This window comes from Sceloporus occidentalis, unplaced genomic scaffold (assembly GCF_023333645.1).
Source record: "Sceloporus occidentalis isolate IW3139 unplaced genomic scaffold, rSceOcc1.0.p SCAF_8, whole genome shotgun sequence".
NCBI lineage: Eukaryota > Metazoa > Chordata > Lepidosauria > Squamata > Phrynosomatidae > Sceloporus > Sceloporus occidentalis.
The window spans coordinates 9,658,290-9,763,993 of NW_028316988.1; the positions used below are offsets into that span (position 1 = coordinate 9,658,290).

The 105,704-nt window shown below is 48.3% G+C and overlaps 6 protein-coding genes across 11 annotated transcripts; 4 read left to right on the top strand and 2 right to left on the bottom strand.

Moving 5' to 3' along the window:
• The first annotated feature begins 9,345 nt into the window (after positions 1–9,345).
• ACOT7 (acyl-CoA thioesterase 7) lies at positions 9,346–40,424 on the top strand. Of its 4 annotated transcripts, none has more exons than XM_089534490.1 (10): positions 9,346–9,516; positions 16,676–16,793; positions 19,004–19,160; positions 24,861–24,952; positions 25,604–25,718; positions 27,980–27,994; positions 28,466–28,552; positions 31,345–31,461; positions 33,455–33,639; positions 39,214–40,424. In XM_089534490.1, exons 1-10 carry the CDS (start codon positions 9,407–9,409, stop codon positions 39,316–39,318), a joined length of 1,101 nt encoding a protein of 366 aa, XP_089390616.1. In that variant the 5' UTR covers positions 9,346–9,406; the 3' UTR covers positions 39,319–40,424. The 4 variants fall into 4 exon arrangements, with proteins under 4 accessions (XP_089390616.1, XP_089390617.1, XP_089390618.1 ...); XM_089534492.1 differs by lacking the exon at positions 9,346–9,516 and adding an exon at positions 15,386–15,514; XM_089534491.1 differs by lacking the exon at positions 27,980–27,994.
• A 524-nt stretch (positions 40,425–40,948) lies between these two features.
• GPR153 (G protein-coupled receptor 153) lies at positions 40,949–58,600 on the top strand. Of its 3 annotated transcripts, none has more exons than XM_089534496.1 (6): positions 40,949–41,026; positions 52,529–53,070; positions 53,859–54,288; positions 56,519–56,708; positions 57,359–57,543; positions 57,655–58,600. In XM_089534496.1, the coding sequence occupies exons 2-6, from the start codon at positions 52,715–52,717 to the stop codon at positions 58,441–58,443; spliced, it is 1,950 nt and encodes a 649-aa protein (XP_089390622.1). In that variant the 5' UTR covers positions 40,949–41,026; positions 52,529–52,714; the 3' UTR covers positions 58,444–58,600. The 3 variants fall into 3 exon arrangements, with proteins under 3 accessions (XP_089390622.1, XP_089390621.1, XP_089390620.1); XM_089534495.1 differs by lacking the exon at positions 40,949–41,026 and adding an exon at positions 41,959–42,036; XM_089534494.1 differs by lacking the exon at positions 40,949–41,026 and adding an exon at positions 43,760–43,917.
• An 8,376-nt stretch (positions 58,601–66,976) lies between these two features.
• On the bottom strand, positions 66,977–74,411 carry HES3 (hes family bHLH transcription factor 3). The gene is made up of 4 exons (XM_089536962.1): positions 74,217–74,411; positions 68,097–68,192; positions 67,785–67,866; positions 66,977–67,398 (listed from the first exon to the last, which is right to left on the bottom strand). The coding sequence occupies exons 1-4, from the start codon at positions 74,250–74,252 to the stop codon at positions 66,977–66,979; spliced, it is 636 nt and encodes a 211-aa protein (XP_089393088.1). The 5' UTR covers positions 74,253–74,411.
• Positions 74,412–78,104: 3,693 nt separating this feature from the next.
• On the top strand, positions 78,105–82,648 carry ICMT (isoprenylcysteine carboxyl methyltransferase). The gene is made up of 5 exons (XM_089534498.1): positions 78,105–78,307; positions 79,110–79,198; positions 79,316–79,485; positions 80,058–80,275; positions 80,878–82,648. Exons 1-5 carry the CDS (start codon positions 78,107–78,109, stop codon positions 81,058–81,060), a joined length of 861 nt encoding a protein of 286 aa, XP_089390624.1. The 5' UTR covers positions 78,105–78,106; the 3' UTR covers positions 81,061–82,648.
• A 721-nt stretch (positions 82,649–83,369) lies between these two features.
• Positions 83,370–96,845, bottom strand: LOC149307846 (RING finger protein 207-like). The gene is made up of 17 exons (XM_089534499.1): positions 96,655–96,845; positions 94,345–94,474; positions 93,479–93,623; positions 92,802–92,883; positions 92,236–92,311; positions 91,501–91,626; positions 91,346–91,392; positions 90,715–90,787; positions 90,421–90,489; positions 89,884–89,952; positions 89,489–89,610; positions 86,721–86,913; positions 86,181–86,366; positions 85,931–85,982; positions 85,671–85,788; positions 85,368–85,457; positions 83,370–85,086 (listed from the first exon to the last, which is right to left on the bottom strand). The coding sequence occupies exons 1-17, from the start codon at positions 96,843–96,845 to the stop codon at positions 84,879–84,881; spliced, it is 1,977 nt and encodes a 658-aa protein (XP_089390625.1). The 3' UTR covers positions 83,370–84,878.
• Positions 96,846–99,368: 2,523 nt separating this feature from the next.
• LOC149307847 (large ribosomal subunit protein eL22) lies at positions 99,369–104,747 on the top strand. Its single transcript, XM_089534500.1, has 4 exons — positions 99,369–99,463; positions 101,947–102,051; positions 104,147–104,271; positions 104,527–104,747. The coding sequence occupies exons 1-4, from the start codon at positions 99,452–99,454 to the stop codon at positions 104,669–104,671; spliced, it is 387 nt and encodes a 128-aa protein (XP_089390626.1). The 5' UTR covers positions 99,369–99,451; the 3' UTR covers positions 104,672–104,747.
• The last annotated feature ends 957 nt before the right edge of the window (positions 104,748–105,704 follow it).

The window sequence follows — 105,704 nt, forward strand, 5'->3', positions numbered from 1 at the left end:
TCGCACAAGAGACAAAAATTGTCATCTTCACGTTGCCATTGACTAGAGCCAGTTTCCTTTGCAAGCCGACTAAATGTCCCCAGATGCCCAACATGGTTCCAAGGTTTCGTTCTGGAGCAGATTCAGTGCCCTGTTGAAAGTGAAGCTGGAATGAGCAGATGGCATCCTCTATCACAGTCCCTTCCACTGGTCTTAAGGCACACAGGACCGGCTGGGTTTGTGCCTCATTGGCGATGCCCTGAAAACCTGCTTCACAAGATTAAACGCCATCGCCTTTGGTTGTTGAATCATAGAATCATAGAATCCTAGAGTTGGAAGGGAACCCAAGAGACCATCCAGTCCAACCCCCTTCTTCTGCCATGCAGGAACTCTCCATCAAAGCATCCCCACTGACAGATGTCCATCCAGCCTCTGTTTAAAGGCCTCCAAGGAAGGAGACTCCACCAAAATCTCCGAGGAAGGAGTGTGTTCCACTGTCAAACAGCCCTAACTCTCAGGAAGTTCCTCCTAATGTTGAGCTGGAATCTCTTTTCCTGGAGCTTGCATCCATTGCTCCATTGTCTCCTTTTCTCTGGAGCAGCAGAAAACAAGCTTGCTCCCTCCTCAATACGACATCCCTTCAAATACTTGAAGATGGCTATCATTTCAACTGTTAACCTTCTCTTCTCGAGGTTAAACATCCCCAGCTCCCTAAGTCCTTCCTCATAGGGCTTCATGGTTTCCAGACCCTTCACCATTTTAGTTGCCTTCCTTGGACACATGGCTCCAGTTTCTCAATGTCCTTTTTGAATTGTGGTGCCCAGAACTGGACACAACATTCCAGGTGAGGCCTGAACAAAGCAGAATAGAGTGGCACTATGACTTCTCTTGATCTAGACACTATACTTCTATTGAGGCAGCCTAAAATTGCATTGGCCTTGTTAGCTGCCGCATCACACTCTTCACTCATGTTCAACTTGTGGTCTACTTGGACTCCAAGATCCCTTTCACACATATAAATCTCATTCAGCCAGGTGTCCCCCATAATCTTATATCTGTGCCTTTTGTTTTTTCTGTACCTTACATTTCTCCGTGTTGAAGTTCATTTTGTTAGCTTTGGCCCAGTTTTCTAGTCTATTCAGGTCATTTTGAATTTTTTGAATTCCTCCTAATTTGGTGTCATCTGCAAATTTGGTAAGTATGCCTCCAATTCTGTCCTCCAAGTCATTGATAAAGATGTTGAAGAGCCCTGGGCCCAGGACAGAGCCCTCTGGGAGCCCACACTGACTTGTTCTAAGGTTTTCTCCTCTGCTGGTGTTTCAGTTTTTGAGGTCCTGCTCCAGTTTGGCATCATGCAATATCTACTCCCCACCCAGAAGGATAGCGGGATCTCTTCCTCTCCGGACATCGTCCGAAAAGAGCCTTGGCAGCTCCTTGCTGGGGATGCTTTTAGCTGGAAGCATTGGTCCCCTCCCAAGGATTTCGCCCTCAGCAAAACCAATTCTGTTTACTTTGTGCAACTTACAGGCGAGCCTTCAAGTTCCCAGCTTAACCAGTGCTATTTTGGGCGCCTTTGGGCTGCTCCAAATATTGATTCTGGTTCACCGCAACATACCTTTTAGTCCTGTCCTAAAATTACCTTGGAGGAATAAGGCTTGGATTGAAAGCTGCCGTGCAACAAGTGTCAGCTGAGGCTTTCGGGGCTTCCCTGGCCACATGCGTGCCCCCGTTTGATCCGTATCATGTGCCAAAATGCACAAGCGTAACTTGTATACCTCAAAGATTTTGCAGATGTAAAGGAGGCACAGCAATCTCAGAGCATGGCTGAGGCAAATGTTATTAGCATTGGAGAACAGAGGAGCAAAGAAGAGCTGCAGCAGTTGGCTTTTGCCTGAGCCTAGATTGGCGATGCCCAAGCTTTGGTCCTCCAGGTGTTTTGGACTTCAACTCCCAGAAGCCCTAGCCAACTTTGCCAACAGTCAGGAATTCTGGGAGCTGAAGTCCAAAACATCTGGAGGACCAGGTTTGGGTTTCAATGGCCTACAAGAAAGGGCCAGAGTGGGTTGCCCTTCCTTGGACATGTCCCAACTTTTTGTCATGTGCCATTAAGCCTCCTGTTCCATGCTTTGGCCTTCGCTCACAGCTGAGAGATCTTGGCAAACAGACAACCTTTCCATTCTCCGGTGACTTCCTTCCCGCTTCCCAGCCTCCGTTTTTAAGGCCAGGAAAGGTCAAGTCAAAGTCTTCAGAAGTGGGCATCTGCGCACCAGATGTAGCTGAAACCATGCAGCGCAATGACGCAAAGGGACGCAGGTGGCGTAACCCCAGTCAGACAGGAGGCCAGGCTCCCAAAGTGGCAGCAACTGGCTTTGAGAAGGGCAAGTGGGGCAACCGAGGGCAAAGGAAGGGTCAGGTTTCTAAGCCAGCAGGCAGAGGGCAGAGAGTCATTCCCTTTCGCTGGGCAGAACATTCCTAATACAAGGGCGCCCTCTTGTGGCTAATCAGGGCACTGCACCACTTACCAAGCGCAGGGACTTCTCAGCTTTGGACTACAATTCCCATCACTCCTGGAGGGCTCAAGGATTCTGGGAATTTCCAGAAAGGAGTAGAGGGGGCCAAGGGCACAGAGAGGCTGGAGGGGGACCTCCGCCAACATCTGCATGGTCTGGGGATGAGGGGAAGTGTCCTCCAAGACCCCCCCCCCGACATGCTATGCCTTATGAGGATGATGGGAAGTGTCCTCCAAGACCCCTGACACTAACATTCAAGTCACCAATAAAATTATGTATATGTATATATATGTGTGTGGGGGGGTATAACTGTGTATATAATTTATATGTGTGTGTGTATATATATATATATATATATATGGTATATTTTATATATGTTTGTGTGTATGTATTAAATTAAATACATTAAATTATATATATGTATACATAACCGTGCGTGTAATATTATGTATGTGTTTGGCCTCATTCCCTTTACCCGGCCCTTCCCGCGCTCTGATTGGCTGACTATTTCTGAGGGGCGTGGCCTCGTTCCCTTTACCCGGCCCTTCCCGCGCTGATTGGCTGCCTATTTCTGAGGGGCGTGGCCTCGTTCCCTTTACCCGGCCCTTCGCGCGCTCTGCAGGAAGAGGACTGTCTCCAGGTCATGAGGAAGAAAAAGCCTGGTGGGTCTGGGGCTGCTGCCGCCCTTAGCGAGTGCAGGGACTCCTTAGCTTTGGACTACAATTCCCATCAACCCTGGAGGGCTCGAGGATTCTGGGAATTTCCAGAAAGGAGCTGGAGGAGGAAGGGGGCCAAGGGCGCAGAAAGGCTGGAGGGAGGCCTCCCCCAACCTCTGCATGGCCGCCTGGGGATGATGGGAAGCGTCCTCCAACCCTAGTCCTGAAGGGCTTGAAACTTCCCTGACATTCTGGGCCTTATGAGGATGATGGGAAGTGTCCTCCAAGACCCCTAACATTGACATTGAAGTCCCCAACCCTGGGAAGGGGGATGATGGGTCCTGTAGTTCCAAAGGTCTGCTGCTCCCCCTGAAGCCTGAGGAGGAGCTCATGTCTGTGTGCTTGCAAGGACTACAAGTTCCCTAGGCATGGCTTTTGGACTACACTTCCCATCACCCCCCCACCCACCCCCCACCCCCCCAGGAAAACATGGCTTTTGCAAGCAGACATTGAATACCTCTCTTTAAAAATAAAGAAGAAACCCACTCAAGTTGGGAAGGAAGGCTTGGGAGAGAGATTGCTAGGTTGCATTTCTCCCGCCTCCTTTTTTCCTCCTTTCTTTCTTTCTTTCTTTCTTTCTTTCCTTCCTCCTAATCTTCTGGGTCGTTTTGCAGGAAATGCATTAAAAGCAAGAAAAGGGAAGCTCTCTGCATGCATCCTTCTTTATTTTGCACCATTCATTGCAGCCAGGCCTTGCTTCCCCTAATATATATGTATATCCACACATAGGATACAAAACATATGCAACGTATAGAATAATACACGCAACTTATTCTATACGTTGCATATGTTTTGTATCCTATGTGTGTTTTGCGTATACGTCACATGTGTAAGTTTTGGTGATAAGATTATACATGGGACAGAGGCATGTCCTGGGAAAGGAGGACATGTCCGGTCAGACTGTGGATTTTGGGTGTTGTTGTACTTTGCTCTATGGCACAAGATGGCTTCTTTTGGGTACAACTCATCGCAACATGGGTCCAGGGATGCCATGGCTGCGGGGCTCCTGCGCTCCAGCTGCATTGCAGTGTGTTTGCACAGCAGCATCCTTTTGCAGAAGTGGAATGCAAAGGCAGGCATTTGGAAAAAGAAGGAGAGAGGCAGGCTTTGCTTTCCAGACCAAGGTGGCTTCCAAAGGCTGGGCTGCGTCTTCTGCAGCCCCTGGCATCCTTCGGGTGCATCGGACTGCAACTCCCATCATTTGGGGCCCTTGGCTTTGCTTAACTGGAGTCGACATGGAGAAACGTGGATTGTGGAAACTGCAATCTTGGAGCCCTTAGCAGTGTTTCCCAATCTTTGGTCCTCCAGGTGGATTCCTGACTGTTGGTTAAGGTGTCTGGGGATTCTGGGAGCTGAAGTCAAAACATCTGGAAGGCTCATGTTTGGGAACCACTGCCTTAGGGGTCCCCCCCCCCCCAGTTTGGGAGACCTCCAGATGTGAAGTCGGAGGCTTTCATGGCCGGCATCCTTGGTTTTTTGTGGGTTTGGGGGGCTATGCAGCCATGTTTTAGAAGTTCATTCCTGACATTTCGCCAGCAGCATCTGTGGCTTTGGCATCTTCATCGAAACGTCAGGAATACACTCTTCTACAACATCACCGCATAGACCGATTAAACCCACCCAAAACTATAGTCCTCCAGATGTTTCGGACTCTGCCTCCCAAAGTGGCAGATGTGGAAGGATGCTGGGAGGTGAAGTCGAAAAAACACTCTCTGCAGATGCAAAGCATCAGAAATAACCTCTTCTGGAACATGGGCGCATAGACCAAAAAACCCACAAAAATGTATGGCTGCAGGCCATGAAAGCCTTGGACTTCACACTCGGAGGAGCAATGGCTGAGAAGCACTAAAAAGCATGGTTTGGTCCTGGGGTGGCATGTGGCCCTCCTTCGTCTCCAAGCTCCGTAGCCATGCCCAAAACGGAGGGCATTTCAAAGACTGAAATGCAGGGCATGCCCTGGAAAAAGGAGGACGTAGGATGTATCTGGTCATCTTGCGAAGTGTCCAAAGCCAGTTCTTACTCACAGGTTGTTCCAGACCTTGGAGGCCAAGGTGTGGGACGAAGTGCTCTGTCCCCCAAGTAGACGATTTTGATGGCCGTGTCGTCGGCCTCCACTTCTGTCGGCTTGAAGCTGGAGCTCAATGGGGCAAAGAGACTTCAGTGGACCTCCTCCAGCCAAGCCAGGATCCGCTACTCCGTCTCCGGGTCAAGATGGGGCGGCTTTTCCAGACAAGTCGGGGAGCCCAGTTTGTTTTCTCCATCCCCAATGCGTTCCCACGGCGCATGGGGCAAACACCGCATCTCCCCCTGACTCAGGCCACCTCCTGATACAAGCAACTGACCGCCCCGGGCGCCTGGGGCTGACCGCCGGCCGCTACTCCTGGGCAGCAGTGGCAAAAGGGCACTCTGGGAGAGAAGACCACTGCCAATGGGGTCCTGCAGGTGGAAGCACAACCGACGGCGCCATCTCTACTCCCTGGCGCAGTGTGGCTTGGCCTGGTGTGGCCTTTCCATTGTTCTGCCCAAGCTTGGAAAGGCAAAGGTGGTTGGCGTGAGACCCCGGCGCCAAGGGTCTGCAGGTGAAAGGGAGACAGAGGCCCATCCGCCAAGCAGAGAGAGTGGTCTCCCCCTCTCGGCTTGGCCATTCGCCCCTACTGACCTTCTGTGGCTCTTCCAGGGTCACTTCTCTGCGCTGACCCCCTTGACCACTACTAGGCCTTTCCTCCAAAGCATCCCAAAGGGAGGACTTCTCTTGAAGGAGGCCCAAGAAGACGAAGAAGAGATCCGCTTGGCATCCTCTGAACCAGAGAGACGCAGGAGCGATGATGACCGCAGGCTTACTTTCCAGAAGGACGGCTGGAGAGTGACATTGGACACCTGGCTTTCGTTGGGCAGAGATCACTTTCTCGGTCGCCTTGGGAGCTCCAAAGGGACAAAGAGCCACCTCCATGAAGCAGCGGCCGGCTGGGCCAAGAGTTCGAATCACAAGGCCCTGGGTCACAGGGACACTGTTTCCCTCCGCGGACGCTCCGTCCCGTTCCTCCAAGGGCCAGGTTTCCCAGTGTTTTTGATGCTGTGACAAAAAGAAATAGAGAGAGCAACAAACCAAGTTTCCAGTTCTCAGGGATGCACAGATGAAAGAAGGAAAGGCAATGCAAGGCAAGGCTGGGATTTAAAGACCTTCCAAGGCTGTACTTGGAGTAAGTCCTTCCAAAAGGTGGGATTTATTTCAAAGAAGGCATGCATTTGTGTTGTTAAGTTGCGCTCCTGAGTTTAAGGATGCAACAAGAGAGCAACAAACCAGGTTTTTAGCTATCATGGCTGCAAGGAGGAAAGAAGGAAGGAAAGGATGCAAAAGGCTGGGATTTATAGATCTCCCAAAGCTGTACTTGGAGTAAGTCCCAGCGAAAGATGGGATTAGGCACACATTTGTTTAGTTGTGCTCCAGAGATTAAAGGAAACCTATTGTGGGATTTAATAAACAAAAGCTAATTTATTTGTTTATTAAATAATAAAAACAGCAACAAAGTCCCAGCTTTTCCTGCCCGGGCCTCTCCTTATTCCTTGTCCAATCAGAGCAAAGGAAGGTCCCGGGGAAGGGAATGGGGCCAAACCCCTCTGAAACAGACCCACTTCAGTGAATGGAAATAGAGTTTATATACAGAATGCAATGGCTTCTGTTTGGGCGCCCTCTTGTGGCGACGCAGAGCATTGCGGCCTCTTGGACTTTTCGTTCCAACTTTAATCCTGGAGCGCCATCTGGTGGCCATTTCTGGGCATCACATCTCAGAAAAAAGAAGTGTTTCTCTCTAATGGGGAAACCCTCGGTTTTTTTTTTTTTGGGGGGGGGGATTTGGGAATGCCAGAAGCATTGGGTGCCATTGCCTTGGCAGGAATGGCATCAGAGAGGCACCCTGGAAGCCTTATTCCCGCAGAAGTAACTTCTCCAAGCTCTCTTGCCCAATGCACTCCTAGGAAGTATGGGGCCAGGGCCACTTTCTGCAAGAGTTTGTATACTGTGTATATAATACTGTGTGTGTGTATATATGCACATATACATATATAAAACTGTATTATATATGTGTGTGTGTGTGTGTGTGTGTGTGTATGTAAATAATATATGTTTATATACATAAATATAAAATTGTATATTTTATATATATATATATATATATATATATATATACACACATCACTGTGTATATTATATGTATATGTATGTGTATGTGTGTATATATATATATATATATATTATATGTCTCTCTCTATATATATATATATAACTGTGTGTATATTATTTATATTTATAAATATATGTATAAAATTATATATATAAACTGTGTATATAATATATGTATGTGTATGTGTGTGTACAGTATATATATACAAAATATGTCTCTCTCTATATATATATATATGTATATATATATATATATATATAAACTGTGTGTATATTATATATGTGTGTGTGTGTATATATATATATAATATATATAATAATAATAATAATAATAATAATAATAGGTTTTATTTATATACCGCCCAATCACTGGGAATCCGAGCGGTTTACAATAGAGGGGATAACAGACAGTTCCCTGCCCACAGGCTTACAATCTAAAAGACATGACACAAAAGGAGAAGGGAATGGTGAGGAGAAGGGAATCAGGTCCAGCATTCTTCTCTCCCTCGGAGGCCTGGACCAAGGCAGGTGGACCGGAGGGAGGGCTCTGCTTCTTCAGGCTGGCCCTGATGAGGCTGGGCCAGCCTATTCTGTCCCTATTTTTATTGTTGTTATTATTATTATGGGCCCTTGGTATCTGCTGGGGTTTGGGTCCAGGGTGAAAAACCCCCAATCCTCCATGGTTACCAAAATCACTGGATGTTCAAGTCCCAATATACCCCATAGTATAGTGAAATGGGGCCCCGTACATAAAATGGAGAACTCAAGGTTTGCTTTTGTGGGTTGTATCTGTTTTGGGACTATTTTGGAGCCATGGGAGGGCTGACTGTACTTGGGGGCCAATGCTTTGATAGTGAGTTTCTGCATGGCAGAATGGGGTTGGACCGGAGAGCCCTTTTGGGGTCTCTTCAGACTCTGTTTCCCTTTCCCCTGGCACTAGCTGATGCCAGCAAATGGCAGCCAGACCTCCACAGTCTCCATCTGTCTCTAGCTCAGAAAGGCAGGGAAAGGAACACATCCTTGGCAAAAGGGAAGGCGCATAGGGTGGCCTGGCTAGTGGCCATGCGCTGGGAACCGTTCCAAGGCCTGCCTCCCTGACCCTTGGCCAATATGGCATTTCGGCCATCTGTCCCTGGCCAAGGCATTCTCACAAGAGTGCGGCTATGTCAGGATAGAAATCGGAGTGTCACTCTGAAGTGAAGGCATCTGGTGTGTTTGGTTTAATAAAATGCATTCACGTATTGATTATGTTTTATTAACCAAGCGGGGCTTCGAGTCTCTTTTGAGGCCACAAAACCCTGCCGTGCCAACCCTCGCATGAAGCCCCGGCGACTGATATATTTTGCCAAGGCAGGATTTCCAAGCTCAGGATAACAGGGAGGAGAGTTGGTGGCTGCTGGGAATTGTAGTCCAGACAGCCTTTCCCAGGGTCTGGGTAGAAGGGGATTATGGGTCCTTTTGGGAAGTTCAAGCCCCATAATCCACTCCTACCCAGATTCTGTTTGGACTACACCTCCCAGCATCCACCAACTACCCTGATCTTTGAAATCCTGCCTTGGGGGAGACTATTACTCCTAGAACCCTCTGCCTTGGGGGAGACTATGGCTATGACTCCCAGAATAACCCCCCCTTGTAAAACAGTCAAGGGACTTCAACACCCAGCATCCCCCCCAAAACCGTCCCACCCTGAGCCTTGAAAGGCAACCTTTGAGGGAGAGGGGGAACTATAAACCCTAGATTCCTAGTGCTAGGCTTGCCTTTCAAAGATTGCAAGTCCCAGCATCCCCCAGAGAGCCCTTTGCCTCTCTAAGAGCCTGGGGAGGGTGACTGTCCTGCCTACAACTCCCAGGAGCCTCTGCGCGCCCCTGTGGTGACGTATGTGGGCCCTGAGCCAATCGCTGAGCAGGAGGCGGGGGTGGGCGTGGCCTGCGCGCGTGGAGGCCCCGCCCCTGCTGCTCCATCCTGGACGATCAGCATCAGTCCGTTGCTCCTCCGCTCTCTCGGTCTCCGTCTCCTTAGCCATGCAGCCAGCAGCAGGCCCCGCCGGAGGGGAGGCAGCCCCGGCCCCGCCGCCCCTGACCTCCTCCTCCTCCTCCTTCTCTCCAGGGCCGGCCAACATCCAGGTCAGCCGGTAAGGCGGAGGGGCCTCTGGGCATGGGCAGAGGGCCAGGGAGGGGCTCCTGCTCCTGCAGGGAATGGGACACAATGGAGCAATGGGGGCAAGTCATAGGAAAAGGGATCCCAGGTGCTCCATTCTTCCCAGGTGAAGAAAAGAAGGTTAAAGGGGGTATGAGAGAGCCCTGTCTAAGTATTGGAAAGGATCCAGGAGCAAACTTGTTTTCTGCTCCTCCAGAGAAGAGAACACAGAGCAATGGGTGCAGTCTTACAGGAAAAGAGATCCCAGGTTCTTCATTCTTCCAGGCAAAGAAGAGACAGTTAAAAGGTGATATGATAGAGCCCTGTTTCAGTATTTGGAAAGACTGAGGATGGAGCAAGCTTGTTTTCTGCTCCTCCAGAGAATAGGACCCAAAGCAATGGATGCAAGTTATAGGAAAGGGATCCCAGATTCTTCATTCTTCCCAAGTGAAGAACGTAAGGTTAAAAGGGGGTATGAGAGAGCCCTGTCTAAGCATTGGAAGAAGTGTCATGTTGAGGATGGAGCAGGCCTTTTTTCCCTGTTTCAGTATTTGGAAAGACTGAGGATGGAGCAAGCTTGTTTTCTGCTCCTCCAGAGAAGAGAACACAGAGCAATGGGTTCAGTCTTACAGGAAAAGAGATCCCAGGTTCTTCATTCTTCCCAGATGAAGAAGAGACAGTTAAGAGGTGATATAATGCAGCCCTGTCTTAAGCATTTGAAATAAAAGCAACAACGGAGAAGCAATTACGCAAAACGTACAGAAAACAATCCAGCGTTCCTTACTTCATTAAACCGTCCTTAATTGTGCTTCTAAGTCACACTCTCTCAGCCTTGGAGGGAGGCAGAGGCAAACTCCAGTCATTCATTTCCCCCCCTTTTAATAGAGAAGCTCATAATAATGTCTGGGTTTCCTTCCACGTGACAATAAGCTTGCATTGATCTCCTCTTTCTCGCGCCTTCGAAGGCCACATTTCCACCAGTCACTCGGCACAATGAGCCTGTGTGGCTGTGCATTGTGTTGTCTATCAGTAGACATTCAGAACGGTTGCAGCCCAAGCAAGGGAGCAACGGCTGCAGTTTTGCCTTCCTTTGATGCATTGGTACCGATAGGCCTGCCAATAATAATGCATGTCTTCTGCTCAGGTTGCTGCGAGTAACCCTCCGGAGTATTTTAACTCGCTTTGCTCCCTCTGCTAATCCGAATCCTCAGGATTGTTCTTGGTTCGGGGCTCTCCAAGGGTCTGGGTTTTGCAGACTCGGGTGCGAAATCACGGCCTCGGGGAAACGCGCCCAGCATCTTCCTGTGTTTGCTGCGTGCATTTTTCATGCGGAAGGCTGCACAAGCTGGTTTGGATACTTGATAGTGGTTTAAAGTATGAGCCAACGTCCTTTCCAATGAATGGAGAACTTATCATGGGCAGGATTAGCTCAGAGGAGGCTTGCCATGGCTTTCTCTTGAGGCTGAGACAGTGTGACTTGGTTTCCAGAGGACTCAAACCCTGGTCTCCAGAGTCAAACCAGAATGCCGCACTTGGGCTGCATCCACATTGGAGAAATAACCCACTTGGACACCGCTTTAACTGCTCCGCTGGGGTGTCCCAACAAACTCCCATGCCCAGAGGTCCCTAGCCTTGAGCCATTAGTAGTATTGTTGTTATGACTCCAGCATGGATGCAGCCTGAGTTGCAGTCTGTTTGCTGACTTCTTTTAACTCATTGCCTTGTGGCTTCCAATGTTTTGGGCTCTTTCTTGCAAGGCAGCGGAGGAGGCCCTCCTCGACGCCTGGAAATAAGTCTAATTAATAAGTCATTGCCTGCAGTGGCTGCAAATATCAAGCTTGTTTGCTTTCCTGCCTTCATAACCTGTTGTGTAACAAAAGGCTCCTCCGGGGAAAGCTTGCAACAAGAAATAATACATTTTTAACAAATTCAGCAACGGTGGAGGAAACGGGAAAAGCACGGAATGGGATCAATGACACGTTCCAGATCTGAAAGGGCTCCGAAGCTAAAGCATAGTAAAAGGCTGTCGGAGGAAGGGAACGTTTCGGGCGGAGAGGAGAAATGGGCTCCTTTTATGAACTTATTACATAATCGTAGCACAGTCAGCCCTCCATACATGCCTCGAATCCCACGGAGCCAAGCTTCCGCGGCTTGAAAATAGATATACAGTAGAGTCTCGTTAACCCGACCTTCGTTGATCCGACGTCGGACTGGTCGGTAGGCATGACTTTGAGCCCTGACCACGCCCCCAGCATCAGGTCCCAAGCGAGGCCACAGGCGCGGAGCACCAGGCGGCAGCGGCCCCGAGCGCCACTCCCGCCAGGCCGCAGGTGCAGAGGCGGCAGCGGCCCCGAGCGCCACCCCCACCAGGCCGCAGGTGCGGAGGCGGCAGCGGCCCCGAACGCCACCCCCACCAGGCCGCAGGTGCGGAGGCGGCGGCGGCCCCGAACGCCACCCCCACCAGGCCGCAGGTGCGGAGGCGGCGGCGGCCCCGAACGCCACCCCCACCAGGCCGCAGGTGCGGAGGCGGCGGCGGCCCCGAACGCCACCCCCACCAGGCCGCAGGTGCGGAGGCGGCGGCGGCCCCGAACGCCACCCCCACCAGGCCGCAGGTGCGGAGGCGGCGGCGGCCCCGAACGCCACCCCCACCAGGCCGCAGGTGCGGAGGCGGTGGCGGCCCCGAGCGCCACCCCCGCCAGGCCACAGGCCCCGACCGTCATAGTGATTCAAGGCTTTTCATAGTGATTGCTAGGCTTTTCCTGTGACCCTCCAGATTATCCAACTTTTTCGACTGTCCGACCTATGGGACCGCCAGTTTACATCGGATAATCGAGACTCTACTGTATTTAAAAATATGAATTCCCAAAATGGTTATGCCCTTTTGTATAAGGGACGCTGTTTGACTAGGCCAGTGATGGTGAACCTCTTACAGACCGAGTGCCCAAACTGCAACCCAGATCCCACTTATTTATTGCAAAGTGCCGCGTCCCTCTGGCTTTCTAGTAAGAAACTCTGGCAAACTCTGTGTAAGGGCGACAGCATGTGTGCCCACAGAGAGGGCCCTGAGTGCCACCTCTGGCACGCGTGCCACAGGTTCGCCATCACTGGACTAGGCCATTGGATTGAATGGGACTTGAGCATCCTGTAAGTCACACTCTCTCAGCCTCAAAGGCAAGCGCCCCCCCCCCCCCGAACAAATCTTGCCAAGAAAATAGGATCAGAAATGGCTGGAAGGCATATAACAACAGCATACCCTTTCTCTTGTATCAGGGCTCAAACCGGCAGAATAGCCTGTTACGGCCGTTGCATTTAAAGTCTCACGTTGTCCAGATTCAAAGGAATTTGCATTAAGGTCTTCTGCCCAGAGCAAACACCCGCTAATGGATGTTTGTTGTGGGCATTGCAAAATTTCCAGACAACCGTCCCAATTAAAAGGGGGGAAATAGGAAAGGTATCAGGCCTCACCTGGGCATCGTCTTCCATACCTGGGCAGTCTCTGATCCAGAGAGGAGCGATGCTGAAGGCATGGAGGCAGTTCGGAGCAAAGCTCTTTCAGGTGAAACCTGGCCTCAGGAGGTAAAGGCTGCATCCCAAACATCTTTATCTAGAAAGTGGTTTTGGTTCTCTCTCTGTGTGGGTTTGGTGTTGGTATAATTTTCATTTTGGGCTTGGGCATTTGGCCATGCCTTCTTTAGCCATCCCAAGTGGGCAAACCTGTACTTCTTGGCACCTTTGCAAAATGGGAATGGGCTTCCAAATTGGGGAGGTGATAAGGATTGAATAAGGAAAGGATTCGGCGTGCCCTAAAGTTTTGGGATAAGTTGGGTTGGAGGTCTTGTCGTGTCAAACCCACATGCCCCAGGAAACCCCAGGATAGGTCTCCTTACGGTCAGCGTAAGTCGGAAACAGCTCATAACACATTTAGAGCCTGGGGCTAACCATTTCCTGCATGCGCACTTTTTTTCGACAGTCGATTTGTAAAACAATACCTCTCTGAATGCAAATTTATTTTCTATGGGTGTGTGTCTGTGTGAAAGAGATGCTTCAGGCTGCGGTTGCTGGACATTTCTGACTTTTCAAAACAGAACTGCCATTATCTGGCTGCGGTTGCTGGACATTTCTGACTTTTCAAAACAGAACTGCCATTATCTGACCGGTCAGATGTTGCCAAATAACGGTGACGTCGAATGTTTAAAGTATTTAGATTTACTGGAAGAAAGGTACTCAGATTACTGGGAAAGGGGTATGACGGGTAAACTAAGGTGAAGCAATAAATTGTATTGTGCCTTCAATGCATTTCTGACTTATGGCAACCCGTGACCGAGTGGGGATTCGAACCCTGGTTTTAAACAGATGGCTACCTGTCACAAGGAATGCTTGGACAGCAGAAGACGGTTGGAGCGGATGGCCCCTGGGGTCTCTTCCATAGAAACTAGTATGATTCTATGGTTCCTGCTGGGAACCAGCAAGGCAGAGGCCTCTTGTGCAGCCTCCGCTCACTAGTTCTGCTGCCTCATTCCTCCTTGCTGTGCAACCCTCTCTTGCACCAGGACGCAAAGTTGTAGGAAGGGAGGCATGGCTGTGTCGGAATTCACCCAGAGCCTGTTTGGGCACCTGCTCCGAATTCGCTGGCCCTTTGCCACCAGAGAACTTTGCCCCAGAGACCCAGCTCTCAGTTCGGATGGCAGGAAGTGAGTCATTCCAGTGGCACACCTGTCTGGGGCTTTGCCCTCTTGCATTTCTCTTCCATTTTGCAGGCAAAGTTGGCTCTGTTCTGGAATAGGATCCTGGGGAGAGGAAGCAACTAGCCCCCCCTGATCACCGCAGGGCCATCACTGCTACAGACTTCTGAGTTTTCATTTCTTTACCTGTGAAGAAAGTTTATCTCCCTTCTCTTCTAGAGAAGGGACAGAGTTTGCAGATGGTGGTGGTGGGCATTGTGGTGGTGGTGTGCCTTCGGGACCCTAAGGCAAACCTATCATGGGTTTTTCTGAGGGTGTGTGACTTTCCCATGGCTGAGCGGTGATTCGAACCCCAGTCTCCAGAGCTATAGCCCAGTGCTCAACCAGGTTGGCTCCTGACCAGGGTTCCAGACTCTGTACTTAGCTGGCAGCGATGGCTGATGTTGATGGCCATGTCAGTGGGGTGGTGAATCCACTCCCGGTTTTCGCCTGAAGTTTAAAGGGAGCCATATAGTGGGCCCTTGGTATCTGCTGGGGTTTGGTCACAGGACCAAAATCTGTGGGTGCTCAGGTCCCGTTCTATGTAACGGCGTAGTAAGGTGGTGCCCAGAAATGGCAAAATCAAGGCTTTTATATATATATTTGCAAACCATGGAGGGCCGGCTGTACAAGGTGTCAGACCTGTTTGAAGGAATTAGGTTCCATATCCTTTAAAATTCAGGCTCAGCCCCAGTTTGGGGTCACATCCGGACCCCAGAAGAAGGCGGGAGACACTGCTGGTGACTCCCTCCTTTTAAAGGTCCCAGGCCTAGGGGTGGCATGGTCTCTTCTCCAGACCCTTGGCTTGCAGACCCCTGTGCCAGGCTGAAGGTTGGCATTTGGGGGTAGGGATGGAGCCAGGCAAAGAGAGTGGTCCTTGGGACCAGACAGGATGCTTAAGCAGATGAATGGGCCTTCTCCTTAGTCCTCTTCTAGGGATGCTTTTTGGCTGTCTGGACGGAGGGACCAAGCCTGCCTCTTGCTTTTGGTCCTTGGTTTCCCTCCCTCCCTCTTTCTTTGCGGTGAGGCAACAGGGTTTCTATGGCAATGGGTCCTTCATCCGTCTCAGCCCCGATTGGCTGCGGAGGCCTCCTTCCTATTTGGGGGGCAAGACCGGAAACCCATTGTCAGAGGGGTGTTGTCGGTGGCCTAGCATGATGTGCCGGGAAGTGGAAAGACCGGTTTGGAAAGCTCACCTGCTGCTTGGCAAGAGAGTCACCTTCATTGTCAGCCGCCTCTTCCATTCCTGAGGATGCCAGCCCGGCTTATCCAGTAAGTCAGACTTCCATGGGGGGCAGTTGGTGGTCCTCTTTGCCCACAGATGCCAGGGGAGAGTGGCAGGAGGAGGAGGAGGGACTGGCACAGAAGGGCACAAGGGCAGGTGTGGACCTGCAAAATGGGCTGTGCCTGGCTTAGCCACGGGTTCCCTTTTGAGCATCTGGGTGAGACGGCAAAGAGTTGGGGTTGCAGGAGTCTCAAAATGGGGGTCCATCCAGTAAGCATCCCACCTGGTCCCAAGGGACACTCTCTTTCCCCGGCTCCATCCCCGTCCCAGGTGCCAGCCTTCATCCTGGCACAGGGAGGTCTGCAAGGCAAAGGGTCTGGAGAAGGGACTGGCAAGCTTCCTTTACAGACATGGAAGAAATGGGTCCTGTAAGGGAAGCTTGTTGCTGCTTTTTCCTCTGCTTTAAATAAGTTTTATGGAGAGAGCCATGGGCCATTTTGGCAGGTGCCAGAGCACATTTTCTGCCCATGGGGTTGCAGAGGTTTTGGGGATGATGGGAAGAAGCTTTGGAAGGAGTCTCTCCATTTGGCTCCTCTCTTTTTCGAGGCGGCTGCTTTCTCCTCGCTTGTCCTTCCTTGTCCTAATCCCGTTTTCTTTCCTAAATCTGGCAGCAGGCTAATCCACAGTTAGGCATTACAGGATTATCAGGTGCCGCTCTTGGGAGTGATCAATTGCAGGGACGGAGGGAACGGAGGTGGGTTGGGTTTAGGATGCCAGTAGTAGCAGGACCTCAAAAATTCCTTTTTTAATACTTCGGTTCCCAGTATCCTCCATCCAGCTGGGAATTTGGGGAAGGACCTAGTTTTAGAACCCACTTCTTCAGAAGCAATATACTATCTATCTATCTATCTATCTATCTATCTATCTATCTATCTATCGCACTGAATAAGTCGACTGAACTCCACGAAAGCTCATGCTAAAATAAAAACCAGTTAGTCATTCAGGGGCTGCTAGATTCCTCCAACTCACTCTCTCCTTTTTGCAACTCATAAAATAATTAAGGATGCCTCTTCCGCAAAGAAGGGACTGGTAGAAGTGATGTTGTTTTTGAAATGCTGGAGAAGGGTGCCACCGCTTTGCCACTTTTCTCTCTTCGGCCTGACCAAGATCTCAGCTGGTTTTATTCTTTTTCCCTCCCCTCCTCGCAGGATCATGCGCCCAGATGACGCCAACATCGCTGGCAATGTCCACGGAGGGACCATCCTGAAAATGATCGAGGAAGCCGGGGCCATCATCAGCACCCGCCATTGCAACACTCAAACCGGGGTACATTGCATGCGCGAGGCCTTTGCGCGTGTGCCAGTGTCACTCTATTGATTCCACTTGGAATATTTTCTCTCTGTGCACATGCATGCGTTTTGCCCAGAGGGTGACAACAAAGCAGATTGCCGTTCTTAATGGATTGCGGTACTTAGCTCAAAATTTCAACTAAGAGTTTTCATTTGTGCATACTTTGGACTGGTAATATTACATCCCTGCGCATCCCTTTCCGGCCTTTACTGACATCCCTTTATCTAGGTCTTTATAATAAAAGCAGTGGAACTGAAACTTAAAAGTGAGAAGATTTGTTTTTCGCTGCTCCATAGGCTAGGGCAGTGGTGGCAAACCTATGGCACGCGTGCCAGAGGTGGCACTCTGAGCCCTCTCTGTGGGCACACATGCTGTCGCCCCAGCACAGAGTTTGCCAGAGTTTCTTATTAGAAAGCCAGAGGGACGTGGCACTTTGCAATAAATAAGTAGGGTCTGGGTTACAGTTTGGACACTCGGTCTGCAAAAGGTTCACCATCACTGGGCTAGGGCCTGAATTAATGTCTTCAAATGCAAGGAAAGAGGTTCCACCGGAGGATTAGGAAGAAATCTCTGATAGCGATTGTGACTGTAATGCTTGTATTTTAGACTCTTTTTGCTATATTGTTTTAAGGCAGTGATTTCCAGGTCTTTTGGACTCCAGAACAAGACAGTGGAGCCTTTTGGGAGCTGAAGTCCAAAACACCTGGAGGACCAGAGCTTGGGAATCACTGTTTTAAGGTACGGCACAAACTGCTTTAGGTCCTGTATGGCAGAAAAGCAGAAGATCAGTTCAATAATAAGATAAGAATTGTTTGAGGGTGGAACGGGGTCCCTTTCGTTGGAAGTTTTGAACAGAGATGAGCTTGGCCACCTCCAAATATGCTTTACCTGCGGATTCTCTTGAACCGTCCAACTCAGTAATCCTGCAAAAGAGATAATACGCTTTGTATCCCAATCCCTGGGTTTTGTTGTTGTTGTGTGCCTTCAAGTCATTTCCAACTTACTCCAACCTTAAGGCGAACCAAATCTGCATGCATTTGTATGTGCTTTGTCAAAATATATTTCTTTCATGAAAGAAAGGTTCCGGTATTATAATGATTCTATTTATTTACAGCTGCTTGCAGCCTTTTGTGTGCGGTTTTCTCCAATCTACTCTTCTTCCACTGTTATACACAAACTGTGTCTGGATTGTACCTTTTTTTAATTATTGTTAAAAGCAATGAACAAATTAAGTCAAGACCAAAGAACACATCAAGAACTGACGACACAAAACAAACATTCAACACAACCAAAGCCCTAAGTTGTGCTTAGCCACAAGATGGCAGTGTTGGATAAATTCGAGGGAAATGAAGAATTGCTGGATCACGGTGAGTGGATCACTGTGAGTGGATCACCAGCCACTCACCCCTTCGTGGCCATGTTTTGGCTGGGAAGTAATCTGCTGGAAACCTTGCAGGTATTCCCGATCGGAAAGCCAGCCAAGGGTAGTGGTGTGAGCATTGGACCACAACTCTGGAGACCAGGCTTCGAATCCTTGCCCAGGCATGGAAACACATTGGGTCACCTTGGGCAAGAACTGCATTCTCTCGGCCTCAGAATGCAAGATTGCATTCTCTCAGCTTTAGAGGAAGCAAAGACAAGGTGAAGTCAAAGGCTTTCATGGCCAGCATCCATACTTTTTTGGTGGGTTTTGGGGGCTCTGCGGCCATGTTCTAGAAGAGTTTATTCCTGATGTTTCGCCAGCATCCGTGGCTGGCATCTTCGGAGAATGCTGGCACGGAAGAGAGTGGGGTACATATATACACACAAACAAACATACATATATATACACACACCTCCCTACCCAGGGTCACACATTTTAACGCGATTGTGCTATATACACACGCACACACACAGTTATATATACCCAACTCTCTTCCATGCCAGCCTTCTCTGAAGATGCCAGCCACAGATGCTGGCGAAACGTTAGGAATAAACCTTTCTAGAACATGGCTACATAGTCCAAAAACCCCACAAAAATACTAAAGGGTCTGCTGAACATATCTTGATCAAGAGAACCCCATGGTAGGTCATCTAATCGGAAACGACTTGAAGGCACCCAGGAACAACAGTCCCCTGCAGTAGGCTTTGCCTCTCCGGTTATAGCGTTGCGTCACCAAACGGCGTCCTTTTGCGTTCCCCCGCAGGAGCGATGCGTGGCTGCCTTGGCCCGGGTGGAGCGCACTGATTTCCTTTCGCCGATGTGCATCGGGGATGTGGCCCACGTCAGCGCCGAGATCACTTACACATCGAAGCACTCCGTAGAGGTCCAGGTGAATGTCGAGTCCGAAAACATCCTCACAGGTAAGCCCTGAAAAGCTTTTTTTTTCCGGTGGGGCGTTGGCGTTGGGAGGATATCTGGAGAATTGTTGATTTCTTTTTAAACGCAAGATAACCCCACGTCTGTATGTGACCTAGTGCTTAGATTTCTGGGTTGCAAGGATTTAAGGAAACTCAGCATCCTTGCATGGAAGAAAGCCCTGTCTCTCCCATCCTTCCTCTTGCCTTTAAGAGGCCTCCAAGACCTCCATCCTGAGAGTCAATGTACCAATTTGTGGTGTCTTCTGAGGGCATCCCAGGAGCGTTTTTGTTTCAGACGCTGTTGGCTCAGTCCAGCATCCTCCTTCTAGGAGTCGTATCGTCCAGGAGTGGAAAGCTTGAATATAGGATCACGGTACCTTAAAGTTGGAAGGGACCATGAGGACAATCTAGTCCATGCAGGAATACACAACCACAGCACTCCTGACAGATGGACACTGTTTAAAGATCTCCAAAGAAGAAGAGCCCATCATCCCCCAAGGCAGTGTGTTCCACTTAGGTCTTACGCTCAAGAGGTTCTTCCTAATGTTTAGGTGGGATCTCTTATTTAAATCCATTGGTTTGTGTCCCAGTCTATAGGGCAGCAGAAAACAAGCTGGCTCCATCTTCTACATGGAGCATCCTTTCGGATATTTAAATGCGGCTATCGTGTTTCCCCTGAGCCTTAGAATCATAGAATCACTGAGTTGGAAGAGACCGCAAGGGCCATCCAGTCCAACCCCATTCTGCCATGCAGGAAATCCAAATCAAAGCATCCCCGACAGATGGCCATCCAGCCTCTGCTTAAAGACCTCCAAGTTAAACTTTCCAAGTTTAAACATACTCAGCTCACTCAGCCACTCCTCATAAGGCTTGGTGTCCAGACCTTTGGCCATCTTGGTCACCTTCCTCTGGATACTCATCAATATCTTTTTTGAACTATGGACACAGCGTTCCCCCAGGTGAGGTTATGGCCAAGGCATAATAGAGATATTCTGCACCATTACCTCCCTTAATTGGGCCCTTAGGCTCCTGTTGATGCAGCCTAGAATTGCATTGGTCTTTTTGGCCGCCATCTCACACCGTTGACTCATTCAAAGATATGGCCATGTTAGTCTGTAGAATCAGTACGCAGAGAGATCAGGTGGCACCTTTGAGACTCACTGAAAGAAAGAAGTTGGCTGTCCGGGATTGCTGCCTGTAATCTCTGACTTATGCTGATAACCAAGCCTGCAGCCAACATGTGCAGGCAAAACAAACCTTGTGGAGAAGCAGTCAAAGAGCAAGCCGAGGAAACAAGCCAATGTCGGGGTTGCAGAAAGTCAAGCGTGCCGAAAAACGAGCCAAAGTCAGGAAGCCAGAAAGCAGCGTGGTCAAAACAGTCCAAGGTCACAATAGCCAAGAGATAACAAAGGTCCGGTCCGAGGTCAAGATAACAAGGTAGCAAGGTAACAAGATGTCAGGAGCTAGAGCAACAGCAATCACACCAAGGGCTCATGCAATAAACTCTAGCAACAAACTCAAGCCTCTCTCCCACTTAAATCAGGGAAGCTCTCCCTCGAGCCACCTGAGGCTGGTTTGCTGATTGTCTTTCTGCAATCCTCCTGGATCTGCGCCTGCAAGCACTCTCGGCCCTTCTCTCTTGATAAGAAGGCACTTGCAGGCACGCCTCGTCTCCCGAATCACCACTAGGCTGTGGCACCATAGAAGGCCTTTCCTCAGCACTAGGACCTGGTTGGACCTCCTGCTCTGGGGCTGGGGAAGCACAGCTGGGACCTGGCAGAGCAGAACTAACACCTGGCGTAGCCTCAATCAGCCCTTGCTCTGGAGGAGGCTCATCCTCCTCCTCATCCTCTGAGAGCTCATCTTGGCTGGCCATGACATCAGCAGCATGAGCTTTCATAGTGAGGAAGTAGACTTCAGTCAGTGGAGTTTATCACATGAAATAGATCAGGGGGTCATCCCATAAGTATCCCAGAAAAATGGCATCATTACGCAAACCGATTTCACATGACGTCGCACAAAACCCACCATCAAAGCATTCACAAAGAAGCATTAAGGCGCCTCTTTTTACTTTCGGGATTTCAGCGACAATACGTTTCCGATATCGCTTTATTTGCGCAGTTGTGTGGGATAATCATTCGCACAATTACTCGCCATTTCCGCTTTATTTGCAGGTTGCTTTAAATGTGCTTTAATCTCTCTTTAATGCCGAAATTAACCCAAGTGTGATAAACTCCTAAGCCGAGGCTGTCGTACTTTGGCGATATCATTAGAAGACTAATAATTCCTCAGGTGCTTTTGGTCTCGTGTAATTTTTGGTCTGCTAAGACCTCTAGATCCTTTTTACCCATCGTACCTTCAAGCCAGGTATCGCCCATTGTCTTGTATTTGTGCATGGACCATTTTTATATTTCCCTAGCTCTCACTTGCATTCTTTCCTGAAAGTATAGGTCAGTGATGGCGAACCTATGGCATGCGTGCCAGAGGTGGCACTCAGAGCCCTCTCTGTGGGCACATGTGCCATCACCCCAGCACAGAGTTTGCCAGAGTTTGTTAATAGAAAGCCAGAAGGACATGGCACTTTGCAATAAGTAAGTGGGTTTTGGGTTGCAGTTTGGGCACTCGGCCTCTAAAAGGTTCACCATCACTGGTATGGGTTGTCTCAATGCTGCCCTTGCATGTGTGCGTTTGCACATTGTAACATTGGAAATGATGGGATACAGCTATATGTATAGCCAAGTATTGCGATGAAGGTCAAACAGCATGTTTTAACTGGTCCGAAATAAAGCGCACCCAAGGTTCAAGGCAAGAAGTTTGCCCGGATCTAAAATGGCACTTGGGAATTGAATTCCTTCCTGCAAATACAAGGTCTGGCATGGGATTCTGCATGGACCAAATTAAAAATCAGATAGTTTCCGTTTGCATCCCACTTCCCCTTCTCTCTTTCTCTTGTTTTCTTTTTCGCTCCAAATAATTTGGCACCACATCAAGCGTCTCTTGCAATCCCTTCCCACTAAGTGCGGTTAAGGACTGCTGGGACATTGCACCCGTCGGCGGAAGGACTAGATTTTGTAAAAGCAAAGCAGGTGCCGGAGGAAACCAGATGTCTACGCACGCACGCACACGCACACACACACACCCCTGCGATGCTCTTGGACCGTGTGTGGAAAGATGAGCATGAGTTTCCATGGTTACTCTCGCTTTGAAAGGGAATGCGCAGCTCAAAACTGGGAGCCAAAAGTTCATCCTAATCCGTGACAGACACCGCTGGTTAATGGTTGGGGGGAAACGTCGTAGACCCCAAGAGAATCCCTGTCCGCTGGTTAGTCTTTTTCTTTCCCCCATCCTTGAGGTTATGAATGATGGATCAATATATTTGCTGCAAAACACAGTGAGACTGGAGCTCTTACCCTCCCTGAAATGAACAAAGTGCCCCAAATCTGAATCTAGGAAGGGTCCAGAGGTGCACTCTGGACAACTCTGGCCACTGCATTCAGCCTTCAGTTGCCCTGATGGTCAACGTTTTGACGGTCCATCAGCAGGACGCAAGTTCAGCTGCAGAATCATAGAATCGTAGAGTTGGAAGAGACCCCAAGGGCCATCCAGTCCAACCCCTGCCATGCAGGAAATCCAAATCAAAGCATCCCCGACAGATGGCCATCCAGCCTCTGTTTGAAGACCTCCAAGGAAAGAGACTCCACTACACTCCGAGGGAGTTTGTTCCTCTGTTGGACAGCCCTTACTCTCAGGAAGTTCCTCCTAATGCTGAGCTGGAAACTCTTTTCCTGGAGCTTGCATCCATTGCTCCAGGTCCTAGTCTCTAGAGCATCAGAAAACAAGCTTGCTCCCTCCTCAATATGACCTCCCTTGAAGTATTTAAACAGGGCTATCATGTCACCTCTTAACCTTCTCTTCTCCAGGCTAAACATCCCCAGCTCCCTAAGAAGTCCTTCATGGTTTCCAGACCCTTCACCATTTTGGTTGCCCTCCTTTGGACACATGGCTCCAGTTTCTCAATGTCCTTTTTGAATTGCGTTGGCCAGAACTGGACACAGTATTCCAGGTGGGGCCTGACCAGAGCAGAATAGAGTGGCACTATGACTTCCCTTGATCTAGACACTATACTTCTGTTGATGCAGCCTAAAATCACATTGGCCTTGTTAGCTGCCACATCGCACTGTTGACTCATGTTCAACTTGTGGTCTACATGGACTTCTAGATCCCTTTCACACGTAGTTTCATCCAGTCCAATCCCATTCTGCCATGCAGTAACTCTCAATCAAAGCATACCCATTGACAGATGGCCATCCAGCCATCATGTCTAGCATTCACCTCCAAGACAAGCTGTGTATATTCCAGGGGTGATGTGTAGCCATCTTGGCTAATACCTGTTGGTTGTCCCATCCACCATGGATTTGCTGCATCATCATCATCATCATCATCATCATCATCATCATCATCTAATGTTCACCTTTCCCCCAGGCTGGTGTGCCTCTGCACTGTAGAAATGATGCACCTTGACACCACTTTAAAGTGCTGCAGCTCCATCCTGTGGAATCCTGGGATCTGTAGTCCTGCAAAGTCTTTTTATGCAAAATCCTCAAAGTCTGGACGGCCGAAGGGTGCCCACCTTTGCCCTTTGCCTCCGACCCTCTTCTCAGTATCGAGAGGACTGCGTTTTGCTCTCACCCCTGCTGCCTTCTTCCGCTGTGTTAAAAAATTATCCAAGTTGTTCATGGCGCTTTGACTCAGAGTGGATATGACAGCCCTGCTTTGGGGAATAAGATTTACTGCTTACACCCAGCAAAAACAGAATTAAAAAATCCACCTTGTGACAGGCTGGTTGCCACAGCAACAACCTTAACACACACACACACACACACACACACACACACACACAAAATAAGGGAAGGTTTGTCGCTCAAAGGATGCCATTTGCAAAAGAGCCATTTGCGGGGCAGCTGCAGATTTTGGAATTCTCTGCCTCCCCCCGGCTCTGTTTTCTCCTATCTGCACCCAACGGAAATTTAACTTGAAAGCATTAAATGTTAATGCTATTCGGATGAGCAGCGTTGTTGGAGCAAAGATGCTCAGGCCTGTTGGGAGGATGCAGGGTATTGTGGATCTATTGTGGCCCCCTTTCACCAGGCAGATGGGTTTTGCAATCCTTGTCGGCCTCGTGGGCAAACATTAACATTGCAAGGCTTCTCTTGGATTGTTTGGAGCAAGGGTTGGCATGGGTCAAAAACATTTTTTTGGGGTGGTAATTATCTTTTCTCCAAAGGCCCTTTTAAAACCAGAGGTAACTTCAAGTTACTTCCTGCTTTGAAAAATAAATACCTTTTCTGGGCCTAAAATGCCCCCCAAAATGTGATGAAATGTCCCCCTCGCATCCCCTAGAGAATTTTGGTGGACATTTGGGGATGTTTATTTGGCTTCATTTGTTGCGGAAGGGTGCATTTGCCCCCGAACAAGGTCTCTTCAGGGGCAAGGAAGCCCCCTAGCCTCCCAGGGTTGCCCAATCCTGGTTTAGAGGCACCCCAGTAAAAAGCTCCTTTCCCCATAGCCCCCCAACATCTGATAAAGTGTGGCTCCATTTTGCCTTCAGGTTAATTCAAGACCAATACTCAAGAAGCTCCTGCACATGATGCCATGGGGTCCGTCCATTTACGGGTATTTTTTTCTCCTCCCATTTCTTCATAGGTGCCAAGAGGGTGACCAACAAGGCTACACTGTGGTACGTCCCCCTTTCTCTCCACAACGTCCACAAAATCCTGGAGGTGCCTCCAATTCAGGTAAGAGGTGCTTGGGATGCCGGTCCTTCCTTTGCCAGTCCTTTGTAGCCATGCAGCCTTTTCCTTTTCCCTTCCAACGAGTAGCTTGAACACCCTTTCCAAGGTGTTCCTGCTTTCCCTCTATAGAACCGTAAGAGTTGGAAGGGACGCCTAGTGCAACCCCTGCTGTTTCCTAGCTGGTTAAATCCTTGTGCAGAAAAGCCTTGCTTGAAAGTCCAGAATGGAAATTGGCGTCCACTTGCCGCCAGTTCTGTGTATGGGGAAGGTGGGCATTTCCAAGACTGGCATGGCTTGGTACAGGCGCTTGAGATACATTCACAGAATCCTAAAATCATAGGGTTGGTTCAACCCTCTGCCAAGCAGGAACACCCAATTACAGCATGCCTGAGCGATTGCCATCCAAGCCCCGTTTCAAGGCTTCCAAAGGTGGAAAGTCCCATTACTTTCTAAGGGTGTCTGTTCCACTCTTGAACAGCCCTTACCAGCCAGGTTCTTCCTAGATGTCGTTTTTGGAAGCTTGTAGTGTGCCTCCGTTGTTTCCGGCAGCACTTTGCCAAGGTGCGAGTGGTGCCAGCCAGCCAGGTGGCAAACCTTGGCCTCTCGGTGCAGCATCTGGGCTCAGCAGATGGACCTTCTTCTGTTTGCTCTCAGTTTGCAGGGAAGGAGCAGGAGGAGGAAGGAAGGAGGCGCTACGAGGAGCAGAAGATGGAGCGCCGGGAGACGAAGGAGAGGAACGGGGAGGTCATCCTACCTGTCATCAACCCAGGTAAGCCGGTGTCTCCCGGGCACAAAAAGGAAAGCCCTGGAAGCAGGGCAGGATTGTCATTCCAGACCTCCTAGGGGCATTTGCAGATTAAAATTTGCAAAAGGTTGGGTGATATGAGAGACGCTGGGGACCACATGCAGCCCATGGGCCACTCTCCCTTGTTTGGCTTGGCATGGCTTTCCTATACACAGATGTCTTATATACAGATGTTTGGGGGTCTTCTTAGAACAGGGATGGGGAAGGGGGTGGCCTTCTGGCCACCCGCTTGCCTACCCCTGTTCTAAGAAGACCCCACCAAGCATCTGTATATAAGACATCTGTATACAAGATATATGGCAGTGGGTTGGATTAGATGTGTCTCTTCCAAGTCTGTGATTCCATGCAAAGCCAAGAGTTTAAGCTAAGTTAATAAGACCCCCCCCCCAAAGCCTGCGGTGGTGAGTAGCAGGGAGACGCAGGACCCCCCAAACTGTCCCACTTTTTCCTGCTCAGTGGCCAGCTTCCGGAGACGTTCCCCTCCCGGCCCCGAGGGAAAAGACGCTTGGGTTGAAAGCCGTCTATTTTAGCGCACAGACTGTATGCGCTGAGATATTTATAGATTGCGTGCGGGAGGGCACATGCAACCCAGGAATGTGGCGCCTCTCCCTGCTCCTCCTCCATTCCTTTCCAGTCGAGGAAGAAAGACTTTGGAGCCAGTTTCTTCCCATCAGTAGGCGTTCCTTATGTATTTTGGCCCCCAAAGCCTGGGGCAAATGAACTTGCAGGCAGAGGTGAACTGCTTGGCTATTTCTGCCATTGTTAAGAACGGTTTCTCCCTCTGCTTGGCTTAGCCTCCCTTGCAAAAGCATAATTTTCGGTCCTCATCGTGGAGTTTGTGCTCCAGTTGCTTAGCGACCCATCGCCGTCGGACCAGCGAGCATCCCTCCGATCTCCTCTTTGTGATGTTCAGGAGGTGGTGTTTTTTTTTTCCAAAAGGGAGGTTTCTTGAGCATCTCGGCCAGAGGGTTTTTTAATAGGAATGGGAGGACGCTATCCGTGTTCTCCCCAAGCCGACTCTGACTTCTGTGAATCGCATGCAAATAAAACCCCTGTCCTTTTGAAAAGATTGCGCTGTGCATTTTTATCAGCGATGCCTTACGGACTCAGGTGTGCCGCCGGGGAACGCCTGGGCTTGAGACAGAGATATCCCCTTCCCCTATTTTTTATTCATGACAATAAATGGGAACAGATCAGTAGAAACAAGAAAGGAATGGGGGGAACCCTTAGCTTTGTTCAAAAATGAGTGCACAGTATTGCTTTAATTGCTTAATTGTATTAAAAAGCTGCAACCAGAAAGGATTCTTGGTGTGATGGAGGACCCTGTGATTATTTTTGTTCATTTATAGAAGGAATAAATGGAGACAATGTGGGTTTGTTTGATGTCTCTGGCCTTGCTGAGGGGCTGCCTTGGACTCCTAGCCCCCGATAGGGAGCAATGTCTCCCTTATCTTTCATAGGGGTTTATCGCACTGGGGCTAATTTTGGCACTAAAGGGAGATTAAAGCGCATTTAAAGCATCCCGCAAATAAAGCGAAATTGGCAAGTAATTGCACAAATGAATATCACACGCAATTGCAGAAATAAAGCGGTATCAAAAATGCATTGTCGCTGCAATCCCAAAAATCAAGAGTCTTTGCGACCACTTTAATGGCGGGTTTTGTGCGACGTCGTGTGAAATCGTTTCGCGTGATTGCACGGCTTTTCCGGGATATTCACGGGATAAACTCCCGATCTCTTTCATGTGATAAACTCCATAGAGGCTTAGAATTGGAAGAGCCCCCCCATGGCCATCCAATCCAACCCCCTTCTGCAAAGCAAGAAGGCACAACTAAACCACTCCTGAGAGATGCCCATCCAACCTCTGTTTAAAGACAGAGTCCACCAACCTCCGAGGCAGTATATCCTACTGTCAAACAGTTCCTACACTCAATACATTCTTCCTAATATTGAAGTGGAATCGCTTTTCTTGCAATTTGGATTCCTGTGCTGCGTCTTCTTTCTTCTCATGGCTTTGCCTGAGAAGGTGGTGATGGGGTTTAATCCATGGGGATCTCTAGTAGCAATATTACATCCTTTCAAGGGCTTGGGACGGTTGGAGGTGGCTTTTTGGGGGGCGGAGGGGTTGCAATCTGGCCTCCGCATCTCTTTGGGGATGGTGATTTTCTAACCCATGTGTATAGCTTATCTCTCTTTCTCTCTCTCTTGCTCTCCCTGCTTCACAGATAGGCAAAGAAAAGGTAAGGCTCTTCTAATTAATTCACCCTGGAGAGATGTCTAAATCAGCCAAGCGGAGCTGTCTGGGGGATTTGCAGTAGTTCAGGATGGATTTCTTTGCTGGCGTGACCGTTTTTTTCCCCTACCGTTTTTTAATTGTTTGTTTGCTGATTTATTAACTGGTTTTGTTTTGTTTTGTTTTGTTTTTCCCTGCATGCTTACTTATTGCAGTTTCATCCTTCCATGACCGTTTTAACTGGATTATCTTTCCATTGAGCTCTTGCAATGGTCAGGCTGTAAACTGAAATAAGACGTGTCAATGGATGAAATTAATAAATAACGTGATAGGAAACGAAGTGGAGAAATAAATGCCTGGCTCCCAGCAGCAGCAGCAGCATCAACAACACAAAACAATTCCCTTTCTTCGGAAGAGGGATGGTTGAAATCTTGAAATCTCCCTGTTCTCACTGTCTGTGTCCTTTCCCTCTTTGCAGATCCCTATACAGTTGGATATAGCCAGTCCAGCCTGATCCACCTGGTGGGACCCTCCGACTGCACCATGCATGGATTCGTACATGGAGGTAGGTCCCAACTGGTGCGCCGTTTCTTTCCTTTTCATTTGGTGCTAGCTAGGGCAGTTAAAGTGGCATCTGGATTATTGGATTATTTCTGCAGTGTGCATTTTGGCACACAGTGCAGCATGGGCAGCCAGTGTGGCGTAGCGGTTTGAGCGTTGGACCCGGACTCCAGATGGAGTTTATCACACTGGGGCTGATTTTGTCATGAAAGAGAGATCAAGGGGCATTGAAAGCATCCCGCAAATGAAGCGGGAATGGCGAGTAATTGCACGAAGGATCATCAGAAATGCATTGCTGCTGAAATCCCGAAAGTAAAAAGATGCAGGTTAATGCTTCTTTATGAACACTTCAATGGCGGGTTTTGTGCGACGTCGTGTGGAATTGTTGATTTCCCCGGGATATTCACGGGGTAAAACCCCGATCTTCTTCGTGTGATAAACTCCATGATGTCTCCAGAAAGAGGATTATGAGATCTCTGCCGCTGGGAATGCTTGGAGAGATGGCCTCTGGGACACCTTCCAACTCTGTGATTCATTGCTCTACTGACATAAGAAGCAGCTGCAGCCACTATGACCAGAATACTATGAGATGCTCCGGCTTGTGTCATCCCATCTCTTTCTCTTGCACACATAGACGCTAAACAAATATCAAACTTGGCGTATCAGCAGAAACCAAGGAGGGACCCAGTTAGCAGAAGAAGGCGGCAGATGTGGCACCCGGCACATGCCAGCCTAGGTGTTTCTATTTTTAAATGGCAGTGCAAGTCACAAGGTCTGGGAAAGATCCCATGGAGGAGGTCTCAAGGTGCGGAAAAAGCGGCGAGAGGGAGAACCGCAGCCTCAGTTCCATCACCGGTTCGGCTTTTCATGAAGGAGGGCGGCCGTCACAGCAAAGGTGGGCTGGCTGTTGGCATGGGACTGGAGGCTCCAACGGAGAGGGACGTTTCTGTGCATGGAACTGCTGGCACCATCTCAAGAAGAGGAGGGGAAAAGATAGTTCAGAGCTGCAAAAGATGGTGTATTCCTAGGCTAATAGAACCCTATGAAAGTCATGCATGAGAGGTGACTTTGAAGGCACAGAAACACATGCAAAAGATGTAGGAAGAGGCAAACTGAAGGATCCTTCTGCAAAAGCATTTGCAGTTTAATTTTGGGGCAACTGGCATTGGTCAAACTGCCCCCTGCCTTGCCAATGGCCCTGAAAAAAAAGTCTCCATTTTGTCTTTCCCGCTTCCTTTTTTGGCTGAAAATGTCTTTCCGTGGCCCCTAAGAGTGCCATGCATGGGGTGTGTGGGACCAACTGCTTAGAGAACAAGGTGGAATGTCGCTGGTGGTCTCTGGGTCCGAGTTCAAGTGTCACTGCTACAGTCCCAGCAGTGGAAGTGGTTCAGCGGAAGGGCAACCGAGACAGACTGCTCCATTCGGCAGAGAGAGGCGGGCAAATGCCCTGTTCAAAGAGAGATAAGCCCATGCCAGCGCCGAGGATGCTAGCGGAGAGGAGAGGTTGCTATAGAAACTCTTCATTACCGAGGTCTTCGTTCCTGTAATTAAAACGCCCTCTTTGGAGGAAGGGAGGGGTGCGTGCGCATCTGCGCAAAAGAAAGAAGCCTGGAAATTTAAACAGAAGCTTTTGGATGGCAGGATCATTTCCTGCAGACTGAATTGCTCTGGTGGCTGGGAGGAGATCCTCTTTCATGCCTCCTAAAAGTTAAGGACTCCTTGGCATGCCTTAAGTAGGAATTCTGGAAACGTGAAGCCTCTGGTCAATTGCTCCCAGGTTGGCTTTCTCTAAGGATGTCCGGCTGGCGATCCAGGTCGAGTCTCCCTTATCCACAAATCCAAAACACTCCGAAATTGGGTGGCTGAGAGAGTGACAACTTGGCTGGCAGACGGAGGCCAGGGCCGGAGGGGACGCACTGGGTATCGAACCACATTTCCCTCCTATAAATTGGGATTCGTTTGATTTCATGTGTCTCTTGACAGTCAAACATCTAAAAGGGACGGCAGACGGAGAGGTCTCCTTTTTTCCTTATTTGATTTGACCCTTGCTCTGTAAAGCGCTGTGCAAACTTCACAGTGCTCTACAAATAAATGTTAACAATAATGATGATGATGATGATAATGATAATCGTCATTGTCTTTCAGCTGCATTTAGGTATTAACGGTCTCCTGCAGCTGCCCTGGAGTCCCATCGTGGGCTGGCAGGGAAAGAGAGGGGCACCGTGGGTTAGTGGCAGTGCCACGTCACGGGGAAAAGGACTGCTTCCCCCGTCCGTGGCTTTGATAAGAGGGGAAGGAGCCCCCCGAGGCAGTCACGGTTCCTGCAAACGTGCTCCTGGCAGGGTATTTTTAGCATCGCTTGGCTTGTCTGTTGTCGCTTTGCAGCGGCTGAAGCTGCTCCAGGCCAGGCTGGCTTTCAGTGGGGAAACAGTGGCAGCCAAGAACCCTTTATCAAGGGCTGCATCATCCCTCCTCTTCCTTCTTGTGATGGAGGAGGATTGGCCAAGTCAGTCACAGTCTACATTACCTAAATTTATGTTGGAATACGACTCAGGAGCCATGCTCAGCCATGGAAACTCATTGGGCGAGTCACATACTCTCAGCCCCAGATTCAAGGGACCTTCGGCCTGGTCCAACTTGGCTCCTGATGCTCTCCTGATGTTCTTACATTCCTAATGCGTTGGCATCACTCTTCCATCTTCTCCAGGCCAAACGTTCCCAACTCCCTTCCCTTGACCTCACAATCCATCCATTGATAACCAGGCAATCCCTGCCCCTTTTTTCCCTCCTCCGCAGGGGTTACCATGAAGCTGATGGATGAGGTTGCTGGAATCGTGGCCGCTCGCCACTGCAAGACCAATATCGTGACGGCCTCCGTGGACGCCATCAATTTCCACGAGAAGATCAAAAAAGGTAAGGAAACCCTCCTCCTACCATTCCTATGAGAATTCAATTGGGATTCCCTGTGGGATCTTGGGAACTGTAGTTTGCCACCAGAGCTCTCTGACAGAGAAGGCTAAGCCTCTCACAAAGCCACAAACCTCAGAATTCCATAGCCTTGAGCCACGGCAGTTAAAGCAGTGTCAAACCGCATTAATTTTGCAATATAGATCCAGCCATGGTTTCATACCAAAGAGCAGCCCACACATACCACAGTCTCTCAGCCTCAGAGGAAGGCAAAGACTGGGCAAATCATGGCAGGAAAACCCTATGATAGGGTCGCCATAAGTTGGAAACAACTTGCAGGCACACAGCAACAATAGTAGTAGTAGGAAACGATTCAGATGGCAAGAAAGGAGCTGGTTTTGGTTCGGAGGTGGAAGGTAACAAGGATGCGGCTACGGATGGAGCGCATCCTCGTTTTCCTTGGAGCCTAGAGCCAATGAGAAAAGCCTCATCCAGATGTTGGCCACACATCTATGGGTTTATGTTGCTTGCAGCATGATTCCCAATGACAGCTGGGGTTCGGCGTCAGAGAGGAGGTGGACGCTTGCAATGGAAGGTGCTTTTCCTTTCGACCCAACGCTGGAGCAGCCAGACTGGAGGGCTCTGGGCTTGTTTGCTTTCCCTGCTGAGGAATATGGGTTCCCTCCCTTTCCTTCACCCAAAGGATCAAAATTACAGATAATGGCAGGCGGAACCTGCTGTTTTTCCTCGAAATGTCAAAACTGATTAGGTGCTCTTCCTCCGTCGCAGAGATGCTGGCGGAGGGAGGGAGGGAGGGAAGGAACAGCCTGAATTCACTCTTCGTTCCCTTCTCCCTTTCTTTAAATGATAAGTCATCTGTTCTGTCTTGGCTTTAGACATACACATACATCCCTCCATCACCATCCTGCCGAAATGTGCAAAGTTGGCTCTTCTGAGCATGCATAAACGCAGCAGGTTTTTCAACGGCGAAGGATGAGCAATGGAAGCGTGAACCCTGCCCCCTCAGCCTCGGTATTTCCAAAGCCAGCCCTGCCTTCTCCAACCCTGCTAGGCCAAGAAATGGTGGGAAAGGAGCAAAAGAACAGCTGCCCTGGGAGGAAAGCCAGAAAATTCCACAATTTTGGCCAGTGTGGATGCCTGGGATTTTTATTGTATTTTATTTAACTTAGTGCTTATTAATGTTGTGGCGTCGCTCTTGTCGGCAGCTGAAAATCTTCTTTCCCGTATGGAGTAAAAGGCCTCCGTCTGCACCAAAGCCCAGAAGCACGGGTGGCAAATTTCTTCCAAAGTTGTTGTGCCAGGAAATATTTGAGGCACTGTTTTCCGCTCCCCTCTGAAGCTTACCAATGCTTAGCTGTTTTGAGTCTGAGTTCTGGCATAAAGGCCGAAATAATAAGAATAAGAATAGATGATGGTGGTGGTGGTGGTGGTGGTGGTGGGAGCCAATGCCACATAGTGGTTTGAGTGCCAGACACTAGGGAACCAGGGTTCGAACCCCCTTTACACAGCCATAGGAACCCAACTCTCAGCCTCAGAGAACAGCAAATGCAGACCTTTCCCTTGAAGAAGATAGGTTTGCTTTAGGGCGGCGATGTCCAAACTCTGGACACCTTGGCTGATGGTCTGGGATGCTGGGAGTGGAAGTCCAAAACCCCTAGAAGACCAGAGTTTGGACATCACTGCTTTAGGTTCACTGTAAGTTGGAAGGCACAGAAAATAACAATAAGAACAGTAATGATTATTGTTATTAATTGTTTTAATTGCTTTTTGTTTGTTCTTGATCCTTGTTGGCTGGGAGGCAATACAGAAATATTTAATTATGTCTCTTCCACTCCCCCCTTTTATGACAGGAGAAAGGGCCACTTGGGTTTGCCTCTCCAAAGGGGTCTTTGATGTTCCTAGAAACTGGATAGCCCTCAATCCATCCATCCACCTGTTACCGCAGCACCTCCTAAACTTCTCCCCTGTGTCTCCATAGGTAGCGTGATCACCATCTCTGGGCGCATGACCTTCACAAGCAACAAATCCATGGAGATCGAGGTCTTTGTGGACGCCGACCCCTTCGTGGATGAGTCTCAGGAGCGATACCGGGCTGTCAGCGCGTTCTTCACTTACGTGTCCCTCAGCAAAGAAGGGAGGCCACTACCCGTCCCGCAGCTGGTGGTAAGTTTGGAAATCTCCCCAAAACAACAATACCCATCCACCTGGTGGCATAACTGGGGACATAGCTGGGAAATGCAGCGTTTGCCTCCACAGATACTGTAAGGATCCTGTCCCCTGCAATGAAATCTTCATTCCCCAAATTCCCAGCAGTGCAGAGAGCGAGGCATTGAAAATCCTTCCCACCTCAAACTCCTCTTGGATTTGCTGTCTTTGCATTTCCTGGGTCACTTCTTTGGATGCCTAGTCTGCGTTTCTAAATGCTCAGGTAGAGTTTTAAGCTACTACAGGGTTAGAAACGCGGGGACTGCAAGGAAATTTATTTGGGATAAAATGTCCTAATTTTATCCTTATAGTAACTCCAACTCCGGACATCGCTACCAAGGGCTTCTGAGTCGCAAGGCAAGCTTACAAATCTAAAACAGTCCAAGCTAAAACACTATTAATATGCAAAATACAAAATTGACTTCTTTGCAATGTAGTTGGCCTTGCAGTACCTGGATGAGTTTACCCCTCTTTGTGCCACACCATCATTGACTTGAGGTGTGTTTCCACCATGTTTATGGGGTGATCTGAATTCCTATCTCATCTCTAAGGAGTCTAAACCCTGGTCCACAAGAACCTTCGCTTTTCCTGACTTTTGGTGGGAAAGTGATCTTCTTTAGACTAGGGGCAAAGGACTGGAGCAGATGCAAGCTGAGAAAAAGTATGGACAGGTTGCATGTCCTTGGATGCGCCTGTGCTATACGTCCCGCCAACACTGGCTTAATCCTAGGGTTTCCCAAAAGAAGCGGTCGGTCCAAGTTGCCACACCAGGTTAAGTCTCCTTTATCTGAAATGCTCGGGACCAGAAGGGTTTTGGATTTTGGGTTTCTTTTGATTTTGGAATACATCCTGGGAGGTGTCTCTGCTGCGATCGTGTTTTAAAACAAAATGCAAAACCGTTTTTGGGTGGGTTTTTTGGGCTATGTGGCCATCTTCTAGAACATGGCCACATAACCCGAAAAACCCAGAAAAAACCATGGATGCCGGCCATGAAAGCCTTCGACTTCACAAAATGCAAAACCCTTTCTTGGAGCAGTCCAGCTGCATTTCTGCGTCCTTTTCAAACAAAACACACAGGCATTGCTGGGAACCCCCCTCCGGGGTTTATGTTTTCCTTCTCTGTTTTCAAGGTGGAAAGGTCATACGAATCGGGTTTCTAGTTTTGCTAAAGATGGCGGGTCCGACACGGTTCAGCCCTTTTTAATGCCCTGCCCTGGAGGCTGGTTGCCTGCGTCTCTTGGTTTGTTTTGCACGTTGTCGAGCAAATGCTTGTTCCCTTAAAGCAGCCCGGCTTGAAGAAAAAATAAATAGTGCAAGAGAAATGTACTTACATCAGGAATGAAGGCAAACAACCGTCCTTGCTGCACCCAGAGAAGGGAGAGCATTTGAGCATACCTTTGCCTCTGGAGGGGTGCATAGTTGTCCCATTTCCACCTTTGGCGAAGTAGATTTGGCATGTTTTTCTGTTGCTTCAAAAACCTGCCAAGCGTATTTGATCAGAGAAAACAGTTGAACAAAAGAGGTAGAATATGTGTTTGTGTGCATGCATACTAATGTATATGTGCACAGATGATGATGATGATGATGATGATGATGATGATTAGCATCAGCAGCATCATTATGGGAGAAGAAAAATGTAAATATAAAATTAGCGCGGTACAATTTTAGAACAAATTATCTAGTTGGAAATGCAAAACATTTCGGGCGCAACATAGGGAGCAAACTGACACATGCGCGCAACCCAGATATGCAAGATCATATAATGATATTAAGCTAAGCTTTCAAAAGCTTTGGGATGCAAGAGTGTTTTTAACTGAGATTTAAAAAGCAACAAGGGAAGTCTGCAAATGTTAAGGGAAGTAATTCCAGGGCTATGGAGCAGCAAGTGAGAGAAGATGAAGCCCAGTGAGTGGGACTTACTCAAAGGCCACCAATGGGTTTCTAAAGTTGTGTGTGGATTCAAATCCCGATCTCCAGAATCCAACACTGAGACCACTGCACTATGCTAGTGCAAGGCTTCCAAAGTGAAAAAGAAGATGCTTGTATTGAATTGCACGGGTGCATGAACATTTCACACAACGTGGGCAAAGAGAGAGGAAAAACCAAGGATCTCCCGGCGGGGCTTGGGAAGAATCCTGCCTGAAACCCAGGAGACCCAGGGCTGAAAATATGGGTCCAGATGGACTCATTGCAAAGGTAGCAACCTACAGTCTTATGCCAGCAGTCTCTGGTTCAATCCCTGCTGGTAAACACTGAAGAGCCAAACTCTGCCAAGCCAGAGTTGGCAATACCAGCCTAGAAGAGCCAGGGGTCTCGATTTACAAAAAGGGGAGCTTAAATGTTAGATGCCAAATTAGCATTTGAGACACATTGGGAGGTCGGGAGGTCTCCAGGTGTCTGTTAGCTGACATCAACTCACTCTCTGGCTACCTGCGCTTGGCAATGCCCACTTTCCTTTCTCCCCCTATTTTTAGCCGCCTTTGCCAGGGCTGCTCTTTTGCCAAGCAGCTGAGCATCGTGCCTCGATTAATACGTTATGCGCTGCTGGTTTTCCCCTCCTCGCTCCTGTTTTTCCAAAGCGTTTAGTCAGCCAGGCCGGCTCCTCTCATTTATAGTAGCGTTTATATAAATTGTTGGTCTTGCTTAAAAGCAAGGGGGGAAAAAGAGGGGGGGAAATAACTTGCTTTAATTCTTTAGTACAAGCGAATGGTTCTGTTGTTGGTGATGTTTGTGCGCATGGGCACATGCATGCCTCCTTTCCCCCCGACTCCAGATTTGTTTCTTAAATTCTGCAATTAGTGCTTTTTTTTTCCATCTGGAGTTTTGCTCAGCAATATTTTGGATAGCTTTCCATTCTCTTCGGGTGAGAAAATTGAAGGGGGAGGCTTGCTTCGGGGTTGGCAAACCTTACCAACCTGCCCATGTTTTGAGATCTTCTCTGACCCACCACCCTCACGGGTCCTTTTGGTGGAAATTCAGGAGACGGGGCCTTTTTGTGGCTGATTATAATATTATTGTTATTATTATTATTATTATTATTATTATTATTATTATTTATATCCCGCTTTCCTCCTGAGCACAGGGTGGCTTCAGGAGTGTTTTTAAGATAGACATTGGCATCTTAGTGGCCTCCTCCTCCTTGCCAGACTTCCATGCCAATGTTTTGTTCTCTTTGAAGAAGGACGTTGCCGCCGCCGCCACCGCCTTCCCCTCGCTGGCTCTCGAAGGCACCCACCGCTGTGCCGCTATTTCCATTGCAACACCCAACACCTGCCCAGCGTCACGCTGGTTGCAGAGAGATGGAGCCAGGCCGCCTCAGGCGAAGAAGCAAACGCCTCACTTCCCACCGAGCCTTTTTAGAAAATCAGTTTTAATGCTCCAGTTAAGCTCATCTTCTCTGTAAACATCGCAGCCCCCGTGCGCCAGAACCACAGCTTTAGGGGGAGAGCGAAAGGGACCACAACGCCCAGAATCCCCCTCGACATCATGGCAAGATATGTTCCCCCCCATGACCAGTTTTTCTTGTTTGCGGGCAAGAGGAGGGATGGAAAGAAAGGCTGTTTATTCATTCCTTCACGTGTTTTTGTGTCGCTCTTTTTGAGCACCGAAAATAGCTCTCCAGGCAGCTGTTGCCAACAAAATATGAATTAAAGCAGGATCTCAATGAAAACACGCAAAGCGATCGGCCTGCCTGGGCTGATGGAAAAAGGGGAATAGTGCCCATCCGGTTAAATGAAAGGAAGCCCTTTGGCTAATGGGGCGATTCAAATACCAGAGACTGCTCTGAAATATATCCAAAATCCCCCCTTTTTTTCATTCTTTCCTTCCTTTTTATCTCAGAAAAGATAACCCTATATGCCGTTTTGGCCCTGATTTCAGGGGGAAAGTGGGATATGGTGATGGTGATGGTGGTGGATGATGGTAGGGTCAGTGACAACAGCCGTATGCTCATGGTTCAGAGATGGCCGTGTTCATGAGCATACGGCTGTTGTCACTGACCCTACCATCATCCACCACCATCACCATCACCATATCCCACTTTCCCCCTGAAATCAGGGCCAAAACGGCATATAGGGTTAAACAATGCAAGAGGATAATCTTTAAAACAGAATCCAGCTCTCAAGCTGTTCAGCTATCCTGGATTAGGTCCACCGAGCATCTTTGCGATTTAGGATACAAAGTGGTTTCTTCCTCCATTTTGCGGAGCTGGCCTCCCCTGTCTCCCAATTGCCTCTTTCTCTCTCTCATCCTGAGCCTGAACTGCCGTTCTTGGCCATGGTCATCCCATGCTAAGTAATGCAAAGAAACGAATATGCTTGGAATGCGGTTGTGTTTGTGTTTATCTCGAGGGCTGCAGTACCTTGGACAGTTTGACAAGACGGTCTCCATCCAAAAAAGACTCCTTCGTAGCATCCTTGGGTCATTGGTTGGCACCAGTGGTCAAGCCATCTCTGCTCAGCCTGAAATCAGAGAACTCAAGGGACCCCAAAGACCAGCTAGTCCGACTCGCTTTGGCCATGCTACTTTGCTTTGTCTTATCTGGAGACTGTGGGATGGTGGCCTTTGTTGAGCCAAACAAGGTTTGCCGGAGGAAGAAGCGAGGCAAGGCGCCGTTTGCGGGGCGATGTTGGCAGGAGACCTCTTGGTAGGAAGAGGAGATTTTCTCCTGGGAAGAAGTCTCCTGGGGAAATGTCAGCCCTTTTTTGTCTTCGGAGACAGAGATGCGCAGCTGACGCAGCAGCCTACGGGCATCTCAAGCTGCCTTGGGCACCCAACAGAGCTTGGGAGAGAATGCATTTTAACAAGTCAATTTGTTCCTGTCGCTTGTGACAGGGTTTCGGAAGCGCCCTATTTACTGTCGCAAGGAGTGGATGCCGGTGGCTTCAATATCAAGCGGGCAATGGATTAGAAACTAAAGCAACTGTCTTTGAGAGCACCCCCCCCCCCAGTCAAGGGATGCTGGGACTTGCAATTCAACAGCATACTCTTCATATCTATTCTAGTCAGGCATTCTGTTCAAATAGCACAGGAGAGTGACCACAGCCTCCATCCTGGTCTCCACAGCAAATGGCATTCAGGGCCGCACTGTCCCTACTCTGGCTTGCCACTCCTTGCACAGTTGCACAAGAACACAACTCCTGCATAGCTCTGCAGGTGTGAATTCACACTGCGCCGCCAACGCTCAAGATCCTGGCCTTAGATACCCTACCTAGCAAGGGGGAGAAAAATGTGAAGTTGCAAAGCCATGCTGCGTGCCTGGCCTTGGGGTTTGTTTGGGCTTATGATAGGTAGCCATAGGGGCAGAAGTCATTGCTGCCCCTGGCCTATATGCACCTTCACCCCTTGGTCTGTCTCTGCCTCAGTCTCACTTTCTCTACCGTCTAATTAATAATAATTGTAAGCTTCTCTGAGAGCCTTTAGGGTTGAAGGGTGGTGTATAAATACTGTAAGTAAGTAAGTAAGTAAGTAAATATCTCTCCCCCATCTGAGACCCCCTTCTGATCCATGCGCCCTCCTCTCTTTTCTCGGCAGGTGGAAACCGAAGACGAGCGGCGGCGCTTCGAGGAAGGCAAAGGCCGCTACCTCCAGACCAAAGCCAAGCGCCAGGCTAAGATAAAGCCCCTCACTCAGCAATGACACCCCCCAAATTACCCACCATTCCCCGGGAGAGAGAGAGGGAGGATCTGCAGCCGGACCGCATGGAAGTCCTCCCCTTGGGCAGATCCATCGCAGACACCTGACCAGTAGCACAGAGACACACAGATGCACCTCAACACCACCTGAAAAACTGTCCATCCCATCACTGCCTGTAACTATTGCTAGACCCATCAGGAAGAGGGGGAGATTATAGAGAGAGTATAGGGGAGGGTCCCAGGCTATGGGGAAGAGGAAGGGAGGTTCTTCTTCCGCAAGGGAATTGGGCCCAAAGCCATAATCCTGACCAAAGTAGATCCAGGGAATCAATGGGGTTTACGCAAGTGTGCAATTTCTCATTCAGCAGTGCTTCAGTACTCTTCTGCAAGCTGGGACATGCCTTCCAGAGATGGTTGGACTCCAAGTCCCAGCATTCCTCACCTAAACCAAGCTGCTGGGAGCTACAGTTGGACGAGTGCTGGGAGACCACTCCTGGCAAAGACAGCACTGACACCAAAGGAAGGCAAGAGAGTACTTCAACAAGGAGTCTTCCTTGAATCTTCACCGTATGCCCCTGCCAGGTGTTGCTGTACTGCAGCTCCCAGCAGTCCTATTAGCCAGCAGTAAGGAATACTGCCAGTTGGATATTCACAACATCTGGAGGGCTGACTGCGGCCTTTACAGCTGAGCTGCAGGTGAAGGGTGCCCTATTTTGCAAGAAGAGATTGCCTTGTGGTGTGTGACAGGTGCGACGGTCCACCTGGATGAACCACACAAGAGGAGCAACAGGCACAGTTGTCTCCCAGGTTGGACTCTCCGAAGCCTCTCCTCCCATCCCTCCTTACTAAAAGTTCTCTGCAAGAAATAGTAAGATCCCTTTGGGCCTTAGCTCTCTGCAACCCTCTCTGTTTCACATCCGTTTCCATGCCCAAGAAAAGCTTTCATGACCAAAACAAGCTAAAGCATTGCCCAGTACAAGAACCAAGCGGTCTCCTCTACCGTCCCGTATCCCTCTGGGAAAATATATATATACATATGTACATGTACGCTTAATTTATTTAATGAATGTTGTGAATAAAAACTGGTCCACCTTTAACCGAGACCCAAGAGGGGCGATATTGTTTCTTAAATTCCTTTGGGTGGGTCAAAGAGAGCTGGGTTATACTTATTTTATTTCCAAAGTGCAATGGGGAAGCCAGCAAGGTTGGTTAAAACGCTTCCCAGATCTGTGCATTTTAATTTGGCCGATCCAAGAGCCTTGCGGTGTATGGAAGCCTTTGAAAAGTTCAGGCCTGACTAGAGTTTGGAGAAGTTCCCTTTTTGGGGAGGCCATTTCCTCAAGAATCCCCCATGTTCCAAAAATAAGGATCTTCTCCAAGCTCTGGGCCAGTGAAAGGCTGTCCTTTCGACCTTTGCCTCTTCAAGAGCGGCTGAGCATCAGGGACCTTTTCGTCTCCTGGTTGAGCTCCGTTGCTTTCTCCTTAAAGCTGTGAAGATTTCGGGCTGAGCTGCTTAGCAAGGTAAATCTCTGTATCACATGCAAAGATCCACCTTCAAGAAACAAAAGGCTGTCACCTTTCCCAGGGGGATTAGCAGCAAGACAGCTCCTGTCTTAACGCCTCACATGGATTACATTCACATGGCCAGGATGGCAACATCCATGCTGCAAACCAACCCAAGCAGATGGCTGTCTTCGGGGGTTCCGGCAAAGGTAATGTATAACACTGTGATGCGTCTCCAAAGTAGTCAACTTACTGTGATTTCATTAAAAATTATTACCTACTACCCGATCTCCAAAGATCTCTGGGCAGCTTTATAGCAAAATCAGTTCATGTTGTCCCCAAATTTCGTTGTTGTTTTGGGGGTCTTTGCATCTCTCATCTGATTAAGGGTCTCCGAAGAAGTTCAGAATACAGTTGGCCGATGCAACTTTGACATTTTCGGATTTGATTATTCATGCATTTGGTTAATATATTCTCTCCAGGGATCTTGAAATCCTCCAGCGCAACTTTGCTAAAGTTGACCATAGAGTCACGCTGGAAGACCTAGAGATTGCTAGAGAAAACACTTCTCTGGGCATTTGCAGGTCCTCCGGTGCAATTTATGGTCAATTTCTGCTGGATTTTGGCCATAGGTTCCCACTGGAGGACCTTGAGATTCCTAGAGAAAACACCTCTCTGGGCATTTGTAGGTCCTCCAGTATTGTTCTGTGGTCAACTTCTGCCAACTACAATGCAGAAAATACATCTTGCGAGCTTCTGAATCTTCCCAGGCTTCTTCACCAGGCAAAGATGCTTTTACAAAATCACACAGGAGAAGAAAAGTGAGGCTATTAGGCCTACATTTTGTCCCAGATGTTACTTCTGTTGTCAGCGAAGACGGTGCGGAGGGATTTCAATGCCGGCAGAGGCCTCTCCCCAAAGGGCATAAAAGGCAAGCAATAAAATTTCAAATCCATTAGCAGCAGCAGCAGAGTAATGAAAGAAAGAAAGGAGGCTTAAGTGAAGCTATTCTGGCAAGCAGGAGGAGCATTTTGGCCACCGGCCATCGCTAGGAATTGGCTTCCTTCGCCGCAGTTCTGTTAGATTTCACAAAATTGGCAAGCGGCTTCTCTGAAAAGCTTGGTTCAGGGTTTGGGAAGAAGGAAGATGGAGGAACACGCTTGCAAGCTGGTACTTCCAAACAAATCAATGTCTTCCTTAACAGGAATGGGAAAATGGGGTGAGTCTGGGGTGTGTGTGTGTATTGCTGGTGTGGGTCTTGCAAACCTGCAAATTTCCACAGAAAAGGCCTGGTCAGGTTCTCTTTTAGAAAAAGCTGGTGTTTTTAAAATGCTTCGGTTGTGCATTCCTGCAGTCCAAGCGGTTGGGATGGATGACCGTTGGGGGTCCCTTCCAACCCCCTCGTTTCTTCCTCGCAGGCTGAATCCATTTGCAAGGGGTCTGTTTCAAGCTTTTAGGTCAAACCTTCCCCTTTTAAAAATGCAGATTCCCAACAGAGCCCTGCAGAAAAGTCCCTGTCTGTGTGGATGGGCCTCCCTTGGACCTCTGCTTTCAGGGGTCTCTGGTTCTTTGCAGGAGGAGATTGTTGCAAGGAAGAGACTCCAAGACTGTTTTCTCGATGAGCGTACAGCTTGCCTTGGGGTCCCTTCCAACTCTAAGGGTCTATGGATTCTCCTTCATTTGGGGGTGTTTCCGTTGAATCTTCTCACGCGGCAAAAGGAAGCTGGATTGGATGGCCCCTTGGGGTCTCTTTCCAGCTCCAAGGTTCGGTGATTCTATGCTCTCTGGCAGCCTGGCTGAGCTCAGCAGTGGGCTTTCACTTCTGATTAAGCCTTGAGATGCATTTGAGCGAGGAGGGTCTGCGTCTCTGTCTTTGTGCCTTTGCACTGCATGCATGTGTCTTGTGTCTTTCTTGCATCCAGTTGACAGGCGGTTGTGATGCAATAGAAAAAGAACCCACCTCTGACTTAAGGAGAATCCCCACCTGAAATCTCCAGAGAATGTGGCATGGGAGTGAGTGCGGGATGTACTGTATATACTCTCTCTCTCTGTGTATATATATATATATATATATATATATATACACATACTGAGTAAGCCTTGGTCCATTTACATGTTGCTCTGTGTATTCTGGTTGAATGGCAAGGCCTCAGGATATCTAATTACTTAATGATCCATTGTCTGCTGGGAAATCCTCCTGATTCTGGCTGGTTTTCATTTGCACTTGCTGGGTCTTGGTTTTGGTGTTTTTCAGGACTGGGAGCCAAACTTTGTTGACTTTCAGGGTTCCTTCTTTCCTGTTGAAGTGATCCAAGTGTCTATGGATTTCAACGGCCTCCATGTGCATTCTGACCGGATAGTGGTTGGCATGGTCCAACATTTCACTGTTTCCAAACAGCAACTTTATGCCCAGGATGGTTTATAAGGTGTTCTGCTCCTGCTGATTCTTCTGGCTGACCCACTCTGGGCATAGGTAGAGTGCCAAGGCTTATCAGGAGGAGGAGTACTCCCCAAACCAGGGCAAAACTCCCTCTTCCCACCCACCCCCTTTGCACTCTGCGTACGCCTAGAGGCACGACCCACCCAGGGGATGATGGATGTTGGCTGCAGAGGGGGGCCGCCTCCCATCCATTCATCCATCCATTCTTTCACTGATTCACCCAGCCTCTCTTGTGCACCAGCACCATTTTCCCATGGCTCCAGGGGCCCTGATCCAGGAGTAGGACAAAGAGAGGAAGGAGGGGGAGGAGAAAGAGAAAAAGGAGAAGGAGAAAGAGAGGAGGAGGAGGAGGAGAAAGAGAAGGAGAAAGAGAAAGAGAAGGAGCAGAAGGAGAAGGAGAAAGGGAAAGAGGAGAAAGAGAAAAAGAAGGATAAAGAGGAGGAGGAGGAGAAAAAAGGAGGAGAAAAAGGAGGAGGAGAAAGAGGAGGAGAAAGAGAAGGAGGAGAAAAAGAAGAAGGAGAAAGAGAAGAAGGAGAGGGGAAAGGGGTGTTGGCACAAGGCGGTGCCAGGGGATTGCCCGCCCAGCCAGCCCTGGCCAGCAGCGAGGAGGAGGAAGAAGAAGAAGAATAGAAGAAGAAGAAGCCCCAGCATCCAGCCCTGGTAAGGTCCTCCTTTGGGCGCGATCCTCTGCACCAGAGAAGGCATCCCTCCTTCCTTCCCTCCCTCCCTCCATCTCTATTGTTTGCCTTCTGGTGGGGCTGGAAGGGGGAGATCATAGGCAATGGGTGCCTTTTTTGGGGGGGGTGTCTGGGTGTGCAGAGGGGGACCCTCCATCCTCCATCTTTGGGACCCTCCCCATCCCTCCCTCCTTCCCTCCCTTCCAGATCTGCAGAGGAGGAAGGCTTGGAGCACCCTCTTCCCAGGCGACCCTCGCCCTCCTTGCAAGAGCTTGGCTGGGGGGGGGGCACTAAGGAGAGCAGCCCCTTCCCCAAAAGAAATAGAAAGACCCCCCCCTCTCCTCCTCCTTTGACATGCCTTTCCCCTCAAGAACCAGCTGGGTCTCATGGCAAGATACATTTGAGAATGAATGCATCACCACCATCATCAATAATAACAATTATAATTATAATTATTTCTAATCATCATCATCAGTAGTAGTAGTAGTAGTACTGAATGTCAGTGGCAAGCTTTTTCAATTTGGCTCGGAACTGATACTGCAACCTTATTTAAGTATTATTATTATTATTATTATTAAATTTAAGTGGCAAGCTTTTGCAATTTGGCTGGGGACTGATCCTGCAACCTCATTGCATTTTAATTTTTTAAAATTATTATTATTGTTGCTATTAAAATGAGTTGCAAACCTGACCATTTTCCCGGGAACTAGTCCTGCAACCTTCTTGCATTATTATTATATCTTTTTAAAAAAATATTATTATTAGAATAAGTTGCAAGCTTTGGCAGTTTTGCTGGGAAATTGATCCGGCAACCGTCTTGTATTGTTATCTTTGATATTTTTTTAAAATCATTTTAAAAATGAGTTGAAAGCTTTGGCAGGTTTGCCAGGAACTGATGCTAAAACCACCCTAAAACCAGGGATTGGGGCACTTTGGGAAATTCACACCGAAGACAAAAGGTGTGCATTATTTGGGAAGGTACAAAGAGAGCAATGGGGCTGGGTTTGCTCCTCCGCCAAAGGGACCCACTTTTCTATCCTCCTGGTATTCCAGGGGATGCTGGTGGTGGTAGTCAAGAGCTGGGCTTGGGGGCAACCGCAACCAGCCCGTCCCTCAACCCCCCCCCCCCGGACTATCTTTCCCATGTCAGTGGGGTTGAGAATTTAAAGTCACTCTCCAAGGTGCTGAAATGGGAAAACCTTCTGGAAAGCTTGCAGGGGGGGAACAAAACCCGGAATGGATTGGCTGCCCTGCTGGCCTGGGAGCTTCAACTAAATGGGTTTCCAAGATGCGTCCGACCTCTCTCTCTGCACTTCAGAATGATGGATTTTTTTTGCTGCAGAAGATTAAAAGGAAAAGGAAGGGGAGAAAGGGAGAGAAATCCGTGGCTGTTGCACCTTATTTTCCTTCTCTCCTCGTCTTAACTCCCCACCAGCATCGTTTCATCCTAGTCCTGATGTTTGCTGCAAAGCTTTTAATGGGGGAAATTGGAAAGCACCGTCCTTTTTCCTTCTTTTTTTAAAAAATGGCTGTGCTTTTAAGATGCCTTTTTAATCCAGTGGTGTCTTGACCCAACGGCGGCTCATTCTGTCGTGTTTTTGCACCAACAGAAGCTTTGGAAAAGAGGAAGCCTTTTCACACCGCTGGAGCATTGCCTGCAAAGGGGCTTTTCTGGGGCTCAGATTCCCAGAATTCGTGAACCACCTGGGGATTCTGGGAGCTGGAGTCCACAAAAGAAAAGCCACTCTGATTGCAGAGGCCTAGCGATGCTCCGCTTTGGCATCTCCAAGGGAAAACTTGGTTTTCCGCAGGGTCAGCAACCTTGGCTCCAGGTTGCAGTCTCTCCAAATGTGGCTTTGGGTTTTGCTGAGTTGTTTTGGGTTGATTAAATGGTTTCCTGGCTCTTTGGAAACAGGTTGGATGGATGGTAACCCTGCCTGCCCTGAAATCTTTGGGTCTGAAAGTCCTGGGGTCAGTTCCAAGTTCTGACGCTCCCAGGTTCTAATTCCTGGATTTGAAAGTCCTGGGTTCAGTTCCAAGTTTGGAAAGTCCTGGGTTCGGTTCCAAGTTCTAATGGCCCTGGGTTCAAAGGCCCAGGTTTGAAGGTCCTGGGTGGGTTTGGTTTCAGGTTGTGAAGGTTCTGGATCCAGTTCCAGGTTCTAAAGGTGCTGGGATCCAGTTCCAAGTTCTGAAAGTCCTGGGTTCCAGTTCTAGCTTCTGAACGTTCTGGGCTCCAGTTCCAGGTTCTGAAGGTCCTAGGATCCAGTTCCAGGTTGTGAAAGTCCTGGTTTCCAGTTCTAGGTTCTAAAGGTTCTGGGTTCCAGTTCCAGGTTATGAAGGTCCTAGGATCCAGTTCCAGGTTGTGAAAGTCCTGGTTTCCAGTTCTAGGTTCTAAAGGTTCTGGGTTCCAGTTCCAGGTTATGAAGGTCCTGGGATCCAGTTCCAAGTTCTGAAGGTCCTGGGTTCCATTCCAAGTCTCCCCAAGCAGAAATAACTCTGAGCACCATCCTGTTGGGGGCGCTATTCCAGTGCAATTATGCAGACAGTGATAATTGGAAGGCACCAGGGAGAACTTAGGGTCGCCATAAGTTGGAAACGACTCAAAGGCACAATATGATCGGGGGGCCTTTGGAGGCAAGATCTCAGTGCTGTTGCTTTCTAATTACATGATGTGTCTCCTTCTCTGGAGAAGCCACTTCTCACCCTGACAGTCCACTCACTCCTGACGCCGCAACCGGCCAGAATGGGCAAGCGTCCACCAGTTTATCTGCCAACATATTTTGCAAATCGGTCACAGCTGGGCATGGGTCCATCCCTCGTAATTCCCTGAGGACTCCGATGGAAAAAGCCTCTTCCTGCTCAGGGAATTGCTGGAAAACTTTTGAGAGGAGACAGCAGTGGGACCAAAGGAGGCATACTTTGCCTCCGCCGTCACGGATTGGGTCCTCAAACTGTACTATAGCTCATCTTCCTTTGGATTTATTGCATGTTCTCCTTCTCCAAAACGGCTCTCCTCTTTCTCATTTTAGTTTGTTGTGGCACTGGAGCTCTCAGGCTGGGAAGGCTAAACCTCACGCAAAGCCATGGCTGTTAAAGTGGCGTCCAACCGCTTTATTTCTGCAATGTGGACATACCCAGTGTGGCATAGTGGTTTGGGTGTTGGGAACTAGGACTCTGGAGGCCAAGGATCAAATCCAAGCTCAGCCATGGAAACCCACTGGGTGGACCTTGGGCAATAAGTCACACTCTCTCCACCTCAGAGGATGGCAATGGCAAACCGCCTTTGAAGAAACTTGCCAAGAAGATCCCATGATATGGCCTTTGGGTCACTGTAAGTCAAAAACAACTCAAAGGCACACAACAACAAGAACAACAGACGCATCCTTCGTGTGACACCAATTCAACGAATGCATTGGTGTATGTATGTGTGATGCTTCTCTTAGCTGCTTTTCTTGGTATGTGCCATCAAGCTAGTTTGGATTTACCATGACTTTCTGAACGGAGGACTTCCAAGAGATGCCGATATTGGGACCCCGGCTCAGGTCTTGCAAACTCGTGGGCGCCATCTCCCAGAAGTAAACATTCCCCTTTCCAGACCCAACAACAACTTTTCAACAAACCTCTCACCAGGCCCTCTGCCACTTTCCTGAAAACAAAATCCAGCTACCGCTTAGCTCCGGCCTGGATATAAATTATATTTCTGGAAGTGTATGAAAGATCCATTACTCACCCCAAAGGCCTCATAATCCCTCTGGGAGCATTCGCTCCATGGCCATGCTGTCCATTTAATCACCCAGGCGAGGCATTGGGTGCCCTGTGCACCATCCTTTCCATCATTCTGCTTTCCCTGGTGTCGTTTGAACACAGGACCGAAAGGAGAAACCAAGAATTTGCACCCTCCTTATGCTTTCTTTTCTGGGGTCAAAGAGACCGCGAAACCTTTGCAACAACTCCTGGAAAGGACGTTTCCTAAATTTCTGTTAGAGATTTGGCTTGTAAGGCCTCTGTGCCTTACTCACTTACTTACTTACTTACAGGTCTCTGTGTTAAGACTCCAAAATCTCCTTCTCTGGAGTAGGAGACATGTGTTACTCATTGGTAATCAATCCAATGCTCGCTCTGTTTGAGCCTCTGTTTGAGGAAAGACTACTAATGCTGGCTGCATCCGCACTGGAGAAATAACCCGGTTTGGCACCGATTTATTCCACTCTGGGCCCACAACAAACTCCAACTCCCAGAAGTCCATAGCCTTGAGCCATAACATTTAAAGCGGTGCCAAACCAGTTAGTTCTCTAGTGCGGATGCAGACACTGTTATGTTTTCTGCTGCTTCCAGTAAAGTAAGCTCTTGTGTGAACCTCTGTCTCCTGGATGTTGTTGTGTTTTACAAGGGAATAGAGGGGGTGAGATGATAATAAGGGTTATATTGCTGAAGGAAGTACAACCAGCAATAACCTTAACCATTTCTTACATGGTTCCTTGCAAAGGTGGGCCATAAGTGGCCCCCCAGGTTGGGTTTTTGGATCCTCTGTCCCACCAAACTAACCTTATCCTGGTCCTCCCCAAAGAATGAATTGCCTCTGCTGCAATAGGTTTGTCTAAGTTTCTGGTCACTTCGTTGCTTTTAGGGCTTCATCCACATTGCAGGGATAATGCTGTTTGATGCAGCTGTGGCTCCATGCTATGGGATCTTGGGATATATAGTCTATTGTGGCATCTGACAGAGATGCCTCAATTACTCACAAAACTACAAATCTCGCCATTCCATAACATGGAGCCGGTGCACTTAAAAGCAATATCAAGCTGCATTATTTCTGCAGTGCAGATTAACCTTAGCTTTTGTTGCTTTGGGAGGGGGGCATGCAACTTTGGACCAAGATGTCAAGGGTCCGGGACCATTTCACCTCCACCATTCCCCCTTTCGGACGAAGTTTAGACCGGCGCATGATTTGCACCCGGGTTTCAACGGTTGCACAATCCTCCCTCTTTCCACCTTTTGCAATTTGGAGGAACATTTCCCAACATCAAAGAGGCAAGACTTTGGTCTGCAGAGAAAAGGCAGAAAGGAGGTTTCTTCCAGGAAAGAGAGAACAAGTTGTTCAGGCCGGGCCACTGAGTTTAATGTCGTTCCGATAAAGAGAGAAGAAAAAAGCCAAGCCGTTTGAGAGCCGTGACCTGATTAGAAAAATGTGTCGCTGATTAATCCAGGGAGCTTTCATCAATTAAATCTGCACCGAAGAGGAACCAAACCTTCGTTCCTTTGTCTGGCAAGGAGGAAAAACGGGGGGAGGGGGATCCTTTTGCATTTAGATCGTTGGGTCCCAGGGTTGCAAGGGCCCCCAAGGGTCATCCAATCCAACCCCCTGCCATGCAAGAAGACACAAAGCGCGTCCAGTTTGGGGCACTGCAATTCAAGAAAGAGACAGACAAGCTGGAAAGTGTCCAGAGAAGGGTGACCAAAGATGGTGAAAGGTCAGAGTCGCTGCTGTTGTTGTGTGCCTTCAAGTCATTCCTTACACATGGGATTTTCTTGGCAAGATTTGCTCAGAGGAGGTTTGCCATGGCCTTCCCCTGAGGCTGAGAGAGTGTGACTTGAGAGTGCGTTTCATGGCCAAGCTGGTAATCCGAGTCTGGTCTCCAGAGTCTAGTCCAAACACTCAAACCTCTAGGTCTCTAAACAAATGCTAGAGATCCATATTTCTTGACTGTTTTGGTTGTGCATTCCTGCAGTGTGCACGCATGGGATGAATGAGGGTCCCTTGGTTTCTTACTCGCAGCCTGAGTTCATTTACAAGGGGTCTATTTAAAGCTTTTGAGCCACACCGTTCCCTTTTAAATATGCACCACAACCTGCAGAAAAGCCCCTGTGTGTGTAGATCCATTGCCCTTGAATCTCCGCTTTCAGGGGTCTTTGGTTCTTTGCAGGAATGTTGCTGCAAAGAGGAGACTGCCTTTTACACCTGGATTGTCACCTGAGCAAACGGCTGGGTTATATTTAGCCCCTTGGTGTTGGAGAGGTTGCCATGGTAGTCAAAGGGAAGGAAAAGGGGGGAACTGGAGGCCGTGGGGGGCTTGGGGGAATAAAAGGGAATACAATTCCTTTGCAGGGAAACATCAGCATTTCCTCTCCAGTCTCAGCTCACTCCAAACCTGGTTTATTTTTCAGCCAGACTTTGCAAACATCCGGCTCAGGTGCCGCAACAAACTACAAATTCTATGGCACAGAGCCATGGCCGTCAAAGCGGTGTCAAACTGGGTTATTTCTATAGTCCGAATGCAGCTCTCGCTCATAGGGGCCCCATAGATTGAAGCTGGCTAGGCAGCCCAGGGCCCATGGGGAAATTCGGCCCTATCCTTGGCTGGATGATTTCTGCCATGGCCAACTGCCCGCCGTGCCTCCTTCCCCTGGGTCACAACTGGCCCACGGCTCCCAGGAAGGGAAGGCGCTGCTCCAAAGCGCACCATTTGAAACCAAAGCAACGCCCAACGATGTTTTTTTGATTCCAACGTCTGGGTTGGAGCCGCAGGAAGCTTCCCCGATGAACGACTAAATCACGGGCTGACAGAGAAAGTCAACGCCTGAAGGTCAAAGGCGGCTGGGGGTGGGCGAAAGGGCTGCAAAAATAGCAAATAATCCCATGTGCTTTCGTGTTTTTGAAGCAGGGAATTAAATTGTCTACCTGTCTGAGAAAGCTCTCCATTACCTGCTTGCTGGAGGGTGACCTCCAGAGAGAGCAGAGATGAGGAGAGGCACCCTCTTGTCAATACAAGTTGGGTACTTTTGGGGCAGGGTTGGGCAACCTTAGGCCCTGGGGCCTTACCCGGCCTGTGGCCACCCACCCCTTCCTTGTGACCCCATCCTTTGACAGTATCCCATCTTCTCCATAGGTCCAGAGTTGTCCCCTGTGGGTACTTTTGGAGCTCTGCTGCCACCAGCAACCTACAGCTCTCACAATTCCATAACATTCAGCCATGGCAGTTAAAGTGGTGCCAAACGGGATAATTTCCACAATGCGGATGCACCCAACTGTGCTTGTGCCAGTGGAGGAGTTGAGAGAAGGGCCTCTTCTGAGGATCTCAAGACCTAGGCAGACTCATACAAGGATATATGGTCTGTCATATCTTGGACCTGAGCCCTATAAGGGGCTACCTTATACTGTGGGAACTTCAAGAGCTCCAGTGCATGGATGCTCTGAAGATCTGGCCCACCTGGCCTTCTAAGACTACAACAAGTGGCCAACAGGTCCTCGCTTGGGCCACCTTTTTCCGCCAGCGTCCATGGTGGGCTTCTGTCCAGGGCCCAGAAAGGTCTTTCCCTTACTGTATGTCTTCATATGCCTTCAAGTTGCCTTGCATTTCAGAAGGTTTCCTTGGGCAAAGAACCTTCAGAGATGGTTTTGCCAGTTCCTTCCTCTGAAACAGAGTCAACAGCACCTGATATTACTTGGTGGCTTCCCATACAAGTACTAACTAGGCCTGACCTTGCTTAGCTTCTGGTGCAGATCTGGTGCCTTTAGGTTATTTAGGCCTGCTCTAAACAGAGCTTTCTTAGGCAAGGAATCCTAAGGAGATGGTTTTGCCAGTTCCTTCCTCTCTAAGGGCATCTCACCAACTCTACTTCTGGCTCCCTCCTTTTCTATTTTTCCACATTCTTTCCTTTCACGATTGCCTGGCCGCTGTTCTCTGCCTCTTCCTCCTTCTCTTCTCTCCTCCTTTCTTTCTCTCCCTGTCTCTCAGCTTCTTCCTCAGTTCGGTGCCAGCCTGCCAACCCTGCCCGCCTACCATATCCCCAAACCATATGCTCCCATCCCTGAGGAGGTTGGTTGCGGCTGGGGAGATTGGGGACTTGTGTTGCAGACTGGCAATTGCTTTGCCAGCGCAGTGGGTGGTGATAGCTGAGGGGAGACAGCCTTTGCTTGGCATCTCCGGAGACAGCGTGGGTGCCAGCGAGTGCATGGCACACTCATGCCCACACAAGGCATAGCAATGGCAAGTCTAGGGTAGATGGTTCCTTCCCTGTAGGAAGCATTAGGATGGTTCCTGGGGGTTTATACTGGTCCCAGCAGCCCTCTGGAAGAATACTGGAATATGTTTGATGCAATAACGTTATTAATGTACTGTATATACTTTGTAAATAGACCTCATGTATACATTGAGGGCAGGTTTGGGGGACAACATTATGGATTTTGATATAACCCATATCAGTTGAAGGCAAAGTCTAGAGGCACGTAACAAAGGATCTAAAGGACAAAGCAAAGGAAAACAATGGCAAAGAAGTAACAAAATTCCAGCAAGAATAACTGTTTGTGCTTATCCTAAGGAATGGATGGATGAGAGAATAGAAGGACATCAATACTTCCAGGAAAGATTATATTCTTGTCTTTCACCAGGGGATGGTTTCTTCTTCAATAAGAGTTAAAGTACAGTACCTACATTGACCTGTGGATAAGTTGACTCAGTTTTTGGGGGGTCAATTTTGTGAATAGCATTTCTAGTCTTTTGCACGAATACATACAGTATATATACGTTATTGCAGATTTAAAGCTGGGCTGGGCTTTCTCTTTCTGTGCTTGACCAACCTTCTCTCTCTTGCAGAACCATGGCCTCTGCCCTATTGCCCAGCGCTGTGGACCCCTTGTACCTTTGGCGGGACCCTCCGTTCCCTTTGACGCCCCGCTGATGGAACCGTCCGGTTCATAGGATGCCGTGCCTTCACTCCTTCCCTCCCACCATATTGTCCTCCCCACCTGTTGCTGGAAGGGGAGTCCTCCGCCCTCCACCATGAACCATGACCAGGTCCTGGAGAGCAACGCGGTGGCGTGGCTGGTCTGTTCGGGCCTCTCGGGGCTGGCCAACGCCTGGGGCATCCTCAGCGTGAGCGCCAAGCAGAAGAAATGGAAGCCGCTGGAGTTCCTTCTCTGCACCTTGGCCGGGACCCACATCCTTAACATTGCCATCCCCATCACCATGTACTCGGTTGTCCAGCTCCGCCGGCAACGCTCTGACTACGAGTGGAACGAGGGCCTTTGCAAGGTCTTCGTCTCCACCTTCTACACCTTGACCCTGGTCACTTGCTTCTCCGTCACTTCGCTCTCCTACCACCGCATGTGGATGGTCCGCTGGCCAGTCAACTACAGGTAAGCTTTCCCTCCTTGACCAGGTTTTGTATGTGTAGGGGAGTTGTTTTGCAAAGTCCCATGAGTCCTATGGGTTAGTGAAGCCAAGGTGGTGCAGTATTTTGAGTGATGGACTAGGACTCTGGGAGACCTAGGTTCAAATTGTGGCTTGGTCATGGAAACCCACTGAGCAAGTCACATTATTTCAGCCTCAGAGGAAGGCAAGGGTAGCAAGCCACCTCTGAATAAATACACTTGCCCCCCTACATTAGCAGCTTTGACCTTTGCAGAGATTTGATCAATACGTTCTCTCTATAGAGATTCCTAGAGAGAACATAGAGCACTTGTCTAAGGATTTGTAGGTCATCTGGCACAATTCTGTGGTCACTAGAATACCTTGAGGATTCCTAGAGGAAACACTTCTCAAGCCATTTGTGGGTCCTCTAGCATGAGTCTATGGTCAAATTGTGTCAGACATTGACCACAGAGTTCTTCAGGAGGACTTAGAAATTCCTAGAGAGGTGTTCTTTCAGGTTAAAAAAAAGGTGTTGTTTTTTTTTAATTTGGGTTTTTTCCTCTTTCATGAGGGTCCTCTGCCCCTAACCCCAGAAAATGTGGAGGGCCAACTGTATAGGCCATGAAAAACCTATGAGTATGGCACAGTGGTCTGGATATGAGACTCCAGGAGAACAGGGTCTGAAAACCTGAAGCAGGGATTTGAACCCTGGGTGTCCAGATTCATAGTCCAGCCCGCAAACCATGCTGGTCTGTTTACTCCACGCTAAAGAGTGGTTCTCTTTCCTCTCCAGGTTAAGCAACACCAAAAAGCAAGCCGTCCACACGGTGATGGGCATCTGGATGGTGTCCTTCATCCTCTCCACGTTGCCAGCTGTGGGATGGCACGACACCACCGAGCGCTTCTACGCCACCGACTGCCGCTTCATCGTCACCGAGATCGGCCTGGGCTTCGGTGTCTGCTTCCTGCTCCTCATCAGTGGCAGCGTGGCCATGGGGGTCATCTGCGTGGCCATCACCCTCTTCCAGACCTTCTCCATCCAGGCGGGGAACAACGTCGACAAGAACAAGTTCAATGTGCCCACCATCGTGGTGGAGGATGCCCAGGGGAAACGCCGCTCGTCCATCGATGGGTCGGAGCCCATCAAGACCTCCCTGCAGATCACCTACTTAATCACAGGCATCGTTTTCATCTATGACTTCCTCATGGGATTCCCTATCCTGGTGAGTACACCGATGGTTACAGGGGAGCATTGAGGTGGGCTGGGGAAACACCAAGGATTCAAGCCTGATTGTTGGTGGTTGTGTGATCTGCGGTCAGTTCAGCTCCAATTTATGGTGACCCTATGAATGGGAGACCTCTGAGAGAGACCCCCTTCCTCTCCAGGCTAAGCAACACCAAAGAAGCAAGACATCCACACAGTCATGGATGGTCTCAACCCATCTTCTCAGGCCTTGCCAATTCTTGAGCAAGGCTGCAAGTTTCCCAGGGAATAGGATTGTTGCTGTGTGCCTTCAGGTCATTTTTGACTTATGGCGACCCTAAGGGGTTTTCTTGGCAGGATTTGTTTAGAAGGATTTTGGCAAGCTGGAACGTGTCCACAGAAGTCTGGATACCAAGACTTACGAGGAGATGACTGAGAGAGCTGGATATTTTTAGCTTGGAGAAGTGAAGACAGAGGGGACTTGGAATACTTTTAGGTATTTCTGGAAAGCTGGGATGTGGGCCATGCAAATTTCCAAGCAGCTTTTCTTTTGGAAACGGAGCACAAGGAGTGGATCTCTTCTCTTCCTTGTCCCTTGAAGCTCAGCCCTTCCGGTGCCTCCCTCGCATCCTTTGGAAAACAGAGATCTTGCCAAGACTGGATTCCAGACCTCCCATAAAATGACTTCCCAGGACCTTGGCCCTGACCCAGTCAGACCCTTTCGGCAAAGCTTCGCCGCTTCCGGATGGTCTGGATATTGGGTTATAAAGTTGTTAGAAGAGTGCTGTCCAGGTCTTTAAACAGAGGTTGATGGGCCTCTTCCAGGGATGTTTTAGTTGTGTCTTGTTGGTTGGACTAGGTGACCCTTGGGGTCCCCCACAACTATTTTTCCATTTTCCTTTTTATACGTCAAAATGAAAATGTCATTTCTCTCCTTCCTTCGTTCCTTCTTCCTCCGGCAAAACTTTCCCTACCTCAGAAAACCCAGCAATTGTCTCTTCCCCGTCTGCTAATTTCTTTATTTCATTATTATTATGTTTTCCGAAGCTTCAAGCCTGTTGGCAGAGCTGCCGCCGCGTACCAGGGAGTGACATTTCATACTCAATTTATGAAGATCAAATTAAGTTAATCTGCATGAGGCTTTTCGCTGGGGGCGTTAATGAAACCTTGATTAACCGGAGGCAAAGCACTCGATGAATATAGAAACGTCTGAACCCGCTCTGCTCTTTTCTTCCAGCCATCCTCACCCCTTCCAAGCCTCCAATTGGAATCCAAAAGCTGTTCATAATTGGGTATTTTGTCATGACGACTTCTAGCTGTCCGGACATAGTTCGGAGTCTTTGAACTACTGGGATAGATTCTTTCCTTTTGGGGGAATAATGAGAATTTATGGACCATCATCCTTGTTAATTCCATTATACCCAAAAATTAAGCAGCGACTCATAGAATCATAGAGCGTGAAGGGATCTCCAGAGGCCATCCAATTCAACCCTATACTGCCATGCAAGAAGACCCCATCCAAGCCCTCCCTGTGACAGATGGCCATCCAGCCTCTGTTTAAGAACCTCCAAAGAAGGAGACTCCACCACAATCCAAGGAAGTGTATTCCACTATTAAACAGCTCTTACGATCAGGATATTCTTCCTAATGTTTAACTAGAATCTCTTTTCCTGTAGTTTGCATCCATTGCTCCATGCCTTATTCAATCTTGCTCCATCCTCCATACGACTCCCCTTAAACAGGGCTGCCATATCCCCTCTTAACTTCTTCTTCTCCAGATTAAACATACCCAGCTCCCTACGTTTTTATGGGGCTTTATGGTTTCCAGACCCTTCACCATTTTGGTTGCCCTCCTCTGGACGCACTCCAGTTGCTCAGCATCCTTCTTGAATTGTGGTGCCCAGAACTGGACATAATATTCCAGGTCATGTCTGACCAAAGCAGAATCAGGCGGGACTGTGTCTTCCCTCGATCTTGAAGGCACACAACGCAGGCACAAAACTCTCTCCTTCCCAGTGGGGATGATGGTGGGGCAGTTTTTTCTGGGATGTTGACTCAACTTTAAAGGAGTTAGCCAATGCTGAACCCTATTTTAGGAGACTGGGTTCTGCAACCTGGACAGTTCCTTTAGAGTCTGGGCTGGAGCAGAGCCCTTCTAACCAACATGGGAGCCACTTGCCATTGTCCTGGATGACTGAGAGATTTCTCCCCTTGCTAAACCTGGGGTTGTTGGTGCTGTCGTCCTGCAGGTGGTGAGCGTTTCCAGCCTGAAGTTGGACGTGGCCCACGACTGGATGGTGCTGTGCGTCCTCTGGTGCTCTGTGGTGCAATCCCTCCTCCTCCCGCTCTTTCTCTGGGCCTGCGACCGCTACCGGGCCGACATCAAGTCCATCTGGGAGAAATGCCTGGCCATCATGTCCAACGAAGACAGCGGGGAAGGTGAGTCTGGCCGACCCCCGTCCCATCCCATCCCCGGCGCTCCCCACAAATGTGCCTCCATCTGGAGAGAATTCAGAGGTTGGGGGCATTCCTTTTCTCCTTTTTCATGGGTGGGATGCAGAGAGGTCCAGATTGGAAAGAAAGGCCTGTTGGACCCTTCCTTTCGACAACAGTGGAAGCGCTTTTTTCAAAATAACGCATTTTTTAAGGATCACGTGGAGGCAGAAAACAGTTTTGGGATTCCCCAAAAGGAGGAATATTTTTTAACAAAATCAATGCTTAGACAAAAGCCTGATCCTTTCTGAAAGGTAAGAATAGTGGGAGCCAGCATGGTTTAGTAGATTTGAGTGTTGGATTACAACTCTGGAGACCAGGATTCAAATCCCTGCTTGGACACAGAAGCCCACTGGGTGGCCTTAGGTGAGTCACACTCTCTCGGCCCCAATGTCAAGCCCCCTCTGAACTGACGTTGCCAAGAAAACCCCATGAAAGGTTTACATTAGGGCTGTCTTAAAGTCAGGCCAAGTGTGGTGGTGGTGGTGGTGGTGATGATGATGATGATGATGATGATGATGATGATGATAGACCGTCCATTATCTTCCTATCTGCCATATCTCTCTGCTTCCTCCCTCCGTCCCCGGGGACCACAGACAGCAGCCTGGATGGGGCGATCCACGCTGACCTGATCTACGAACGGCCCTACGACTGCAACTTTGCCGGAGACGCGTTGACCTTAGACCACATTGCCAAATACGACTTATCTGCTCTGGAGAGGGGCCTCCCGCAGGTGTACCCCATGAAACCCCCTCCAGAGGATAAAATGCAGTACCTGCAGGTAAGATGGTCCAGTGGAAAACACCTGGTCATCCCTCAAGAGATTTAGAGGAGTCTTTGGTGAAGTGCAAAGGCCACTAACAATCCCATTGCTCCCTCTTTTCTTCTGCAGGTCCCCCCTACCCGACGCTTCTCCCACGACGAAACAGACATCTGGACGACGGGACAGATTTCGGCCTACCTCCAGCACTGGGGGGCCGGCGAGGACATGATGGCTGGCCTGGCCCAGCTTCTCCTCCCGCAGCACAGCTACGACCGCCGGAGGAGCAGCCTCCTTTCCTTCCAGGAGGACGGCCGCCTGTATCGCAAGCGTCGGAAGTCGGCAGCTGAGAGCACCCTCTCCCTCCGGCCCTTCTCCTGCGATGACTACTACAAGGAGTCCAGTGGCTACCGCTGCTTCGGCAAGGAGCAGGGGATGGATTTCATGGATGACTATGATGCCATCCCTAGGAAGACCCCCCTGCGCTCAGCCTCTGTCTCCGTTCTCCCAGAGGCCCTCCAGCGTTGCTCTCCGGCCGCCTCTTTGGCCAACTTCCCCTTGACCTGCTTTGACCGGGAGCCTCAGGGTCTTCTGCGGCCCCTTTCTGCCCAGGGACAGGGGCGCTCCACCTTGAGGGTCCCCGGCACCCTCCTGCCCCAGGACGATGCCAAGGACCAATTCCTGAAAGGGACCACCGGACCCCCTTGTCTCGAGCAGATCCACATCGAGCTCTGCGAGGCCCAGACTCCAGAGAGCCGTCCGGCGAGCAGCTGCTGCTCCGACTCGGAGGGGTTTCGGACCAGCCTCAGTCCCTCCTGGGGGCAGAAAAACGGGAGCAAAGGGAGCAACAGCAGCTTCCTGAGTTCGCCGTCATCTGGGTACGTGACGTTCTACTCGGATTCGAGCGGCTCAACCTCCTAAAAGGAAAGACCTGGAGACCACCGCTGATCCCTTGCTGGGCGTTTCTTACTCTGCTATCCAATGCCTCTTTGTGGAGTGGATTATTATAGCAGGAGACTGGGCCATGCACCAAAGATAACAGATCCCAGTTTCCTCCGTCGCTTTTTATACAAACCAGTAGTGGGTGGGTTTGCGGGTGGGTGGGAGACAAGAGTTGACATGCTTCCAGGGAGCAAGGATTTTTTTGGAAAGGAGTCGAAGCCCCCCAAACTGCATCTCCGTTCCTCTGGGATCACGATGAATTACCTGGCCGAAGGAATCTCTGTTCTGATATTTTCCCTCCAACAAAATGGGGGAGGCTGGTCAGCCGTTACCCCGTTTTTCAAAGAATAATCAACCCAACTCCTCTTTTTCCTGGTAATTTAAAAGTTGGTGTAAAATTATGCATGTTTCCCTCACCCCAATATGGAGCAATCCTGCAATGCACATCCTCTGGAAGAGGAAGACCCATTTGGCAAAAGTTGAGGGTTTGTTGTGGGGAGGGAGTGGAGATTTCCTTCAACAAAGTAAAGGAAACCTTTCTCTTGGGTTTCCTTTCCCTCCGCCCTTCGCTCAGGGGGATCTCTTCCCTTGTCCCTTGCTGGCCAAGGGTACCTCTGAGCATGCACAGAAATCCCTGAGCCTGGCTCTGGTCTCAGGCTTCTCCCTCAGGTAGCTTTGAAAACCGTGGTTCCTCTTTTCCATTACGCATGCAGTGGGAGGGCAGCCATTCGAGTCGGCACAGTTTTTGAGGATGAATCCTGTATCGGTTGCATGCATGTGCTGTTTGTCTTGGTTGGAAGGAAAAGGGTTGTATTTGGTGAATAGATGCCCAGAAAAGGAATGAGGGCCAGATGGAAACGGGAAAGGGGTGGGTGGGGTGGGCGAATATTTGTGCATGTCCTGAATGTTTTGGCTTTGATTATTCACTCTTTGTCGGTTTAGAAATCCCCTTTTTCTGTGGAGCAAGGAGGCCTCCCAGTTTGGTCCAGAAAGACCTTGTCTAGAGGGAAGAATAGCATTTTCTGTGCAGAAATTACATTTCTCCATAGAAATGTATTTTGTTTTCTGTGCAGAAAATGCTGTTTCCTGCACACACACAAAAATGCTGTTCTCAATACAAGACAGCCACATGTGAATTTTGTGCCAACAGACTTTGGAAACGGCTTGGTTTTTGTAGACAACGGGCATAGAGAAACCATGATTCAGGAATCACAGAAAGCCATGGTTTAAACAAACCAGGGTTCCCAAGCCAATAACAAACTGTGATTTCATACGGTGGGAAGGAAATTGCAAAAATCATGAATTGCTTCCTTCGTGGAGCAAATTCGTGAAGACATCCCAGGTCCTCCTTTGGTGGCTGAGAAGCGGGAAAAGGTTTAAAGGGAAATCATGTTAAGCGTTGGTGTAAAATTGCCAAGGAAAGATTGGATCTCCTCTCACTTTGCAACTGATCACCCTGAGAGAGAATATTTTAAACATTCAGGTTGTTTGCTACCAGGAACGTTAACCTTTGCCTATATCATCCTTGTGCCCTAGGATGAATAAATGCCTTTTTGCAGGACTCCTTGAGGAACGTCCCTCGGGATTACTCTGCACCCACATTTTTTATTTGCACAGAACTGCAGACCTTTTTGCAATACTACTGCTATCTGGAAAGAGAGATTTAAAAAAAAGAAATGTGTATTTCTGCTTTGAATCATTCCCTGGCACACTTTGTAAAGAGCAAACCCTGGGAGAGAAACCGCACAGAAATCTCGTTGCTGAATTATTTCCCTCTGCGTGTCAGGAAAGCTTTTCCTCTGCAGGGAAATGGATTCAAAAGGCATATCTTTTCCATCCGCAGTTGCTGTTGATGCAAGGGCCGTCGTATATTCTTTGCTAGGGATTTGGCCAGAATTATTTTCCTCCCCAGTTTGGCTGTAAAAGGTGTCCCGTTGTGATATTTGCTTTGGACCGATAAAAAGGATGATCTTACAGTGCAGGGACTTTGCGTTCTCATCCGACCCGGGAGGGATTTTTCTTCTTCTAATGTTCTTCCAAAACCTATGAGTGGAAAGAGATCACCTCTTGGCCATTTCTCCTCTGAAATTAAATTAAGTTTCAGTGGAGTGAGACGGGCCATCTGTTTTAATATTAATACTGCTCCATGCTAATGGAATTGTTCCATTACACACCCTTTTTTATTGGGGGGGGGGGGTCCATTTGCACCCCAAATCTCCAGACTACATTTTCTCAGGATGGGCACATTTGCAAAAATTAGGGGGGTGACCGGCTTTGGACACAAGCCCTGAATAGAGAAAACCTTGCATAGCATAATTGGAAATAGCTGCCCAATGCCATGTTGGTCCTTAACATCTCATCACCAGGTAGACACAGCCTCCATTTTCTTATGGCAAAGAACCGTCCCAGAACAGAATGCTTTTCCAAAGACCTGTAGTCTTACAAGGGGTCCTGAAATATATAGATTGATTCACAATTTATTTTGGAATGCCTTGGCTTTTGAGAAAGGAAAAACCGGCCCCACATAGGGAGAGAAGGGACCATTGTGCATGCATGTAATACGGGGTGCGGGATGTGGAGGCGCTAAGGTTTTGTGGATTTGCACTGAAATTTGTATTGTTTTCAATGGACCACTTTAGTCGATTCATTCCTCTCCCCTTCAATCACCCCCAAACTTTTGGAAAGGAGAAAGAAATTGCAATGGGACGTCCGAGAGGAGAAGCGAAAGACGCACTCCAGGGCAGGGAGTAAACATGTGCCCTGCACAGATCCTGATCCTTTTATCAAAGGCATGTGCCCCTCAAAGAGCAAAACATGTTTCTAGTCCTCATGCTAATGCAAAGTACAGTATCATCCCAAATCCACAAAACAGTGATACCTTTCTTGGGCCAACCCAAATGCACATTATCCATGCTGCAAGCTGTCGAAGCAAAGGTGCTGAAAATGATACAGGAGAAAGAAAGGCAGTGTTTAGTAGATCTGGAAGGCAGTCTTCCTTTTTCCCTACAGCATACTAAATTCACCAAACTACAACTCCTAGGACCCCAGCGGACTGAGCAAAGGAGGTTCAAGGGGTATCAAAGTGCTGTATGGTGTGAGACCTCAAAGTGGTGTGACTTTCCCCAATTGATTTGGAGTCAGAGCGAAGTCTGAAATGTGGATTTTGGCCATGGAGTGGTTTTATCATGAGTCCAGTAACCATCATGCTGGGCTGGGCCTTAACATGAGAAAGAGTGAAGCCATTGCTTCGGGCAGCAAATTCAGGGTATTTTCCTCTTCTGTGGTGCGCAGCACTGTTTCAGATGAGCTTTGTTCCAGAGAAGTGTGACGCCTTTCTCTGATGTACAATAACATCCAAAATCCACAAAACAATGATACTTCATCAGTACAACCAAAATGCACAAAATATGTGGTGCAAGCTTTCAAAGCTCCACTGCCTTTTGGTGTTAAGAATCATACAGGAAAAAATTATCTATCTATCTATCTATCTATCTATCTATCTATCTATCTATCTATCTATCATCTATCGGTTAGTCACAGAATCATACTGGAGGAAAAAAACACACATAAATGTTGCATTTTCTCAAGGTGTTTTTGGTGGTGTTCTTTGGAGGGATAGCTATGCAAGTGGGTCCCTCTCTCCTGGAGAGATAAAATTTGAACTCCATTAGCAATGCAAAAAGCTTCTGAGATCCCGATTGCTCCATTTGTCTTTCTCTGACGTTTGCATTGATAGCCAATGGGACAACCATGCGGCCCTCCGCATTGCACCGCTGATCTCTGGACCCATGGCACTTTTGGACCACACCTCATCTTTAGGAACATCATCCCTGTTCCTTGGTCACTCCTTTTCATCCAAACACTTGCAATCCCAGCTCCTTGTAGGAAACTACATCTCTCTCTCTCTCTCTCTCTCTTTGTATATGGATGTTGTGCCTTCTTAAGGGTTTCAGAGCAACAGTGCTGGTTCTTTGCTATGAATAATGGCGCATCCAGCCGTGAGATGGAAATGCGATGTGTGTAACCCTTTATTGTACTGTATCTTTTAAACTCTTTCTAGTGTCGCGAGGCAATACTTTTCTGAACTCACCAAGATCGCCGTTATCTTGAAAAACTGGATCCTCCATTTTTATTTACTTGCGGGGACCGGGGTTAATAACAGTAGTAGTAGTAGTAGTAGTAGTAATAATAATGGTTTTTAATATCCACCACGAATAAGGCATTCTAGGCAGGCTGTCCCTTACTCCAGCCAAACCAATACCTTTCTTACGGTGTAATGATGGCGGGTGTTTTTGTTATAATCCTTTGAGAGGTGTTTCCAACAAACTTTCTCCATGTGGTTTTTTGCATTTATGCTCGCTGTGGGTTTCCTCCAACACAACGCTCCCCAACCGAGTCTTGGTCAAGTTTCACACTGTGCAAAACAACTTTCTACTATCTGTTGGAGTGTATTTCGTCTTAGGACTGGAAAATGTTCGACCCCTTTCCCCAAACTCTTTGTAGTTTGCTCTCTCAGTCTCAATTGCTCTCTTTTTTCTCCCCCGATTGCTCAAGGGTTTGTTGGTTTGGTTTCTTTCTGTAAAAGACCGAATTAAAAATGACATCCAAAATCCCTCCGGAAATGTTTCTCCTTCTTTCTCCTTCGTTCCCCTCCCTTTTTGTTTTATAAAGGTGAAAACAGGGGGGGAAATAAGTCTTCGCAACTAATGCAGTCTTGGGGTGCATCTGCATTGTAGAAATAATGCAGTTTGACACCGCTTTAAGTCTGTAGCTCCATTCTACGCAATCCGAGGATTTATAGTTTTCCAAAGTCTTTAGTCTTTTCTGCCAAACTACAAATCTGAATATTCTGTAGGATGGAGCCATAACAGTTAAAGTGGTGTCAAACTGAATTATTTTTTAAGTGGTCCCAAACTTTGGTCCTCCAGACGTTTTGGACTTCAGATCCTAGAAAAATGAAATGCACAGATATAGGATGGGGGACACCTGGCTTAAGGAGACAACATGTGAAAGGGATCTAGGAGTCCAAGTAGACCACAAGTTGAACATGAGTCAACAGTGCGATGCGGCAGCTAACAAGGCCAATGCGATTTTAGGCTGCATCAAAAGAAGTATAGTGTCTAGATCAAGGGAAGTCATAGTGCCACTCTATTCTGCTTTGGTCAGGCCCCACCTGGAATATTGTGTCCAGTTCTGGGCAACACAATTCAAAAAGGACATTGAAAAACTGGAGCCATGTGTCCAAAGGAGGGCAACTAAAATGGCGAAGGGTCTGGAAACCATCAAGCCCTATGAGGAAGGACTCAGGGTGCTGGGGGTGTTTAGCCTGGAGAAAAGAAGGTTAAGAGGTGCTATGAGAGCCCTGTTTAAATACTTGAAGGGATGCCATATTGAGGAGGGAGCAAGCTTGTTTTCTGCTGCTCCAGAGACTAGGACCCAATGGAGCAATGGATGCAAGCTCCAGGAAAAGAGGCTCCACCTCAACATTAGGAGGAACTTCCTGAGAGTAAGGGCTGTTCGACAGTGGAACACACTTCTTCCTCGGAGTGTAGTGGAGTCTCCCTCCTTGGAGGTCTTCAGATGGAGGCTGGATGGCCATCTGTCGGGGATGCTTTGATCTGGATTTCCTACATGGCAGAATGGGGTTGGACTGGATGGCCCTTGCGGTCTCTTCCAACTCTGATTCTATGATTCTATGAACTCTTGGGCTACCTGGCTGGGGATTCTGGGAGCTAAAGTCACCTGGAGGACCAAAGTTTGGAAACCAATGGTCTGGACGGCCCTCGAGTCAGAGCCAGAAAACATTACTTTTCAGTCCACGGCTTCCAAAATCTCCAAGGCCAAAGTGGCTAAGGGGATGTTGGGAGTCGTCATCCCAAAAAATATTCACCAAGCTCTGGTCGAGGGCAAAACCTTGCTGTGGGCCTGAGGCAACAATATGTTTTGATCTTCTCCTGACTAGATGTTTTGCTATGGAAAGAGATCTGTGTTTTTGTTGCCTTTGTTTTCACTGACAAAACTGCCTGCGGAGACCGAACAAATGGAGAACAGACGTTTCCAGATGCAAAATCTGTTATGGAAGGCATTGCAAAATGAGAAAGTAATATTTTTCTTCTTTTTGGTGTGTGTGTAAAGGAGGTGTTTCAGCCATTAGTTCCCCCTCTTTGTCTATAGGTACATTTCAGTGAACAGATACATGGCCTGGGCATGACACCTTTAACAAAGTATTTGGTACCAGAGGCAGAAATAGCAAGCAACGAATAGGGAGAGGATCCTGCTTATCCAACCCTGCAAAGAAGGAGAATCCGCCACCCTCCGAAGCAATCTATTCCACCACCGAGCAAATCTTTTGGTCAAGAAATGATTATTCCTAATGTTTAAGGGGCATCTCTGTTTTTGCAATTCTGGATCCATCGGTTTGTGTTGCTGCAAAAAATGAGCACATTTCATCCTCCATAGTATACCCTCCAGATACAGTATTTAAAGATGGCAATCATGTCACTTCTTAAGTCTTTTCTTCTCCAAGCTAAACACACCCAGCTCCCTCGTTTTTTAATATGGGAATATCTCCACCTCGTGGCTAGGAAATGCAACATCTCCATTCAAGTTGAGAAACACACAAGAGTTGAATGAACCGATGGAGGTGTTGCGTTGTGTTGAACGGAAACGCACCGGTTTTCTCGCATCTAGTTGAGACAAATATGTTCAATGGACTCCCAGCAAATGCAAAAGTAGATTAGTGAGAAAAAGGTATTGATCTGTGAGGATGTTCCTCCTCTAAAAAGACACACAGCAGAAAATCAATCTGGGGACCATTTTCATTGACAGAGGAACCCAACATAACGCCATATTCACCAACATTTTGCAAATGAAAACTTGTGCAACATGTGGCCAAATAAAATTAGCCAAATAACTCCTCTTCCCCTTTGGAGTTAATGGGGCGCAAAGGACTTTTGCAATTTAAACTCATTTTTGCAGCAACTGGAGGAAACTGAAGCCAAAGCTGGAAGGAGGAGAGACTCAAAACAGGCATGGTTTGCCTATCCTTCTTTCTTAAACTCAGGGTCCTTTCCGGCCATCATTTAATTCTGGATTATTTGGGGCCGCCTTTATCAATTCCTGGATAGCCAACATGATAATGGTAAAACCAGGCCGTTCAGATTAAAACCAATACTCCACTTCAATATTTGCAAGTCTTGAAGTTCCAGGATATTTGTATGGGGATGAACAGACTCTTCTGACACTATTTCAAGCTCTTTATTAGAATTATTCATTGACAGATATACATGCATATACATTTCCAAACCCAGACATAGCATTGTCCAGGCACTTCACCTTAGCTGTATCCCCTAACATTATACATAAGGCATTATTCCATTATGTGGCATATTATAAGGCATCTTATATGAAGTTATACAGCCATCACATCATATTCATCAGGACTTTGTCTTTTGATTCAGCTCTTTAATGCTCAGTAACAGGCAATGCAGGTAACAACAATGGCTTCCTAAACCCATGAATATGTAACATTCTCCTTATAGCTTCCAAATCAGCATCCTCTGACCCTACATATCTTTATTCCAAGACAGAGATAACCTCACCTTCAAGCCAGGAAAGGAAAGTAATGTTTAATTTCTTAAATATTCAAGGGAATAGGAGCTTGAGATTCCCCCGGCCTCCATTTCATGCACCAGAATACTTTGGCTGCTTTTAATGCTTCTCTGCACTTTAGGGTAGTCTATACCTAACTAAGTGTATTATGCAAATTGCTGCAGCATTTTTTTGTACATTTTCATTCTTTTGCATTGACAGTTAATGGTCTTCACTTTCCTGCACATATTTGCATCAACTCGCCTTCACTCTGCTGAAAATGCGCAGCCATCTGAATCTGTGCAAAGCAGACAGAATGTGCCACAGTCAATGATGTGCAACCTTATGGATAGTTGCGACTACTCTGGTAAAAACTGCAAAGCCTTTTTTGAAAGGGGAGTTTCGGGTATTTTTGGATTCAGGTGCCACAAAAGACCCGAACTCCTGCTAATGGCATCTGGGTGGATTGCGTTCTAATCGAACTCTATGCAGAATATTTTAGTGGTGTAGACAAGATAAGAGAGCCAGCATGGCAAACTGGTTTGAGCGTTGGACTCCAACTCTGGAGGCCATGGTTTGATTCTCAGCTTGGCCATTAAACCCACTGGGTGGCCATGGGCAAGCCACACTCTCTCAGCCTCAGGGAAAGGCTATGGCAACCCCCCTCTGAACAAACCTTGCTAAGAAAACCCCAGGATACTTTTGTCTTAGTGCGGTCAGAAACTACTCGAAGGCGCACAACGCTCAGAGGAGAGGAGACAAGATTCATGGAGGTGTGGAAAAGGCGCTGCTTGCTGCTTGGCCTCAGGCAGCGCAAAGTCTTGGATGGCATAAAGATATGAGAGCCAAGGAGTGGAAGGCCAAGCATGGAGCGGCAATTGAGGAAGACTGCTGAAATGCATGGCCAGGGCGCATGGTGGTCTCACCAAGGTCTCCACAGACCTGGGTTGCGCTCTGGGGATCCCTGGCCACTCCTGGCTTGGCTCCAGCCTCTTCCTGGAGCTGGGGGGCTTGCTTCTGCTTGGCAGGTCCCTCTTGGATGGGTCTGGGGGTCACTGGTGGCCTTCCTGCACCCCGGTATCAAGGGGACCTCGTGCACCTTTGGAGACGAACCTATGCGCGGCTCCTGGAGTGCAGCTGGCCTGGCGTTGGTTTCTATGGCACTGAAGCTGCCACCATCACCCCCCGAGGGCAGGAGGATCTGGGCTAGATCATGGAGGAACTGGCAGGACCATCGGTCACCCACACCGAGCCCAGTCGCCTCCGAAGAACGGAGAAGAAACTGGCGGACCCCTTGGATGCAACTCTGGAACCCAGCTTGGTAGTCCGTGCTTTGTGCCAGCCCTGCAAAAGGAGGAGAGGGTTTGCAAACCCACTGGGTGGCCTTGGGCAAGGCACACTCTCTCAGCCTCAGAGGATGGCCATGGCAAGCCTCCTCTGAAAAATTCTGGCCAAGAAAACCCCACTAAACTCCTTTTTTTGAGGAATGGGGGGAGGTATGATAGAGGGCATTTCAAAATGTGGAGTAGATGTTAGAATACCTACCAAAATAATAAGATTATTAAGAGGAAGAAGTGATGTCATGGATGATGTCAAAGTGTGGTGACATATTAACAGGATGCCAATGTGATGGAAAGAATGAAGAGAAAGAGGAAGAAAGAAAATTAGCAAAACCAGGTTCCAGCTTCCTAATTTCTTGAAGCATTTGTTATTTTACTTATTCGTTTTACCTGGGGCCGGGTGCTGTAGACTTTTCATGTACTTTACGCTCAGCTCCAGAATATCCGCCTTCTCTAGTTTGCGTTTTCGGATCTACAGAAAAGCAAAGCAAGTCGAGAGATGAGTAAAGTCCTTTGCCAAACCTCAACCTCCAATCCATTTAGATTGACATTAATGGCCTAAATCCAATGGCCAGTCCCAAGGACACCAGCCCCATTGATTCCTGCATTGAGGGGTGAGTTGGAGTAGATGGCCTTTGAGAGTCCCCTCCAACTTTACAGTTCTATGATTCTCTGAAACAAGGATTTGGGTGAGAGCTTCACCTGATGGGAATAGTGTTTCTCCAGCAGGGCTTTGAGTTGTTCCAGGGAAAGATTGATGCGCGCTCGTCTCTTCTTCTCCATGAGGGGTTTGGAGACCTGAGAAAGTACAAGCAGGACTAAATTTCCTAGAAATGAACCCAAAATTAGCTCCCTCTCTTTCCCAGTCAAGGCTTAGTTCTGGAAGATAGGAGAACGGGTCCCTGAGAACATACAGAGTGCATTTGTATTGTGTGCCTTCAAATCATTTCCAACTTATGGTGACCCTAAGTAGACTCTATCATGGGTTTTTAGGCCAAATTTGTTCAACTTTTGCTCTGAGACTGTGAGAGACTGTGGCTTGACCAAAAGCTACCCAATAGGTTTCCATGGCCGAGCTGGATTTGAATCCTCTCCTGGAGAAGTCCAACACTCAGACCACTAACTCTATCCATGCAAAGTAGAAATGTAGAAGACAACTCTTGGGCAGCATATCAACCCTGGCTTTCTTGTACCCAAGTACAGAATTGCATGATTTACAGTCACCCAAGTACAGAGTGCATTATTTTTTAAATGCTAGGTTTTTACAGATGGCCTCCACATGACCGAAGGGATGCCAATGCTTCCAAATCAGAGCAGCTTTGCAAACCTGCTAGATGATATGCACAGCCTCTGAGTAGGGAAGGAAAAGGCACTCTGTGCATGCTCGAGGGCGCCTTCGTCTCACCTTCATGCAATCCAGGCCAGACCTCCAGATCTGAAAAGAGGGGGAGGAATGAACTAACCCTCTCTTTTAGATCTCCCATCCCAGCTCAGGAGCCACCAACCTTGCGGAAAGAGCTGACTGCCCTCCTCTCTTGGGATCTGTAGTCCGTACCCATCCTCTCTTCTCTGACCCAGCTCTCAAGGTTGGCTGGCATTTTTATTTAGGGGTCACTTTGCATTTGAATGGCTGCATTACGGTTGGGACACCTCCTTCCAGAGAGGAGGAGGAAGAGGAGGAATCCTTGGCAAATACAGGCACTTGTTTCACTTAAGGTTCGTAATCCAACGATTGCATGCCTCTTGTGTCTGTATCCAATTGCTTAGTTCCAGTGAGAGGAGGCCCATTGAATCAACAGGGTTTACAAAAGGCATTTGCACTCAACCTCTGATTTAACGTCAGGTTCAGGACTGCGCTTTTCTTAGCAAGACCCATTTTGTAAGATCCAAGACCACCAGATAATTTGCAAGGAACCCCTTGACTGTCAGGATATTTTGCATTTTGAAGGCACAAAACATGCACACACACACAGTATGTTAACATGATGTCAATATGATGGAAAGAAAGAACATTAGTCGAGTAATTAGAGTTGTCTTAGCATTGCCATAAGTCAGAAATGACTTGAAGGCACAAAACACACAACATGTTAACATGATGTCGCTATGAAAGAAAGAAACAAAGAAAGAAAGAAAGGGCCATGCCAACTTCTTTCTCCCCTCTTTCTCTAGGGTTGACCTAGATGCTCTCAAGGTGCCCAGTGCTGTTTCGGTCTCTCATTTTCGGAGGGTTCTCCCAAAGTCCATGTGGGAAATGTGTCCTGGGGGGGGACTGGGGGGAGTCTGGGGGCGTGGGCCCAATTCTCCTTGCTCAGCCCTGGCCCCACTGAAGCCTGTACCTCCCGTGGAGGGGACTCTTTCACGGCTGCCTCCTCCTAGAGAATAGGCGATTCGCTTTGGTGCCGCAGACAAAACCCCCAGATGTTCGCCAGGCCCAGCTTGGCGGTGGGAGCCAGGAGGGGGAAAGTGGCCCGGTTGGGGGGTGAGTGGTGAGGAATGCCAATGAACACTCGCAGCAACACACAAGTGTGTAGGAGAAGAAAAAATGAAGGCATTCCATCGCCTCTACAAACCAGGATCCAAACCCCCTATTTATGAAATTTCCCTCCAATCCCCAAATTTCCAGCCTCGCAAAGAGGGAGACGCTGACCATCATCCCCACCTAGAACTATTTGCTACCATCATTCCTTTATTATGGGGGGGGGGGGGGGGGTTTCACAGAAATATGTGATCCTTGGACCACCAATTCCCAGTCTATTGCTGTTGCGTGCCTTGAAGTCATTTCCGAATTATGGAAACTTTAAAGCGAACCTATCTTAGGGTTTTCTGGGCACGTTCCTTCAAAGGGGCCACCCTCTGAAGCTGAGAGAGTGTGGATTGCTCAAAGTCAGCCAGGGAGCTTCCATGGAGGCCAAGAAAACCCTAGCAGAAGCTCACCAGAAGTTGGAACAGACTTGAAGTAGACAGTGTGGTTGTGAAGTTGAAGTGTGGTTGGTTTGTGTGTTGCATAGGAATCTGGGAGTCTGGGGTTCAAATCCCTGTTCAGCCCTGGAAATGCTTAGGCTAGTTACACTCTTTGGAAAATCTCCTTGGAATCAGCCTTTCCAAGAAACCCTTCTGACTGCTTCGTCCCGAAGTCATCAGGGTTGACTTGAAGGCATGCAATATGGGACCCAAGATAGTGTTGTAGCTTGAGTGTCGGACTAGGAATTTAGGAAGACTGGGGTTCGAATCCCCTTTTGGCCATGACAGCCCAATGGGTAAGTCCCACTCTCTCAACCTCAGCAGGCAAACCGCCTTTGAACCTCTCTCTCTCCAACCCCCCCCCCCCCCCCACTCTTACGATAGCACCATGCTAAGTCAACTTGAAGACACACAGCAACCATCTTGAGAACCTTGGGTGCATTTCTGTTGGCTCTCAGGGATGCTGGGGCTCTGCTTCCAGGTTTTTTTGCTGGATGTGGTGGGGATGATGGGATTCATGCATCTCCCTGGGCAAACCCAAGAAACCCCCTGTCCTGTATCCCCTTGCAAAGGGGGGAAATCTGGGTGCATAGAGAAGGATGAAACAACCTTTGCTCCACCAAAGCATCAGTGTGTGTGTATGTTTGGGTTTAGATGAAGCTTGGTTGTGTGTTGTGCCCCCAACTCATCCAACCACAACACATGCCCCCCCCCAAAAAAAAAAGCCTGTCTGATACCCCTTTTCACAGAGGATATTAATGTGTTTTTCTTGGGAAGGCTGGCATCTCCCAGCGTGGAAAATCGTGGTCCGCCCTCCTTTCAGCCTAAGGGGCCGAGACCCCCGTCCCACCTCCCCACAAAACCTGGTTGTGTGTTTGTTGGGGAATTGGGGAGGGGGTCCAACCCTTTCCCTTTCACTCCAGCAACTTTGGAGGGTCTCCTATGTAAAGCAAGTGGGGAGGAGAGGATTTTTGGAGTTGTTTAAAGGCATTCAGGAACCAGAAAAGGCCGGGAAGTTAAACTGGTTTCAGGGCAGAGGGATAGGATTGTGCCCATCGTGACTATATGTAGACACTCCATTCCCAGTTGCTGAACTACTGAGAGAACTGGGGTTGTGGGGAAACCAGTTCAGTGCATGGAATGTATGGTAGCTGTATTGGTCATGTAGCAAAGTACAATAACATCCAAAATCCACAAACAGGGCCACCTTTATGCAGCTGTGACCAAAATGCACAAAATACATGTTGCACGACTTGTTGCATGGATTCCATAGTCAATGCATGGAAGACCTATTGCAACCCATACCCCACATTTCAGGAATTTTACTGGCCCTGCATTACAACTATGGGTATGACAACAGGGCGAGGGACAAAATGAAGGCTTCGTACACTTCCAAAGAAATATTCTGTCCCTAAACAAAATGTCCCTCAAATTTCTAGCATTGCAAAGACAGAGACCCCGAAAATCCGTCACAGGTGGAACTCCTCTTGCATTTGTTGTGTTTTCATTCCCTTGACATCCCTTTGCCTTTTGCCCTTTTCTTTGGGTGCCTGAACTGTATTTCCAAAGGCTTAACTGACGTTTGGAGTTACTGCAAATGCTAGGAATTTGAGGAATGGAGGAAAATTTCCTTCCAGAATCCTTATCTGGGCAGGCAATGCCCTCCTTTCTGCCGCAAGGTACAGCCGAGGAAATGCATGTGCAAGAAAGGGACCCCAAGGTTCATCTAATCCAGCCTCATGCTGCAATGCAGAAAGATACAACCATCCAGAATGATGGTCATCCAGCCAAAGACCTCCAAAGAAATAGAGTCCACCTCCAAGAAAGTCCATATTCCATCATCCAAAGAGGTTTTGCAGTTAAACTGATTCTCCTTAATGTTTCAATGGAATCTCTTTATTTGTAATTTGGATCCATTGGTTCAATTGTGGGTCAATCCAGAGGCCAAAGAACACGGCCGATGGATGAGAACATCAGAAGGGGATGATGGGATGGAGCATCCTGTGCCAAAAAGAACAGGAGGTTGAAGAAGGAGCTTAGCCGCCCCCTCCCCGCCATTGTAAAGGCTATCTCTCTTCTCTGCAGGAGCAATTTGTTAGCTAATGATGGGTTTCCTTCCCATAAAACGCCCCCAGCAGACCCTTCTCCTAGGCTTTCTTCATTCTTCCCTCCCCAAAGGGGGTCTTCTATTAGCAACCCAATAACCCTTGTTATGGTGATCTCCCTCCAAACAGGAGGAGGAGGTCATTAAAGCCCAAACCTTGGTCATGTATTAACCAGACCATCCTCCCCCAACAAGGGACAGGGCTGCAGGTGTCAGCTACCAGTTGGCCATTCAGAAAGCAAGGGCCCTTAAAATTCAGGACCCGAGGAGGTGCAAAAAAGCTGCCTATATATATATATATATATATATATATATATGGGAGGGGGCTTTGTTGGACTACAATGCCCATTGTACTTCCCTGGCCTGTGGCATTCTCTGCCCAAGAGGGCTGGCACCTCACCAAACTACAAATCCCAAGATTATGCAGCATGGAGCTAAAGCGGAGTCAAAACTGCGTTCTTTGGTGATTTTTGTCTGTTGGGTAAAGCGGAAATGCATTTTGTGCAAATCACAGGCGCCACTTGGCCAAGCAGAGCTTTCATTTTGGATTGAAGCTCCCATCATCCCCCAAACAGACTACTGGACAATGGAGTCCCCTCGAAATAACTTTCCCAAGGACTTTGGGGGAGAAAGGGAAGCCCCTGAGTCTCTCCAAAGGCCTGGCAAAGGCCCTCTTCTTTCCGCACGCTTCCCGTCTCCTCTCCAATTTGCTCCCCTGTTATTCGGATTACATGGATGTTTCCCTCCACAGCAGGGACATTTTAATGAGGGGCTCATTGAAAGGCCTTCGGAGGCCTCCTTGTCTCCCCCAAACCCCTTGGCCATCCTGGCCCCTCTTGGGCACATTGGGATTTTTTGAACACTCTGTGTGGTGACCGGTGTTCTCTAAGGCGGTGGAAAATTGACCGAAAAATGGTGCTAATTTGCAATGTTCTGCCTCTGCGGTGGGAATGGCGATCCCCGGAGCTAAGCAGGGTTGTCGCCATTCACACGCCGTCACGCTCGGCAGTGGGAGGCCGCACCGTAGAAAATGGGGGCCTGGGCTTTCCTTTCCAAAGACCCCAGCCCCACACAGAGAAAGAGATTATCCCATCCCCGGCCCTTCCTTCTCCAACGCTGGACACCGCTGTGCCGCAGACTAATGGTTATAAATGATCCCCTTCTGCAAAGTCACCAACAAGGCCTGTGTTTGCCGACTGCATCCCTTCCAACGTTTTGCAGATGCAAACCTGGACACAAGTGGCCATGCAACATTAATATGTGGCGCAAAATGGCAAAGATTATGAATGAGGAAGGAGACGCAACCTCGGAAAGGTGGCAGTGGTTTGCTTTTGCCTGAGCCTCTTGGGAAGGGTGGAATCCGGGCCTCTCCTCCCCTTGAACTCATTGAGTGCAAACCATTTTCAGTTCAAAGATATAGCCCTGTTAGTCTGTAAAATCAGTATTGAGAAAGGAATTGACAGCATCAACTTTCATAGGGATGCATTTGGAGACGCATTTGAATCCAAATGCATCTGGGGAAGCCGACTTAAGTCTACGAAAGCTCATTCTACCAATTCCTTACTTTCAGATTTTTGGTTCAGTTTGCAGACCACGAAGTAAGCTCAGGGCAAAGGGAGAAAGCAGGAAAGGGAGAGAGAAACTGAGATATTTTAAAAGCAACACACACACAAAAGCAGCCAAGACAGAGCTATCCGCAAGGCTGAGCAAAATACAGATGTTACTTCTGAGGAAGAAGGTGTGAACTGCAGACTTACAATTATGCCATTGTGTGAAGGACGACTCAGATTCATAGAATCAAAGAATCAGAGTTGGAAGAGACCACAAGGGCCATCTAGTCCAACCCTATTCTGCCATGCAGGAACTCTCCATCAAAGCATCCTCGACAGATGGCCATCTAACCTCTGTTTAAAGACCTCCAAGGAAGGAGACTCCACTATAATCTCCAAGAAAGGAATGTGTTCCACTGTCAAACAGCCCTTACTCTCAGGAAGTTCCTCCTAATGTTGAGCTGGAACCCCTTTTCCTGCAGCTTGCATCCATTGCTCCATTGTGTCCTATTTTCTGGAGCAGCAGAAAAGAAGCTTGCTCCCTCCTCAATATGACCTCCCTTCAAGTATTTAAACAGGGCTATCATATCACCTATTAACCTTCTCCTCTTCAGGCTAAAGATCCCCAGATCCCCAAGTCCTTCCTCATAAGACATAGTTTCCAGACCCTTCACCATTTTAGTTGCCCTCCCATGGCTCCAGTTTCTCAATGTCCTTTTTGAATTGTGGTGCCCAGAACTGGACACAATATTCCAGGTGGGGCCTGACCAGAGCAGAATAAAGTGGGACTATTACTTCCCTTGATCTAGACCAGGGGTAGGCAACCTGCGGCCCGCGGGCCGGATGCGGCCCAGCGAGGCCTTGGGACCGGCCCCAGCCCGGTCCTGCCGCCGATTGCCACCGGGGCCTTTGGGGGGCAATTGTCTATAGAAGCCTCAGAAACATGCATTTATATTAACATTTTTTAAAAAATCAGCAAATTTTTTCACGTGTCCTCCATTTTTTTTAAAAAAAGTGTCTTCTATTTGAAAATTTAGTCCTACATTTGTCCTGGTTTATTTATATATTTAATTTTTTAAAAAAATATTTAATTATTTATTTTTTGGCTTCGGCCCCCCAGTTGTCTGAGGTACAGCAACCCGGCCCCCGGCTCAAAAAGATTGCCTACCCCTGATCTAGACACTATACTTCTATTGATGCAGCCTAAAATTGCATTGGCCTTGTTAGCTGCTGCATTGCACTGTTGGCTCGTGGTCAACTTGTGGTCTACTTGGACTCCTAGATCCCTTTCACACGAAGAAGTCTCTCGTTCAGCCAGGTGTCCCCCATAATCCTGTATCTGTGCATTTTATTTTTCTGCCCTAGTGTGCAAATGATTGAGTCCTTTGGATAAATAATAATAATAATAATTATTATTATTATTATTATTATTATTGCAGCCGTGAGTAGGGACACCTGCAGATTTTCTCACTTCATTTCGCTGTTTTGACTAATTATAAATTAACCTAATTTCTAGCTATTCCTCTGCATCCATGCCCCAAAAGTCAGCCCGACTCAGTTCACTGTGACCTAAAATAACACCTTTAAAAACCACAAGGAGCAGGTTTGAATCTTATTATTGAACAGCAAATGCAACTTTTATCCAGGGATAGAAATGAATGGATGGATTCATAGGGTATACCTGCTGTATCTGCATAACTGCAAATGTAAAACGTATCCAGGGCTAGGGATGGATAGATAAGAGTATTTCTGTATTTGTATAATAAATTGCATTTGCAAAACAGCAAATGCAGTGTTTATCCAGATAGAGATGGATGGATGGATAGATGGATGGATGGTGTTGTATCTTAGTCTGCTGAGCCCTGACTAAGGAGGCAAATTGTGAACAGATTTGCAAATTGCGGGTGTAAACCTGGAGAAAAGGAGAACTCTGAAAAGCAGCGGTGGTCACGCTTTTGGGGAATTAACTCGGGGAGGGAGCAAAAGGGAACAAATGCTTTTGTTTGAGCCCCTCTCTCTGGCCCTTTTTTGCAAGAAAGAGTGGCGTTCTTTCCTCCTCCTCCTATTCCTCCAAGGAAAGCGTGGTGAATGCCAGCCTCTTGTGTGTGTTGTGTTGCTGTTGTGCGTTGTTTCTCAGGCAGACAATGGTGTCGTGCTTTCCTTGGAAGAATGGCCTTCCCGGGGAGACGGAGGGTTTTCATGTCTCCGAAATGGGCCTCTTCTGGATTGTGGGCTTTTGGAGGGAAGGCCCACACGCCGCCGTCGCCGCCACCAAAGTGTGCAAAAGCGCGTTTCCAAAGGGTTTCTTGTTGGGTTCCAGGGATGCAACTTGTTGGATCTTCCCTTCCCCTCCTGCAATTGCAATGAACGTTGGCATTATTTCTTTGATATATTTCGTTGTTTTTTATTATTATTATTATTTTGAGCAATATCTTTATGGGTTTATCGTGACACACAGAGAGGGATTTCAGTCTTCTTTTAAGCCATAACCTCGCAAGCTTGGCACAGTCAATGGTTCGAGAGTCCGGTTATGATTCTGGATGCACCAGGGTCCTTAATATTAACATACAGCCACAGTCATTGCAGCAGTGCCAGTTTCCCGATCCGATCCAATTTGATAGTTCTGCTCTTCTTCCATCAGCCCAAAGGATGAAGAACCAAGACTATCCATCTATCTATCTATCTATCTATCCATCCATTCATCTCTATCCCTGGATAAAAGTTGCATTTGTCAGGTTCTCAAAAGTCTCTTAAAACTAAGCAGAGAAAAAGCCAAGCTGGAAAAATATAGGTGATACAGAAGCAAAGCTTTGGCAATAGCAAATGCCTCTTTCTGGTGGATACCTGACGCTTTCTCTCTTTTAGGAAAGGGTTGCAAACACTGTACACATTTTGACAATGTCTAAAATAGATCCAAAAAGAAAGGCTGGAAGGAAGAGGGACCCACCTCTCCGTTTGGGGGGCTTCTTAAGGCCCAGCCTTTATGGTCCTTGTCCCACAAGGTCTTAGGAAGCTATTCCCAAGTAACGCACGGCTTCTGTGTCGATTGCTGACAGACCCAACAATGCGAAACCTGGGACTTATGCATCACTGTTTAAAAGCGGTGCCTTATGTGCAATAAGGTGACAGGGGAAAGCACCCTTGTCATGCATTAAATGGACAGGTTCCTCCTCCAGCCATTACTAGAAAGGCCCTTAAAAGCAGCATATTCCCTGTTAGAGATGCCCTTCGTGGGTTCAGGGCTGGCAGGAAAGCTTCCAAGGGGCAAGTCCTTCCTGAAGACATCCTTAGCTAGAAATCCCAATGAAACCAGAATGTCTTGTTAGAGATGGCCTTTGTGGGTTGAGTCACTGCAGTTGTTGCCACGGGAAGGTTCCTTTTGCAGCCATTCTTAACTGGAAATCCCAAGAAAAGCAGACTATTCCCTTAGAGATGCCCTTCCTGGGTTCAGAGCAGTCCTTGTGGTTGTTTTCTATGGGCACGTTCCTTCTGCTGCCATGCTTAGCAAGAGGAAAGGCATCCTTATGTGGAACTCATGGCCCTGGAGACGCCTGGACTTGTCTTCTGCAGCCATTCTTGACTAGAAAGGCGGGCAAAAAGATGCCCTTCGTGAGTCGAGCGGAGGCCAGGAACACTGCAGTCCTTCTAATCTAGTGCCTTCTATGGGCAAGTTCTTCTCACTGAGAAAGACCCTTAAGCAGACTGTTTCTCATGGGCTGAGGCCTGCCTTCCTCCTCTTTCTCTGCAGCCCGGAGGCCTTGGGGATTAAGAGCATTCATTGCCTCCTACTCTTCATTGGTGCCCAGCTCCAGGGCCTTACATTTCCCATGTCAATAAAAATTACAAAGGGCAGAATGGAGTTCTGGCAGTTAAAGCAGTTCCAAAGTGGATTAATGCTGCAGTGTGGATGGTAGTGTTGCATTTTGTGGGGATTCTGAGTGTTCCACTCAACAGCCTCCCCAACAGAACCCGGAAACTGCGTGTCCGCGCGTGGTTCTAGTTTTCTTTATTCCTATCTCCACATTGCACTCCTCTCTCGCGAGATTTGGCCGAGGAAGCAGAGCGTAGTCTCGCGAGAGTTGGTGGTCCGGGCCACCATGGCGGCCGGGCGGCGGGGAGGCCGCGGCCGGGCGGAGGCCCGCACCAGCCTGACGGCCTTCGTGCTGGGGGGCTCCGTGGCTGCCGTGCCGCTGCTGGGCTTCCAGGGCCGGGCCGCGCTGGCGCTCCACGCCGCCGGAGCCAACGCCGCCCTCCTCTTGGCCTGGGGGCGGGGCCCCGGAGGAGGGGGCATGTACCAGGTACGAAGCCACGCCCCTCCGCGAACCAGGCTCCGCCCACTCAGTCCATATCTCCTTGGTGGAGGGGGCGTGGTCTCCCGAAAGCCACGCCCCTGACCCATGTGCTGCTGCAGCCACAGCTGAGAGGAGCTGCTTTTGGGGATGATGAGCTCTGCAGTCCATGAAAGGGGGGATTTGGGGCTTCAGGAACAGAACCCTGAGTGGGGGAGCCTCTGAGCATGTCCAGAGCTTGGGAAAAACATTATGGGGAGCTCTTGGGGCTCCCCCTTTCACTGGCCTGGTGGATTGTGGGAGCTGCAGTCCATGAAATAACTTCTCCCTCCTCCTCCTCCTCTTAGCATTCCAGGCTGCTTCTTCTGACCTGAGTGAAGAGCCTCTGAGCATGTGCAGAGTTCCCCTGGAAAGTTCTTGGGGTTCCCAAGCAGGGGCTCACTGCTGGATTCTGGGAAATGCAGTCCATGAAAGTGACTACTCCCTTCTCCTCTTGATGCCTCTGAGCATGCGCAGAGCTCCAGTGCACCCACTGGCCATCCTGGCTGAAGGATGCGAGGGATTTTCGACCCCAAAGTAACTTTTATTCCAGGGTTGGACTTGCCCAGCCATTGGCCAGGCTGGCTGGGGGATCATGGGACCTATCCAGAAGAAGCCTCAGGACAGTGGTCTCAAACAGTCACTTTCCCAGCCTCTGGAAAGAGTTTGAACATACATACCAAGTATATATATATATATATATATATATATATATATATTCATACGTATATACACACACAACATATATATGCTTTCCTCTTTTGCCTTCCAGATTGCCATCAGGGCCTGTTTCCTGGGCTTCGCCTTCGGCTGCGGTTTGTTGCTCAGCTTCGGACAATCGACCTGGAAGCATTTCGGATGGTAAGAGAGAGGAGCCTCCAAATATTTAAACAGGGCTACCATGTCTCCTCTTAACTGTCTTTTCTCCAGGCTAAACCTCCCCAGCAGCTCATAGGGCTTTGCTTTGTCTCTTGGCAGGTATATGTGCTCCTTGTCCCTCTTCCATTATTCGGAGTACTTAGTGACCGCCGTGAACAACCCCAGAAGCCTCTCGCTGGACTCCTTCCTGCTCAACCACAGCTTTGAGTACAACGTGGCCGCTATCTCCTCCTGGTTGGAGTTTACGGTGGAGAAATTCATTTTCCCAGGTCAGTGGCTTTTACATGTATGTACTTACTTGTGAGGAAGAGAAGCGTAAGGCTAGGGATGGAAGAGAGAGTTCTGTTGGAGATGGATCTCCATGGACCTTGATCCAAGTGCCCTGTATGTCCAGCAATCGGGATTTGATTGTTTTGTGGGGTTTTTGGTCTATGTGGAAGGGTTTATTCCTGACGTTTTGCCTGCATCTGTGGCTGACATCTTCAGAGGTGAAAGCCTTTGACTTCATTGGATTTGATTTCATGGCCAAAGGGATAAGTCTAGGCAGAATTTTTGTAGGGGCCCCAGTTCTAACATCCCATCAATGAAAAGGCTATGGTGCTTCTCTGCTGCGTCATTTGCTGCCAATAAAGCTTATGCTGCAGCAGGAACATGTGTCATTGTTCAGCGCCAAAAGAACCCTCGGAGAGGCCTGGAACTAAAGCCATGTCGTCCGAATCAATGCAATTGAGAATGTGTGGCGTTCCGAAGGCATCTGTGCACCTGTTCCCTTCCCTTCCCAAACTGATGAGGGATGGAAAAAAAGAAGGCACAAAGTGCTCATTGCTTGTTCGTTCCACAGAAATGAAGCAGATCACTTGGCTGAGTTCGGCCGGGCTGCTGATGGTGGTCTTTGGGGAGGGTCTGCGGAAGGCAGCGATGCTCACCGCTGGCTCCAACTTCAACCACATCGTCCAGAATGAGAAGTCGGAGAACCACACGCTGGTGACCAGAGGCGTCTATGGGTGGTTCCGTCACCCGTCGTACGTCGGATGGTTTTACTGGAGCATTGGGACACAGGTACTCTGGAACTGGATGTTTTAAAATGTTTGGAGCTTTGGGCTGTGTCAGAATATTGCATGGAGTATTGAGAGAATTGGCATTTGTTAAATTTTGCGCTATCCTCAGTTTTGTTCCACCCAGAGATGTTCTGAACTCTCTAGAATACAATATTCTGCTTTAATTGCTTTTACTGTTGTATTGATGTGTTAAAGAGTTGAGTCATACTGTCTTAGAGAAAGGCAGTGGCAAACCTTGTCTGAACAGATCTGGCCAAGGAAACACAACAATAAGGTCACCATAAGATTCTGCTTGAAGGCACATAATGGGTGGGTGCAAAAGATTTGGAGAGTCAGTGCAGTGCAGGGGTTTGAACATCGGACAGACATTGGGAGACTGGAATTTGAATTCCTGCTCAGCCATAGAAACCCACTGGGTGACCCTAACAAAACCATGATCCCTCTGCTACAGAGGAAGGCAGTGATGGCAAACCTCCTCTGTGGAAATCATGCAAAGAAAATCCTAGGATCTCTGAGCAGAGGCTGCCATGGGAAAAACTGGTGCTCCTAAAACTCCCTGACACAAGTTAATGGATTCTTTCCCCTTTCTTCTTCTTCTTCCAGGTGTTGTTATGCAATCCGATCTGCGCGGTGGGCTATACTCTGGCGTCTTGGCGCTTTTTCCGAGAGCGGATCGAAGAAGAGGAGATGACGCTGATCCATTTCTTTGGGGAAGAGTACCTGGCCTATAAGAGGAGGGTGCCCACAGGACTGCCATTCATCTCTGGGGTCAGAGTGGAACTATGAGAGCCTGGCACGCTCTTCTGAGCAGGGCAGCATGGGAGATCCTGGCTCCGGGCGCCGTTTGGACTGGTCTATGCAGAGTCATGGCACCGTGTGCTGCACCGGTACAGTAGCGGTCAGTTTTAATCCGTAGCAGAGAATTCTCTGGAGGCTTGCAAAGGGCTAGGCAGCAGCTCGAGATCCCAGCTGGCTCTTGTTGAAAACCAGAAGCTCTGCCTTGGTGGAAGCAGGGGAGAAGGGCTGGATGATGGGAGCTGCACTCCATTAGGGCTGAGATACATACCTATACAATACATTGCTGGCTTGGCTCTTGCAGCTCTGATGGATTGAAAGGGGCTGCTCCAGATCAGGCTTCAGGTCGCCACCGTCTTCCCCCGCGACGAAGGGCTTGGATGCAGACGCACTCCCCAAAAGAAACCTTTCTGATCTTTTCTTTCTCTGAAGCAAACACAGCCAGCTTTAACCTCTCTGGCCACTTTCTCCAAGTCCTTTGGGTGCAAAGCATTCTCCCAAGGCTGAGGGCTGGAGGGGAGCGACTTCTTTTAAAATGCATGAAAGTTTTGAGCACCAAGAAAAGAACGAATGAATGAATGTTCATCACAGATACTGGCAGCACAAGCAAAAGAACTTCCTTCCAGCAAGAGGGAGATTTTTAGAACCTCTTTTCTCTAAACTACATAAAGCTGGGCTTGTGTGAAACTGCACTCATGAGCTGAAATATAAGTCTTTAGTTAAATGTCACATCCACCAAACTTTTTTTTAAATTCATTTTCGTTATCCTGTTCCTTGATCTCAGCCTCATTAATTCATCCCACATAACAACCCTTCCCTGGCCAACCTTCAGTTCTGCATTTTAATTTAAGGCCAATATCTTGTTTCTGTACATTGCAAGCAGAGCGTTCTCTTTGATTTTTGCACACTCCTGTTAAAGCTAAAAGGTGGACCAGCACAACTTGGGCAAGATTTCTTTAGCAGAAGGGTAGGAAACCTTTGACTTTTTAAGATATTTTGGGATTCAATTCCCATCAGCTTTGCTGCGCATGGCCAGTTCTAAAAGGGAGTTTGGGAGTTGTAGTCCAAAATATCAAGAAGGGCTAAAGATTATCAACAATGACTTATAGATCTAAACAGATCCCCTCCCCTTTCTTTTAGATATCACGATGTGCACATTTTCCTTCATGTCTGTATACCAAAGATAATCTCACCACATTCTCATTCGAGCGATCTGGTTTTTAGATGCTTGCTGAGCATGGCCAAGTTGGGGCAGAAGCTGGTCCGATAGAAAAGGGCCCATTTGTGGGAAGATTGCAGTTGAACATAACTCTGTGCTCCTTAAATTTTACAGCAGCAAGACTGAACATCACATTAAAGCACAAAACTCAGAGCAGGTTTTGTGAATCAAAACTGCCGTGCTTCATTTTCTTGGGGTTTTTTTCCTTCTCAGGTTTATTATTCCTCTTAGTTATTATCCTGTGCAATCTAGAATGTCAGTTAAAAATGTTTCTTGGTGAGGAACATGGAGCCACTTGGAGGCTAGGCTTGAGTGCACTTTTTTATCATTATCAATAAAAAGAGCAAAATACCCATGTAATAGTGTATGCTCATTCTCTCTCTCACACACTCACAAAGCTGGGCTATAAATCTGTGTATTACACAGTTTGCTTAGTTCCTCCCATTTTGCTGCAATGCTGCAGGTTTCACCTTTTGTGAAATTTCTCTGACAAGGAAGCAGTGGAGCCGACAGATCCAGCCCTTGCTATTTCATTACACCGGATAGATAACACGAGAGGCGCCCTGACCTTAATTCTTTATAATCTAATGCAAAGCTGGGTTAATTTTAGCAGGATAACCAGGGAACAGGTGGAGGTGGGGAGGACGCACAGGACCTGCGCAAATCGGTTTCTTGACAGCTCTCCGAAGCAGGGAGCTTCCTTTGAGAAGCTCCGTGTGGTTGAAAGACCCTCCAAGCCGGGCTTTGGGTGTCCAGGGACATTTCAGGTCCCTGTTTCAGCTTGAACTGCGGGGAGACTTCCACTAAAACACATCCATCTACTGAGAGGATCCTCTGATGAATTGGAGCATTGCTCCGTCTCTAGCCCAGCGTTGTCTCCTTTGATGGGATGGTGATGCTTGAGGGCTCAGATAGGCAGAAAAAGGAGGCCTTTTTGATTCAGGTTGTCTTGGACATGTGAATTACACCTGGGAGCACCAGAAGTCAAGTCCGTGGGGGGAACCGTCTGGTCTTCCCTGTTGAAAAGCCACCTAGCATTTACTCTCATCTCCAGAATTGTCTTTGCAGCCTCAGTTGATGGGGGAACCTTTAATACGCTTGTCCTGGAAATCCCACTTAACTTCAGCTAGTGAATGGTAACCCCTGTGATTGCAGTCAAGGTGGGCAACTGGGGAAGGCCCCTTTCCCAAGAATCTTTGGAGGATCATACCCACCATTTGCACACCAACACACACAAAAATATCCAGGGGCAGCAGCTGTGTTGGCCATTTAACAAATGCAAACAAAACCCATCAGTGAGACCTTTATTGGTCAACCGAAATGCACAGTATACTTGTCGCAAGCTTTCGAAGCTCCATGGGCTTCTCCATCAGCAGGCAAGAGCTTACAAACCAAACAGGAGGGTGGAACAAAAACAACTGGAGATGTTAGTCAGATGCCTGCTTGTTGTTTTAGTCCTTAGTGAAGATGTTATGATGGGGAGGATATCATGGGGCAATAGGGAGATTTTCAGGGGAAAAGTCCATTTGCATCTCAACAGGGACCCCTCTTTTGAAACCCACACAAACATACTATTTGATCGCCCCTCTCTTGCACTCCTTAAAAATGAGACGGTCCAGGATTTTTTTCTTTTAAAGGAAAAAATGTATGCAAATTGCCTCAGTTTGTATGGACTTTACGGTCGTAATTTTAAGGCAAAATTCAACTCTTGGTTTTGTATGAGGCATGTTCTTAATCTGGATGAGATCAGAAGGTTCCTTCTGGAGATTGTGGGGAGGCATTTGGGTTTCTTACCTCAAGAGCTGAGAAATGGGTTTGTTTGTTGGTTTGTTCGCCCATCCTTTTGGGTGCTCCGCTGAGAACAACTCAGTGGAGGAGTGGTTCCGTTTTATTTTTTAAAGACAGATTTTAAAAATATATCTTTTGGACTTTTTATTTAATCTCTGCCGACTATCGGTGATACTTTCCCGCTCCCTTTTTCAAATAAAAAAGGTACATGTCTCAATCAAACTATGGTTAGGAGTGGTAATGTCCTTTCTGTACAATCATAGAATTGTAGAGTTGGAAGAGACCGCAAGGGCCATCCAGTCCAACCCCATTCTGCCATGCAGGAAATCACAATCAAAGCATCCCCATTGACAGATGGCCATCCAGCCTCTGCTTAAAGACCTCCAAGGAAGGAGACTCCAGCGGAGCTATTCTTGCTGTTGTGTGCTTTCAAGTTGTTTCCAACTCATGGCAACCCTAAGGCGAACCAATTCTGGGGGTTTCTTGCCAAGTTTCTTCAGAGATGGTGAGATGATTTCTCTTTTTCTTCCCACCCTTGTTTCCAGTTTAAATCATGGCCCAATGAGCGCTGATGCACTATGGACACCAACTAGGATGTGCATTGGGATACTCTTGGACATCTTTGCAAATCGCTAGCAGGATTTTGTCTCATTTCTACAACGCAGATATGGATTTTTATAAAGCGGCGAAATGTAGAGCATGCTGTGAGATCTCAGCCTTTTGCCTTTTTCTGGACACACCACAGCATGAAACCAGACTCTTCCAGAATGGTTCTTGTTTCAAAGAAGAGTCTCCTACGCATTCAGTTTAGGAGCGATTCAGCTCCCTGGTCACCTTCCTTGGTTGTGCTGCGGGGTCCAGACGCCTCCGGCAGACTTTCGGATCTGGTCTTCTGTTTGCTTCTGAAAGAGTCTTTGCTCTTCAGTGGAGAGTCTTCGGCAGAAGGGCTCAGAATTTGGCTTTCTCCTTTTGGTTCTCGCTCTTTGCTGCTGCTGCTGCACAACTCAGTCCTCAGGGAAGACAGAAAATATCAGTGGGTTTAAGAGACTTGGCCGCTTGACCATTAAGGGAATGTTTGGTGGGTGGGCAAAGTGCTGTCAGTGGCCCCCATAGCCATTTTATGCCCCCCCCCCTCGGAGAGGCTGAAGATGCTTTTGCCTAAGCCTACAGGGAAGGGCAATACTCCATTGCCTCCTTTCCTCCCTACTGAGTGAATTGGCCTTTTGAGTAAGATGCACTGCTCTGCCTCCAGCATACATCAGGATAAAATGTCATTTCTTTGCCCAGGTACCTGTGCTGGGGGTCCGAAGTCGTGGCACCATCGTTGTAGATCTTCAGCAGGCTTTCCGCATGTTCCTCCTTCTCCTTGGCTTCCTGCAACCTGAACATCAGGAAAAGGAGAGCTGAGTTGGGGATGGGAAAATCCTTTCAAATATTTGAATGGGGCTGTCATGTTGCCCCTTAACCTTCTCTTCCCTGGGCTGAACATGGAGATGTCAGGAGGAGCCCAAGGCTATTGAGGATTTCAAAGGCAAGGGCAAGGAGGTTGTGCATGTGAGATCTGGTGGAGAGGAGGGGTCTTTGGGGTCCTGACCTGGGCTCCAGCCGTTCCTTCACTTTGGCAATGGAGCGGACGTAGGGTGCGATCTGCTTGGTGATGGTGGTCAGGTAGCTGTTCTCCTGCTTGAGCTGGAGAAGGTCATGTAGCTGGGCTGCATGAGAGGAAAGAGGCCTAGGTGGTCAGTGCGTCGAACTCAAAGCCTGTTTGACACTTACCCTCTGACCACAAAAGTGAGGCTCAGATCTGGAAAGACCACTACTTGGGAGGGAAGGAGGAAGAAACGCTTTGTTTACCTTCATAGATCTCTTGCTCATTTGCCACTCGCTGGTAGGTCTCCTCCCAGGTCTGCAATACAAAGCAGGAAGCCCTGCATGGGTCTCTCAGATACACCTAAACACACCCAGCGCATGGAGGCTCATGCTTTCCATGTCACTGCTGTGCAGAATCCATAGGTTGGATTTGACATAGGTTGTATTTAACCCCCTGCTGACATGGGAACGCATGGCCATGGCTGCTCAACGTTCTTGGAGAGTCTTTGGGTACCTCTTCAAACGCGCTCCGCATCATCTCCACCGAGGAATATTCGGAGGCAATCTGTACATCCATCTGGAGGGATCTCTGCAGGATCTCACTCATGATCTCGGTCTTGATGAGGGAGTGGTGCTTGGTCAGATCCCGATGCAGCTCCTGGACCTGGTCCTTCAAGTTCTGGATCTCTGTCTGAAGCGCCTGCAGCAAACAGAGGAGAGAAAGAAAATCAACTCTAATGGCCGAGAGGGAAAGATCAGGCAGAAAACTACATTTTCTGAGTTGGAAGGACCTTTTCCCCCCCTTTTTGGCACAGAAAACAATGTCCTGAAACCTTATTTTCTGCTTAGAAAATGCTGTGGAAAAATAATAACCCATGCATATTTTTGTGCAGAACAAGTCCCAAACTGCAGAGATTCTTGTCTGTTCAGAATTAATCTTATAAGGGTTTCATGATACTTGAGAAACCCATTTTAGGACTATGTTTCTGTATATTTTCAAATATTCAGTTCCAGCCAGATGGACTGAGCCTGGCCAGTGTTTCCCCCTCCTTACCCGATACATGCTCTCATAGTTGCGGCAATGCTCCATGAAGGGGGTCTCGCCGCCTTCGGCCAGGAGGACCTTGGTGCTAATGTAGCGGTGCATGGTGGGCTTCCGGACAAGAGACCCGGCCAGAGACAACTTTTCGCACGCAGAGGGGCATCCAGGCACCAAGAGGGTCTTCGAACACGGGCCTCCGGACATCCTGAAACAAGAAGACAGAGAGAACTTGTGAAAAGTGTGTTGCGCAGGGAAGGGCCCTGTTTGTGACATGAACAAGCTGCAAAAAAAGGTGAACCGAATCTTGAGGTTGCAAAAAAATCAAGAAAGCTGAGCTTGGAGGAATCATGGAAGGGATCCCAAGAGCCATCTAATCCAGCCCTCTGCCATGCAGGAATCCACTAAAGAACCCTGAACGATACCCATCCAAGCTCTCCTCCAAAGATGGAGAGACAATCACCTTCAAGCAGTTCTTCCTAACATTTAGACGGAATCTCTTTCCTTGTAATTTGAATCCATCGGTTCATGTTTTAGTCTCTGGAGCAGCAGGAAACAACCTCCCTCCATCATTTATATAGCAACAAGATACAGTTGGCCTTCCTTATCCACAGATTTTTTTATCCATGAATTGAAGCATCCACAGCTTCAAAATATTCCTATATATTTCCCAAATAGCCAACCTTGCTTTTTCCATTTTCTATAAGGGGCACCATTTTGCTATGCCATTGTATTTAATGGGACTTGAGCATCCATGGATTTTGTTATCCACTGGGGTCCTGGAACTAAATTCCAGTGGATGACAAGGGCCCACTGTACTTAAAGATAGCCATCAGGTCACCCTGCTATTGAAAGAGAACTAAGTTCTCTGCAGTCAGTTCCACTGAGGCTTGCCAAGCATTGCACACATAGAAAAACAAGAGTGCCAAAAAGTGCAGTGATACTCTGAAGACTGATAGGTTTTCTTGAGCAACTGATGCAGAGAGAGGCTGGAATCCACAAAAGGTGATGCCTAAGGGATGCCTTTAGACTTAAGCTGTTTTTGCTGCAAGAGACCAAAATGCAACCAAAAGATAAGGAGTGTGCTATTCTTTGGGAGAAAAACAACAACTGTGCCCCAACTAGAGGGTGAAAAGGTGAATCCTTTGGACTACGTCTCCCAGAATCCCCCAGCCAACAGGTACTAGGACTGTATAGCAGAGAATCCTAGATACCCAGGGCACTAGAAATCCAAGTATCCCCCAAAACAGAGTCACAGCTAGGACTGCGTAGTAGGAAGGAGACCTACATCCAATGCATCTTGCTATCAGTCCTGAAAATCTGATCCTCTTGGATTTTGAAAGTTATAGCCTCCAAAAGTCCAGTTTCCAAGCTCAATCTGCAACCCCTCCTACTGACAATTGTGATGACTGCATCTCCCATTTATAGCTGGGAGTTGTAGTCTACAAAAGCCCTTCTCCAAGCTCACCTCCTGAGCTCCCCACTTACAGATGATTCAGCAAAAGCTCACCCAGAGCCATCAACTGCAGGTCCCATCTGGCTCTTCCCTGCTTGGCCTTTTTTCCTCCACCAGGGACTCAGAAAACCCTGGACGGTGCCGTTGTCTGCCTCGGTTTCCTTGCAGAGAAAGGGGTCCTGGGTCCCCCCCGGCTTTAGCCCTCCTTCCCTCTCCTGAGGGTTTGTAGAGTTGATCGTCCCTCCGCTGCCCATGCAAGAAAACAGCTGCACCATCGCACCCGTGATGTCAACGGTCCTAAATATATCCCCTGCCAGGGAACCATGTCCTAGAGAGTTCCCTGAAATTCTGATAAAAATAGGGACAAAGAGACTTGCCAGCTGCAAAGGGGGAAGGAAGGCGCTTGGGTGGCAAATGGCGTCTTTTCAGGCAAGTTGGGGAAAGATAGAAGATGATCGTCTAGCGGCCAAAGCAAGGCAGGGACTGTCCACAGTCCAAAGCCGGTCCCTTCCAGATGTGTGCATGCCATCCAACGTATCATACTGAAACACATGTGGCCAAGCAACATCAAGATATCAAAAGTTATTTAGGAGGACGAGGACAAGCTAAGAGACGCTGCAACTGTGTCTTTTGCAGAACCTGAAGGTCCACTTGTAATCCCTGCATGGCTTAATTGTGAGAAATCATTGCTTTTTGCAAATGTCCAGTTTGGAGCAGTCAAGAAACCAAGAGAAGGTCAAGAATGGGAAGGGCAGCTATGGAAGAACTAGGTAAGACCCTAAAGTGCAAAGATATACAACTGAATACTAGTTATAGTTCTCCAAGACATAGCGTTCCCTATTGTAATGTATGGACGAGGGAACTGGACAATGAAGAAAGCGGATAGGAAGAACATTAATTCATTGGAGATGTGGTGCTGGAGAGGAGTGCTGAGGATCTCATGGATGGCCAAGAAGACAAATGGGTCCTACAACAGATCAAGCCTTTTTGGAAGCTGTAAGATGACCAAATTGAAGCTGCCATACTTTGGCCACATCACGAGAAGGCATGAATCCCTAGAAAAGACAACGATGCTAGGAAAGGGAGAGAGATGTAGAAAGAGTGGAAGACCACATGCCAGATGGATGAACTCTATGACAGAGGTTGCAGATATGAATCTGCAGGACCTAAGCAGAGCAGCGGAGGAGAGGAGCTCTTGGAAATGTCTCATATGTGTCAACAATACTGTAATCACCCAATTTTAGAGGCAGATCTGTGCTGCTCCCTAGAGACGGGGAGTTAGTCCGCCATGCAATTGCTCACAGTTCAAATAATAGGATGGCCTTACATGTTGCTGTTGGTCATTCCCGGCCCGATGGCCCCTCCGTTGACCACCACAGAGCGGCGCGGCGTCAGGAGCAGCAACGGCTCCAAGCAGTGGGCAAACTCTGCCCGGTATTCGGTGTTGATCTGGATGCAAACAGGGAAAAACAATTGGTCATTTAAATATATATACAGTATATATATATATATATATATATATCCATAGAAATCTAGAGCTTGGGACTTCTTGGATTCCAGCTCCAAGATTGCTGGATGGAGGACCCTGGGGTTAATGTTGTTGAGGGCTGGGTGCCTCCAAACCCTTTCCAACTTATGGCGACCCTCAGGTGCACCTGTCATAGGTTTTGTATTGGCACCAAGTTGCTAAGCTTTCCTTGCAAGGAAGGGGAGCTTTTTTACCTTGCTTGTCTGGGAAGGCCGCAACCGATGGGGCAGTTTGACAATCTTCTGCAACCTCTCCATCAGTTGCTGGAATCAGAAAGGTGGGCCATTTGGTCAGCTTTGTGAACAAACCTCTCTTCTAACCCAACCCAGTCCTTGCCCAAAATGCATGAACCATTTCTTCTAAATGGATTTTTGGTACATACATACATACATACAAATTGTGTTATGTTTCAGTCTGTGCTATGAGCCATTTAGGGTGCCCTACGTTGGGAGAAAAGTGAGCTATAAATTAAATTAAATGTAATAAAACCCCGCGGTTCGTCCCTGTTGGTTCGGGTTTTTTTTGTTTCCGCTTTGCTCCTGGGAAGGGACCCAAGGTGGCTCATGGATAAACTTTACAATAAAACTGTCAAAAGGCTATCAAAATCATCTTGCTAAAGTAATATAAAATTGTGCGTTAACTTTTGGAGAGGAAGGGAAGATCTCCCTTTGAGTCCTCCAAACCGCCATTTTGTGGCTTCGAAGTATTTGGGGTAGAAGACCATGACTTACGTAGCCCAAATCCAGAAATTCGGCCTTATTTGCAGAACTGAGGAAGGCAGAACAGGTTACCAGATGAACCTAAAAAGCAAATAAAGAGCGTCCCACATCAAGTTCCAGTGTCACAACCAAAAAGATCTGAGATGGTCTTCCTCAGCCTCTCCACCCCAAACGTGGTGGATTTGAACTCGCTCCCATCGATCTAAGCATTGAAATGCATCGATGGGAGAAACCATCCCGGTTGAATTTCTGCCTGTTGTACACAGAGACTCCCTCATGAGAGAAGAAGGAATGCCAAGTGTTTACCTGCAAGGTGGGCAACAAAGATGCCAGGTGGGCTAGTTGTTCCTTGAAGGCCTTCTCCTTTTCTTCATACTGGCTGGAAAGGACCAAATACATAAAATGCATCTGATTGCCTAGGACAGAGCGACAGCCCTTCAAGTGGTGCCAAACTGCATGATTTCTGCAGTGTAGATGCAACGCTTCCCAAACCATGGTTTTGGATTTCAGATCCCAGAATTCCTGACTGTGGGGCAAATTAGCTGGAGCTTCTGGGAGTTGAAGTCCAAAACACCTGGATGATCAAAGTTTGGGAAAGTTTAGTGTAGAGGCACCCAAAAACATAGTTCGATAAAGGGCAGCTGCTTAATTTCAGTGCCACTAGAGGGTGCCAATCAGCTGCCCAATTTGTAGTTGTTGAGTTGTAGTGACTTGTTAAAGAGTTGTGTATGTTGTGTACCTCCAAGTCATGGGTTTTTCTTGGCTAGATTTGTTTGGGGGATATTTTCCATTGCCATCTGCCAAGGCTGAGAGAATAGTACTTGTGCAAGGTCACCTATGGGTTTCATGGGTGAGCTGGGCATTGAACCCTGGTCTCCAGAGTCATAGTCCAATACTCAAACCAGCACTTTTGTTAGAGTCAGGATCCCATTTTTACCTCTGGACCACTTTCAGGAGCATCTTCTTCCTTTCCGCCAGTTTCTCCTGGAGGAAGAAAGAAATGGGAAAGCGCTGTCAAAGCTCCAGAGGAGAAGATCCCCACACACACAGCAAAGACCCTCTTCTTGCATTGATTCAGGCCCCGAAACCCACCTGCATGCTGCTGAAGAGTGAATTGATGGAGGTCTCCTCCTCGTCTGCGCTGTTCCGCACTTCTTCTATCATGGCTTTCAGCAGAATGATGGCCTCCGTGGTGGATGTCTGGAGCTCCTTCACCGCCTGGGCGGCACAAGACATAAGACAATTGAAAACCAGATTCAGATTGCAAAAACAGTTGGTACTCAATTCACTCTGGAGCGTGTCCAAAGAGGAAGGTGACCAAAATAGTGAATGGTCCTGAAACTATAAAGCAATGGATTCAAACCATGGGAAAGAGATTCCAGCCCAACATTAGGAAGATCTAGCTGATGGTAAGAGGTGTCTGACAGTGGAAGAGGCTGCCTTGGAGGCCGGTGGAGTCTTCTTCTTTGGAGATGGGGAAATTATTATTATTATTATTATTATTATTATTATGTTTATATCCCACCTTTCTCCAAGTCAGGTTAAAACACTATAAAACATGCAATATGTATGCAATATATAACACTATAAAACATCCGATATTAAGAAGAGAGGAGGCAGCAGCATCTTTGCCCTTCCCTGTCGGCTCAAGCAAAAGCGGTGTTTCCCAACTTGTGTGTCCTTCCTCATTCACAGCATTTGCCCTCTTGACTGCCCTCTGATGTTGTTTGGCCACAACATATTCTATGTTTTCCATCTGCAAGAAGTTGGAAGGTACGCAGCTTAGGGGCGTGGATGATGGGACAGGGTTGGGATTTGAAGACCCACCATCACCGCCTGGTCCAGCTTCTCACAGCCTTGCATGTACGCCGTCTCAATGTCGATGCAGTGCGCACGGCTCTCCCTAGAGGAGACAAAAAAGTGTGCATGGTCACTCTGCCCAGAGCAATCTTTGTCTAGAGACTAGGACACAAACTGATCGATTCAAACAACAGAAAGAAATTCCACCAAAACCATTAGGAAGAGCCTCTTGACTGTAAGAGGTGCCCAACAGTGGACCCCAAAGCATCCAAAAATCCATGTTGCATTGCTCCACGTTATGCTGGTCTTTTGGAAAGCTGACAGCATCAATTTCAGACCAAACCACCCCGAAATTGCAATAGGGATTGCTCACATTTATATATTATTGCTTGGAAAATTCAAACACGCTCCTTCCCTTGCAATTTTAGGGGTGCCAGCTAAGCTCAGAGTAAAGAGAAATGCCCAAAGGAGGAGCCCATTTCCCCTGGTAATTGGAAAATCCTGGTGCAAGTTCCTTGGGACAGAGACTTCTTTCCTTTTCCTTCCTTTTGCAAAATGCCAACTGCATGGGATACAAAATAAGCACCACTTACACTGGCATGTCGCGGAAACAGTTAATGCACAGCATGGACTTCTTCTCGGTGGAGAACATGATGTAGAGCTCTTCGTGGAGGGCTGGAAGAAAGGATAAAGAGAAAATCTTACAGCAAATCTTGTATCTATCATCATCATCATCATCATCCTTCTTCTTCTCCTCCTTCCACCTTTTTCCTGATTTGGGGCTCAGGGTGGCTTACAACAGATTTTTATAAAGTTGTTTCCGATTTATTGCAACCCTAAATCATGTTTTTTTCTGGGACTGAGAGTGTGTGACTTAACCAGTCTCGCCCAATGGGTTTTCCATGCCTGTTTCCTTTGGTAAGCAAGGTCCTAGACCTCATGGAGGTATCCTGGAAAGTGCGTGGATGATGGGTCCTGAAATATCAGCCGCCAAAGGGATGTACAACAGGAGCTGGGAACCCTCTCGTAACTAAAGTTCTGCTTGTGGGTTTTTGTGTATGCAGAAAATGGAAAAATTGGTGCAGAAAGCAAGCTCCCTATGAGAGAAAAAGTGAGGCCTCTCTGCAAAGAAAAAGAACATTTCTGAACATAAAAGGCCGCTTTCTCTGCAAGAGGATCCCTGCATATTTTTCACTTTAAAACAGCATTGCAAATTGCCTTCGAAAACTGCTGGGGAAATGGCAAAATGATACACAGTTTCTGAACTCACGGCATTTCTTGTGGATGTCTTTGGTGCGCTTGGTGACGGAGACGATCTCGTGGCGGGAGAACATGCGGGCCTTGTGGGTCTCCTCCCGACATTTGGCACAGAGGGGCTGGTTGCAAGTGTTGCAGAAATACATGGCATCTAAATCCTAAGAGGAGGAAAAGGGTATTCAGGCAAGACCCTCGCCTTCTCCATCTCCATCCCAACATAGGCTAGCAAAACGTTTTTCTCCGTGGTCCTCCAAAATGGGTGGTCAAAGCATAGCGCATGGGACACAGTGCGCCATTTTTTGTGGCCCATCGGGACACTAGGGGTCCAAACTACCTTTTGGGGGGGGGAATACTTTATTTTTTGGCAACCTAAAGCTTTCAAATAGCTTCAGAGGGTGGCATCTTTGCTGCATTTTGCAAAAAAAAAAAAAAAAAAAATATCCCCTAGATCTAATCTGCACTGCTTAAATAATCCAGTTTGACACCTTTTTAATTTCCGCAGCTGCTTCCTATGTCATCGTGGGATGTGTAGTTTGTTGTGGCACCAGCGCTCTCTGACAGAGGAGGCTAAATATAATGTGATCTACAGATCCCAGGATTGCATAGCCTTGAGCCACGGCAGTGTCAAACTGCATTAATCCTGCAGTGCGGATTGAACCCTAGTGAGCATAAAGGGATATTCAGGGGCAACAAACTTTTGCCGTTTCCTCGCTCCCTTTTGAAGCTGACATTGTGGTAGATTGCCTTTGGAGGCATGGAGACATGGAGGCTCCATCTAGCCATTACTTTTAAAGAAAGGACATTTCTAAGCTCCGCTAGCCTGCATGCCGCATTGGGACCCCTGGCCAAAGAAAGTGACCCTGGCTCTGCTTTGCGTACCTGTTTCGTGCTTTGCAGATCGCAGTTGGCACACTGGACCTCCTCTTCACAGTCCCCAGAACTGTCCACCAGGAACTTCAGAAGCCGATCCTCCGGGGGCAAACCATTCCCTTTCACCACAGACTGGTGGCTGCAAAGGACGACAACACAGTGCAGTTTGTGGAGAGCGATGGGAGCTCTACTCCTTTGCCTCCATTTTTGCCCAGGATGGTCCAGCCAATGTGTTTATTCTGAAGCAACTTCCACTGTTTACTCATACTCTGGAGACCTGGGTTCAATTCCTGCTTGGCTATGAAACCCACTGGGCGACATTGGACAAGCCACATCCTCACAACCTCAGAGGAATGCAATGGCAAACACTCTCTGAAGATGTGAAGTCAAAGGTTTTCACAGCCAGCATCCATAGTATTTTGTGGGTTTTTCGGTCTATGTGACTATTCGCCTGCATAAGTTTCCATAAGTCTGAAATGACTTGGAGGCATACAACGACGACAACGGCAGCCCCACCTGCTGCATGTCTTGACTTGACTTTTGGAGGGAGTCTTACACAAACACACACACAACCCTCACACTGCCTTGCTGAGTTGTGAGTGTGACCCACCGGAGCTAAAAGTGGAAGCTTTCTGCCTGGCAGCCGATGGCATTCGGAGCCTATTGTGCGAGCCAGGCTTCGTATTTCACACAAGACCAGACAGAAAGTGTGTGTTGTGTGTGTGAAAGAGACTTTGCCGTTCCCATTGGACCAGAATGGAAAAGCATAAACCAGTGAAACAGGAGAGAAACCCAGCATGCATCTTTGGCAAAGGGGCCAAAATGGAGAGCAGTGACCTCCAACTAAAACCATTCAATATCCTCCAGTCCCCAAATTTCTAGCATTGCAGAGAGTGAGATGTTGTGAATTGTTCACAACTAGACCTCTTCTTTGCAAAGAGGGTCACTTTGCTTTAGGTGCCTCATTCTCTATTTTTAAATAGGTCTGGAGTTGTTGCAAGGCTAGAAAATTTGAGGACTGGAAGGTGCTAAACTCTGCGGATCGTATCGACGAATTGCAGAAACCCAGAGGCCTTGGGCAGCTACAGAGGAACATGACGAAGGGGGTCTTATGGAGAAAGACAAAACCCGGCACCTGTCCAAATACCACTTTCCTTTTTTTAGGATGTCCGCCGGTCCCAGTAATCCCTGAATTCCCTCTCTGGGGCACCCAAGGGAACAAAGAGAGAGATCCAAAACACACTGCGGAAATAATCCAGTTTGAGACCGCTTGTAATGGCCCTGGTTCAATGCTAGGAAATTCTGGGGAATGTAGATTTGTGAGACCTTTCGCCTTCTCTGCCAGTGTACTCTGGCACCGCAGCAAACGACAAATCCCCACAATCCCATAGCATTGAGCCATGGGCAATTAAAACGGTGTCAAACTGGATTACCGTATAATATACTTGACTATAAGTCAACCACGTATATAATTCAAGGGCAAGTTTTGGTGCCAAGATTCTGGATTTGGATATGACCCGTGGATGTCGTGAGTAAAACGTATTGAAGGATGTAAAGGATGAAGTAAAGGAAAACGGTGCCAAAGAACTTACGAAATCCCAGCAGACAAAACTATTTGTGCCCATATTCAAGGTTGGATGGCTGAGAGAGTAGAAGGGAGTCGGTGCCTCCAGGGCAGAGTAAACCCTTGCGTTCCACCATATATATGCATTAAAATACAGTGCGCCCTTGGCTTATGCAGGGGATTCGTTCCGCCCCCCCCCCCGGCGTAAGCTAAATACCGTGCATGCGCAATCAAGTGAATGGGGCTTGTGGCTGTGGCGGCGCGTCCACACCCCATTCATCTGAATGGGACACACCACCCTGCGCACCCCTCGTGCTCCCGCACGGCTTTGCACATATGCTCAAAGCCACATATAGCTCGCCTGCATATAACATGGGCGCACTGTCCACTACTTCCATTGACCCATAGATAAGTCAACTCAGGTTTTTGGGGGGTCAATGTTTTAGCCTAAATTTCTACACATGAGTATATACCAGTGATGGTGAACCTTTTACGGGCCGAGTGTCCAAACTGCAACCCAAAACCCACTTATTTATTGCAAAGTGCCATGTCCCTCTGGCTTTCTAGTAACAAATTCTGGCAAACTCTGTGCTGGGACGATGGCACATGTGCCCACAGGGAGGGCTCTGAGTGCCACCTCTGGCACACATGCCATAGGTTCGCCATCACTGGTATATACAGTATATTCTGCAGCCAACAACAGAGAATGGATCGCTTTGGGGCCCTCCATCGTGTTATCGAAGAGGGTCCCTTACCCACAGAGAGGGCAGGTCAGGCGGCTGTCGATGGCTCTTCCCCGCAGGCAGCTGGCGCAGAAGTTGTGGTAGCAGTCGAGGAGGCATGGATGCTCATACTGCTCATGGCACAGGAAACACACCAGCGGGTGGCAGTTGGCATTGTCCAGGTCGCAGAGGTTCTCCAAGGGGGAGAAGATCCCACCAGACATCTGCAAAAGAGAACAGGGGAGAGACTTAGATCGGGCCACAGATGACCACTGAACCATCACCACAATGGTCAAGCGACGCGGCTAAAGCGTGCGAGCTGTGAGTCTGCACTTGAACTGGTGAAATTCATTATTTGTTGGTTTTATAACCCACCTTCCTCCTTGTAGAGGATCCACAGAGGCTTATGTGTCGGAGCAAAACGGCTAAAACGGTACGTAGTAAAAAGGTGTGTAAAAAATATCCAGCAACCAATCTCAACTGATCCAAAATTTAACTAAAAAGGTTATCTATGTATCTGGAATGATACAAATTATTATTATTATTATTATTAATAATAATAATAATAATAATATAGCCATAGATCTCTGTGTGAGCTGTAAGTCTGCAGATTCCTTCACCATTCCAAGGTTTCACCGATAAGTCTTTCTTTCTTTCTTTCTTAGAAAGAAAGGACCCAAAGCAATTTATAAGTTAAAACAAAACATTGAAAATAGTAAACAGTACAAATTCATACTGAGAGTGCATAAAAGTAAAAAGTGCAAATGACACTCCCAACCAAATTACACGCAAGTTGCCTTACGTGAAATTCATACTGAGTGCATAAAAGTCAGAAGTGCAAATGATATGTGTATCCAAATTAAGTGCAAGTTGCATTACAAGAAATTCATATTGAGAGTGCATAAAAGACCTGCAAATGATACGCATACCCAAATTACATGCAAGTTACATGTAACTTACACATGTAACAAGAAAATCATATTGAGAGTATATAAAAGCAAGAACTGCAAATGGCATGCATATCCAAATTACACGCAAGTTACATTACAAGAAATTCATATTTAGGGTGCATGAAAGTACGAAGCGCAAATGAGATGCATATCCAAATTATGTGCAAGTTAGAGTAAAAGAAAGTCAAGTTGCGTGTGCATAAAACTAAGAGCTGTAAATGGCATTCACATCCAAATTACACACAAGGAATTTGAATTTAGGAGAGCCTTTCTCCTCTCATTGACAAACAACAACAACAACAGCAACAAACTCTAAGACTAAGAACCCGCAAAGAGTTGCAACCGTGAGATGCTCTGGGCTTTTAATACAGGCCTTTAATACTGCATTAATTTACCTCTTGCGTTCTGGTCACAACAATGTACACCACTTTCCTCAGAGGCTCTGAACAATTGCCTTTGCGGGTTAGAATTTCTTCATAGACAAAGGTCTATTTTTAGGAGGCGACAAAGTGCGCATGCCTTGGGGTGTGTGTGTGTGTGTTTGTGTGTGTTGTTATGGATGGTTTTCAGTGGCCTTCCAGACTCAGACTCCTGGATAGACACTTGGAATTGGAGCAGTAAATGTGTAAACATATTTAGAGTATTAAATATATATTAAAATAAAATTGGGTACATATTTCCTTTACGTCTATATATTTCTATTCCTATATTTCTCTCTCTCTCTCTCTCTCTCTCTCTCTCTATATATATATATATATATATACACACACACACACACTTATATATATATTTCTATTCATATATATATATATATATGTATATATATATATATATTCTATTCCTATATTTCTGTATACATATATTTCTATTCCTATATTTCTCTCTCTCTCTATGTGTGTATAAATCTATATATATACACACACACATCTACACACACACAGATATATATATATTCATATATATACATATTCTATTCCTATATTTCTATATACATATATTTCTATTTCTATCTCTCTCTCTCTCTATATATATATATATATTCCTATATTTCTATCTCCCTCTCTCTATATATATATATATGTTTATGTATTTCTATTTCTGTATTTCTCTCTATATATTCATATATTTGTAGTCCTTGGATTGTGATTTATTTTCCCTTTGGAGGAAGAAGAGGCCCTTGAAATGCCCCTCCACTAAATACATCCAGAGTGAGTCCTTTCAGGGTCAGACTTTCTTCCTTTTGGGCTGAAAAACAATGTATTCATTTGGGAAAGAAGGAAGAGCACCAGGGAAGCCTCTTTTCTGTTTCATGTTGGAAACCTTTGTCTTTGGAGTTCATTTCTGGGAAGCTTTTGGAGGCTTGGCTTCTTGACAAGAAGCAGCCAGTCAGGCCTTTCTTTCTTGTTCTGCTTTTACTTCTTTTCCCAGTTTCAAGGGATGTGTTTTGAACTTCATTTTCAGGGCAAGTGGCATTTCTTGGCCTCTTAATGGGCGTATTCTGCATTGTATTTTGAGGGCAAGGTTTCTTTTAAGGCCAGGGATCTGGGAAGGTGGATGCTTTGTGCATTAATCTCATTTCTGGACTTGTCTGTTGCTTTTAGGTCTTTATTGAAGCCCCTCAGAAACAGGGGAGCTCAATCGAGGCCGGATCCGCAGAGGCAGAGCGGAGGGATCGATGCCCTCGGCGCTCGGCAGGGAAGAGGAAGAGAGGAGGCAGCGGCTGGAGAGAGTCCTAGAGCGGCCGCGTTTACCGATCCGGAAGCCGGGCCTCGAAGCCTCGCTCGGGCGCATGCGCAGAACCTACCGCCGTGCCCGGAAGCGCGCCGTGCGCATGCGCGCGGCCTCCCTTCCTTTCTCGCTTCTCTCTCTGTGCAGCGGCCATGGCGCCCGCGGTGAGTGAGGCCGGGTCCGGGCTTAAAAAGGGGGGAAATGGGACAGCCGAAACGGAGGGGGGCGGTGACGTCATGCCACGGGGTGATGGCGCTACGGGGTGACGTCACGCGAGGCTTTGAAGGAGGGGAGGGGCCAGTTTTTTGAGGGCTCCCCTCTTTGGCCCCATTGTCTCCCCTTTGGTGCGCATGCGCAGTTGGAGGGGGACCCCCAAATTCCTGTCTCTCTGTTTCTGGACAAGGGAGGGAGGGAGTGTGTGCACGTGAGGAGGCGTGTGACACGTGTCTGCGCTCCCGGAAGAGGAGGGGCTTCGTGGTTTCGACTGCAGAGCCCATCATCCCTCGAGAATAGTGCCATCTTAGAGCCCTCAAAAGGCCATCCACTCCAACCCTCTTTCTCTGCCAGGCAGGGATGCATGGCATCTCAGGGGCTGCCAGGCAGGGATGCATGGCATCTCAGGGGCTGCCAGGCAGGGATCCATGGCATCTCAGGGGCTGCCAGGCAGGGATCCATGGCATCTCAGGGGCTGCCAGGCAGGGATCCATGGCATCTCAGGGGCTGCCAGGCAGGGATCCATGGCATCCCAGGGGCTGCCAGGCAGGGATCCATGGCATCTCAGGGGCTGCCAGGCAGGGATGCATGGCATCTCAGGGGCTGCCAGGCAGGGATGCATGGCATCTCAGGGGCTGCCAGGCAGGGATCCATGGCATCTCAGGGGCTGCCAGGCAGGGATCCATGGCATCTCAGGGGCTGCCAGGCAGGGATCCATGGCATCTCAGGGGCTGCCAGGCAGGGATCCATGGCATCTCAGGGGCTGCCAGGCAGGGATCCATGGCATCTCAGGGGCTGCCAGGCAGGGATCCATGGCATCTCAGGGGCTGCCAGGCAGGGATCCATGGCATCCCAGGGGCTGCCAGGCAGGGATCCATGGCATCCCAGGGGCTGCCAGGCGGGGATCCATGGCATCTCAGGGGCTGCCAGGCAGGGATCCATGGCATCTCAGGGGCTGCCAGGCGGGGATCCATGGCATCCCAGGGGCTGCCAGGCGGGGATGCATGGCATCTCAGGGGCTGCCAGGCAGGGATCCATGGCATCTCAGGGGCTGCCAGGCAGGGATCCATGGCATCTCAGGGGCTGCCAGGCAGGGATGCATGGCATCTCAGGGGCTGCCAGGCAGGGATCCATGGCATCTCAGGGGCTGCCAGGCAGGGATGCATGGCATCTCAGGGGCTGCCAGGCAGGGATGCATGGCATCTCAGGGGCTGCCAGGCAGGGATGCATGGCATCTCAGGGGCTGCCAGGCAGGGATGCATGGCATCTCAGGGGCTGCCAGGCAGGGATCCATGGCATCTCAGGGGCTGCCAGGCAGGGATCCATGGCATCTCAGGGGCTGCCAGGCGGGGATGCATGGCATCTCAGGGGCTGCCAGGCAGGGATCCATGGCATCTCAGGGGCTGCCAGGCAGGGATCCATGGCATCTCAGGGGCTGCCAGGCAGGGATCCATGGCATCTCAGGGGCTGCCAGGCAGGGATGCATGGCATCTCAGGGGCTGCCAGGCAGGGATCCATGGCATCTCAGGGGCTGCCAGGCAGGGATCCATGGCATCTCAGGGGCTGCCAGGCAGGGATCCATGGCATCTCAGGGGCTGCCAGGCAGGGATCCATGGCATCTCAGGGGCTGCCAGGCAGGGATCCATGGCATCTCAGGGGCTGCCAGGCAGGGATACAAACTTACAGCCCTCCCTCAGTGAGTGATAGGCGTCTCCTCCTTTGGAAGTCTTTAAACAGAGGCTGGATAGCCATCTCTCACGGGGGATGCTTTGATTGTGTATTCCTGCATGGCAGAAGGGCACCAGACCATTGGCCAAGTTGGGATCTGAAGCGCAAAAGCCCTGGAGGAGTGAAGTCTGGGCATCTCTGATCTAGACCCATTGATGCAGCCTAGAATCAGAGAACTAGCCCTTCTTGCCGGATGGCCAGAGAGCCTCCCTTTCAGCCTCCTTCTGCCCAGGAGGAATTCCAAAGCATCCTCCATTTGGACTCAGAAGCAGGATTTATCTTTCTAGGAGTGTGCTGGGCTTGGTATTTGGTCGCGTCCTCCCTTTCTTTCCTTGAGTGTCCTCCCTTTTGCGGGGCTGTGTCCTCCTTTGCTGGTCACCCATCCCTTGCTAACACCGCTTGGCTATCTCTTAGCACTACAAAGCGGTATAGAAACCTTAAGTGGAAAATGCAACCCGTTTGCCAACTATTTTTGCATGATGAACTCCGTTTGCAGCAATTGAAGTGAGAGGAGGACATCCTGCATGGACAGCCCTTGGGGTCTCTTCCGGCTTGGGGTTAGTTGCTCACCGTTTGTGAAAAAGACATGCTTCTTAGAGAGCATTTGGGGATTCAAATGTTTTGATCTGGATCGACAACCTCCGCATATTGTGTATGGTTTGGTCTCGCTCGAATGAATGACTGTCTGTCTTTCTCTGCCCTGCAGAAAAAGCTTGCCACAAAGGGCGGCAAAAAGAAGAAGCAAATCTTGAAGTTCACCTTGGACTGTACCCACCCGGTAGAAGATGGCATTATGGATGCTGCCAACTTTGTAAGTTGTGACGATGATGATGATGATGAACCCTTGGGGATGGGTGCTCCTCTGGCAGTTGTGGCATGTTTGTTCCCTGCCCTTGGGCTTATGATGTACATAAATAAGACGCACAACCTAAGGAAACGGGGATGGCAATGGAGAAGGGAGTGAAGTCCTGCAGACGCTGCCTCTTCTTCTCTCCCTTCTTTGCTGGGAGTCACATTCAAGGGCCAGCGTTTGGCTGCATGCGCCAATGTGTCTTTCTCCTCTTCCGTAAGACATAAGAAGTTGCTAATAGGCTGGAGGTACCAACAGGATTCCTATTCTTCCATGGTTTGTGTAGTCTCCAGTCTGGTAGAAGAATTAAAGCAGAACTTTGCACCTTATGCCCTCACTTTTTGTGGCTCTGCTTGTGTTATTGCTTTCCCCGTTTGCCATCAGCGTCGCTGAAGTTCTGCAAAGCGACATTTCTGCTCCTAAAGAGGGTTTGTGGGTGAAAGAGGGGGACCTGAGGTACTTTGAGGCGATCGGCCAGACTGCGCCGTCCTTTGTCAGATGCATAAAATGGTTTTGCAGGCCTTGGTCCTTGAAATCCGAAGTCATGCTAGAAGTTTAATCTTCTAGGTGGTGCTGCTGGATTTGGTTGTTTTCATCAATACTGATTGTTGTAAAATATCCATTATATGGGGCTCCTTGCTCTCAGAAACAAGAAAAGGTTGCAATCCAGGGTTCAAGCCTTTTTTGCTGTGAGGTCTTAGCATTGGAAATTCCTATCAAGGGGAATTCTTTCCAATGAGCCCCAAGTCATGGAGAATCATAGTGTTGGAAGAGACCGCAAGGGCCATCCAGTCCAACCCCATTCTGTCATGCAGGAAATCCAAATCAAAGCATCCCCATTGACAGATGGCCATCTAGCCTCTGCTTAAAGACCTCCAAGGAAGGAGACTCCACTACACTCTGAGGAAGGAGTGTGTTTCTTATTTCATCCCTGAAAGGTTGGGGTTTTTTGCTACAGCTGGTGTGGAGAGTGTTGAGGTCATCTAGGCCATGGGTGGGAATCCTACAGCGTTCCAGACGGTGTCGGATTACATTTCCCAGCAGCCCCAACCAGCATGGCCAATGCTGGGAGGTACAGTCCAACAGCATCTGGGAGGCTACATGAGTCCCACCCCTCATGTAATGATTAGACCATACCTGCACTGGAGTTGCCTATGAAGAGTCTCCCTGTTGAGTCTCTGTCCAATGGTTTGCCTATTGTGTTGCCTCAGTCTGTGGCACGGAAAAGGGGAGGGATGAGTTCCCATGAAGGAGAGATGAGGGATCTCACTCTTCCGCTTGTAGCCCTTTGTTTCTGTAAGTGTGAAGCCTTGCTTCTGTTTTACTCCAGGGAAGGCTTGCATATAAATTGGGTCTGCATAGCTTTTTAATCCCAGGGTTTGCTGCTTTGTTCCTGGGCAGGCAAATATCCAAATTGTCCCTTTTTTCAGTGGGGCTGGGAGCAGAGAGCCTTCCTTTCACCAACCTCACTTCCTCAGGGTTCGAAAAGGGATCTGTAAGGGGAGGGGGGGGGTGCAGAGAAAATGTTCCATCCCCCCCCCCCCCCCCAGAGATCCTCATCTGAATCTCTTTCTTATTGCTGTCATAAACAGGGGGAAAGGCACCAAATCCTACCTGGTCCTGGACACTAAGCAGGGTCTTGGTTAGGACTTGGATGGGAGACTGCCAACAAATATCAAGTGCTGTTGGGCAGTATTTCGAAGAACTGGCAGAACCACATCTGAGGGCTCCTTGCCTGAGAAAACCTTATGAAATTCATAGGGTCCCCATAAACTGACAGGTGACTTGAAGGCACAGACACATTATAGCACAGGGGCCTAAATCCCCTCAAAGCACTCAGCCCCATCTGATCTTTGAATCTAAGCAGGGTCAGCTCTGGTTAGTACTAGGATAGGAGGCCTCCAACGAAACTCAGGGCAAGTAGTTTCTAATACAGAGGAAGCACTGGCAAAACCACCTTGGAGTGAGATTCTTTGCAGGGCAGCCTGACAAGACATGGTTGCCAAATGGTACGGTCTTTTTGCTTCTTCACCCTCCCTTTTCTGTCGTCTTGCAGGAGCAGTTCCTTCAGGAGCGGATCAAAGTGAACGGGAAAGCCGGGAATCTTGGCGGAGGCGTAGTGACCATCGAGAGGAACAAAAGCAAGATCACTGTAACCTCCGAGGTCCCTTTCTCCAAAAGGTGAGGAGCAGGGACACCCAAAAGATGCCAAGGGGGAGGAGGACCATAAGCAAATAGTACAGGGCTTGGAATTTATTTAAGAATTCAATACACGGTGGTTTAAAGGATGTCCCATTAAGCGCCTATTCCTGTAGTCTGAGATGCTCAGAGGTGCTTCAGACGAATGCTAATGAGGCTCCTTTATCCCCATTGGATTCTGCTGGCATCATTTAGTGCAGGACTTTGCAGTTACTGGCTTTTCCTCTCCTTTCTCAGGTACCTGAAGTACCTCACTAAGAAATACCTGAAGAAAAACAACTTGCGTGACTGGTTGCGTGTCGTCGCCAATAGTAAGGAGAGCTATGAGTTACGATATTTCCAGATCAACCAGGACGAAGAGGAAGAAGAGGAGGAAGACTAGAAAATTGCAATGGGATCTGGAGATATTTTGTACATTCACTTGTCCTTGCAATAAAATGCAGCAAAATTTGTTGTAATATTTTTTCTGTTTGCGTCTCTGTGTGTTTGTGTTTGCTTGGAAGCCTGGCTTTCAGACAGGGGCAGAAATTCTGCAGGGGAGGCAGGGCAAAAATCCATACCTAAGACTTAAACAGGACCCCAAATATGTGTGTCTATAAAATATGAGAAAGCAAGGATGATGATTTTCACAAAGTGTTTGTTATGCAACAGTCTTGTGCTGTTGAGGTGAACTCACACAGGGTGGCAATCTCTTAGCAGCATACACATATGTAATTCCATCTTGAATGTGTATTTTGTTTGGCAGTTGTAGAGGCTGGTATTCACTTCTTCCCTCAGCAATGCATTTCGGCTGGCTGTGTTTCCGTAGCCAGGCGCCAATCGATGGCATCTACTTAGGCTTGGAGGACCTTGTTGACATTTGTCCTCCATCTCTGGTCTCACTCCTTGCTTCTCCACAAGACACAAAATGGCTGCTGGTGGGTATGGGCATCTCAGTCATTCCTGGCATTGGTGACAGGAGAGCCTTTGCAGAGTTGGGCCTATGGAGCTCTTAACCTCACCACATCTGAGTGAAATGTGGGCTGTAAAGGGATGTAAAACCATCTGCTTTGATTGAGATTTCCTGCATGGCAGGGGGTTGGACTAGATGGCCCTTGTGGTCTCTTCCAACTCCTGATAAATTCTGGTTCAGCTTTTTTCTATTTAGGAAGGGTGGCATCCTGAAACGCAAAACAAATACCTTGGGAAGTTGAAGTTTTTCTCTCCTGACTCCCAACTACTCCTGATGTCTTCCCCATTTACCCTTTTGCATCCGGACTAGCATTTTTTGTCCTACTTAAAATTCAGGTGGGCATTGTTGCCAAATGATGAGATGCCTGATTAGCTGTGGACTGTGCCATTTGCTTCTGTCATAGTGTTTCCACACCAGTCATAGGAATTCAGTTGGCATCTGTATTTGGTCCCTAAATTGGCAT

Coding starts and splice junctions, on each gene's coding strand:
- ICMT (XM_089534498.1), top strand. CDS start 78,107: ATGGCGGCCGGGCGGCGGGGAGGCCGCGGCCGGGCGGAGGCCCGCACC. Junction 78,308..79,109: donor GAGGAGGGGGCATGTACCAG/GTACGAAGCCAC, acceptor TTTGCCTTCCAG/ATTGCCATCAGGGCCTGTTT. Junction 79,486..80,057: donor GGAGAAATTCATTTTCCCAG/GTCAGTGGCTTT, acceptor TTCGTTCCACAG/AAATGAAGCAGATCACTTGG.
- LOC149307846 (XM_089534499.1), bottom strand. CDS start 96,845: ATGTCTGGTGGGATCTTCTCCCCCTTGGAGAACCTCTGCGACCTGGAC. Junction 92,884..93,478: donor AGACATCCACAAGAAATGCC/GTGAGTTCAGAA, acceptor CCTTTCTTCCAG/CCCTCCACGAAGAGCTCTAC. Junction 91,393..91,500: donor CACTCTTCAGCAGCATGCAG/GTGGGTTTCGGG, acceptor TTCTTCCTCCAG/GAGAAACTGGCGGAAAGGAA.
- LOC149307847 (XM_089534500.1), top strand. Junction 102,052..104,146: donor TTATGGATGCTGCCAACTTT/GTAAGTTGTGAC, acceptor GTCGTCTTGCAG/GAGCAGTTCCTTCAGGAGCG. Junction 104,272..104,526: donor GAGGTCCCTTTCTCCAAAAG/GTGAGGAGCAGG, acceptor CTCCTTTCTCAG/GTACCTGAAGTACCTCACTA.
- ACOT7 (XM_089534490.1), top strand. CDS start 9,407: ATGCAGCCAGCAGCAGGCCCCGCCGGAGGGGAGGCAGCCCCGGCCCCG. Junction 9,517..16,675: donor GCCAACATCCAGGTCAGCCG/GTAAGGCGGAGG, acceptor CCCTCCTCGCAG/GATCATGCGCCCAGATGACG. Junction 16,794..19,003: donor ATTGCAACACTCAAACCGGG/GTACATTGCATG, acceptor GTTCCCCCGCAG/GAGCGATGCGTGGCTGCCTT.
- GPR153 (XM_089534496.1), top strand. CDS start 52,715: ATGAACCATGACCAGGTCCTGGAGAGCAACGCGGTGGCGTGGCTGGTC. Junction 56,709..57,358: donor CAACGAAGACAGCGGGGAAG/GTGAGTCTGGCC, acceptor CGGGGACCACAG/ACAGCAGCCTGGATGGGGCG. Junction 57,544..57,654: donor ATAAAATGCAGTACCTGCAG/GTAAGATGGTCC, acceptor TTTCTTCTGCAG/GTCCCCCCTACCCGACGCTT.
- HES3 (XM_089536962.1), bottom strand. CDS start 74,252: ATGAATCTGAGTCGTCCTTCACACAATGGCATAATT. Junction 67,867..68,096: donor AGAAACACTATTCCCATCAG/GTGAAGCTCTCA, acceptor GCTTTTCTGTAG/ATCCGAAAACGCAAACTAGA. Junction 67,399..67,784: donor TCTACAGCACCCGGCCCCAG/GTAAAACGAATA, acceptor CTCCTTTTGCAG/GGCTGGCACAAAGCACGGAC.